Raw genomic sequence first — 144,179 nt, 5'->3', positions numbered from 1 at the left:
TGTGTAAAAAAACTGATCTCAGACTGGAAATGGTTCAAACGGATGCCAAATGGGCATAACTGATGCTCAGGATCCGTTTTTTGGTTTGTTTTATTTTTCTGTTCTTCTGACCGATCAGAAGAGGGGACTATATCGATGATGTCAACTCATGCACACGACCGTATGTATTTTGCAAAAAAAATAAAATGGATGACGTCTGTGTGACGTCCGTGTTGCATCCGGTTTTTTTTTGTTTGTTTTTTTGCGGTGCCATTGTAACAATGCCTGTCCTGTCCGTCCTCTCTGTACTTCATGTCTCCTCATGAACTCCATTCCTACAGAGATTCAGTTGAAGATCTTATCATCTGTATTCAGTATCATAATCCCTGACAAGCAGAGCAGAGAGGAGGATGAGGCAGCTCTTTACCTCAGTGTTGTGAAGTAACTTGTCCTTCTGTGTGAATAGGACAGGTTTTGTGTGTACTAGTAGGATGGAGGCCATTTTATTTCTCCTAATGATCGCTCCCCATGGGTGTCATTTTACATATACCCATGCTGGGTGAGAAAAATATCTTGGTCAAATGCCAACTTTGTATAAAAAAAATTTGAAAAGTTGTCTTTTGCCAAGATATTTCTCTCACCCAGCATGGGTATATATAAAATGACACCCCAAAACACATTCCCCAACTTCTCCTGAGTACGGCGATACCACATGTGTGACACTTTTTTGCAGCCAAGGTGGGCAAAGGGGCACATATTCCAAAGTGCACCTTTCGGATTTCACCGGTCATTTTTTACACATTTCGATTGCAAAGTTCTTCTCACACATTTGGGCCCCTAAATTGCCAGGGCAGTATAACTACCCCACAAGTGACCCCATTTTGGAAAGAAGACACCCCAAGGTATTCCGTGAGGGGCATGGCGAGTTCCTAGAATTTTTTATTTTTTGTCGCAAGTTAGTGGAATATGAGACTTTGTAAGGAAAAAAGAAAAAAAAAGAAAAATCATCATTTTCCGCTAACTTGTGACAAAAAATAAAAAATTCTAGGAACTCGCCGTGCCCCTCACGGAATACCTTGGGGTGTCTTCTTTCCAAAATGGGGTCACTTGTGGCGTAGTTATACTGCCCTGGCAATTTAGGGGCCCAAATGTGTGAGAAGTACCTTGCAATCAAAATCTGTAAAAAATGGCCTGTGAAATCCGAAAGGTGCACTTTGGAATATGTGCCCCTTTGCCCACCTTGGCTGCAAAAAAGTGTCACACATCTGGTATCGCCGTACTCAGGAGAAGTTGGGGAATGTGTTTTGGGGTGTCATTTTACATATACCCATGCTGGGTGAGAGAAATATCTTGGCAAAAGATAACTTTTCCCATTTTTTTTATACAAAGTTGGCATTTGACCAAGATATTTTTCTCACCCAGCATGGGTATATGTAAAATGACACCCCAAAACACATTCCCCAGCTTCTCCTGAGTACGGCGATACCAGATGTGTGACACTTTTTTGCAGCCTAGATGCGCAAAGGGGCCAAAATTCCTTTTAGGAGGGCATTTTTAGACATTTGGATCCCAGACTTCTTCTCACACTTTCGGGCCCCTAAAAAGCCAGGGCAGTATAAATACCCCACATGTGACCCCACTTTGGAAAGAAGACACCCCAAGGTATTCAATGAGAGGCCTGGCGAGTTCATAGAAATAATTTTTTTTTTGCATAAGTTAGCGGAAATTGATTTTTATTTGTTTTTTTCTCACAAAGTCTCACTTTCCGCTAACTTAGGACAAAAATTTCAATCTTTCATGGACTCAATATGCCCCTCACGGAATACCTTGGGGTGTCTTCTTTCCGAAATGGGGTCACATGTGGGGTATTTATACTGCCCTGGCTTTTTAGGGGCCCTAAAGCGTGAGAAGAAGTCTGGAATATAAATGTCTAAAAATGTTTACGCATTTGGATTCCGTGAGGGGTATGGCGAGTTCATGTGAGATTTTATTTTTTGACACAAGTTAGTGGAATATGAGACTTTGTAAGAAAAAACAAAAACAAAAACAAACAAAAAATTTCCGCTAACTTGGGCCAAAAAAATGTCTGAATGGAGCCTTACAGGGGGGGTGATCAATGACAGGGGGGTGATCACCCATATAGACTCCCTGATCACCCCCCTGTCATTGATCACCCCCCTGGTAAGGCTCAATTCAGACGTCCGTATAATTTTTACGGATCCATGGATCAGATCCGCAAAACACATGCGGACGTCTGAATGGAGCCTTACAGGGGGGTGATCAATGACAGGGGGGTGATCACCCATATAGACTCCCTGATCACCCCCCTGTCACTGATCACCCCCCCTGTAAGGCTCCATTCAGATGTCCGCATGATTTTTACGGATCCATGGATACATGGATCGGATCCACAAAACACATGCGGACGTCGAATGGAGCCTTACAGGGGGGTTATCAATGACAGGGGGTGATCAGGGTGATCACCCCCCTGTCACTGATCACCCCCCCTGTAAGGCTCCATTCAGACGTCCGCATGATTTTTACGGATCCATGGATACATGGATCGGATCCACAAAACACATGCGGACGTCTGAATGGAGCCTTACAGGGGGGTTATCAATGACAGGGGGTGATCAGGGTGATCACCCCCCTGTCACTGATCACCCCCCCTGTAAGGCTCCATTCAAACGTCCGCATGATTTTTACGGATCCATGGATACATGGATCGGATCCACAAAACACATGCGGACGTCTGAATGGAGTCTTACAGGGGGGTGATCAATGACAGGGGGTGATCAGGGTGATCACCCCCCTATCACTGATCACCCCCCCCCCTGTAAGGCTCCATTCAGATGTCCGCATGATTTTTACGGATCCATGGATACATGGATCGGATCCACAAAACACATGCGGACGTCTGAATGGAGCCTTACAGGGGGGTGATCAATGACAGGGGGGTAATCAGGGAGTGTATATGGGTGATCACCCGCCTGTCATTGATCACCCCCCTGTAAGGCTCCATTCAGACGTCCGCATGTGTTTTGCGGATCCGATCCATGTATCCATGGATCCGTAAAAATCATGCGGACGTCTGAATGGAGCCTTACAGGGGGGTGAACAATGACAGGGGGGTGATCAATGACAGGGGGGTGATCAATGACAGGGGGTGATCAATGACAGGGGGTGATCAGGGAGTGTATATGGGTGATCACCCGCCTGTCATTGATCACCCCCCTGTAAGGCTCCATTTGATATGGTTCTGATTCTGGATCTGACAATAATCAGGAAAGAGTTGATGTATTGCTCCGAATGGTGTAAAATGATTGGCATACGTACGCCTCGTGAGAGATCACACACAGACTGTCACAGAGAAGTCAATGCTAGATGTCCTGTTTATTAATCAGATTACATGATTTCTTATAGCAGAAAAAGAGGAACTTTATGACTCGGCTAATTTAATGATCTAATTGTCACATTACTAAGTCCCATGACAACGTATCACATTATCATTCCATACTTTAGCAATGTCAGCACTATGTCAGCAATTTCAATATCATAAAGTGTTTAGTAAGGGATTATTAAGGGAGCTGGCTGCTACTTCAGGGGCCATTTTGTTAAGCAAACTGTTAGATATAATACAAGCAAGTATACATTTGATACTAGATATATGATTCCACAACAGTCCCCCCTTGTAGACTTGATTGTAGACTTTCCCTAAACCTAGCGAATCCCCTGGCATACCATTCGTATCCTCTTCACCCACAGTGGCGACAACTTATCCCTTGTGAATAAGTTCCCGATTGAGCGGACTTCTGGTAATACCCTGGGATTCATTTGTCCCTAATTCTCATCATCTCTTGGATCTTCAGGCCTGGGTGAGGAGGAGCTTCATCAGCGGGAGTTGGAGAAGGCGGGGGTGTCGGGAATGCAGGAATCACATCCACATCTATTGCGGTGCTAGCCATTTGTTCATAGAGAAGTAGTATGGTTTCCTCAGCAGGCTTCTTTCTGTTGGTGATGCGGTTAATGCAGGAAACAACAAATTTGATAAATATGTAGATTACCATCAATATTAGGGCTATCTGTAATATTCCCTGAATTATTCCCATCGTCCATCCACTAATTCCCTTGAACCAGTTACTGGGATTAAGGAATGAGAAAGTGTCAGACCACCATGTTGACTTATCTGCACTGTGAGCCTCTAGCCATTCATCACGTATCTCACTCATCTTTTCCAAACCAGCTTTTACTTGTAGATTACCTTGTGGATCGATATAATGGCAGCATGCAGTACCTACTACCTGACACATACCTCCATCCTTTGCAGTCAAATAGTCTAATACTAAAGTGTGTTGATTAGTGACTATGATGAGCTGGTTCTGGACAACATTAGATGTATTCATCAGTTTCATAATTTCCCAAATTTGATCATCCAAGTAGTCGGTAGCCATTACTAGCTTGTCATATGTTTGTGTAAGCATAGGATAGATTAGTAGAGTACTAAAGAACTTGTTGGCACTACTCATTTCTACAAGATGGGGTTTTCCATTTGGTCTAGGAATGTTATCTGCGGCTCTTTTATATAAGGTGTGTTTGGGGATGGCATTGACATTTAATTTTCCATGAGGCAGTGTAAAAGTGGCTGGTGTGAGCCTAGCAATTGTACATAAACCTTTGAAATCCGAAGGGAGCCATTTATATGCCCTGTGTCCACATACTAGGTATATATTTTTTGGGACCGAAACCACTGTACTATTGAACAAACGAGTGATTAAGTGGGCTAATTTGATACCTTCTGCTAGTTTTTGACCCTTTTCTTGACCCTCTGTGGTTTTACTAGTTATCCCTATTGTCAAGTCCCTTACACTGCGCCGGGCGCAGGCCAGATCACCACTTGCTTCAGCATATATACCAATGCACTGTACTGGACTGTCTGGGTTGGAATCATTGCAGCCTGATCTGTTATGGGAACTGAAAACCATACCATGGGTTTGTACCTGTAGGCAGTAACAGTGGGTCCAATTTGGGAAGCAGGATACATTGCTCCACATATAGTCATTCCAGGGCATATTGCTATTCTGAGCTGAGGGTCCTGTTCTGTTTATCATTAGCCATGGGGACCCATCCCATGCTACTACTATTAGGGAAGCTTTTCTGTTGCCATTTTTGGTATTAACCTCATTTATGCTAGAAAGGAAAACAGCTGATCCTGCCAAATCTTTTATCTCTTGGAAGGTTAGGGGCACAGCTAAATAAGGCATAGCTCTAGCATTTACTGGGCCATGTGTACATATCCAACAATCTTTTAGTGAAGAGGTGGTGGTGTCAGAATCACCTTCCTTCAGGCTTTTATACAACACTTGATGATGTTTGACAAACTTATTGTCCCACCCGTCATCATCCATTTCTGCCGGGGGAGGAATGTATGCACTGGTGAGTGTCACCAGTGCTAGCAGATAAAAGAAAATCATTTTGTTATTTCTGAATCTGGCGGGTTCCTTATCCTTTTGCAGTGAGAGGCGTGGATCCAGGTGGATCTCCCTTCGAGCTTTACAGAAGTTGGAGTGGTCAGTAGTACTTGGTAAGGCCCCTCGAAGCGTGGTTCTAGGGTACTTCTGACGTGTTTCTTGACCACTACCCACTCTCCTGGTTTCAGAGTGTGGCTGCCTTCTAGGGAGTCAGGATCTGGAATGGAAGAAAAGACTTGTACATGGATGTTAGACAACTGTTTGCTCAAAGCTATCACATACTTTGCAACAGATTCATAATGCATTTGCAACTGTTGAGGGAAGTACAGCCCCATCCGGGGTCCCGACCCAAACAATATCTCATGTGGAGTCAGCTTATGGGGAGGTTTGGGAGTGTGTCTGACTGCAAAGAGTGCTATTGGTAAACACTGAACCCAATTGAGCCCTGTCTCCCTAGTCATTTTCAGCATTTTTGACTTTAATACCCCATTCAGTCTCTCGACTTTGCCGCTACTTTGGGGTCTGTAAGGGGTGTGGAATGCCAGGTGTGACCCTACCATCTTCCAGACCTCTTGGGTTAGGTTAGCAGTGAATGCTGGGCCCTGATCACTCTCAATGACCTCAGGTACCCCGTACCTACAGACAGTTTCCTGTATCAATTTTTTAGCAGTAGTTGTTGCTGTCTGATTCCTGACGGGGTAGGCTTCTGGCCACCCAGAGAACATGTCTACCACTACTAACACGTATTGAAACCCTTGGCACATTGGCATCTGGATATGATCAATCTGGATCCTCTGGAAGGGGTATAAGGCTTTTGGGAGACATTTTTTGGGCGTGGGCTCAGTCCTACCTGGATTGCATTGGGCACAGATTAAACATGACTGGACATATTTCACTAGTACAGGAGTGATTCCTGGGGCTACCCAAATTTTATCGATGAGTTCTTTCATTATTGTCTTAGATTGGTGAGTGGGCCCATGGGCCACAGAGGCTATTACAGGATAGAGTGCTCTAGGCAAGCACACTTTCTTCCCTTGTGTCCAAAGTCCGGATTCTTCTTCCAGGGCTGACTCTTTTAGCCAGGTTTCCTTTTCTGAGCGGGTGGCTTGCTTCTGCATCTGTTTCAGTAGTTCCCATGATACTTCTTGTTGCTTGACATCCGGTTGTGCTAACATGATTTTATCTGGCTGTGCTCTTTCCTCTTCCATTGCTGCCTGTTTGGCTGCTTGGTCAGCCAATGCATTTCCTTTGGCTTCTGGTGTGTTGGCACGGGTATGTGCCTTTACTTTGATTACTGCTACTTTGGTGGGCAGGAGTACTGCAGTCATCAAAGCCTCCACTGCTAAAGCATGTTTAATTGGGGTTCCTGCTGCTGTAATGTAATCTCTGGCCTTCCATATTATTCCGAAATCATGAACTACTCCAAAAGCATATCTGGAGTCTGTGTAGATGTTAGCAGTGGAGTCTTTTGCTATGAGGCAGGCCTCAGTAAGGGCTATGAGTTCAGCCTCTTGTGCTGACTGGTCTGGGCGCAATTGCCTTGCACACAGTACTTCATACTCACTAGTAACTGCCATGCCTGTATGGAATTTCCCTTTGTCATCGGCATACCTTGAACCGTCTACAAAGAGTGTCCAGTGTGGGTTTTGCAAAGGAGTATCCTGTATTGATGGTGGAGTTCCTACTTCAGCTTCCATCATTGTAATGCAATCATGTTCTTGTTCTTTGTAAAGAGAGTCGGTTGAGGCCCATAGTTCTTCTTCCTGAAGATCTTCTTCAGCACGTAGATCAATAAAATCTTCAGAATCTCCATCTGCAGTATACTCCCCCCTTGGGAGAGGAAGGAGTGCAGCAGGATTGAGGATGTGGCATCTCTGGATGGTGACATTATCTGGCAGAAGCAGACTACACTGGAGCCTGAGGTGGCGTTGTGCAGTGAGGTGTTTAGGTTGTGTTTGTTGCAGGATAGCTGAGATGTCATGGGGAGCCATGATGGTGAGTGGGTGTCCCAGGACGATGTCAGCGGTAGCGTTTAGGAGAGAACTAGCAGCATGAACGGCCCTGACACAGGAAGGGGTGGCTCTGGCTACAGGGTCTAGACGTTTTGAGAAGTAGCCTAGAGGTCTACTACGACCTCCATGGCTCTGGGTGAGAACTCCAGTGGCATGACCCTGACGTTCCATGACATAAAGGCGAAAGGGAAGCTGATAGTTAGGGATGCCAAGAGCCGGGGCAGTGACAATGATTTGTTTGAGGGAATGGAATGCTTTTATGGCTTCTGCAGTCATTTGGAAAGGGACAGTAGCAATACGGGGTATGCAATCAAATAGTGGCTGCATCAGAACGGATGCATCAGGGATCCATGGTCTACAGTATGAAATGAGTCCCAGAAAGGTTTGCAGTTGGTGAGGGGTATCTGGCAGTGGGATGTCTGAGACTGCTTTTTTCCTGGCATCCGTAAGATGCTTACTGCCTTGTGAGATGCAGTGACCTAGGAAAACAACTTTTGGAAGACACAATTGTAATTTAGAACGTGAGACTCTGCATCCAGCATCCGCCAGGTAGGCAAGAAGTGAGGCAGATGAGTTCAGGCAGACGGGGTGTGAGTCAGCACAGAGGAGTAAATCATCGACATATTGTAAGAGTTCCACCTCTGGGTGATCTGCTTGCCATGGTTGTAAGATGGATGCCATTGCTTTGCTAAAGCAGGAAGGACTATTATGAGCTCCTTGAGGCAACACCGTCCAGGTGTATTGTTTTCCATCATGTGTAAAAGCAAAGAGAAATTGGGAGTCTTCATGTAATGGGACAGAGAAAAAGGCATTTGCTAGATCAATGACAGTAAAGATAGCAGCCACAGGAGGAATGCTAGCAAGCAAAGTGTGGGGATTTGGTACAATGGGGGTTTCAAAGACTGTAGCCTCATTAATTGCTCTGAGGTCTTGTACCATGCGATATACAGGAGGTTGTCCCTTCACACTCTTCTTTTTAATTGGGTATAAGGGAGTGTTACATGGTGAGGTGGTAATTTTAATAGCTCCATTTGCAAGAAGAGCTTGTATCTGGAGGGTGATAGCATCTCTCTGGGAAATGGAGAGAGGGTATTGTGCTTTATATGGCAGTAAGTTAGGATTCTTCAAGGTTACAGTGACTGGCGGGACTTTGAGACGCCCAATGTCTTGGGGACCTTTGGTCCAAAGGGTATCAGGGATGAGGTGCAAAATGCTTTGCAGCGAATCCCCTTGTTCATGTGATTCAAGTGACTGGGATTTTAATGCCATTAGGAGGCAGGTTTCTTCAGGACTCAATGCTGTACCTAAAACAACTGTACCATTTTCCTTGAACTGGATGTTGGCACGTATTTTCTGAAGAAAATCTGAGCCTAATAGGTTATAAGGACATGTCTGGCTTACAACAAATTGTGACATTACTCCAGTGGGCAGATGTAGCTGTGGAGATTGGCTTTGGGATTTAGTAGAGGGAGTAATCAAGAGAGGCTTAGTAACAGGGTTGTGCTGGGTGACCCCTTCTAAACCAGAGCAGGGTAAATGCATATCTGTGAGCCAGGAAGGGAGTATGGCGGTCTCACATAACACACTGCGGGCTGCACCAGTGTCTACAAGGAATGAGAGTTCCTTCCCTGCCACATCGAGGGTGATTCGAGGGGCGGGGCCTGCAGGAGGGGCAGAGACTGCCATACATGGGGTGTCCCCTCCCAGCAACACTGGTTTGCCAACGTCCTAGTAGGATGGAGCTGGCCATGGAGGAGGAGTTCCTCTTTGGCTCTGATCTGCTGGCCACAGATGTTTGGAGCGACAGTTTCTCTTAATGTGCCCTGGTTTGCCGCACCCATAACAGACACGGGGCGGGGGTCTTTCCTCTCCTCCTTCTCCCGTCATGACTGCCATGACTGATATGCGGGATTTCTTTGTACTACTCTCCAGCCCTTTTGCAACTTGTTCTAAAATTTCTAATGTTAATGATTTCCATTCTGGGCGACAGGTTACAAGAGCTTTGTTCAGATCTGGCCTAAGGCCATCTACAAATGACCGTGCTAGGAGTCTTAAGTGCACAGGTTCATTTGGACTGAATCCCATATCTTTATAGTTTTGTTTAACTCTTTGTACAAACTTTTCTACTGACTCTGCTTTATCCTGTATCATGTCTTGCAGAGTTGTGGACTGCTCTGCTAGTCTGTCTTTCGCCCACTTATATAATTGCTGAATGAAATCACGGCCAGATTCTGAATCACGAGTGTCATAATTTGCTCCAGGGAGTTCTGGTTGGCGTATGTGATCCATTATAAGTGAAGAAAATTCACCAGTTTTATTTTGCACAATACTTTGCAAGTCTGACCAAGTACACCCGTAGGTTTGATATACTTGTGCCAATTTTCTGTAAAAGGGCATAGGGTGAGTATCAGGGTCAGGCATGAGGTTCACTATGGTGAACAACTGCTGGGGGGTAAAGGACACATACTTAGGTGGCCCGACTGGGCGAGTGTTCAAATATATTTCCCTTAAGGCTTCAAGATTTCCTTGTCCTATGTTATGGATCTCTCTTTGCAGCTCTGTAATTTGGTTTTGAAAAGACTCATTCATTGCTCTTGCTGCACCCTGCTGGCTACTTAGGGTAATATCAGAAAATTGTCCAAGGTGCGGTGGGGGGCTGCGATATCCTGGGGTTTGTGCTGCAGTGCCAGGTGCATAGTCCACTGTCTGCTGTGAGTCTTCCCCTGTATCTTCCTTTTGTTTCTCCCCATCCTCATCTTCCTGATCTACAGCACCACTACCTCCTACCATTATATGAGCTGGAGCTATGGGCTGACTGGGTAGCATGTAGGTGCCGTCAGGATTTACAAGTGGGTATATAGTAGTGACCTGTGGCATGACAGAAAGAGCAGGCTTTGGGGAGATTACAAGTCCAGCCTTGGGCGTTGGCTGAGGACAAGATGGCGTCACTGCTGGGACTGGTGAGACGTGCTGGGGGGCTAAAAGAGCATGATTATGTGGGCGTGGAGCACCACAGGCTAAGCACGTATCACGGGGGGCAGGGTTCTGCTGACCACAATGTGTACAAGTCCAACTTCCCCTTTTTCTTTCAGCTGCGCCATTGTTATAGGGCGGTGGCTGTTCCTGTACTAAGGCTGGGCCAGGCCGATAGTAATGGAGTCCTGATTTTTCATCAAACATTGCTTCTCCTTTTGTCTGTTCAAACTCTTTGCTACAGTCCAGCCATACCCTGACTGTATCTATCAACTTATCATCATTCAATTTGCCTCTTTTCTCAGTCAACAATGTCTGCCACATAGCAGAACACAATACACCTCCTTTTGCAATACCATAATTCTTTTCTAACTTGCTTAGTCCTTTGACATAACCTTTTCCTCTCCGGTCCGCCACGTACTGTTCAGGTGAACAATAGCCCTTCGGGACACTATTTCGGTTACCCATTTTTTTCAAAACAACACGTTCTGGAGCCTTCAACACGTTCTGGAGCCTTCACTTACTGACTGTCTCTGATAGTTGGATTAGCACAGACACTGACAAACAAACACCTTGAGCTTGAGATTAACACACCACTGGGTTATCAGCAAGCCGTCTCCTTCCCTTCTACTATTTCTTGGGGTCACACCAGGGTTACCCCTCAATGTAGGCACTTTAGGAGACTTCTATTGTTCTGTCAGTCTATGCTTCTCCTTTCCTTTCTCCCAGAGACCAGAGAAACCAACCATACACAAAAAAATAATAAAACACAATACATCAAGCTTATCAATACAATGGGGTTCTTACTCTCATGCCCCTGAGGATGCCTCACTGTCGGTGCACCCCTCCCTAGAACAAATATGGATAGACTAAGCCAAGGGACACAGAATAGGTAAGATGAATATATTTTCTCACCTCTTATTACGGGCTGCGCAGTCCCGGTGTCCGTTGGCTTGTCTCTCTGGATCCAGTCTCTGGGGGTACGCCAGCAGGAGGTCCAATCCTCAGGCCCCACGTTGGGCGCCAACTGATATGGTTCTGATTCTGGATCTGACAATAATCAGGAAAGAGTTGATGTATTGCTCCGAATGGTGTAAAATGATTGGCATACGTACGCCTCGTGAGAGATCACACACAGACTGTCACAGAGAAGTCAATGCTAGATGTCCTGTTTATTAATCAGATTACATGATTTCTTATAGCAGAAAAAGAGGAACTTTATGACTCGGCTAATTTAATGATCTAATTGTCACATTACTAAGTCCCATGACAACGTATCACATTATCATTCCATACATTAGCAATGTCAGCACTATGTCAGCAATTTCAATATCATAAAGTGTTTAGTAAGGGATTATTAAGGGAGCTGGCTGCTACTTCAGGGGCCATTTTGTTAAGCAAACTGTTAGATATAATACAAGCAAGTATACATTTGATACTAGATATATGATTCCACAACACATTCAGACGTCCGTATGCGTTTTGCGGATCCGATCCATGTATCCGTGGATCCGTAAAAATCATACGGACGTCTGAACGGAGCCTGACAGGGGGGTGATCAATGACAGGGGGGTGATCAATGACAGGGGGGTGATCAGGGAGTTTATATGGGGTGATTATGGGTGATCAGGGGTTCATAAAGGGTTAATAAGTGACGGGGGGGGGGGGGGGTGTAGTGTAGTGTAGTGTTTGGTGCGACTTTACTGACCTACCTGTGTCCTCTGGTGGTCGATCCTAACAAAAGGGACCACCAGAGGACCAGGTAGGAGGTATATTAGACGCTGTTATGAAAACAGCGTCTAATATACCTGTTAGGGGTTAAAAAATTCGGATCTCCAGCCTGCCAGCGAGCGATCGCCGCTGGCAGGCTGGAGATCCACTCGCTTACCTTCCGTTCCTGTGAGCGCGCGCGCCTGTGTGCACGCGTTCACAGGAAATCTCGCGTCTCGCGAGATGACGCGTATATGCGTCCAGGAGGAGTAAAGCAACCACCTCCCGGACGCATATCTGCGTACAGCGGTCGGGAGGTGGTTAAGGTGAAATATGGCCGTGTCCTTAAGGGGTTAAAAGGCATTCCATTTTGCTTACCAGTCATTATAGAAGTCTATGGGAATCATAACGGATCCGTCTGGTTCCCGTTATGCAGAACGGACAAAAAAGTCCTGTCGACAGGACTTTGTTTTCCGTCTTGCGAAACGGAAACCAGACGGATCCGTTATGATTCTCATAGACTTCTATTATGACAGATCAAAACAGAATGCCTCTTAAAGGCTTCCGTTTTGACTTCCGTCTTATGGATTCAGTTATTTTGGTTATAACGGAAAGCCATAACCAAATACATAACTGATGTGAACCCACCCTAACCTGTATGTTACCTATATATTTATTTCCAGGTCCCTCAACACTGTGCATTTATAATAATGTTATCTAACTGTTCATGTAACGTACCTGGTTCACCAGCAGGTAGCAGCAAACACGGCAGAGCTATAGTTAGATAGAATGGAACTCACCATTCCATTCTCCCCCCCTTTGGTCAGAAGTGGGCCAGTCCTGCTTGCTACCAGACGGAGGTGGGGAAGTTCTGGTGTGTGGTGGTTAAGACTACATGTTGGAGCTGCCAGGATTCTAACCTATTCCTTGGCTGAAGATAAGTCAGACTAAAAAGTGAAGTGCAGCATAAAGAAGAAGCAAGTTATCCAGTCAGGTTGTCAGTACAGCAGAGTGAGAGAAGGATATAGCAGAGTTGAGTTTGCCTGCCAGTTTAAAGCTAAAGCCTGCTTGAACCAAGACAACGCCTGTAAACTGTTTGAAGAAACGTTTATTTAAAGTAAAGCTGCCATTGAGCTTCATTTTAAGGTCTGGACTCAAATTATTCTTTCCAATCCCTCAATTATCCCCCCTCCCCATTTATTGCTTCGGAGCCAAAGCCTGGGGTCCAGGGTGCAGCCGTATCTAGGTAGGAGCACCATGACACATAAAGAAACAGATAGGCCTCACTGTACCACTCGGGTTGCATTATAGAAGGGCCCTGCTGCATTTTTCTCTCCGGCCAAAAATCCTGAACACTTGCCGGAATGCCAGATCCGGCATTTTTTTCCATTGAAATGTATAAGTGCTGGATCCGGCATTAAAATTGCCTCATTGATGGATCCGGTCTTCCGGTCTGCGCATGCGCAGACCTTTAAAAATGTAAAAAAATTAATAAAATACCGGATCAATTTTCCCGGATGACACCGGAGAGATGAATCCGGTATTGCAATGCACAAATGGTTTCTGTTTGCATACAGATTGCCGGATACAGCAACGCAAGTATGAAAGTTACCCTTATGTCATCTGTGTTTAAGAGAAGCCTCTGATGCCTGAGCACATACCAACACACAGTTAGGCGCACCTGTTTATACCACCAAATCCCAAGGTGGAAGAGTGGATTAGCAACCTGAGAATGTAGCAGAAGAGTATGTCTGCTTTGTAGAGGAACGCCCTTAATGGTTGCGAGAGAATATTGCCTAAAATGAAGTAATACACCCCACGTCTAGAAGCTAATACAAGTCAGCTATAATTATCTGTGCTGCTGTGAGACCTATAACATCGGAGGATACTGCATTTCTGGGTAACATCAGCCGGTCCATTACAAGTAAGAACTGTCCTGACCTGTTCATATCTAAATTGTTCAGTAAAGAAACAGTTTTGCCACACAACTGTCTCCTCATTATTTCCTGCACTTCATTTGCACTGTAAGGTACCAGCATCACAACAACAGGGATCCTGCCTTGCACCGTAAAACCATCAACATCAAGGGCACTACGACCACCATCAGGCAGGAGGATCCCAAGCACCGAAGCGTGCCCAAAGGGAAGAACTGGTGTGCCCTTCCTGACTATTAGTTTGGTGGTTCCTCATAGGCTCCTTCATGCCTTGATGGATCTCAGCAAAACTTGGTACATACAGTTTACATACTCTTCATGATGCAACTTAAAATACTGGGGGATTGTCAAGACGACAGGGTTCTGATGCAGAGTCTATTAAAATGTATTTACTAATGTAACTGCAACTGCTGAGGCACAGCTTCTTACTGCCTTTCATCTACCCTCCACTTCAGTATGTCTCTCATCTCCCTACACGTGATGTGTAAAGGAATTAGTGCCCTGGAGCAGGGGTACTTGAAGTCTGGACATTTGTGGACATTTGCTCCTATTTCCCCTATGTAAAGCAATCAACTCCTTACTTTATTTCACTTTAAAGGGTTAAGTTGCACTGACATACTGTTTAATACTGTGCATTTAATATATTTGTTGTGATATACATCCGGTTCATTTGCACTGTATTTGCACGGCACTGTGGAAAGGGTTAAAGAATGCTGATATACTTTTGGAACTTGATTGCTAATAATAAGAAGCAAGTAATTTTCCATAAGGTTTAAGAAGAGTGTGTTTTAGAGGGAAAAAGCCCAACTTGTTTACCGCCAAAACCAGACAGACCTTAGCTACTTTAGTATGTCTAAAGACCTATTTTTGTTTGCAAAAACTGCTTTGTCATTCCCATTATGTATTGTTGAAGTTCTAATAGAAGTCTATGACAGACGGAAATTGTAACTTTGTATTTGTTTCAATTGTGTTTCTCCACTCCACCCCTCCCACTAGAAGGTCCTAGTTCAGCTAGAAACTGTATATAAGGAGAGCAGACAGAGCCCCTAGTGTTCTGCCATTAGTGATCAGGTCTTAGAAGAAGAGACTCATGCAAGACTGCATGAGTGAGCAGAAGGAGATGCTGAGATGGTGATGCTGAGCCACAGACCGAGGGTCACCAGCCCTGTAACTAAGAAGCCGGCCAAACAGGTGCCAAGATGTTTTGCAAAGTTTAAAGGCATGACCAAAGTGTTACGGTGGCCATACACATTTCATAGCTGTTGGCTGAACGATCAGCTATTTCTCTGGAATTCCTCCGTGCTCCCCCATACACATCGGCTCGGGCGGACATATGTGTATTCAGTGGTGGAAAGGAGAAAACTGCTGCCTGGGGCCAGCTTATATCCCATGAGAACAAAAGGATCAGGCACCCTATCCTTCTCTCCCCAACAGATGATGTCAGGAGGTCTCTATACACATTAAACTGTTGGTCAAACCCACCAGCCTTTAAAATAAGAAAATAAGGTATTAATAAATGTGTTTTTAAAAATGTGGACTTTTTCTTTACCTGTTTAATTGGGCCAAAGACAAAAATGAGGATGGGTTATTAAAGGGGTTGTCTCGTCATGCCCAATGGGGACATATCGCTAGGATATGCCCCCATTGTCTTTTAGTCCCGACGGAGTCCCCGCAAGCGAAGGAGGGCACACTGCGCATGCGCAGCCACCCTCCATTCATTTTTTATGGGGCCAGCGAAAATAGCCAAGCACTGGCTTTTTCCCTCGGCCCCATAGAAATGAATAGGAGCGGGGGCCACACAATTACTTCTATGGGGAGCCGGCTTGGTGGTGGCCGGACTGGAGTCCTCGAGCCACCACCTTGCGGGGCTCTGTTCTCTATATAGGTCACAGCGGTGGGACCTGCACCTATAGGACAATGGGGGCATATCCTAGCGATATGCCCCCATTGTCTAGGATGAGACAACCCCTTTAAGTACTGGAAACCCAGCAAGGTTCCCATAGTTAGTGTTTGGGGGGTTTTGGGTGGTTATGCCTGTCTGCAGCCTGTCTGAGCAGCCACATGCCACAATGCGCTCATTATCACGGGGAACTATTTGCACTGGAATAAGGTTATCCATTGCCGGTGAGAACAAGAGATTATGGCCCATGTTTAATCAATCGATTAAACACATGTTCCTTCAGGCGTCTATGAAAACATTTTCCAGTTGGCTGTCTCTGAACAATGTTCCAGGCTGTAAATACAAGTCTCCTGATCATTGCAGGCAAAAAAATGTACAGAAAGGGCTGGAAGTTAATGGTCTGGTGTGAAAATATGAGTTATTGATCAACAGTAAGGTCAAACAATGCGAAGGAGAACGTCTATATTCTCATATCCTATGGTCACCTCATTAACCTGCAGAACTGCCAATCATAATGGAGATCAACTCCACTGCACCACAATGCAGAATAAACAAATCTGTATGGCTCCCATTATATGTAAAGAGGACCTGTCCCCAAATACCGGAATCCACCACTTGCCATTTTCTTCGCTATGAATCTGTCCAGTAACCGCAGAAAGTGACAGAGGGAAGAAAATCACTCCCCCTCGAATAAAGTCTCCTGGTAGACGCACATAGTAAAGCAGCAGTGGATTCAGGTCTTCAAGGGTGGTGATATTGGACCCCCAAACTTGGGAAACAGGGGGCGGTGAAAAAATAATAATATACTAAACAGGGCAGTGGCAGTTGGTAAATGTACTAAGCAGAGACAGAGCCTCTTTAATTAAAGCAGCAGAAGGATCCTGGTCATATACGGATATTGACGAGATATCAGCGGTTATTAAAACTTTAATTTTTATTTTGTAGTAAAAAAAAATCCTAAAATTCATACAGTATATTCTAGCCACCAATCACTGGATGCGTAATAAACATTGTCGGGGAAGATTTGGAATTTCTAGGGACCAAGCAGTTATATATGGGGACCCCCGTCATTCCACTAAGCTCCTGTCACTAGGGTGTCACGACCTATCACTGACCCTGTTGTGCCTGGGGTCAGAAGGTCACAGCGGGTGGCTACTCGCTCGGTTTCAAGGGATCGCTCCATGACCTAGTGGTGGGAATGGATTCCGGTCCAGGTTTTTCCTGCTTCGGTTTGTGATCCTTTTTGTCCCATTTAGGAATCTGTAGCTTTCCCTTTCAGCTGTTCTCTGTCAGCCGCTCCCAGCTACTATATATTCTCCCTTTCTGCTTCCCTTGTAGCCAGATATAGACCTTCCTTCCAGATCTTCTAGTCTGACCTCAGGTGGACAACTGTTGCTGTGAAGCCGTTGGATCTCCGGTTCACTCCTGTTATTGTCTCCTGATGTTGTTGTCTCCCTTTGGGGATTGTTGATTGTGTTAGTGTTAGTGTTTGTCCTTTCCCTGTTGTTACCCTAGGTGTCAGTGGTAGAGTGGACAGACGTCCGGTTTTAGGCCGGACAGTCCGGTTTTCTGGCTCCCTGTCCTCCGTCCAGCACAGGGCCTGGACGGACACAGGGATGTCCACCATTTTAGTAGCTCACGTTCAGACAGTAGCACTGCGCTGTCTGAGCGTGAGCTGCAGCAACTGACGGAGGCTTCTCTCACCCCCAGTCAGTCACTAGAGCCGCAGACATGGCTCCCTGTGGCTGACTGAGGGGGAGAGAAGCGCCCCGGCTGCCCCCAGCTCACCTTCCTCTCAGCAATTTCTTCCTTCTCCTGCCCCCGGTTTTTCCCCCCTGTCGGCAATGGCGGCATGGATTCACGGGGGTGGGCGTGGTGTATCACTTTGTGGGCGTGGCTGGTGAGGTCCAGCTTTCTTGGGTGAAGCCAGTGGCCATCCTAGTCAGTGGTGAGGACTAGTGCTCCCACCGCCCTAGTCACTACCTAGGGCTTATTTCATGGTAAGCCAGGGACGAGGCACGTGATCGGCGTACGGGTTAGCAGCCCGTCTAGGGACATCAGGGAAGCCAGGTGCCAGTGCCAGGTGAGCTAGGGGTCACCACTCCTCTTCCCTCCCCTCTGCGCCGCACGTCTGTTACCTGCCATCTCAGACATGATAGCTCCGTCGCATTCCACTGCTGAGTTCCAACCCCATCAGCCCACTAAGCTCTACTCTCCGTAACCGAGTAGCTCGGGCACTTTTGCTAATGCTGTACAGCTGAGAAGGCCCCCCTCTTTCCCACTGAACCAACTGCAAAAGCAGTATACTTCTTTTTCGTATTTTTAACTAACCGCTTGTGGCCAGCAGGAAGGCTGCCAATCTCTGGGGCACCAAACCTTGCTTGGTTTGCATGGTGGTAAAGAGTCTGGCCCTGTTTGTCTGTACATTGAAGTTCATGGTGGATTCCCCAGGACACAATGCTTTGGGACCACAAAGCAATCGCTTTACCACCAATGGTTCAGGTGTCATAAAGAAGGTTGGGTAATCTTCTCCTGGATTTTTTATTGTGTGACAAGCTGGGCCCACAGGTCATTGGTAATGTGGAGACTGTTACTTGTATGTTATATGCAATCAATAAACTGAACACTATTATCTGTAGATCTTGGTCCTTTACTCCAGCATGGAAGCTCTTGGCGTCAACTATTGAACATATGAGGTTGTGTGCGTGCGTGCTGTCTTCTAGGAAGCCCCATTCTTTGGTTAGAAGAAATAGCCATGAATATATCAACTCCTTAAATATTACCTTTGAATTCTTTTAGATTGTAAAAAGAAAGACTATCGTGATCCAGAGAGTGAGCAGTGGAAGACGCAGCCTTCTAGGCAGTGGCGTACATAGAGAAGTAAGGGCCCCATAGCTAGGATCAAACCAGGCCCCACACACAGGACAAAAGGGTTTCTGCTTAAACCCTTTTCAATGACCCTTGGGCCATTTATTCCACTGCCTCATTTGCTAAAAGTTGTTCCTTTGGAGGGTAGAGTCCTGACCAAGTTTTCACCCCACAGTAGAAGAGGAGATGATTCCAACTAAAGACTGAGCCCCTTCTTTCCCTGGGCCCCATAGCAGTCGCACGGTCTGTCGCTATGGTAGTTACGCCCCTGCTTCTAGTATTAGGGGAAATAAATCTGATAACATGAGATGAAACAGTCTGGTTTCCATAAAGGAGCTGTAGACTCTTGGCTGTCAATATCTTGCTCAGGAAACGTTATTGTGAGGTCTTTAAAGGTAATAGTTAGGAAAATCAATCCAACAATGAGTAAATGTATGTGAAAGATAGAAGATTAATACATATCATGCAGTTCTGTTTTGACCGTACTACTGAAAAGAAAGATGGACCTCACTATGATCAATGGGGTCTTTTTGCAGTAAGCTACTGGTTCACTGCTATAGTTAATGCTATAGTTCACTGCTAAAAGGTGAATGCTATGGTTCATTCAAAAGCTGTTAAACTGTTTACAGTGATGGTAATTATGATCTGTGTATTGTGTATACCAAGAGGCTATGTATGGGTAGGAAATAGTTAGCTGGCAGTCCAAGTTCTCGGCAAGTCAGCCTAGGTCACGGATCAAGCTACTGCTAGTGTATAAGCCAGACAAGCAGAAGCTGGAGAAAATAATTCTTCTCCAGTCCTGCGAATGAAAAGCTGCCAAAAAAAACAACCTTTCACATAAGGGTCTATTCACACATCCGTAGTGTATTGCGTATCCGCAATACACCCGGCCGGCACCCCCATAGAACTGCCTATTCTTGTCCGCAATTGCGGACAAAAATAGGACATGTTATATTTTTTTCAGTAGCCGTGGACCGGAAGATCGGGGCTATGCTCCGGAAATGCGGATGCGGACAGCACATTGTGTGCTGTCCGCATCTCTTCTGCCCCATAGAGAATGAATGGGTTCGGATTCATAGTAACATAGTTATTACGGTTGAAAAAATACATACGTCCATCAAGTTCCGCAACGGATCCGTACTAACACGTGTGCTGGCGGTAGTCGGCCCGGTCCCATTCACTATAATGGGGACGGGCAGATGATGCGGCCATAGCACGGCAAACATGCCGAGAGGCGGCTGGATAAAAAACACAGTGTGACGGGACAGCCTGCCGGACCCTGCTAATGCTAGTGTGAAAGTAACCAATCACAGCACAGCTTTCATTTTTTAAGAGTGCTCTAAGAAATGAAAGCTGGGCTGTGATTGGTTGATATGGAGGACAAAGACTGCTTTTCATTTTACACTGTTTCATAAATCTGCCCCAATCTCACTAATAATGAGCCATATAGAGGCACCATATGGCAGCCCACAGAATGGCGGTGGCTCTAGTTCCAAGCCACAGGGATCCGATGCCCTGCCATGTAGAGGAGGTCTTAAAGGGGTTGTCCAGGATTAGAAAAATATGGCTTCCATATGGACTCCAACGGAGCTGAGCTGCATTGCCAGACACAACCTATTAACAGGGATTTTGTTTTTGTTTTTTGGAAGAAGGCAGCCATGGTTTTTTGATCCTGCACAATCCCTTTAAACCTTATGGACTACATTATAGAGGTAGAACTATAAGGCGCTACAGAGTCATAACTTTATTAATAACTGTAATTACTTTTATTCTTCTTTTTTTTTTTTTAGGCTCCACTGAAATGAAATAGCCCAATCAGTTACAGCAAATCATTCCAAACAATCTCAAAAACGGATTTTTATCAAGGCATGGCCTATGTAAAATCCATTGTTAGACTTCATGCAAACTAATGGTCCTCCTTGGTTACAGACTACAAACAAATCCCTGTGTAGTCTGATTCTTTCTTGGATTTCTCCCACACTAAAATACATTTACTCGATTAGCAGTAAGTAGGGGAGAGATGTAAGGGAGGAAGCCATTTTACAGTACCCCCCTCTGGCTAATGTAGGAACAAAAGCACAAAATCATCTATTAAAACAGATCCAATATTCCGTACTGATTAATTTCTTAATAGTTAAATGATGAAATTCTGTCCGCCTGCAGCCACCACTAGAGGGAGCTTACTGCATACTCTTTATGCACTGAACTGAATAATAAACCAGTATGCAAGTGAGCTCCCCCTAGTGATGGCTGGAGGCAGGCAGAAGGTTTGGTACCGAAATGTATCACGCTCTGCATCCCAGAATTCTGGCTTCAAAAAAAATCCTAAAATAGGGGTTCCCTTGTGCAATAATTTTACAGCTTTTAACACTTTTACACCAGTTTTGAAAAGTGGGTGGTAAAGTGTGTAGTGCTTAAACTTAGGATATGCCCCCATTGTCTGATAGGTGCGGGTCCCTCATTAATTCCCCCTATACCTACGTATGCAACATTTTGGAACGCTGTATCAGAAAAACAGCTCTTCCGGCTATAACGCTACAGTAGAAAGCTAATCAATATGTAATGTTAGACCTGAAGACAACATGGTGGAGAGTCACTGTAAGCATCTACAAGATGCCGTATTGGAGAAGTCCACAATGTCTTCTTTAGCAAGTGTCCGGAAATGAAAAATGGCCACGATGAGGCGCATAATGTATCCATTCATCCATAAATGTATCCAGCCAGATCTCATGGATAAGTAATATCAACCAGTAAGCAAGATCCAGGACGCCATTCCTAATGCCCATCACAGTGTAATCTGCTGATCTATCAAGACATGAGGCATGAGAGGTGGTCCTGCAGATATATGTACAAGGGTGAGTCCAAATATTTCCGCACTGTGGCTGTAGTATTTATTTTAATCAACTTTCAGAAAAGACAAATAAATCACTTTTGGACATAATCTGGCTGAGCTGCAAGCCGTGAATGCACCGCTGTCTTCACCTCTTCGTCAGTCATGAATCTTCGCCCTCGTAGGGCCACATAATCCACAGTCACTCATCTATCCAACAGAATCAGTTCAAAGGCACCCTCAATAAGGTGGTCAGTCGTGGACGGGCGTCCGGCTCCTTCTTCGTGGCTGACACTCGTGTGACCTTCCTTGTGCTTCTCGATCCATTCATTACACACGTCTTCAAAGCCCTTCCTCCATACTGTGCACAAAGTCTTCGGCACCAGATACAGACCACTAAAAAACTAACCGCTACACGCTGCTCTTCTTTCGTGCAAATCACGAGTGGGGTATCCGATAGTGAAGCAGCGACTGCGGAGATTATGTTGAAAAATTATGGATTTTTCTTTTCTGAAAGTTGATTAAAATAAATTCTACAGCCGTAGTGTGGATAATTTTTGACTCACCCACGTGTATTTTTTTATATTGACAACTTGTGAACCACTCCCCTGCATGGTATGGAAAGTGAAAGCGCCTCTTGTGTTGTCAGAGGAAATTTACACTTCTGCTACTGCAATGACCTGTTACGTCACCCCGCTGACCTCTTCTGCTGTTCCTCCAAGACTTGGCTCTATGCAGATTCTGAGACTTTTCCATATTACCAGGACTGGGTAAGTGCATAGACTGCAGCGGTCGTTGCTATCAAGGAGAGTACATACCACAGAGGTGGACCATGTAGGGGCCCTCGGAGAGAGGGATGCCAGACTTAATGCCCTGTGCGGTGCCCGCTATTCTGTTATATATACCGTAGATGAGAGATGCTGAATCTGGGGCCCTCCAGCTGTTTCTAAACTACAACTCCCAGCATGCCCTAATAGCTGTAGGCTGTCCAGGCATGCTGGGAACTGTAGTTTTGCAACAGCTGGAGGGCCGCAGGTTGGGCATCCCTGCGGGCGTAGATATATCCTACTAGAAAGTCAGCTCCTCCGTATTTCATTCCTCCATACTCACCAGCAAGGTTTATGACAGCAAAATATACATTTGCCTAAATGACAGTGCCATAGAGTGCACCGCCGCCACCAGACAGTGCAAACACCGTGTTCTGTACGGCACTTATAATTACACACCATACAGTATGGTTATTTATACACTGCCTGACCATATACCGTATCAGAGCGTGCAAGTAACAGGACGCCAGAAGAGGAGGATCAGGAGATCAATGGATAGATCATCGATAGATAGATAGATAGATAGATAGATAGAATGTTATAGATAGATACAGTAGATAATAGATAGATAGATAGATAGATAGATAGATAGATAGATAGATAGATAGATAGATAGGCAGTCTTTACCACCATGCAATTGTATGGGGCCCCCTGACAGGCCGGTCAGACAGCGCCACTGTCCCAAGGATGAAGATACAGATATGGAAAAACAGGGAACGGTGGCAGTATCTTTATCCAGCAGGGCAGCACTGCACATGACGTCACCACAGATAATGTAGTAGATGTCATCTGCAGTCCTATGTAACACCACAGATAACACAGAGATAGATAGATAGATAGATAGATAGATAGATAGATAATAGATAGATAGATCATAAATGTCTGAAGAGGTTCAGCAAGATGATGTAACAAGAGATTACAGAAGCGGAGGTGCACATTTCCTCTGCAATATGGGAGGCACTCTCACTTTCCTTAGTATGTTGGTGGATTTGTCTCGTGGTAATCCACAGGTTAGGGTCTACCAGCTACTGAGAGTCCCACCAATCAGTAGAACAGGGGTCCTGTTCCCATGAATGCTGCCACTCCACTCATTCTCTATGGGACTGCTGGAGATAGCCGAGCAGATTAATTTGTTATTCTATCTTTATAGCCCTCAGAACTCATTTTCACTGATACAGAGCACCAAATCCCCTGCTTTATATAGAGCTGAATGACAAAGTTCTGCCTTTCTGCAGCCTCTACCAGGAGGATCTAGGGAGCTTACTGATATAGTGTTATTGTTGAGTTCAATGAATAAACAATATACAGAAAGCTCCTAAGCTCCCCCTAGTGGTGGCTGCAGAAAGGCAGCATTTTATTGTGGAGCTCTATGGCCCTGATTTATCATGCTGTCACTCTGGCTTTAAAAAGTCGCAAAGCAGGGATTTTGCGACTTTTTGCGATTACTTGTGTAACACCCCAGAGTTGTGTTACTAAACTCTTTTACCCCACTACAATCTGTTAAAAGCATTTACATTGTTATCAGATGTAATTTTACCTTACATCCTCACAACTGTGCATTCTAAGCCTTGTTAAATGCATATTGTTGTCATTCTTCATGTTCACCAGCAGGAGGCAGCAATGTTCTGGCAAGGACTTAGTTTAGTGTTTCTAGGCTGGAATAGTTAATTCCAGTTTAGCTCCCCCTCTGTGAGCAAAGTGGGCTGCGCCCATATCCTGCCTCATGGGGAGGGAAGCAAGTTAGAGTGAGTGTAACCCACCCCCTGCTAGGGGTAGAGTGTGCATGCTAGGAGCTCCCAGATATAGGGATCCAAGCCAGGATCTTGTCTCGGCTGAGACATTGATCATCATCCCCAGCCTGAGCCCTTCAGCCTCAGCTGGAAGAAGCAAGCAGACAACTCCAAAGACAAGTTTGAACTCTACCAAAGGTCTGGATCTCAATTTCTGCTGCAAATTCCTCTATTACTCCTACTAGCACCACACTCAATTTATTGCAAGTGAGCCAGGATCCAGGAGTCCAGCCGTATCACAGGTAGGAGACACCGTTGACACCATTAGTACCATACAGAGACATTACACCACTCTGGCATTCCTAACCTGGGGCGTGAGTTATAACACCCTTAAAGGGCCCTGTTTTTGTACCCTGCGCACGCTGCAATTGGCTTCATGAACAAAACTATAGACTATCACCTACACCTGACCAGCCATTGCATAATTTGGCGTCAGAGCGCATACCCCGGTACCAGCTCATTGCACTTGCGCCAAAATTTAGCTTTTTTTGCTGTTTTACACCACTCCACCTTTAAAATGTGGGTGAAATTAGAGTGGTTTGCTGTGTTAATGAGTTTCACACCAGATTTATCATTGAGACTTTTTTTTAAAGTGACAATCTCACTCCAGTAGGAGGGTGGAGTAAGAAAACTGGAGGAGCCTTTCTAGACAAAAGTTTGGGTTTTTAAGGACAGGACATATTTATCAAACAACATGAGACATTTGATAAATGTGGAATAAAGTCCACCAAAGCAGACTCAAGCAAAACTGACGTCAAATATTCCCTCGTGATAAATTCCCCCCTATGTCTATGCTGGGGATTTAGTGCTCTGGATCAGAAAGATGGAAGTGTTGACCACAGATGAATAAATAGTTTAAGGGGTGGACATGTGTGTACTGTACCCACTGAGCATCGCCCTAACCTCTTCAGGGACCTACAAAGTGCAACCTGGGCCAGCTTTAGGGTTATGCATCCTGAGTAACTGCACAGGTTGCGTTAAAGGGGGCCATCCACCCGACGCTAGAGACCACCGTGAATAATATTATTTGTATAGCGGTATTATTTAGACATTTTGCTGCATGTTTGGGCACTGTATGTTAGTATTTTTTAAGCACTGCATGGTGGTATAATATATCATTTCTGCAAAGCATGATGATAGTGGCACTATGTAGTATTGTTATTTAGGCAACTATAGGGAGGTTTCAGTAGGCAGTCGGCACGGTATGACAGTACTCTATATGGGGGCACCAACAGAGGCATGACACAGGGCACCATGCAAAATAAGGTTGGTCATAAGTGCAACCTTTGTGTAAATGTAACAGTTGATAAAGTTTTTGACTTTTTTCTTGGATACAGTGACATGGTCCCTCAGCTGCTTCATTTACAACACACACAGTGACATGTTACCTGTCAATTTTCAGTGTCCACCTATGCAACCTCAGGATTTCACTTGCACCGGCAGCTCCTCAAGTCCTGTTTTCTTCATTCTGCACGTAGCAGCGCTTGGTCCCCACAGAAATCTCAGTTCTGTTCCTCTTGGAGAAGAAGGAACCACCAGAGGTTCATAACTAAAGCACTGTCTTAGAGTTTTACCTGCATGACTACCCCAGCCAAGGTGAGGGGAGTTCCTTCACCGCCTCTCCCTGTTGTTAGAGGACTACTACCACCACATTGTGCAGGTGTTGTGTTCCCTTTGACAGTTCCTCCATGGAATGATACCTGTGAAAGCGAGCAAATATGTGCTACAAGAGCTACAGAAAGACCTTTGACTTGTAACAGGAGGAGGAGTGTGACAGGCGGAGGTTATGACTACCACCCCTGACGTCACCTGCTCACCTGAATAGGAAAGTGAAACCTGTGGAGAAGTCCCTAAAGGATGCAGTTCCCATTCTCCTTTAAATTACATCATCAAAGAAATTTTGAAGATATCGTGAAAGTGAATTTATTTTTCTCCTGGAGACCGGGGTATATAAGAAGAACCATGGAGCATCCGACAGCAGATCTACCAAATAGATGCACCATACAAGATCAGGTAAGAGCCCCATCTGCCCCTTAATATATAATAATGCATGAATGTCCTGCCCAGTAGCATTAACCTCATTTTTCGTCTTCTCCTGATCTGCAGATATGGTGGCCGTTACCAGAACCGTGGCTCTTCTCGTGCTATATTTCGGATCCCTACAGAACCCAGCTGAGGGTAATCCGCTCCAGAAGCTATGCCATATCTCTAGGCATAAAAAAATGCAACCAAGCACAATGTTACTGGCCAGGGAGCTCCAGAACCTACAGGTGAGTAGAGATCAGATGGTGAAGGCTTCCAGAAGCTGGTGAAATATTCAGAAATGGTGTCCTGGGGGGTGCAAATTGCAAAACTGTCGTCCAAAAGAGATCTAGTGAGGCGTAGAGAACTGATACCTGCAAGTGCTATACTATGGTTATGATGTCCACCTGACCACACAGCCAGTCATTTCGAAAGGTGAATCTAATACGATATTTCCTCCATAGTAGGGGGACGGGGCTTAGGATCAGATCTCATAGGTTGTCTATCAGGGCTGCCAACCAGAATTTTTCTTTTTCCTGAACAACTTATCCCAATTTGTTTATGGACAAATTGGAAAACCATAATGAATTATAAAGATTATAAGTAATCCATGTCTACAGCTCAATCTACTGATAAACCTTATCACCGGTATTTACTGTGGGCTGCAAAATGATGAAAATTACAACCAAAATCATCTAGTCAAGTACCACCAGCCTCAAAAAAAATCACGGGCACATCTATTTTTTTTCACGGACACAGGAAAAAAGTCGCCTATTTTTGCAGACTGTCCAGAAATTTCTGGACAGTTGGCAACCCTCCTGTCTATGATGAGAAGCCCCCTTTAACTTTAGTAAGTAATAAGTGCCCTGTAATAATGGTCTGATCTGATGACCATCATCCTGACCTTTTTTGGGGGAAGACAAGGATTTATTCTGTTGCAAAAGGAATGATCAGGGGGAAAAAATCTTCACATCATTGATTGAGAAGCCTGCAACCAGTGACCCTGCTGCCTCTATACCGCCATGACCCGCTTCACCCGCACCTACTGTGTCCTTCTCCCATACCATGTAGATTGTAAGGGTAGGGTCCTCTCTCCTTCTCTACCAGTCTGTAACTCGTCTTGTTCATGCTTAGTGCAATTGTCTGTATTATGTATGTCTATCCCTATAATAATGTGTGAACATGCCCTATAGGTTGGGATTTTATCTGATCTTTACTAGCGCCATTAATCTATCCCTCTATTTACAGCACCCGAGACGTTCATGCAGCCAAGGACTCCGTCTAAAGAACTTTCAAGATTGTGACATAAAGGTAAGGAAGTTCCACGTATCTGTGCTGTACGTGTTCCCCACGGACCTATTTATTTTAATGTGTGTATTCAGACATCAGTTTTTTTTAATATGGTCCGTGTTTTTAGCACGGATGCATGCTCTAGTTTGTCAGTGTTCACGGATCCATCACTCCCATTCTAGTCTATGGGTCCGTGAAAACCACGGATGCCATCCGTGTTTCCCAGATCATTAGGAAGAGATGCTTTGAAAATTATTTTTCAGCGATGCAGTGTCAGTGAAACACGGATGAAAAAGGAAAGCAAAAAAAACGGACACGCAGACCACACACAGATCCTTCACGGGCAGCTTCATGGATGTATCACTCACCACCTTTTCACAGATTTAGGGCTCATGCACACGATGGTATGCATTCTGCATTCCGCAAAACACAGATCTGCAAAAAATACGGATGACGTCCATGTGCTTGGCCATAATAGAACAGTCCTAGCCTTGTCCTTCATGCGGACAATAATAGGACAATAATAGGCATGCGGACAATAATAGGCATGCGGACAATAATAGGCATGCGGACATGCGGAAAGGGAATGCAAACAGAGTCATTTCCGATCTTTTTGCTGCCCCATTGATGTGAATGGTTCCGCAAAAGGACCTAAAAAAAATAAAAAATGAACGGACATGGAAACAAAATACGTTCGAGTGCATGAGCCCTTAAGCACAGACAGGGACGTGTGAATGAGGCTTTTAAGCTGTGTCTCTTCCCACGCTAAAGAGAAGTGGTCATAACATGGCTTTCCAACTGTTGTGAAACCACAAGTCCCAGCATATACAGCAGGGGGTCAGCCGACATTCCTCTGGCTCATCGGTGGGGGTGCTACAAGTCGGAATCCTGAAGATAGCCCATCAATATCAATTCCTAGAAAAACCACTTACAAAGTGATACAAAAACTATACATATTTGATATCGCAGGCAGTAATCGTAATGCCCCATGCAAGGCATTTCCCATGTTATTTTCAGCGCAAGGTACATAACATTGGCCAACTTTGTGGTATTCCACCCAAATTTTTTTTTTGCACATAAATTTTTGTAATGCCATACACTAGTGTGTAATGACATAAGAAGTTGCTAAATCGCCTCCGGAGTTTGTTTCCACGATTTTGCAAAGGGTTCTGAGCTCAGCTGCCGCCCTCAATCCTAGCCCCCCCCCCCCCCCCCGCCCCATTCTCACAGTATTGAGAGCGATACACGCCTGCATTAGGTCTTTAGGCTTTTTCCTGTACTTGTCTTGATGGATCTTCCTGCCGATTACCTGAAATGACACCAGCGTGCGTAAAACCAAGCCTGACTGCATTCTGCGCTGTATAAATGATAGGCGCATTAGTGAGATTACCCAGCCGGCCCGCCATATGCCTGTACAGACACCGTTACAGAGACTGAACTTGCCTCTGGTGAATTGTCTGTACACTTGTCAGACAGTAGACAATAGTCGTGCAGGAATTACACCGATTCCCCGCATCCAAAGACAACTGAAAGACATTATAGAGCAGGGATGCTCAACCAGCGGCCCTCCAGCTGTTGCAAGACTACAACTCCCGGCATGCCCTAATAGCTGTAGGCTGTCCAAGCATGCTGGGAGTTGTAGTTTTGCAACAGCTGGAGGGCCGCAGGTTGAGCATCCCTGTTATAGATTAACCATGCAAAAAAGATATATATATATATATATACACAGTCCTGATCAAAAGTTTAAGACCACTTGAAAAATGGCAAAAAATCATATTTAGCATGGCTGGATCTTAACAAGGTTCCAAGTGGAGCTTCAACATGCAACAAGAAGAAATGGGAGTGAGACAAAAACATTTTTTGAGCATTCAATTTATTGAAAACAACGATTAAACTGAAACAGGCTGTTTTTCAGCTGATCAAAAGTTTAGGACCACACCTCCCAAAAAAAACGAAACCCCCCCAAAACAGAAATCCAACTTCCAAACATGAACTCAGTAATGAGTAGCTCCGCCGTTATTGTTTCGGCATGCTTGATGCAAGCGTTTCCATGGGGTGAGTGGGAACATTTCTCCAAGTGGTGAAGACGGCCGCACGAAGGCCATCTACTGTCTGGAACTGTTGTCCATTTTTGTAAACTTCCCTTGCCATCCATCCCCAAAGGTTCTCAATTGGATTTAGATCAGGGGAACACGCAGGATGGGCCAAAAGAGTGATGTTATTCTCCTGGAAGAAGTCCCTTGTCCTGCGGGCATTGTGTACTGTAGCGTTGTCCAGTCGTTACCACACAGACGAGGGCCCTCAGTCATGAGGAATGCTCTCTGCAACATGTGGACATAGCCAGCGACCGTTTGATGCCCCTGCACTTCCTGAAGCTCCATTGTTCCACTGAAGGAAAAAAGCACCCCAGACCATTATGGCGCCCCCTCCACTGTGGCGCGTAGAAAACATCTCAGGTGGGATCTGCTTGTCATGCCAGTAACGTTGGGAACCATCAGGGTTAAATTTTTCTCATCAGAGAATAAAACTTTCTTCCACCTTTGAATGTCCCATGTTTGGTGCTCTCTTGCAAAGTCCAAACGAGCAGTTCTGTGGCGTTCAAGGAGACGAGGTCTTTGAAGACGTTTTTTATTTTTGAAGCCCTTCAGTCTCAGATGCCGTCTGATGGTTATGGGGCACCAGTAAGGGCCTTAATTTGGGTCGAGGATCGTCCAGTGTCTTGACGGACAGCCAATTGGATCCTCCGGCTCAGTGCTGATGAATTTTTTTTGGGTCTTCCATAACCCTCAGGATCATTTAAGAAATTCCAAATGACTGTCTTACTGCGTCCCACCTCAGCAGCGATGGCGCGCTGTGAGAGACCCTGCTTATGCAGTTCAACAACCCGACCACGTTCAAAAAGGGAGAGTTTTTTTGCCTTTGCCATCACAACGTGTGACTACCTGACAGAGAATGACAATTAATCCACATCTTTGCCCAGATTTGGCCTTTTAAAGGCATGTGGTCCTAAACTTTGGATCAGCTGAAAAACAGCCTGTTTCAGTTTAATCGTTATTTTCAATTAATTGAATGCTCAAAAAATGTTTTGTCTCACTCTAATTTCTTCTTGTTGCATGTTGAAGCTCTACTTGGAAACTTGTTAAGATCCAACTATGTAAAATATGATTTTTTGCCATTGTTCAAGTAGTCTTAAACTTTTGATCAGGACTGTATATATAGGACTAGGTTCCACAATACGTGCTGATTCATTTCTGAATATATTTTGATAGTGATAGGATGGCTTTTATTCTGATACAGAGCTCTAAATTCCCTGCATGGACATAGAATTCAAAATAAAGTTAGCTGCCTGCAGCCACCACTAGGTGGAGCCCATTGCATATTGTTTTCTATTGAACTCAATAATAAGGCAGTAAAGCCCATAAGCGCCCTCTAGTGAAGGCTGCATGTAGTGTTAAGGATTTAGCACCACCACCACAGGGAAAATATCCAGTATTATGTGCTACCAAAAATGAATGGACTAGTTATGTAATGCACAGATATGATGTTTTTTTTGTAGCTGTGATAAGGATCCCACTCCCTCCCCCATCCATTGACTTCTTGCAGAGACCTATATTGATTTTATGATTTTTATGTGTATGCTATTCATGTGATTACTATTCTCTTTATTCTGCTGTAAAAGTCTCCACATTATCTTCTCAGGGGAAAGAGAGACTGATGCTGACTTTACACAGAGTAAAGCTAGTCGTCCATGTCCTGGAGAATATGAATAAGACGGATCTTGTCACTCAAAACCTGGAGACCTTCGCTATGCTAGAGAAAGATCTGATAAATTGTGTAAGTTCACCAACATTGCATATCTTATACTGGGAAGTGTATTTAGAACCAGCGGGCAATGGTGGATGCTGAACGTGGAGTGAGTTTTCCTTCTGTGCCTAATGGTTTAGTGCTCTAGTCTTGGGTATTTGGTGATTTGGTGCTGAAGTCCTCTGTGTCCAGGGTTTTAGTTCTCCAGTCCCTGGTGTCCAGTGAATACGTTTTCTGGTCCATAGTGTACAGTGCCTAGTGTCTAGTGTCATGGTGCTACAGCCTCTGGTGCTCCAGTCTCTGGTGGTCCAGCCTCCGGTGTTCCAGTCTCTGGTGGTACAGCCTCCAGTGCTTCAGTCTCTGGTGGTCCAGCCTCCGGTGCTCCAGTCTCTGGTGGTACAGCCTCCGGTGTTCCAGTCTCTGGTGGTCCAGCCTCTCGAATTCTAGTATTGCATGTCCTGTGTTTCAGTGCCTTTGTACTGAACTGTTGATTTGCCGCTCATTGGACAATCTCTGGTGTCTGCTTTTTGTTCGCCGCCTTTCCTGGCCATCCCTAGTACTGACTCTGCTGGAGGTGAAACATGCCTGTACACACACAATATCTGTCGGCTGAATGATCATTTGGTCTTCAGCTCTTCCTTCTGATCCCCCCGTACACAGCAAGCCGGCTGGAAGTGCAGAGAGGAAGATGAAAGTGGTAGTTGTGGCGGTACTCACCATGGCTAGTTTCTCCTCCCTCACTCCCCCGGACTGGCACAGTGATGAGGTGGTCCAGGAGTAGTAGTAGTTTTCTTGTGTGGAGTCTCCTAGCTGATGGAAGGTAAAGTACCTTTGATAATGAGGTGCAGAATATCAAGCACAAAACAAGAGTGGAGTTGAACAAGGTTAACTTACAGTCTTTACTTGAAGAGTAGATGCAAAACACTTTCACACAAGATGGAGGCACATAATCTTAGAAAAACAGGTCAAGCAAGTTCTGGGCTGACCCATGAGTGATCTCCAAAGCCCCTCTGAAATGCAAATCCTTACACAGAAATTTCTTACACAAGGTGCCAGCTGAGGGGTGCAAATAAATCCAACATATTCTCTACAATCTCTTCAGCAGTGCAGATTCTTCAAAGCAGCTCTGCAAGCTGCAAACTGAGAAGAATGGGAGCCGGAAACTTTTAAACTCAGTTACACTGTAAATGCTGTGAAGTCTATTAGCCATAGTCGTGCGTTACCCACACAGATGAAAACCTTGTACTTTGTCTTCAGCCGCTCACAATCTCAGGGGTTCTTCAGCTGGTCACAATCTCAGGGGTTCTTCAGCTGCTCACAATCTCAGGGGTTCTTCAGCTGGTCACAATCTCAGGGGTTCTTCAGCTGGTCACAATCTCAGGGGTTCTTCAGCTGGTCACAATCTTAGGGGTTCCCTGAAGTCAAACTGGCTGGCACTGACTGACAGGACTAGAAGCTGCTCCTTCAGCTGCCTTGGTTCAGCACAGTCTCCTAGACTCTTATTGACTGAACCAAGGGTATAAGGTTCTCCTTGCTTCTAGAAAGCAGCCCACGGGATAGATGAACCCTTGGTTTAGTTTACAGCCTATATTTAAAGTCATAACACAGTATTTTCAATACAAATGGCACAAACCAGTGCATAACATTATAACACAGGGCAGAACATAGGACTATATAACATAAATTGCTATCCCTATCTCTACTTTAACTACCAGCAGTGTCCTACTGGAACACCACACATGCACACTTAGCTCGAAGACTCCTCTGTCAGTGGCTTATCTCTAAGGGAACAAAGGAAATCCAACATGAAGATCCTGATTTCCCCTCAGGGGAGTGTCAGGATGCCTTCATATACACAATTGATCGGCAGGTTCGGCCAACTATCATCTAATCTGTATGAATACCTTAAAGGCTATGGACACTTTTGGGGAAATTTTTTATTATTGCATTGTACTCATTTTGAGCTAAAATTATTTTTCAATTGGTCGTTATAAAAAACGTGGAGCCCCTTTCTCTGTACAGCCTTGAGATTTTTTTTAGTAGCAGGCTGTGTATATTTGCTGTGTTCCATCAAGCAGCTCAGCTGATGGCTCATTATCTCTGATCGCTTATCTCTTATCTCTGACACTCTTCGTAGCTCAATTCTTATCTTACTGATAAGAATGTGACTTAAATAAGGGCTCATGCACACGACCGTATGTATTTTGCGGTCCGCAAAAAACGGATCTGCAAAAAATACGGATGACGTCCATGTGCATTCCATATTTTACGGAACAGCTGGACCTTGATAAAACAGTACTATCCTTGTCCGTAATGCGGACAATAATAGTACATGTTCTATTTTTCTGCGGAACAGAAATGCGGACATACAGAAACGGAATGCAAAGATGCGGGCAGCACTTTGTGTGTTGTCCGCATCCGTTGCTCCGTTCCGTGGTCCACAAAAAAAATATAACCTGCAAAACGGACAAGAATAGGCAGTTCTTTTAATGGCTGTCCGTGCCGTTCCGCAAATTGCAGAATGCACACGGACGCCATCCGTGTTTTGCAGATCCGCAATTTGCGGACCGCAAAACACACAACATTCGTGTGCATGTAGCCTTACTTACGTTTTTTTTTTGCGGACCCCTTAAAATGAATGGTTCTGCATACGGTCTGCAAAAAAAACGGAATGGACACAGAAATAAAATGCGTTCGTGTGTATGAGTCCTAAGTGTTTTTGAGCTATTAGTAATTTAGATATAAGGTTTCTTAGATGACCTGTACAAAGTGAAAGTGAAAGTAGGGTTCACATAGCGAGACAAATAGCTAATCCTTTTGGCAGAACTGCTGAATATTTTTAATAAAGACCAATTAAAAAATGAATTTTCAGCCCAAAATAAGTAAAATGCAATCATAAAAGAAATTGCTCCCAAAGGTGTACATAGCCTTTAAGCCACATTATCTGCTACATTCATCCGTGTTATAATTTATCAATACAAAAGGGGTTGTCCAGGATTTTTTTAATCGCCACCACCACCTCCGAAGAGATATATATCGCCTGCTCGCTGCCATTCCAGCTCTTTGTCTCCTGGACTATCTTCACCGCACTTCTGGTCACCACCTGTCAACTTTCACATGGACGAAGTGACCTGCACTTCTGCAGCCATAGACTGGCCTCAGCAATGATGATCTCCACATGGCACATGACCGAGCAATGACATGCCTTTTGGGGACATTCTCTGAGGCTTGTCATTGTTTGGAGAGGAATACTTGACCAGGTCTGTGTGTAAGTTGACAGGCAGGGGCCCGAAGTCTAGTGAATACAGTCCAGGAGGCACAAAACTGGAACAGAGGGTCGGGCAGCAGGTAAGTATAAAAGAGGGGGGGAGATTTAAAAAAATACTTAGGGGGGAGATTTAAAAAAATACTTAGGGTAGGTTCACATGTATGTTTAGAAATCTAGTAGCCTAAACTGGCAGAGGAACAGGCTACCAGATTTCACTAAATCTGGTATAGCTGGATACTGCCATTAACCGCCGGATCTCTACTGGAATAAGGCTGCATTCTGGCAAAATGTCGGCTCTCAGCTAGACAAAAACTTGTACGGGCAGGACTTTTTTGTCCAGACAAAACCAGACATTTTGCTGAACTGCAGCCGGATCCCCACCATTATAGTCTATGGGGATCCGGCAGTGAATGGCAGTATCCGGCTATGGCAGATACAGTGACATCTGATAGCATGTTCTTCTGCCAAGTCAAGCTATCAAATTTTTAAACACATATGGGAACCTGCCCTTAAATACGATTTATTGATATGAGTAACACCGCTCGCTGTCTCTCACTTATCCAGGGACATTACTCTGGTAGCAGTACCACTGGCCTCAATGCATGTTGTATGGTACAATGCACTAGTTCCTTGTCAACTTGGAGAAAGTACTAATTTATAAACTTCCTTCACTTCCAGGAGATGGCGAAATCCCCCCAGTTGAAAACTTGTCGGCATCATCTCAACCAGTATAGAGAGACGGTAAATATCACTGACAACAATTTAGCTGATAGACTGTAAAGAGGGAGGTCTGCACATTAATGGGGTGTTCTGGGATCGGGATAACGATGGCCCATCCTCACACTAAACGGGACAAAGATGCAGTATTCTGTACAACTGCCACTAAGTAGGTGGCCCCATGTAAACAACCAAGAGTGCTTGCATGAGCACCACAGTCTCTTCAGTTGATCGTCAGAGGTGCCCTAGAGTTAAACCCAAACTGATCTGATGGCCTGTCCTGAGGATAGGCTGTCAAAATCCTGATCTCAGCAAACCCCTTCAGTCTGAGCCATAGACATAATAAGTTTCTCTGAAGATTCCACCAATTCTATGTAATAGAAAGTGGTCAATGGTGTCCCAGGTAGGACAAGGATCCAACAGACACTCATTCTATGTTATTGGCTTCTTCGAGACACGTAGCACCAGAGGAATCCACTTATGATCTATCAAAATAAGATCATATCATCTAAGAGAACATGCATGTATATGGAAAGGTTCTGACAAAACTGTTTAGCTGGTAGCCATTATGGTTTACTTCAACCATAAAAGCCATATAATTCAATGTAAAATATATTAGCACCTTAAAAGGGTTGTCCCAAGACAACAACCCCTATCCACATGCACATCAAGGGCCACAATCTAATTTAAATAGATTCTGAGAGGGAGATGTATGCTTAGAAGAGGATTATCATAGCTTTATCCTAAAAACGGGGTTGACTTTTTGAGACAACCCTTTTAAAGGGGTTTCTGAATTTACACTTAGACGTTAATTGGCCCTAAATGTTCAAATTGCAGTCCTCAACACTCCATTAAGTCCCAACACTACTTCTCTTGGAAGAATCTTTTATGACAAGTGATCTAGATGGCCCATCCATGCATGGCCCAATGCCTTGTTCATAGTGATGTTACCACATCAATTGGTCACCACGATGGAGTGATGTCATCCTGACTCTTTTAGGCCCCAACACACCGCTGTAGATAGGGGTCAACGCAAAAATCCCCTTTAATATGTCTGTGAACCTCATAATATGTGGACAACTACCGGTAAATAGCCAAGATGACTTGGGTTCTACTTGAGAACAACCAAAAAGATCCTTCTGAAAGAATTGCATAAGATCATCACGTTGACCAATTGTCCCTTTTCCAATATATTCAGGTGACCAAAGAGTGTCTGCAAAACGACGTCCTCGGGAGCCTGATTTGGGTTTTAACTGAAGATTTGGGTCAACTGATTCATGGGAAGCAAAGTGCGGAAGACACACAGAAGATGGGTCTTCATGTCACCGCCAAACCACCTGCTGCAAAGAAACGTAAAGGCAAAAAAAAGAAGAAAAGCAAGAAAATGAAGAAGGGCGACTAAAAACATCCGTCTGGTCCCCACGTATAGACAAAAAGAACAGTTCAAAGTTGCCATGGCAACCAAAATCTTGTTTCTTTGTTACTTTTTGATGGAAGAGAATTCTGTCGCTACGAGCTACTGTTCCCCTGTTTTTTATACAGAGATGTCTCGCTGACATGTGATCTGACTGTCAACAAAAAGTCCATGATTTTTTCCAAAAATTCCACTGACAAAAGTGTTACACGGATCTCTGCTACACTGCTGTGAATGGACACGATAATTTATTCAGTAACTTTTATACTTATCTATGTATTTATTACCGTAATAATTTATTTGCAGTATTAATGGCAGAGTCATGACGTCTCCTCACTGCCAAATATTTATATTTTTATATTATTAAAATGTAATTAGACTATTTAACTGGTTGTCAGACTCTCAATACCAGAGAAGGAAACGGGGTCGTGGATCCTGTAAATGATTTTTCCTGACTTATGGAAGAGAGGGATTGCCAGATGTAGGGGCGTTATTACAACGAGGAGGACATACCAACGGGGGAGCACAGAAAGGGGATTATGGGGCTTGAATATGGCGGTTACGTCTAGGACGGAAGAAGCTGAATCAGGCGGCAGAATCTATGGGGACGCCTCTGAAAAAAGTTGGACTCATTGGGAGGCGATTCATGAACCTGGTGCAAAATTAGGGCTCATGCACAGGACCATATGTATTTTGCAGTCCGCAAAACACAGATCCGCAAAAGATACAGATGCCGTCCGTGTGCATTCTGTATTTTGCGGAACAGCGGGCCTGTAATAGAACAGTCCTATCCTCGTCCATTATGTGTGCAGCGACCGGGCCGCAGGGGCAACACGTGAGCTACGGTGGGCTGATGGGGGTAGTAGTAGTTTTACTCACAGGTTAGCAGCGCTCTTTGGGACGGCGTGCAGTGATGGGAAGGAGAGCACCAGTTCCTTCGGGGCACACTCTGTTGTCCAGGGATTCCCGCCAGATGGTGGTTGAGGTGCCCTTGGTGGAATGGGTTTTTAGGTGCCTTGGAGGCAGGTCCCTGGTGTTCGTGACGCCAGCACCGTTAGGTAAAAAGGATGAGGAGTCAATGGTTGAAAACAATGGAACTTTTACTTGATCAATTGTCTCAGAGTAGTCAGTACAGTTCATCTATATCAGGCATCCTCAAACTGTGGCCCTCCAGCTGTTGTAAAACTACAACTCCCACAATGCCCTGCTGTAGGCTGATACCTGTAGGCTGTTCGGGCATGCTGGGAGGGCCGCAGTTTGAGGATGCCTGATCTATATGGTAAACATGATAATCCCAAATAATATCTCAGCTGTAATCCTTGTAACTGGTAAATGTAGCTTGCAGGTGGGAGAGATTCCTTCTCATATCTGTCTACACTATGGCCACACTCTAGCAGCCAGGTCCTGGATATAATCACTTCTTACTTGTAATTAGAAATCCACGGGGCGATCTCCCTAACGTCAGGCAAAATCCAGAGGTGTAGCTAACGGCTCATGGGCCCTGGTGCAAGAGTTCAGCTTGGGCCCCCCTTCCCTCAGTGCATTGTGTGTCTTCTTATGTGGCACAATGGTCTTTGGGCCCCCTCAGGCTCCTGGGCCCAGTAGCGACTGCTACCTCTGCACCCCCTATAGCTACGCCCATGGCAAAATCCTCTGCTCCATTCTTTGTACAGGATGCTTTCCTAAACTCTGTTCCACAATGTCCATAGAGGAATGTGGTAATGGAAAACCATGCGTAAAGATGTCCGGCTGTGTCCAGGCGCTTTTAGGCTTCTCCCGGTCACTGATGCTTGTGGAGCCCATGATCTAAGGCTGCTTCTACCTCCACTAGACGTTCTCTATATCCATAGAGGTGTGTGCTAGGTAGCTGCAAGCAGTGTCAGACTGGGGTACCTAGGACCCACCAGTAAAATTTATTTTGGGGGTCCACCGTACGGCCCACCGGGGGATTCCCCTGTACCCCTGTGAGCCAGTCCGAGCCTGGCTGCAAGGATGGTCTCCCTACTTCCTGTTCTGTTCTCCCTTGCATTAGCACAGCCTCAGCTCTATATATATATATATAAGTGGTGCCAGCACCACCTAGGGGTGAATAGGTGTTAAGACACTCTCCTCTAAAACAGCCTGTTATAAGGAATTTACCGCTTACACAGCAATCCATTGACATGACATATACATCACTGAGTGGGACACTGCATGTGGACAATAATAGGACTTACACGGAGTAACTAACTTTTTTTTTGAGGACCCATTGAAATGAATGGTTCCGCGTACAGTACACAAAAAAAAAAAACGGAACGGAAAGAAAATACGTTCGTGTGCATAAGCCCTTAGATATAGTATAATATTGTAAAAATGGTGGAACATACATGAAATGCATAAACTTTCTGCAGGAATCTTCCTAAATCTCCCATCCCCCCCCTTTACATCATATGTCCCCAACCTGCCTTGTAGACTTGCCTCCTCCCCGCCCCCAATGCTATTCTCTGCCGCACAGAATACCGGCACAGCAATGGCAAGCCGAAGTGAATTGGGGGCATACCACAAGAAACCAGAGCGGTCGAAGGGGTTGTCCAAGTGTTTAATACTGATGGATGGATCATCAGTATGTGATCAGTGGGGGTCTGATGCCTGGTACCACTACCAATTAGCTATTTGAAGAGGTCGCAGAGCTCTGGTGGCCTCCTCGCAGATTACCAAGCACAGCGCCGTCCATTGAATAGTGGCTGTATTCGATATTGCAGACCAGGCCCATTCACGTCAACATGACTGAGGTGCACCAAGGCAACGTGATCGATGAACGTCATGTCACTGGTCTAGGAAGAGGACGCAGGCTCTTTAAGCAGCTGATCGGCAGGGGTGCCAGGACTCGGACCCCCATCGATCAAATGCTGATGACCTATCCTGAGGATAGTCTGTCAGTATTAAACAACCCCCTCTAAAAAAGGATAAATTGTTTTGTGGTATCTGGTATGGATATTCCCAGATGTAAATGCTTTAAAGAGGATCTTTTAATTATCCCCACGTACCGCTTTGCTAAAATATTTCCCATGGCTAGGGGTAGGCATTGGGATAGTTGTAGGCGTTTGGGTAGGGGTAGGCGTTTGCTTGCGGTGTGGAAGCCCACTCGGTACATTGATGCATATATATGATAGACCTGTTAGCTTATTGTACCCATTTGGACACACATTTATGGATTGCTCAGGAATATTATGGGGTTTGAGTCTCCTTGGGGTTTGAGTCTCCTTGGGGTTTGGGTCTCCTTGGGGTTTGGGTCTCCTTGGGGTTTGGGTCTCCTTGGGGTTTGGGTCTCCTTGGGGTTTGGGTCTCCTTGGGGTTTGAGTCTCCTTGGGATTTAGGTCTCCTTGGGGTTTGAGTCTCCTTGGGGTTTGAGTCTCCTTGGGGTTTAGGTCTCCTTGGGGTTTAGGTCTCCTTGGGGTTTGGGTCCTTGGACTCCTTGCTATCTCTGCCACTGGATACATTGCCCATCGAAGGTCTCACTATTATCTCAGGTTCTCACGGTGGCTGGGACTAGAATTACGGAAAATTGGAAATCGACATCAAACAATTATAGTTATTTTTGTTGTTCTTAGTTCTTAATGTTATCGTTAATACTTTATCTCAATTTTTATATGAAACGTATCTGTATGTACTGCAGTGCGCCTCATGTGTTACCTAATCTGCATTTACCGCTTATACACTGATGTGCACAGTCTAATGATTCTAATTAGTGTTTTTTTACAGTATAAATCAATTTCTGAAGTTATTATGCGAAGTCTCGCGAGACTTCGCAAAGTAATGACATTGGCTCACCGGAGCCAATACATTCTAATACTGTGCGAAGCGCTCGCTCCGTACAGTGTTGAAACAAAGTTTTATGCTGAATCGACTTCGGATCCGAAGCCGATTCGCTCATCCCTAATTCTAATAAAGATTACGTTACAAAAAAAAATCTCTCAGATCTCCCAACATGTCTGTTTTCTGGAATAATTGCATTCCTCATAAAATAATGTTGTTACAATTCTAAGGAGCCCCTCTGTTATTCCCCCTGGAAATGTATGAGTATGTCGACAACTGGGTGTTACCATTCTCTGTCAATGCAGCGGGTCCTTACACTCGGTCTGATCCTTACTGACAGTGTCAGATTTTGTAGAGATACACCCTATGGACAGGAGGACAGCCCCCATTCATATATCCAGGAGGCATAACTGAGGGACACCACAACCTATATAACAAACCTATATATTATTCTGGATTGATGAAAACCAAAGGTTAGGGTTTTCTCTATTCTTACACCCAATGATGAGTCTCACAACACCTGGTGGCTCCTATCTACAAGGTGGCATGACAAAGAATTGACCTTCGCCACAGCTGTGGGAGTCTGTGGGTGGCACACAGCAGGTAGGTCCTCTCTGTGCCAAAACCTACCTACGTCATTTCTGAAATTATACATAAAGCCTCCTTCCAAAGGTTTCTTTGACCATTCAACCATGAGAACCCTCTGCATCCTACCACTGCTGGTATCCCTGGCCATGGGGCTTTGCCCCCAGCCGGCTGAGATAAAAGATCGGGATGGCAATAAGCTCTGCGCCAAACTGTATGCCGACAGCAGCCCGTATTACGATGAATGCTGCGCCGGAGATTCCTTGGACGTGGCGCCAGGGAGAAGACGTACCTTATATCTTACTGAAGTGGATCAACCGCATCTCTTCATTGGTGGTGGGCCCCCGGTGTGAACTCACTGTCTGGTCAAGGAGACCAAAGGAGGGCTACACCAAGAAGTTTAACGCCGGGGTTCAGCCACGACTGGCGGAGGTCAAGAAAGGACTCATCGGAGACTGGGATGACTCCATCTCTTCCTACTACTGCAAATGTAACTGAGCCGGAGAAAGAGAAGATGGCCTTGTCCTCGGGTCTACTGAAATATCTAGAAGATGTGATGACCGAAGAGGGGTCCTCCTCAAGATGTCATGTTTTGGGAGGGAATGGGTGGGGGGGGGAATTCTGACCAGCTTCTTGTGCTGCAATTAAAGCCTGTAAACCACGTAACTGATCTGCTGTGCTTACCTATAGAGTCACGGGAGGGCGGTATGTGAGAGGGTGAGTGCGCAAGACGAGAGGCTGCACGAGGCCAAGGACATCTTTGGAAGCTCCAAATCGCTTGGTCCGTTTTTCTGTGTGTATTGTTTCCTGTTATTTCATGCTCGGGAATAGGTAAGGGGGTATTTCCGTTGTTATAGGGGTTGGCCCATCTGATGCATGAATACGCCCCCTATTGGGCGCCTTACTTTGAGACAGAATTTTACATAAAAATGTGGTGCAATTTTGTCGCAATATGGTAAATCTTAGGAACACCCCTTTCCCCACTAAGCTCCACCCCCTTTTAAGCAAGTAAAAATTAAAAAAAAAGAAAGAAAAACCTAGTTGCACCAAACTGCTCCAAAATTGCACCAATTTGCACCAGTTTTTAGACAGATTCTAGGAGGAGACGTATCAGTAAGGCTACATGCACATGACCGTGGTGTGTTTTGCAGTCCGCAAAACACGGATGGCGTCCGTGCGCGTTCCGCAATTTGCGGAACGGCACGGACAGCCTTTAATAAATGCAAAGCGCGGACAAGAATAGGACAGGTTATATTTTTTTTTGCGGGGCCACGGAACGGAGCAACGGATGCGGACAGCGCACGAAGTGCTGTCTGCATCTTTTGCAGCCCCATTGAAGTGAATGGGTCCGCACCCGAGCCGCAAAAACTGCAGCTCGCATGCGGACCAAAACAATGGCCGTGTGCATGAGGCCTAAATCAGATTTTTTTTTTCTTCCTCCCATAAATCTACAATAAAAAAAGAAGAAATTTTGCATTAGAAAAAAATAGTCTCCAGACACAACACCATTATTGTCCATTGTTTCAGTGTGGCAGCATACAGGTGAATGGGGCTGAGCTGCAGTACCAGAAACGGACCATGGGGAGGAGCGGCGCTGTGTCTGCAAGAATAAAGCAGCAGCAGTGTAGGGGAAATTAAGGGTATTTAGGATACCCACAGCCCAATGACAGCAGGGCACCACTCAGCATTAAATAAACTAAGAAATAATAGACCCAGCAATAGCAACTTGCTGACAGTTTTCATATAGAGATTAAAAAATAGAAAATAATTGATAACACACCCCAATCACAACAGGACACCACTCTGCACTCAATGCACTAAAATAAAGAAAGTTCTGAATAATAGATCAGACAATGGCAACTTGCTGACAGTTTCCATATAGAGATTAAAAATAGAAAATAATTGATAACAGATGCCAATTACAACAGGACACAACTGTGCACTCAATGCACTAAATAATGAAATTTAGGAATAATAGATCCACCAATGGAAACTTACAGACAGTTTCCATATAGAGATTAAAAATAGAAAATAATTGATAACAAACCCCAATCACAGCAGGACACAACTGTGTACCAAATAATGAAACCAACAAAAAATAGATCCACCAATGGCAACTTGCTGACAGTTTCCATGTAGAGATTTAAAAAAATTATTGAGAACAGCAGAAAGGTAATGAAGGTGTATTTCTAAGATGTTACATTTTCTCACTATATAACCAAAGATAAAGTTTCACTGTAAAGGGGTAGTTCAGGGTTAGGGCTCATGCACACGACCGTATGTATTTTGCAGTCCACAAAACACGGATCCACCAAAAATATGGATGATGACCCTGTGACATCCGTATTGCATCAGTTTTTTTTTTTTTGCGGATCCATTGTAACAATGCATATCCCCGTCTGCAAAATTGAAGCGAATAGGACATGCTCCATCTTTTTTGCGGAATGGCCATGCGGACATACGGAAACGGAATGCACACAGAGTCATTTCCGTTTTTTTGCAGAACCATTGAAGTGAATGGTTCCGCATATGAGCAGCAAAAAAAACCAGAAAGGACATGGAAAAAAATAAGTTTTTGTGCATGAGCCCTTAGACAGAGAGCTTGCTCTTTTGCAGGGGCCTTTGTCTGGTATTACACCATCTCACTACTCACTTGTATGGGATGAGCGATGAACTGACGCAGACAGTGAAAAAAGTGAGGCTATTTCATCAGGAACCACCTTAAAAAGGAGCCGTCACCTCTCCTGACATGTCAGTTTTAGTAGCTACTTGCATACCCCATATGGTAATACATCTTATGACTCTATGATGTCCATTCCTCTCTTATTCCTTCTAGAAGTTTGAAATCAAGGTTACCATTTGGGGTTGTGTCCCTGCACAGTCTGATACTATCCAATCGCTGCTTCCCTTGTCAGATTGTGCAGGGACACACCCAGAACTGGTAACACCCATCTGGACCTTCATTGCAGACTGCTAGCAATTCATTCATAACTACTAGCAGGCATATTAGGCTGGTTTCACACGGGCGTTGCAGGAAAAGGTGCGGGTGCGTTGCGGGAACACGCGCAAGTTTTCCACGCGAGTGCAAAACATTGTAATGCGTTTTGCACTCGCGTGAGAAAAATCGTGCATGTTTGGTACCCAAACCCGAACTTTTTCACAGAAGTTCGGGCTTGGGATCGGTGTTCTGTAGATTGTATTATTTTCCCTTATAACATGGTTATAAGGGAAAATAATAGCATTCTGAATACAGAATGCATAGTAAAATAGCGCTGGAGGGGTTAAAAAAAATAAAATAATAATTTAACTCACCTTAATCCACTTTCTCGCGCAGCAGACATCTCCTTCTGTCTTCATCTTTGCTGTGTGCAGTAACAGGACCTGTGGTGACGTCCCTCCGGTCATCACATGATCCATCACATGATCTTTTACCATAGTGATGGATCATGTGATGGACCATGTGATGACCGGAGTGACGTCACCACAGGTCCTGTTACTGCACACAGCTTAGATGAAGACAGAAGGAGATGCCGGCTACGCGAGAAAGTGGATTAAGGTGAGTTACATTTTTTTTTTTTTTTTTTTTTTTTTTTTTTTAACCCCTCCAGCGCTATTTTACTAAGCATTCTGTATTCAGAATGCTATTATTTTCCCTTATAACCATGTTATAAGGAAAAATAATAATGATCAGGTCTCCATCCCGATCGTCTCCTAGCAACGTGCGTGAAAATCGCACCGCATCCGCACTTGCTTGCAGATGCTTGTGATTTTCACGCAACCCCATTCATTTCTATGGGGCCTGCGTTACGTGAAAAACGCACAATATAGAGCATGCTACGATTTTCATGCAACGCATAAGTGATGCGTAAAAATCACCGCTCATGTGAACAGCCCCATAGAAATGAAAATGGGTCGGGATTTAGTGCGGGTGCAATGCGTTCAACTCACGCATCGCATCCGCGCGGGAAAACCCGCCCGTGTGAAAGGGGCCTTAGAGGAATGGAACAACATAGAGCCATAAGAATAGATGCTGCAGAATCGTTATTACAAGTAGTTACTAAAACAGAGATGTCAGTAGAGGTGACGGGTCCTCTAGTCTCCTAACATTGCAGAAACAAGACAAACCGCACAAAAGATGTTCAGACTTTCCTTTTTCACAAATGTTCTTCATTTTCCCACAAGGTGTGATGGTGTCTTGTCTTTATGTTCTTACTACTTTCCGCCCTCATCTTTGTAAAGCGACAGGTGTGAGCAGTGGAGTAATTAAGGAGATGGCTGTGACAACTTTCAAGATTGCAATTCTCCATTTCCTGTTATGACATACAGTAATTAAAGGGGTTGTCCAGGGTTAGAAAAACACGGCTGCTTTCTTCCACAAACAGCACCATGCCTGCCCATGGGTTGTGCCTGGCACTGCAACACAATCCCTTTGACATGAATGGTGTTGAGCTGCAATACCACACATACCCTGTGGACAGGCGTGGCGCTGTTTTTCAAAGAAAACCTGTTTGTCCACTGTACTGTGATTTTATATTAGCATCAATTGTATTGCCTAAGAGGTGTTGATCATAGAGGGTCCCACTGATGGGACCCCTAGGATTCACGATAAGTTGCAAGAAAACCTGGCACAAAGTGTTTACCCTGCAGTGCCTCCACAGGCCAAATTAAGAATTACATGGTGGCCACTGAAGTGGCATAGGGCATGGAGGGTCCTCCAGAGTGACTTTTTAAGTCGCCTCTATCCATTCCGGCCAATTGATAGAGGGTTGAATGGAGTATCTCCTCAGAGGGCTCACCTTAAAGGCGTTATCCCATGACTAATGTAAAAAAATAAAAATCAGACATCGTATAGGACACGACAATCTCTTTCCAACAAAGCTAGAACCAGCCCTGCACCTCACATGGATCCAGAGATCTCCACATTCATTGCTCTGCTAGATTTATTTCAAGCTGGCAGCTCGTGGGTGTGTCCTTTCTGCTGCAGCTCGTGGGCACGTCCTTTCTGCTGCAGCTCTCTTCCTATCACAGCTCAGGGGGCATATCCTTTCTGCTGCAGCTCTCTTCCTATCACAGCTCAGGGGGCATATCCTTTCTGCTGCAGCTGAAGGATGGAACTAAGCATCCACCTCAGAAGATGGACAGGGAAATTAGAAAAACAGCAAACAGCAGGTGGCGCTATACATACACATTTTATTGAATAACTCACTGGCTATACTAAATTTCTAATTACATGCAATTACAAAAGTATTCAGATCCAAGGGCTGGTTTGTAAACTGTAGAATATTTTTGGTGAAACAACCCCTTTAATACTTCTTCTGACCTTCTTCACGCCAGAAGATAGGATCAGTGTGGGTTCCCAGGTCATAGACTTCCATCAATGCGATGCCCTGACAGGTTCTCCATGAAAGCTGTAAAGCTGGCCGATGGGGCAGTGTGGTCTGAATGGCAGCTATGGACAACCCCTCCACCTTCCATGATCCAAAGGTCCGATTAGTGCAGCATGGAGCATAAGCTGAATCAGTGCAGAGAACCCGAGATAAATGAGGTTCATGGGTGAAGGGTCAGAGACTTCTCCAGAGGTGTCACATGGTCCTCAGCCGCTTTTGGATTCACCCTCGAAGCTGAGCAAATAAGGTGCTGTCCGCCACTCTGGTTCGGTGGAATCCCAGGACTGACAGGTCTTTACTTTTGTGCAAAAAGTGAACATACCGAAGGCCAGGTCCATAAGACTTGAATATATGAGAAACCTGAAACAGAAGGGTCATGGTATGAACGAGATGCTGGGAAAGTAGTTGCGTCTGATTGTTTTATGGCTATAAATGTCTGATAGTTGAGGGTCACAACTCTGAGAGACACTCTGATGGGATCCTGGGGGTTTCCAAACCTTGTATAAGACATTTATGACGTATATCACATGAGGTGGAAAAAACCATTAGGCATTATTATGACCACTATGAAGAAAAATATATATATACTGGGGGCACTATGGGGCCATTATATATACTGGGGAGACTATGGGGCCATTATATATACTGGGGGCGCTATCGGGCCATTATATACATTGGGGGCACTATGGGCCATTATATATACTGGGGGCACAATGGTGTCATTATATATACTGGGGGCACAATGGTGCCATTATATATACTGGGGGCGCTATCGGGCCATACTATAAATTGGGGGCACGATGAGGCCATTACATATACTCGGGGCACTATGAGGCCATTATATACATTATATATACTGGGAGCACTATGGGGCCATTATTCATACTGGAGGCACTATGGGGCCATTATATATACTTGGGCCATGGACCGGTGAGGCCATTATATAAACTGGGGTAACTCTGGGGCCATTATATATACTGGGGGAACTATGGGGCCATTATATATACTGGTGCACTGTGCAGGATATTATAGATACTGGGGGCACTATGGGGGTTATTATAGATGCTAGGTGCACTGTGCGGGATATTATAGATACTGGGGGCACTATGGGGGTTATTATAGATGCTAGGTGCACTGTGCGGGCGATTGTAGAAACTGGGGCACTATCAGGACATGAATATAGGGGGCACTATGGGGCCTTTCTATATACTGGGTGCATTGTGGGGGCTATTATATATACTGTGGGCACTGTAAGGACATATATACAGAGGGCACTATGGGGCCATTATATATATTGGGGCCACTATGGGCCCATTATATATACTGGGGGAACTATGGGGCCATTATATATACTGGGGCACTATAGGGGCTATTATAGATACTGGGTACACTATAGGGGTTATTATAGATGCTGGGTGCACTGTGTGGGATATTATACATACTGGGGGCACTATAAGGACATGTATACTGGGGGCACTATGGGGCCTTTCTATATACTGGGGGCACTGTGCGGGGCTATTATAGATACTGGGGGCACTTTAAGGACATGTATACAGGGGGCACAATGGGGGTTATTATAGATGCTGGGTGCACTGTGCGGGGCTATTATAGATACTGGGGGTACTGTAATTACATGTATACAAGGGGTACTATGGGGGTTATTATCGATGCTAGGTGCACTGTGCAGGGCTATTATAGATATTGGGGGTACTGTAATTACATGTATACAGGGGGCACTATGGGGGTTATCATAGATGCTGGGTGCACTGTGCGGGGCTAATATAGATACTTGGGGCACTATAAGGACATGTATACAAGGGGCACTATGAAGACATATATACGGGGGCACTACAGGCTTTTCTATATACTGGGGACATTGTGGGAGCTTGTATAGATACATAGGGCACTGCGGAGGTTGGAATAAAAAAATATATAAATATATATATGAAATTCATTCGCTTTTAATGGCTATTTTTAACGGCCGTTAAAAACAGATGATGCCAAGAAATAGATGCACACACTGATGTAAAATGGCCGTGAAAAACTAAGAGCGTGTGAATGTAGCTTTAAGAACTGGTGCATGGTTTGGTAGGATCACCCTGTTGTAGGGTTCCCTAAGGCGCTCCTGGTACTCACCATGTTCCATCCCTTCGGTTCCCCGCTCATGTCATTTTCTGGTGTTAGGTCCAGTTGAGCTAAAATGGTTTTCTTGTCCTCCGCCAGTAACTTGACGTGAAGCTCATACACCTGTTTGTGGAGTTTGCTGTCTTCATACCTGCGTGACACACATTTCCCGTGAGACACAGAGTCCTACGTACAAAATACTCAAAGGGCATTTCTACCAAAAACAACAAATCTCTCCAGTCTACAGAAGACCCTTCCCCAGCTCTAGTATCACTCTACCTCCCCAGAAACTCACCAGTCCAGAACATAGATATCCGGCTGATAGGAGTCCAGCAACTCGGGCCAAAGACCTTCAGAGCTCAGATCCAACAGCTGCTCCTTCACACACCAACTGCAAATACCAAGCACACGTTACACCAGTGGAAGCAATCCTGGACACCGCCATATGTTTCCAGACCTAATGTCTTCTCAGCTGAAAACTACAAGGTTTTTGTATGGTGCAGGATCACAGGACTGATGTGGCAAATCCATAAGACCCACTGAAGGCACCATAAATGTCTGGTAGGTGGGGGTCTAATAATGTATGTATTCATAGATGCACATATGGGGCTAATCTTTAAAGGAATAACCCGGACAAAGCTGATACGTCTTGAGTTATGCTCAGAGCAGGACCTGGGTCATGTCCTCCACCATCTGACTATCCCATGGATGAGTTGAGCATGCATGTATTTTCTAAGGAGAGAGGGGGAGACCTCTTTGGAGGCATTTCATTATCTGTAGGAACAAAGTTTTGGGCATTCTGAAATCCAGCATGCCCCATCTTTCTTTCCCCTGACATTTGACATTGAGGGAAGGTTGGGACACCCTCCACACACATCCGCTCCTTAACCTCTCTATTATAAAAGCTGGGGGTCAGATAATACAGAATCCACCATACCAATAGGTGATGATCACAGCTCATCTCCTCCCTGCACAATGACCTCTGCACAGGTCACAGAGTATGCCCACTACACTCTCCCATAAAAGTCAATGGGATATCTCCATTCCTATGGTCTATGTGGCTTCTGTAAAGCAAGCCTCTGAATGCTGTTAAAGTCGTCTTGGGCAAGATGGCCGTCCTAGAATTATGTGCAGGAAATAGAAAGAAAAAATGTACATAAAAACTGACTACAAAAATCCTTTTAAGGAGCTTGTCAGCACATGGACCGTAGCAATGGAATTAAAAACTGTAGTAGCACTCATGACCACCAGGTGGCGACATATAGCAATAGCATTTGCTTGCACTTTAGCAACACCTGTGGTTCTTCCTTCTATACATTTCTATGTAAACGGTTGTGATGGCGCCTTGGAAAGGCGTCCGGTAAGAGACACATCTTACGCTGGTGTAAAATGCATACCTCCCAACTTTTGAAAATCACAAAGAGGGATAATATATCCGGCAGGCATTGCGGCGATTTTGTTCATATTAGGCCACGCCTCTAACTCCGCCCAAAGCACAATTACTGACCCCCGTCACAACTGCAGTAGCTGGGGATCGGTTAGGTGAGTGTTAATTCCTTTAGTTTTTTACAGCATGTGGAGCCCCTGGGACAATTTTTTATTGCGCTTTTAAGATCCATTTAAATATTAGCAGATAAATGATGAAATTATAGATATTTTAAGGTAGAAATTGCACAAAATTATGAAGTTCTGGTCTAATACACAGGTAGAAACCGTACAGATAGTTTAGTAAGGAGCAATTTAGTAAATGTATTAATGCACATTTATGCATTAATTCCCCAGGTCAAAAAGAGGGACACTTGGGGGGTATGGTAAAATGTGTAAAACCCCAGAGTGGTATTACCATTTCTACAACCTACTACTGTTTGTTACCTGCTAACCACAATGTCATCTGTGTATTTATTACAGGTCCTTTATCACTGTGCATTAATATTATTGCTCTGAAACTGTTATGTTCATGTTATATGCCTGGTTCACCAGCAGGTGGCAGCAGATCTATGGCAGAGAGATCTTTTGATAGAATGAAACTTACCAGTCCATTCTCCCCCTTTTGGACAGAAGTGGGGTAGTCCCATTTCCTACCAAGCCAGGGGCAGCAGGAAGTGTCTAGTCAGCTAAGCGAGGGCAGCGTCAGATGCAGACGTGCCATGATGTAGCAGATAGGGGAGGCCTCCCTGCCGCAGCAGGAGTCCCTCCAGAGGGAAGCAGCTCATAGAGCAGGATGACTCCTTATCGATTTACAGGGAGTCAGTAGCAAAAGGCACCCTACTGCAGAAATACTAGAACAGTCCTAAAGTAGAGCTGCCAGACTAAAGCCGAGTTTAGCACAACAGAGAGAGATAAAGCAGAATACTCAAGTTTGCCTGCCAGTTTATGCCAAAACATGCTGGAACCAAGAAAAAGCCTGAATATTGACTGGGTGCAAGTTTATTCAAGTAAAGCTATTGAATGTTATAAAGTCTGGATTCGACTTATTCACTACCTCCACCACTATTCTCCCCTTCACTGCTTCGGAGCCAAACCCTGGGAATCAACAGTATCCAGGTAGGAGCACCGTGACACACACAGAGACTTTTAGGGCTACAACACACCACTCGATACTCCGATAAACCTTGGACACGATCGTCCCTGGGGATAGGCACGTTGCAGATGCACCAAAACTATTACCAGGCGTATGTCTCTAAATGGTTTTAGTACGTCTCGGGAGGACTCTGCACCAGGAAGCGAAAACTACAACATGAAGGAAATGGGGTACATTTCAGGTATAGCGAACACCAGTTTATAGCTAAATCTGTTGGGCTGCCTAACTTCCTTGTACAACCCGGCCACTTTTTGTGAAACCGGTGAGCGTGGCTTAAAAGGGGGGAAAAGTTTCAATTTGTGCAGGACTTGTGTCATAATTTGCGACTTTTCTGCATCAGAAATCTTGGGTAGAAGCTTGAATAAATAACCCCCCCCCCCCCCCCCCCCCCCCCCCCCCATTGCGTGTTCAGTGTAAGTGTAGGGTCATAATCAGCTTAAACTGTGACCATGGTCGGAACCCAATCCAGAACTGCATGGCATCAGTACCGCAGAGCCAAGGTAGTGCCCATAACACCAAAAACAGATTAAGAATGGTTACGCTGTGTTGGGTACAATTAATTTCTGTTGGATTCATGCAAATTCTGACAGAGAAGAACTCCAAATGTCTATGTATAACACTGAGACACAAGGAGATACAGCAGGAGTCCCTGGACCAGAGATGTCAGACTTGTGGCCTTCCAGCTGTTGCAAAACTACAACTTCCATCATGTACAGACAGCCTACCGCTATCAGGGCATGCTAGGTGTTTTACTTTTGCACCAGCTGGAGGACCTACGAATTTGTCATCCCTGCCCTAAACTTTTATGGGTCCCGCAGGTCTGTACGGAGCTATGATACATAGGGTGCATGAGTCCTTGGTTCAGACCTTGGAAGTCCAGAAATACAAATCAGTGGCCAAGGGTAGAGAAGTCTGATGGTACTAAGCCCTGGTGGATAAGTGAGAAGGTCACCTACCTGTACTCAGGGAGATAGCAGACCACCACACCTGGAGGAACGTTACTTCTATCCACAGGGATTTCTTCAGTACTTATTTGCCAGCCACTGAAATCACCTGAGAAGAAACAAGGCATTGAGTGAACATCTACATACAGGAGCAGGACTATAGAAGTACAGGCCTCTTCTTGGCATTTGGGCAGATGACATAGAATAATAGGACTGTGCCTGTGTTGCGTGATCTTGTTTGTAGATCATCTGAGGAGGGAAAAGCAGCTGCCAAACACATCTGATGCCACTTCTCTCCAAGATATTAGAACAGTTTAAGGTTGGGGTTTACATTGCATCTTGAGCGCTACACTCGTTGTTCAACTGAAAGGAGTTGCAGCACGACTTGCAAGTTGGCCCCAGAATCAGAAAAACAATCCAGTGCTGGACTTGTTTGGATTCTGAGGTCGCAATCATCTGCGATTAGCGCTGCATCTCCATCCAGTTCAATGGCCAGTGATTGACTGAGCAGGATGTCCATCCATTTCCTGCTGCGTCGCGTACAGAAGCAGGAAGAGGAGCAGAACGGGGACCTGGGCACTGTCGCAACAGCAGGGGAGTATAAGATGTTTTACTGTTTCCAACCATTGCCCAAAGTGGAGCTTTTAATTACCCTTGAATATTCTTTAACTGCATTGATTAAGAAATCAGTGCACTATCCTTTTGAAAAAAGCTGATTTGGGAAATCTCAGACCAGATTCCAAGATCATCTAGGATTTGAGAAACCCTGGTTGGGAAACACAGAGCTACTCAACATGATGGCCTAGAACCCTCTAGATGAAAATATGGTGGGAAATTTTTAAATAACATGTATATTTACGAGACATCAGATTCGCTACTAACAAAATACACAATAAAATGATGAACGATATACAAAGTTGCCTTCTCTAGTAAATCATCCCTATATCAAAGAAAGAAAGAACATCAAAATAGCAGAATGCAGAAGAAGACGTAGACAGGAATCTTCCCTACAAGACACTAGTCAACAGAAAGGAGCTCATATCATTCATCAAAAATATACCATACAGGAGAGTGCCTCTTCCTACAAGCCACCCATACCTCCTACCTGTATTTTTGTGGGTTGCAGAAGTGACAAGTTTATGTTCTATCAAGAAGCATCTCCATGCTATAATACATAATTCTTAAAAAAAACTGAATGAAAAGTTAATGTACCCGGGTAAGCATTTTCATGGTGGCTGGTTCCCTTTAAGCATGTCATCATCCCTCAAAGCTGAAGCTGGGTCAGTACAGTGATTAGGAGACTGTCCTAGGTACACCCAACATGTAGGAACTGCTTATAAGTCTGTCTGAAAATGCCATGTATATTAGCTACTTTACACCACAATTTCAGGTTCCTCATGGTTGTCCTCCTGAAGTTAGCTTAGACTGTCCTACTACCTGGAAGAACCTATGTCTGCTTTGAGGTCTGTGAGGCAACCATGCAGCATCCTATAAATGCCCCTCAACCCCTAAGGCCTGTTTTCTCTAGGTAAAGGAAGCCTGTCCGCTACATGCATTAGATACCTGTTGACCGAATGTTTTTGGGCCGGCAGGTATCGTTCCAGCTGCTGTCATCTACCACTGGACCGTTCTGACCTTGCCGATTCCCAGGAAGAACTAAAGCAGATTGAAAACCTATAGGCCAATTTTTACTTCCTGCTATGTCCGTTTGAAGGTAGAGCCTGCTGAAAACAATCTAATCTGACCACAAACCTCTAAAATGTTCAAGCAATTTTAGGGAGTTGTCAAAGATGCTGAAAGAAAAAAACAGAAATTATGGGAGCGATGCATTGGGTGTGAGCTGGAAAATTAGAGGAACTAGACAACACCGAGCAGGTAGAAACATGATTAGCAGAAGAGTAGAAGAGAGCAGTACAACTTTCTGACACATACCTAATGTCTCCAGGGGCTTCTTCTCTGGGGGTGGGTCGCATTCTTCTTGTGGAAGAGGCTGCGTGGTGGATAAACCTAGGGAGGTAACACAGACATGAGAATACAGGCTAGAGCTTGTCTTGAAGCAAAGGGACGATAGAAGAGAATACAGAAAAAAGTAGACCAAGAGACATCTTCTGTCAGCATAACACATCAATCTTACGAAAGTTTTAATGTTTAGAAAAATTTGGATTGATAGTAATATCTCAGGCAGAAGAAGCCCAGCATGGGCATGTGTAATGCCCCAGAATGGCATTGCCACTTCTGCACCCTGCTACTATCTCTAAGGCCTCTTTCACAGCGGGCGAGATTTCTGCGCGGGTGCAATGCGTGAGGTGAACGCATTGCACCCGCACTGAATCCGGACCCATTCATTTCTATGGGGCTGTTCACATGAGCGGTGATTTTCACGCATCACTTGTGCGTTGCGTGAAAATCGCAGCATGTTCTATTTTGTGCGTTTTCACGCAACGCAGGCCCCATAGAAGTGAATGGGGCTGTGTGAAAATTGCAAGCATCCGCAAGCAAGTGCGGATACGGTGTGATTACACGCATGGTTGCTAGGAGATGGGGACCCGATCATTATTATTTTCCCTTATAACATGGTTATAAGGGAAAATAATAGCATTCTTAAAACAGAATGCATAGTACAATAGGGCTGGAGGGGTTAAAAAAAAATTATAATAATTTAACTCACCTTAATCCACTTATTCGTGCAGCCCGGCTTCTCTTCTGCCTTCATCTGTGAGGAAAAGGACCTGTGGTGACGTCACTGCACTCATCACATGGTCCGTCACCATGGTAAAATATTGTGTGATGGACCATGTGATGAGCGCAGTGACGTCACCACAGGTCCTTTACCCAGGTCCTGAAGAAAGAAGACAGAAGAGATGCCGGCTGCACGAACAAGTGGACTAAGGGGAGTTAAATAATTATTTATTTATTTTTAACCCCTCCAGCGCTACTGTACTATGCACTCTGTATTCAGAATGCTATTATTTTCCCTTATAACCATGTTATAAGGGAAAACAATACAATCTACAGAACACCTAACCCAAACCCGAACTTCTGTGATACAAAGAGAAGTGCAGCATACAAGAAGAAGCAAGGTCATACAATCAGCCTGTCAGTACAGCAGAGCCAGAGAGAAACAGATGTAGCAGAGTTGAGTTTGCCTGCCAGTTTTCATGCTAAAGCCTGCTGGGACCAAGACAAAGTCTGTAAACCGTTTTGGAGAACTTGAATGCAATGTAAAGCTGCTATTGAACTACATACAACAAGGTCTGGACTCAATTGTTCTTGCAAATTCCTCAATCATTCCCCCTATTTATTGCTTCGGAGCCAAAGCCTAGGGTCCAGCCGTATCCAGGTAGGAGCACCGTGACACACGTAAAGGGACATTTTAGGCCGCACTATACCACTTGGCATTCCTATACCTGGGTCACATTACATAGAGGGCCCTAGGGGGAGGCACCCGTTGCACATGCATGGTGGTAACCTGTGCAAGATGGACAAACAAGGAAGGGGGTAACCACCAGATCTATCTGACCCTCGACTGGGGAAGGGTGGTGAATGATAGCGGGAAGGTAGAAATCGTTTGTGCTCGGACATGCCATCATTATGCATTCCTTACATACAGAGGTGAACTAGTAAATGTATGGGACAGATCTTACCTTCTGGATTTGGGCTTTTCAGAAAGTTTCTTCCAAAGGGTCTCTTCTTGTAGATGTCTTTCCAGTTGGCATTGTCTGGCAAGACTATTGCCCTCTCCTTTAGACGCCATTCCTTGTCACACAAGTCTAACCAGCCCTGAGCATTCTCTGGTTCTTTCTCCACTACTGGAGTAAGATCTGCTAAGTGCTGAACTGTGTTCCCTCTGTGGCTCCTGTTCTGAACTTTTCCATTTGGGTGGTTTTGGTCCCTTAGTGGTCTCTTTATTATTTTCCTGTTCAAGTGCGGTCTCTTGAAGCTTTTCTTGTTCCTGGTCCAGTCTTATCGGCTTCTCTAATTCTTGAGCTGTTTGTTTGATCTTCCCTTGTTCCAGAGATGTTACTTTAGGCTCCTCCTGTCCTGGAGATGTCACATTGGCTGTCATTTTAGGCTTTTCTTGTCCCTGAGTTGTCCCTGTAGACTTCTCCTGTTCCTGAGATGCAGGTTTAGGCTTCTCCAATTCAAGGGCTGTCACATAAGGCTTCTCTTGTACATGAACTGTCGCTCTTGGCTTTTCTGGTCCCTCAGGAGTCACTGCTGACTTTTCCTGTTCCTGAGATGACATTTTGGACTTCTCTGGTTCTCCAGCAATCACTTTGTTCTCCTCCTTCTGAGCAGCAGTCTCTTTGGGCTTCTCCTGTGGTTGAGCCGTCACTACAGGCTTCTCCTGTAACTGGGCTGTCACTTTAGGCTTCTCCTGTTCTTCTTGCTTCTCTTGAACCTGTGCTGTCACTTTGGGCTTGTCACATTCTCCAGTAGTCACTATGGGCTTCTCTTGTATTTGTATTGTCACTTTAGCTGTCTCCTGTTCTTGGGTATTTTCTTTGGGCTTCCCAAGTACTTTAGGACTTCTTCATGTTCATGCACACTCTCTTTGGGCTTCTCATCTACCTGGAACGTCACTTTAGCCTTCTTCTGTTCTTGAGAAGTCTCTCTGGGCCTTTCGAGTGCCTGAGCTGTCACTTCAGGTTTCTCTTGTACCTGGTCTGTTACATCGGGCTTCTCCTGTTCCTTAGCAGTCACTTTGGGCTTTTCTTGTACCTTGACTGTCACTTTAGGCTTCTCCTGTTCTTGAACAATTTCTTTGGGCTTTTCTTGTACCTGTACAGTCACTTCAGGTATTTCTTGTACCAGGGCTCTCACTTTAGGCTTCTCTTGTTCTTCAGCAGTCTCTTTGGGGCTTTCTTGTACCTGAACAGTTACTTTAGGCTTCTCCTGTACTTGAGCATTATCTTTGGGCTTTTCTTGTACCTGAGCAGTCACTTTAGGCTTCTCCTGTTCCTGAGCAGTCACTTTAGGCTTCTCCTGTTCCTGAGCAGTCTTTTTAGGCTTCTCCTGTTCCTGAGCAGTCTCTTTCATCTTTTCTTGTACTTGAGCAGTCACTTTACACTTCTCCTGTTCCTGAGCAGTCACTTCAGGCTTCTGCTGTTCCTGAGCAGTCTCTTTGGGCTTTACTTGTACCTGAACAGTCACTTTAGGCTTCTCTTGTACATGGGCAGTCACTTTAGGCTTCTCCTGTTCCTGAGCAGTCTCTTTAGGCGTATATTGTACCTGAGCAGTCACTATAGGCTTCTGCTGTTCTTGAGCAGTAATTTTAGGTTTCTCTTGTTCCTGAGCAGTCTCTTTGGGCTTTTCTTGTACCTGAACAGTCACATTAGGCTTCTCTTGTACCTGTGCAATCACTTTAGGCTTCTCCTGTTCCTGAGCAGTCTCTTTAGGCGTTTCTTGTACCTGAGCAGTCACTATAGGCTCCTCTTGTTCCTGCGTAGTCTCTTTGGGCTTTTCTTGTACTTGAACAGTCACTTTAGGCTTCCCTTGTACCTGTGCAATCACTTTAGGCTTCTCCTGTTCCTGAGCAGTCTCCTTGGGCTTTTCTTGTACCTGAACAGTCACTTTAGGCTTCTCTTGTACCTGTGCAATCACTTTAGGCTTCTCCTGTTTCTGAGCAGTCTCTTTTGGCTTTTCTTGGACCTGAGCAGTCACTTTAGGCTTCTGTTGTACCTGAGCAGTCACTTCAGACTTGTGCTCCTCAGCACTCTCCTTTTGGCCCTGCTTCTCCGCTGCTTGAACTTGTTTAGTCGCTCTCAGCTCCTCGGGTAGACCTTGGTGTTTGGCGTGTCTGTCAGGCTTTTCTTTGTCCTCACCTTTCTCTTCTCCTTTTACATCTTCCTTGGCTGTCTCTTTGTTTTTCCCACATTTTGGAGCCTCCTTTTGATCTGGTAATTTTCGGTTGTCCTCTTTCTGGTCCCCTTTCTTCGGTGTCTCTTCAGGGTCCCCCTTTCTCTTCTGTCCTGGAATCGCCACCTTTTTGCTTCCTTCCTGGTCTTTGGTGACACCTACACCAACGCCTGTGTCTTCTGTAAATTGACTCTTCCCGACCAACTGGTGTTCTCCTACTACAGAGCAAAGAGACACCCCCACTGAGTCTCCCCTCCGGCCATCTTTTCCCTGGCCCCCGACTCCCCCCTCTTGTTCCGAGCAGTCACTCATTGCTCCGTCTGCTCTCTCTCTTCTTCCAGGTGTTTTTAAGGTGCTGCTGCTCCTCCTTCCCGGAGAGGAGACTTGGAGTGTAGGTGTGTGACACGATGAGTAGTACAGAGAGGAGGGAGTGTCGGCACAGAAGGCAGGGTTATGTCATCTGCTGAACAGGCAGGTCATTGTGTTCAGTGTGACTCCTTCGCTCATGCACGACAAGCTTGAAATAATTCTGGAGCATCTTATGTTGTGCTGTTCCTCTATTATTCCTACTAGACGTTTATAAAGAAAAGTCCATCTGGGTGTTACCAGTCAGTGGTATGTCCCTGGACAGTCTGTCACTGTCACAGGTGTACCTTTATTTGTAAATTTCTAGCAGGAATAATACAGGAATGGCACAACGTACCGTCATAAGAATGGATGCTCCAGAATTGTTATTACATGGCGAGTGCAAGTAGTTACTAATACAGACATGTCAGGAGAGGTTAGAGGCCCTCTTTGAATACAGACAAGAGGGATCGGGTGCAGAAAGGTGCATATGTGTCAATATCAACATTCATATTTAATTGTGACCAGAGTCAGACTGAACCACCAGAGTTACAGAGGATCCCCCGGTGGGCTTGCGCTCTCAGCAGAACCCCCAACTCCATTTGGAGGAGTAGAATAAAAAGTGGTCCGCTTTTACTCAAAAGCAGCATCATTCTAGAACAGGCATGCTCAACCTGCAGCCCTCCAGCTGTTGCAAAACTACAACTCCCAGCATTCTCAGGCAGCCTAGAGCTATCAGCCTACAACAGGGCATTGTGGGAGTTGTAGTTTTACAACAGCTGGAGGGCCGCAGGTTGAGCAGGGAGCATCCATACTCTAGAATGACGACAAGCTGCAATACCCAATATAGCCCACAATCATTAGTGGCACTATAACAATTCTGGAACATCTATTCTTATGACTCTATGATGTGCCATTCCTTTATTAATCCGGCTAGAAGTTTTAACGCTGGGTTCAGACCTGAGCGTACTTGAACGTACGCTCTGTATGCGCGATTGTACGGGCGTTTGCAATCGCACATACAGAGACAAGCGAACGCCCATTGTCGCGCGTTCACGCTGAAGTCTGTGTACGGGAACGCGCGACAAGACGCCCCAAAGAAGCTCATGTACTTCTTGGGGCGTCGGGCGTTTTACAGTGCGATCGTACATGCTGTAAAACGCTCAGATGAGAACCATTCCCATAGGGAATCATTGGTTCTTGCCTGTTGAGCGTTTTACAGCGCGTAGGAACGCGATGTAAAACGCTCAGGTCTGAACCCAGCCTCAATGAACTGCTAGCAGTTTGCATTAAAGGTCCAACTGGGTGTCACCAGTTAGGGGGGTGTGGGGTGTCCCTGCACAGTCTGACACTGGCAGCACTGATTGGATAGTGTCAGTCTATACACGGACACACACCCCAGCTGGTAACACCCAGCTGGACCTTCATTGTGGACTGCTAGCAATTCATTCATAACTTCTAGCAGGAATGGCACAACATAAGAATAGATACGCCAGAATTGTTATTACATGAGGAATGCAATGCAAGTACTAAAACAGACATGTCAGGAGAGGTGAAGGGTGCTGGTTAAGTAATAATTCGAGTAGTCTAGGTTCCCCTCTTAGGGTGGCCTCTGGGGTCGGTGTGATGGGCCGCACTAGTTCTCTGTAGCACATAAAGGTTGTCAGGTTGTCAGGCTTTCCAGCGGGTGAACACGTATGATGTAAGAATGAGACTGCCTGCCCTGTAAAGAGCGCAGAGCGGTCTCTTTATGAGGAATACGTGAGGCCTGTGTGTTGTTATAGCAGAGAGGTGTGATCGCTGCTTGGGTTCACAGTTCCATAGTCTGTAAGTAATGTACCCTCCCTGGTGACTCACTGACACTGTGCACTCATACAGCCGCCCCGCTGCACTGGCGCTAGGGGCTCTACTTTAGGCCAGGGTGTACAAATACTGAGCAGTCATTACCAAGTGCTGAGGCCTACCTTCCTGGGCTGATTGTACTTACCTGATCAGCTCAAACTCTCAGCCCTGGGCTGGACTATTTTTCTAGGGTGATTTAATTTAATTTTTTGCTCAATATCGTCACCTTCTGACTGTAACTAGCCATAGACGATCTTATATTTCTTGCCCAATCAATGGATCACATGGGAGACATATTGGGGGAGATTTATCCTAGAAACCAATCAGATTCCACCTTTCATTTTTCACAGCTCCTTTGCAAAATGAAAGGTGGAATCTGATTGGTTGCTATGGGCAACTAAGCCAGTTCTACTTTACACCAGTTTGATAAATGACTCCATAAAAGTCTTTGGGGAAGAATGATCAAAACTGGTGTAAAGGAAAGAGGACTTAGTCGCGCCTAGCAACCAATCAGATTCCACCTTCCATTTTCCAAAGGAGCTGTGAAAAAATGAAAGGTGGAATCTGATTGGTTGCTATGGGCAACTAAGACATTTCTCCTTTACACCCGTTTGATAAATGACCCCATTCATTTTGTTAGGCCCGTTGTTTTGGTCCGCATCTGAGCCGCAGTATTTACAGCTTGTATGTGGATCCATTCACTTCAATGGGGCCGCAAAAGATGCGGACAGCACTCCGTGTGCTGTCCGAATCCGTTGCTCCGTTCCGTGGTCCGCAAAAAAAATATAACCTGTCCTATTCTTGTCAGTTTTGCGGACAAGAATAGGCAGTTATATTAATGGCTGTCCGCGCCGTTCCGCAATTTGCGGACCACAAAACACACAACGGTCGTGTGCATGAGGCCTTAGGGGAAGCCGTGACCAGCCAAGCATTCATAGCATTACATGGCAGCCATTCCTAGAGGGGGAGGACTACCCTCTGCCCCTTGATCAGCGCTGAACATGAAGGAATTACTGAGTACAAAGGCCCTTTAGTTCATGGGTCTTAGTTCGCAGGACCCGTCCGCCGTGAATCTTTTCACTAGAATTTGCAATACCGAACACAACCAGTGGACAGGGAAGGGGCGCTATACGAAAAAAAAATCTGAATGTAATGCACAAAGCAGGGGTGATGGTGTAATGAGATCTCCGCACCTGCTGGGGGGGGGGGGGGGATCCCACAATTTGCCAAATTGAATAAAGGACCCAGATTGGACTTGATTGAGGAGCACTTAGACTTGAGGCCTTCTCTCCAGATACAATGGTCTATAAGTTGCCCTGTACTTGGCGTGTCTGTGAATCACGGGGGAAGATTTTTTATCTTCTTTTATGATTATTATTATTATGATATTTCTATGCAGAGAGACAGGCTGATCCAGTCCGCCATCGCCGCTCCCATTCTAACCAGGCTTTTGTCGCCATCTGCCACTATGTGATGTAGTCTGTACAGACCTTTTATTCTTCATTTATTCAAGCAGCTATTCTTGTCTTTTGTGTCCCCGTTTCAGGACTGATATATTTAAAGGGCAAGTCCGCTGCCTATTTACACAGGTAAAAGCGTATATCTTGGGTGTGACCGCGCTTTCCTTCACTAGGTGGAACGTCTGCCATGTTCCCCTTATCTGGTATGTGTCAGCATCGTTAACGGAGACTGATTCTGTGCGCCGAAGACGTGGTGTTTCATTTATTTTTATTTTTTTAGCCCATGCTTCCATCCCAGGTGCTCTCTTCCTTCACTTTGGCTGAGGGCGGCCACTTGTCCCCTTTTGGCTCGGAGGGATGGGGATTGGTTTATGGAGAGGGCTTGTGACAGGCCGCATCCCTGTGCACTTTTTTGTGTGGCGCGTCGCACTTTTTATGGGTGAAGAAAGTCACGTTCCTCAAGCTTTTAGTAAGGGCTCATGCACCCGAGTGTGTGGGCCCCGTGCCATTGCTGCGGACCGCAATGCACAGGTACCGACCGAGTGCACGCCGTTAGCGGATGCGCACCCATTCACTTTAAGATACGTTCCGCACTGCAAAAAAAGTGTTCTATCTTTTGCGGTTCGGAGGCATGGACAGAAATCCCATGGAAGTGCTTCGTAGTGCTTCCGATCCGCGTCGCATCTTGCAGATTTCAGACCTGTTCAAGTCAATGGGTCTGCATCCGCAGTATGGCTTGCAGGCGGCTGGTGCCCGTATATTGCAGACCCGGTGTTTGCAGGCCACAACAATGGCACGGGACACACACGGTCGTGTCTCTCGTGTCTGTTTTGCGGACCTGCAAAACACAGACACTGGCTGTGTGCACTTCACATCATGGTGCGGACCCACTAACTAAAACGGGTCCACGATCCACATGTTGCAGCCAAAGATAGGCCATGTCCTATCTTTTGTGGCGTGGCCACACGGACCTGTCCTAACATTTCAGCAACACCGACATCAATGGGTCTGCACCAAGATGAGGGGGGCACAAGGCCAGTGTCCACGTATTGTGGTCCTGCAAAATAGACATGGTTGCGTGAATGCACTCTAAAAAATAAACAAAAAAAGTGGTTAAAAAAGTTCCATGGGGCAGGGGGGGTTCTGCATGCTGGCGTATGATGTGGCTAATTTACCTACTTCGTAACCATAACGTTATCTTGTTCTGATCCTGAGTTACCGCTTGTATTATAGTCAAGGACTGCATTTCTAATTCTGCTGCCTTCAGAGCAGAACTCTCCCAGGATTCTGTGCTCAGCCAATCAAGGTATGGACAGAGAGATTTTGCCGATTTGCATTCTGGGAGTAATGTACTGCACTATAGCAGCTCCGCTAACCTGTAAGGGGTGCACATACCTACAAACAGCAGAACTGTGGATGCAGCTCTGAAGTATCATGTAGCACAAGTAATGTAATTTAATAAATTCACGTTGTTACTTAAAGGGGTTTTCCGGTACTTAGATATTAAGGAGCTATCCTCAATGTCAAATCAGTGGGGGTGCACCGACGTGATTAGATTTTTCTGCTGAGGTATTGATTTTTGAGCATCCAACAACTGTAGAACTACAAAACCCAGCATGACTCTAGCTGGAGGGTCAGAGCTTAGTGGCAGAAATCATTATCTGTCCTATCTTCATATCAATGTCTAATCTTCTGTCAGCGTGTCTGTACAGCAGGGATGTAATCTGCTAATCCCCAGTGATGTCACACGCACCGATCCGGCAGGTTTGATAAAATGCATAAATCTGAAGAGTCACTGCTGTAGAGGAGCGGCTACTTCGCCCCATGGTCATAAATCCACTTGTTTATCCAATCTTAAAGGGACACTACATCTAAGGCTACATGCACACGACCGTTCAGTTTTTTTTGCGGTCCGCAAAACACAGATGGCGTCGGACAGCATTTAATATAACTGCCTATTCTTGTCTGCAAAGCGCGGACAAGAATAGGACAGGTTATATTTTTTTTTTGCGGGGCCACGGATGCGGGCAGCACACGGAGTGCCGTCCGCATCTTTTGTGGCCCTGTTGAAGTGAATGGGTTCACACCCGAGCCGCTAAAACTGCGGCTCGGATGCGGACCAAAACCACGGCCGTATGCATGAGGCCTAAAGCAGGAGTTTCAAACACGTGGCCCCTGAGGAGGCAAGGGGGTGGACACACACTATTAACCATTTCAGAAAAGCTGATTAGTACAGGCCAGGGGACGCAGGGAGCGGCGAGTATAGCATGCACTGGCATTACTCACCAGTCCCTGGTCCTCTTCTGCGGGTGCTGGCGCTGCCTTATATCCTGACAGCGTACAGCTTCAGGACGGAATGCGTTTAGGCGCACACTATGTCCTGACACTATGCAACGTCGGGTACATTTAGGGGGTGGAGTAGTTGGACGGGGTTATAGGGAATGGCAGCAGTCTGATTTGGGGTCTGTATGGGGTGTTATCTGGGGTCTGTATAAATTTGGGGTCTGATCTGGATTGTATATGAATCGGGTGGGCTGATTTGGGGTCTGAATTAATTTGGGGGCTGATTAGGTTTTTTTTTATCTGGTGTCCATATTAATTTGTGGGCTGATCTGGGGTCTGTATGAATTTTGGGGTCTTATTTGGTGTCTGCATTACGAGTTGTCCAGCCATGTGAAATGTATTTTTGGCACACGAGCATTGTATCTAGAGATGAGCGAAGTATTCCAAAATTAGATTTGGCTGCTTCACCGAATAAAAATAAATAAATATTAGCGTCATGACAAATTACTTAGTCTCGAGACGCATTTCTTTGTAAGCACTGCGCCGCCCCCCATCACTGTACCTCTCAGATGCCGCATTCATAGCGGATTGCGGCATCTGACATTAATATTTAAGTGCAAAATAAAAGGGAAAAAAATATAAATACATACTTACTTCATCCATTGGCCCATGATGACGTCATACGTCACGCACAAGGATTTCGTGTGAGATCTTCAATCAAGATGACAGCAGCCGGCCCGTCACCAGCAAATGAATGGGGTAAGTGTGATTTATTGTTTTGTTTTTTTACCGCCATTCAGGGAAAATCGATTCGCTACCAAGAAGCATAAAGAAATTCGGCTTCGCAGCGAGTCAAATTTTCCCTGAAATTCGGACCAAAGCATGTTGGTTCATCAACTGGAAATGTTTCCTATGTGTGACCCAGATGTCCAGCCGAGTTTAAGACCCCTGAATTATAGTCTATGTTGTCTCCATTAGTAGAGTTGTTAACTACTGTCTATTGTCCCCTGTTATAGGCCAGACTGGGAAGTAACAAAGAGGTTCTCCGGGGAGAATTTTTATTTAAAAAAACAAAAACACAAGAACATTTGTAAAAATATCAAAGAAGCTTTACCTACCTCCACCGATCCTCTGCCATTCAGACCCTGCGGCAGACTTCCTTTCCAAGAGCAACACGACTAGGAAAGGGTCACCACGCCATAGGTGATAAATAACAAATTGCAGGGGGTCTGACGACTGGGACCCCCTGCAATCCCTAGAACAAGGGGTCCCCTCTCTGAATTGAGTGTGGTCTACGTCAGCCGTGGATAAGTGAGCAATCATTCTACATCCGACTCTGCTACATCTGTACGTAGGCCTAATCTTTGCTCAGTGTATTCCTGGCATCAGACCTAGGAGTAAACAGGCCCCAGGCACAGCGCAGAGAATGCTCAAGCGCTTTATCCTGTCCTCGTAGCAGGTGTATACTCGGGTGTATAATTAACATTACAGGCCAATTAGCAGAGACATTCCACAGGACGGATTTAACAAGAGGAGCTCATTTCCTCCACTTCCAGAGGAATGAGTTTTGCTGCGCAGATCTCTGCCTCATCTGTACGTCCTGTCCGCGTGCATCCTCGGAGTAGTCAGACGGGACGTTACAGGAAACATCATTAAGACGTTAATTACAAAAGCAACTGTCTTGATCAAGTCCACAACGTTCTGCCCGCCATTGCTAGCGTGGCTGGATTCCAGCAAGCAGTTCTGTCGCCGTCTCACAAATGTATTGCAATACCGGATCCGTCTCTCCGGTTGTCATCCGGAAAAACGAATCCAGTATTTATGTTTTTCACATTTTTAAAGGTCTGCGCATGCGCAGACCGCAAAACCGGATCCGTTTTACTGGGAACACTTAGGGCCAGATCCGGCATTAATGCATTTCAATGTAAAATAATGCCGGCAAGTGTTCCGGAATTTTGGACTGAGAAAATACAGCAGCATGCTGTTGTGTTTTCTCAGTCCAAAAATTGTACAGTGACTGAACTGAAGACATCCTGATGCATCCTGAACGGATTGCTCTCCATTCAGAATGCATGGGGATAAAACTAATCAGTTTTTTTTCCGGGTATTGAGCCCCTAGGACGGAATTCAATACCGGAAAAGAAAAACGCTAGTGTGAAAGTACCTGTAGAAGATGAAGACATTTTAGAATCCTTGGCCTGGGTTACGCTGCTTCTGAATATATGCTGTATATAAAGAGGATACAGTGAACGGCGGTGCATCCACAGCAAGCAGATATAGTGTCATTGCATTAAACATTGCATTTTACTGCATCTTCAAGACGTCTCTAAATTTATGGGATGCCTTCACTTACAAGGACGTGGAGTTTCTTGCTGCCTACCTGCGGTAAAAAAAATACAATTTAGTGAACTTACATCCTCATGTACAGAATTTCTGTACGTATTTTCTTTCCGTGTTCATTCCGTTTGTTTTTTTTGCAGACCATATGCAAAACAATTAATTTCAATGGGTCCGCAAAAAAAATGTAAGTTACTCCATGTGCATTCCATTTCCGTATGACTTTTCCGCAAAAAAAATAGAACATGTCCAATTATTGTTCTCATTATAGACAAGGATAGGACTGTTCTATTAGGGGCCGGCTGTTCTGTTCCGCAAAATATGGAATGCACACGAACGTCATCTATATTTTTTGCGGACTGCAAAATACATACGGTCGTGTGCATGAGCCTTAAGGCTTTTTCCTCCGCACCGCAAAAAGAGTAGTGCTTGCGGATGCAGTGCATTTTTCACTGAAGCCCCATTCACTTCTATGGGTTCCAGGGCTGCGTGAAAAATGCAGAATATAGAACATGCAGCGTTTTTCACGCAATGCAGAACTGAAGCGTGAAAAAAAAATAATGGGTCCGGATTCAGTGCGGGTGCTGTCTGTTCACGTCACACATTGCACCCGCGCGGAAAACTCGCTCATGTGAAAGGGGCCTTAGTCCTTTTCAGTACCACCCCCACCCCCTTTTTTTTGTATTCTTTTCCTTTTTTACACAGCCCGATATTTTGGCTGATAATCGGGAACAAGCGTTCGTAATCTATCTAAGGCCCCTTTCACACGAGCGAGTTTTCCACGCGGGTGCAATGCGTGACGCGTGGCTGTTTTTGTCTCATTTTCATGACATGCAAAACACGGACACCGGCCGTGTGCATCCCGCCTTTTCCCCTCTGTATGTCCTGCATTATGTTACAAATCCCTATTCTTGTTCGCAAAACGGACAAATGCTCTGTTTTTTGTTGAAGGGCCGTGGAACGGACATATGGATGCGGATAGCACATGGTGTGCTTTCCGCATCTTTTTGCGGCCCCTTTGAAATAAATGGGTCGGCATTCCAATCTGCAAAAAAATGCGGATCGGATGTGGACCAAAACTACGGCTGTGTGCATGGGGCTTTAGCATGGGTCTAGCTTGTAGTAAACTTTCCAGTCACTACATAGAGGTGTGCTAGTTCCAATACACTGCGGCTCCTTCCATCAGCAGATCGGTGGGGAGCCGGGGGTCAGGCTCGAATATTGCAGTAACCGCGGACTGCACTGCACCAACAAGGTGCAGCCACCGGTGTTTTACCTTGATCAGGCATACTGCAAACAGCTGATCGGCAGGGTTCTGGGAGTGAGACCCCCGCTGATCTAAAATTGATGACCTATGCTAAAGCGTTCCTTTCTGACAGTCAGCTGCTTGTTCAGTGGAGGAGACTGCTGTATTTACCGGTACATGCAGCGATCTCCTCCACAGTACGAGGATGAACGGTCACTACTGTGATCGCTCGTCCTCATCCAGCGCCATTGTTTCTAGGCAGTAGATCTCTGATTAGACAGCCCAATCTGCTGCCCAGAAACAATTATTTAGGTGCCTGCACGAACGACAGGATCACCCAATGAATGAGGGTTTCGCTTTGTTCATCGGCGGCGCCTTTACACGGGCAGACTGTCAGGAACGAGCTTTTGCAGGAACGTCCATTCCCGAGAAGGTGCCCTTGTAAATCCAATTTTGAAGAATAGGTCATCAGCAGCAAAATCTTGGAAAATCCCTTGAATGTAAAGAATATGTCATGCTTGCACTCTGTGAATGGAAACAAATGAACGCGGACCACCATTTTTTTTTTTTGTCCAAAACTGTATTTGTAAAACTAGTCATTAAACTATTTCGCTCTGTTCAAACCAAAAGATGCAAAATACAGTTGAATTTATTTGTACAAATTAACTGAAAAGCAGAGATCCTTTTTTTTGTTTCAAGTCCCTCAATGTCACAGCATATTTCTGTCTCCGGGTCAGAATGCAGGAATACTGCAGTGTTCCCAAACATACACTTTATAAATATATATTTATATATAAAACTATAACCAGTAGTCACTCGCGGAAGGATGGGGGAGGGGCAGAGGGGAGCTCCGCAGTCTGCACTCCCAGTGCTACAAGTATTGCTTGCTCAATCGGTCGCGGATTTGGAGCTGATGGTCCTTGATTGTCGTATGGAAGAGCCGTGAGCCGACAACGGACATCTATGGCGTAAGGCACTATTGTAATGGACACGTCTAACGACCCCCGTGGAAAGCAACGATACACTAAACAGTAAACTATACAGGGATTGTTAGCGGAGGGGACAGGCGATGCTAATCTATATCACCACCCTCTGTCCTCGCCAGCTCAACACATCCGTCACCACTCTCGTAAAGCTGGCAAGGCTTAAAGGATATGTCCAGTTTCACAACCGTTTAATTGCTCTAATGCATCTAAAGTAAAAAAATTAAAATAAAATGAATGAACTTTGCATGTGCTGTCTGGTTAAAAATAATCTTACAGTGTCTACAGCTCTTATATAAGCTTATGCGTCTCCCTGGTAACAGACTACAAACAAACCCTGTGCAGTCAGATCCTGCAGTCATGAGGAAGGGGGGCAGCAGAAGTGCACCGACCATGTACATACAAAACGGTGGGATCCTTTTAATCGTCTATATGTGATGATGCTTCACTTTTTGTAGGATGCATTAGGCTAGGACTGCGGCTCTCCAGCTGTTGTAAAACTACAAATCCCATCATGCCCTGCTGTAGAAAGACTGGGCATACTGGGAGTTGTAGTTTTACGACAGCTTGGAGAGCCGCAGTTTGCCCATCCCTGGCCTAGGGCTACATGACATTTTGACAGCAGAACATTAGGATCGCAAATCTCTTGCTGCCGGTTGCAACGAATGATGAGAGTGGTAATGATGGGGAAAGCAGTCGCACAGAAATCTAGCAGGGTAGGACCTCTGACGACTGTCGGGTTACGGCAGCATGACCTCGAGGGTCATAGGGCGCTACTGGGTAGAGTGACGTTGCGATCTTATATCACGCAACTAAACCTGTGTAGCCCCAGCCTCAGTGCATTGAAATAAAAAGTGCACAGAGCCTTTAAGGTGGCCTTAGAAGATCCGCCAACCATCTCATTTCTATGGGGGCTGGAGGAAAAATGGTGTGGTCAGGTTGGAATTTATTCCTATGAGATACTATTGCTTCCCTTGCAGTTCCTGGAGCATACATCAAATGTATCCATTAGGTCCGACTCGCCCAACGGAGGTCAAAAGAGAGTCCCTTTGGTCTCTGTTGGGCTGCTATACCTCTGTATGCTGTATTGAATAGCTTCATCTCCTGCAGTGGCCTCCAGTCAAGGGAAATCTTCCTTCAAACACAGTGTGAACAGGTCCCTCAGCCTTTCATCTCCTCAGCGGTAACACAGACGAGCAGAATGTGCAGGTTAGTGGGGAAGTCGGCCATAAAATCTTTCAAGTGTTGAAGGGTTTCTCCAGGCTACAGATATTGATGACCTATCCTCAGGAAGGTTTACCAATATCAGATCGGTAGGGGCTCGACACCCAGCACCCCCCGCAGAGTAGCCGTTTCAGGCAGCCATGGGGCTGGAAAAAATACAGTGTACGGAGCTGGAGGCAGACAGCACCATACACTGAGTAGTGGCCATGCTGAGGTACTGCAGCTAAGCTCCTAGTCAAGTGAATGTGGGCTAAGCTTCGACACACCGGTGTCATAAACTATACCGCGCTATTTGCAGTCACCCCCTATAGATTACTTGTAGTGATATCATATGTAGTGTTCTTAGACATCATCTGATGGACTTCATTTCACACAGAGGTAAAGGAGTCAAATATCCGCCATGAAGGTGCTCAGTATACAAGTCCTAAGCGTTCACGTCTGCTAAGGAGCAATTGCAATATGACAGGGTAAGATATTTTGTCTGGCAGGCGTTAGTACATCATGAATGTCATTGGATGCTGGTATGTCATACATTAATAGGGTCGGGTGCAATTCCAGGTGCTCGTGTCTATGAGGGCAACACAAGCCTACCTACAGAAGATGCACTGCTTAACCTGTGGCCCTCCAGCTGTTGTAAAACTACAACTCCCACAATGCCCTGCTGTAGGCTGTTCGGGCATGCTAGGAGTTGTAGTTTTGCAACAGCTGGAGGGCCGCAGGTTGAGCATGCCTGCTCTAGAGCTTCTGGGATCTCTGAGGGTATTCTGAACCGTGCAAAGCATAGAGAAATGTCATGAAACAAGAGGGGCGGTCACGTTCTGACCCCGGGCTTCCTCTGCCCCTTGATACAAATGAGTAGGCATTAACTAAGGTAGGACCAGGAGGTGGATAACACATTCGGCCTCTAAGAACACAAGAAATTAGAGTCGGCCACCCTCCATTATTCCAGATGCCCCCAACCACAGTCTAAGTACGTCTGTTTTCCAGTGTTAAGTCCCAGGTAAGGAACGAGGGGGAGCGTCTTGTGTCTGTCCAAGTGCCAAGTGGTCGTCACAGCAGTTTACCAGGTCCCCCCAGCATTGTTCTTGGTTGCTCTCTATATCTCTCGTATTGTGCATGGTTACAAATAAATTACCTGAGCACTCTAAGGTCAGGTGAGATGATTGTGGGGCTACCATGGACTGCGAGGAGAACTGCAGGTAAGTCCTCTCGGGGAACAGAAGAGAGCAAAGAGAGATAGAGAGACAACAACCTTGAGTGGCGTCCATCAGTAGTTTTTATCCAGGGACCCTGGTACATTAGGAACAGATGCCAGAGTTGCCACCTTAGTGTTCTGGCTCCCCCAGATATTCTCAGTCTTTGGTGGGCTGCGTAAAGGGATGAGTATTCCCCGCGTGTGGCTCATCTCATGCGGTTCTGCCTCATCAGAGGGACGATGCACGATGGAGGCCCAGCCTTGGTCAGGAAGGGATGCTTCAGCAGCTCATTAGCATTGGCTCGTTGGCTTGGGTCTCTCACGAGAAGCCGGTCAATGAATCCCTTCAGTAAAGGAGATACCTGAAAGAGAGATGCATGTGATATAAGCTCCATTCAGTTCATCAACGGCTCCAATGTTGGGGTGACGTGTGAGGGATTCCCACAACCATTGGAACTGCAATACCAGGAACAACCACTACTAAGAAGTATGGCACTGTGCGGGGTAAACAGTGAAGGGAATATGGTACCTGCACTGCAGCCCCAGACTGTGGGCATGGATGCTGGTGGTTGGACCCTCACCGATTTGCTATTGCTGGCCTATCCTAAGCATAGGGAGTCAGTACTGTAGTCCTAAAAAAAAAAAAATTCATTCTGGGCCTCCCCAATATATATGTAATTATATGTAGTTGTGCCTGCGCTGTCGCTGTGTAGTTATCTCTATATGCACTAAGGCAGATAGAGCCGCTGCTAGGTACCTGGAAGGATATCGGCTGCTCCGATCCAAAGAAACAAATTAATGTATGGTACCAGCGCTGGAAAAAAGGAGGGGATAAATGGTTAATTGATTTTTTAGTTTGCGGTTGCCTTGTTCCAGTAGGACAATGATTCAGTCACGCTCCGGAACCTCGTACCAACACAAGCTCCCTCTCGCGCACGCCAGCCACCGGCCGGGGGGGCATACGCGCTCTGAGGTTGAGCAAGAAGCATTGCAAGTTACCTCCACTACACCCCTGGACCGGATATCTGTTACACACTCTACCGGACTGAATCATTGTCCTACTTGAACAAGGTAACCGCAAACTAAAAAATCAATTAACCATTTATCCCCTCCTTTTTTCCAGCGCTGGTACCATACATTAATTTGTTTACCTCCCCAATATATACTTCTGCAAAAATAATTCAAGTTGAATAAATTTCACCAGGTCTTTTTTTTTTTTAAATGTACTTTTTTGTCTAACAGGGGTCACTTAGTTCAACAACCCCGCCGATCAGCCGTTTGAGAAAGCACAGATGCTCACAGTAGCGCCACATCCTTTTCTCAGCTCACCAAGCACAGCGCCATCAATTGTATAGTGTCTGTCTTTGGTATTGCAGCTCAGCACCATTCACTTCAAAGGGGCCGAGCTGCGCCTGGGACATGCGACTGATGAATGTGATGTCACATGGCCAAGGGAAAGCTGAGAGAAGGCCGCGGTGCTACTGCGAGTGCTGGTGCCTTCTCAAAAAGCTGATCTACGGGGGTCAGACCGCCACTGATCGGATACTGATGACCTATGCAGAGGAGCAGTGTTTTATCACATGCAAGTGGGCGAGTGCATACATGTAGGGCTTCAGCTAACGATTATTTTAACAATCGAGTATTCTAGCGATTATATTTACGATTAATCGAGTACTCCAATAAGAAAAAAATAATAGACTGTTTTCCTTTATAAAAACTCATCAGTTCCCCCCAGTGCCTTCAGCTCTCCCCTCACCCCAGCGCCTTCAGCTCTCCCCTCACCCCAGCGCCTTCAGCTCTCCCCTCACCCCAGCGCCTTCAGCTCTCCCCTCACCCCAGTGCCTTCAGCTCTCCCCTCACCCCAGCGCCTTCAGCTCTCCCCTCACCCCAGTGCCTTCAGCTCTCCCCTCACCCCAGCGCCTTCAGCTCTCCCCTCACCCCAGCGCCTTCAGCTCTCCCCTCACCCCAGCGCCTTCAGCTCTCCCCTCACCCCAGCGCCTTCAGCTCTCCCCTCACCCCAGCGCCTTCAGCTCTCCCCTCACCCCAGCGCCTTCAGCTCTCCCCTCACCCCAGCGCCTTCAGCTCTCCCCTCACCCCAGCGCCTTCAGCTCTCCCCTCACCCCAGCGCCTTCAGCTCTCCCCTCACCCCAGCGCCTTCAGCTCTCCCCTCACCCCAGCGCCTTCAGCTCTCCCCTCACCCCAGCGCCTTCAGCTCTCCCCTCACCCCAGCGCCTTCAGCTCTCCCCTCACCCCAGCGCCTTCAGCTCTCCCCTCACCCCAGCGCCTTCAGCTCTCCCCTCACCCCAGCGCCTTCAGCTCTCCCCTCACCCCAGCGCCTTCAGCTCTCCCCTCACCCCAGCGCCTTCAGCTCTCCCCTCACCCCAGCGCCTTCAGCTCTCCCCTCACCCCAGCGCCTTCAGCTCTCCCCTCACCCCAGCGCCTTCAGCTCTCCCCTCACCCCAGCGCCTTCAGCTCTCCCCTCACCCCAGCGCCTTCAGCTCTCCCCTCACCCCAGCGCCTTCAGCTCTCCCCTCAACCCAGCGCCTTCAGCTCTCCCCTCACCCCAGCGCCTTCAGCTCTCCCCTCACCCCAGCGCCTTCAGCTCTCCCCTCACCCCAGCGCCTTCAGCTCTCCCCTCACCCCAGCGCCTTCAGCTCTCCCCTCACCCCAGCGCCTTCAGCTCTCCCCTCACCCCAGCGCCTTCAGCTCTCCCCTCACCCCAGCGCCTTCAGCTCTCCTCTCACCCCAGCGCCTTCAGCTCTCCTCTCACCCCAGCGCCTTCAGCTCTCCCCTCACCCCAGTGCCATCTCTCCCCTAAGGCTGGGCCACATTTCAGTTAAACCACAGACGCATGGTCCGCGAAAGCCCAGCCTGCCCTCCTCCTGACACCTGGAGTGCACAGCGTCACTGGTTGCTATGACGCTGTGCACTCCGGGCGTCCGGCCTTAGTAGCGCCCCCACCCCATCGGTGTCACCAACTTACGTGGCCTTTTTCTGCTCTCTTTTTTTTTCTGTCGTGTGAATGTAGCCTAAAGTGACCAATTTGTGAAGTACTATAGTCAAGATTGTCTACTTTTGTCAACTTTTTTTTTTCTTTTTGTCCAGCTTTGGTAAAGTCTATGTGGTAAGTCTACCTTGAAGACAATACATAGCATTACAGTGTCAAATGACAAAGTCAGCTCTGCTGAATCGAAATGTTATGTGGCTCGGTTAGATCCTGTTAGACTGGTTGTTGCAGTCAGCTGAGTAATGGATACGATGTCGTATACATGTTAGTCATAAGAGCTGATCGGACGTGATTTCTCTGCGCCATCACGTGTACGCAAACAGCCCTGCTCCGCAGGAATCCTCTTACTCATGTCCTGTGACCGGCCGTCACAGTGGCTTAACATGACAAGTGACATCTTATGATGATCAAGTTAAAAACAGAAAAAGGCTTAAAATTAGACTGAAGTTAATAGCAAAACTGAGAAATAAGAATGATGTGTCTCTACTGCCCCCTATAGAAAGAAAGTGTGGGCAGCACCACTATCTGTAAGGTATATGCGGAGTGCCAGCGGCTGGGTAGGCGATCCACCTCCAAATGTATAAAAATAAGAAATTCCGCAGCACATCCAGGTTGTAAGAAAGTAAAAAAAGGCTTTATTCACCAAGCATTGCAAGCACTGCCCCCTATAGGGAGTTACCAGAAGACAGGCTGGGTACAGATGGGGGTTCGTGGTTTGGCTTTTGATGTCTTTTGGAGCCGCTTCTTTAAAGCGTCTGCAATATATCAGGACCAGGTTTGGTGCCCGACACGCAGAGACAGCCAAGTGGTTAAAAAGCCTCTTCTGTCTTTTCTTCTCGAGCCCAGATAGTCTTTATTGAGCATCATGTAGACCAGGGATCAGCAACCTTCAGCACTCCAGCCGTTGTGAAACTACAATTCCCAGCATGCTCCATTTATTCTGAGAAAAACATAGGAAGTATGAATGCTGGGAGTTGTAGTTTTACAACAGTTGAAGTGCAGGAGGTTCAGAGCCGGCTCCAGGTTCATGTGGGCATGTGGGCCCTTGGGCGATAAATCTTAGTGGGCCCCCTTGTGGCATTTTCTTAGATTGACCTTTCGCCCTGTGGCTCCCATACCATATAATGACCCCCTGTGGCCCCCATACAGTATAATGACCACTAGTGGCCCTTCACACAGTATAATGACCCCCCCCCCCCCCCAATACCCCCACACACAGTGTAATGACCTCCAGTGGCCCCCACACACAATATAATGACCCCCCCCCAGTGGTCCTCTATTCAGAATAATGACCCCTAGTGACCCCAGACAGTATAATGACCCCCAGTGGCCCCCTCACTGGGGGATGGTCATACTGAATGGAGAGGGCGCAGGGGGTCATTATACTGTATGCCTATATAGTGTACCATTCCAGCCAAGAAATCTGCCTATTGCTGCATATAATAGTGTTGTCGTCCCCCCCCCCCCCCCCCCCCCCCCCTGGCTGCAGCATATTATATAGTGTGCCATACATCACATCCCCCTTAAAATTGTGCCCGATACGTATAATGTATAGTGTGCCATTAGCTCCCCAATGATATGTGCCTGCTGTTGGCCATTATATAGTGTGCCAACACCCCCCCAAGATCTGTGCCTGTTTCTTCCTATTATATAGTGTGCCATACCCCCCTTCCCCATGAACTGTGCCCCCCTCCCCCTCCTTATTCACTGCCTCAGCCCCAGCCTCCATGAACTTTTATTTTGAACCTGTAGTAAATGGGGCTGACTTTAAGCTGCTTGGCTGTCACTTGGACTGGAGTCGGCAGCGCCTAGCCTCAGTCATTACTTGCTGGCAGCGCGGCACTGCTCACTGACGTTTCTCTGCTGGTGCAGGATGGGCCAGCCAATCAGCAGCAAGCTCTGATAGTACTGCAAATGCTGATTGGCCGGCCCAGCAGAGAGACAACACACAGAAAGAGTGAGCGCTAGACTGAACATGAGAGATGTGCTGGGTAAGGAGGAGGAGGAGGAGGAGGAGGAGGAGGAGGAGGAGAAGAGGGAGCTGAAAGGCAAGGACTGAGCCCAAGGCAGAACTTGGGAAGTGACAGGAGCTTGTGTTTGTTATTAGGGGGCATCCACGGCCGAACCACTTTCCCCCAGGGGACCCATAGAAACTCTGTGGTCTGCCTCTATTGGAGGTAGCGGGCCCCGGCACTTGCCCGGGTATGCCAGGTGCTGACGGCGACCCTGAGGAGGTTGCCTAACCCTGATGTAGTGACTAGAGGCAGCGGTAACATGCCCCATATCAGACGCTAATCAGCTATGCCGGTGACTAATGTCAATGCAAAAATCAATGCAAATAAATGGGAAAAACCCTAAAAGCATCATCAACGCTGCCCCAAAAATACCAAAATGGGTAACTCTTCTTAACACTTTAATTTTAAAGGATAAAAATGTTCTTTCAAATTTATCCCAAAATAAAATTAAAAAAGAAAAAACTGTCAGCAGGATCAGGCAGGCGTGCTGGAGGTAGGGTTGATCCAGGTGATTAAAATGATACCAGTCTTGTGAAAATCAGTTGTGGAGTTCCCAAGGAAAAAAAATAAATAATAATATTATTCTTTATGCAAGTGTTGTCTAGCCCCTCGGTGCACTGAAGCCCTAATTTACATAAAGAATTAGGGGGTCATTTATCAAACTGGTGTAAAGTAGAACTGGCTTAGTTGCCCATAGCAACCAGATTTCCCCTTTTATTTTGGAGAGCTTCTTTGGAAAATGAAAGGTGGAATCTGATTGGTTGCTATGGGCAACTAAGCCAGTTCTACTTTACACCAGTTTGATAAATGACCCCCTAATTCTTTATGTAAATTAGGGCTTCAGTGCACCGAGGAGCTAGACAACACTTGCATAAAGAATAATATTTTTTCTTTTCCTTGGGAACTCCACAACTGATTTTCACAAGACTGGTATCATTTTAATCAGCTGGATCAACCCTACCTCCAGCACGCCTGCCTGATCCTGCTGACAGGTGCTCCTTATGTGGTTTATGATCAATTTTGTTCTATAAATATAGCGTCGTCATTAGTTGCTCTTACCTTTTGCACATTTTTCAGTTTTGGTGGCAGATTGTCCCTAATCATCTTCATGGCCTTGAGTGGAGGCTCGTTAAAGTAGGGAGGTTCTCCATCTACCATCTCTATCACCATGATACCCAGAGACCAGATGTCCACCTGAGATGAAGGGAAATACACAAAACCAATCACACAAGGAGGTCGCTAGAATTAAAACCCCTCATCACCAAGCCAGGAATAATGCCTCACCTCTGGACCGTAGGGTAACCTTGAGATGAGTTCTGGGGCCATCCAGTAAGGAGTTCCTACCAGAGACTTCCGACGAGGAACCTCTTTGTTTACTTGGGCGCAGAACCCAAAATCTGAGAGCTTCACCTGCAAACATATACCGCATTAGTCATGATCAAATATGTACAATGATAAGACAAACCAAGACAGAAAGCAGGACTGACGGATCGATAGACTGGACGGATGTGAGACATAGAGATCTAACTTGCACTTCAGGACAGATCATTACCCGTCCATCGTGGGTCAGTAGGATGGAGTCGCTCTTAATGTCCCTGTGAATGACTCCCTGAGCGTGGAGCACAGACAGTGCTTTCAGTACGGATACACAGACGGCGGCGATCTGTTCTTCATTCATCCTGAAAGCAAACAACGCACAAGTCATCAATGACAAGCCTGGAGAGAAGACTAAATGGAGACCATCAGAGACGTCCTGATTAATGTGACTGTTAACGACGAGACTGGAAAATAAAACACAACAAATACGGTATATATCATGGAAGAGCACAAATCTCTGAAGGGGCTAAAATGACAACCAAGACTTCTACATTAGGGAGCTAAAATACTGTAACTGTCCACCGTCAGACTGTGGAGGGATATCATATGATCCTCCACTGACTGCAAATCTAACATCCGAATACAGGTAATCATTTACACTAGCCTGAATCCTGGCTACTGGATATTAAGGACCCTTCACACGGGCTGATCAGGAATGAACTGTTCACTCCCGATGACTGCCTGCTCATCAGAGGGGGTGAGAGCTGCATTCACATGTTGCAATTACCTCTGCTGCTCATCAGAGGGGGAGAGAGCAGCATTGACTTGTTGCAGTCACCTCTGCTGCTCATCAGACGGGGTGAGAGCTGCATTGACTTGTTGCAGTCACCTCTGCTGCTCATCAGACGGGGTGAGAGCTGCATTTACATGTTGCAATCACCTCTGCTGCTCATCAGAGGGGGTGAGAGCAGCATTGACTTGTTGCAGTCACCTCTGCTGCTCATCAGACGGGGTGAGAGCTGCATTGACTTGTTGCAGTCACCCCTGCTGCTCATCAGAGGGGGTGAGAGCTGCATTGACTTGTTGCAGTCACCTCTGCTGCTCATCAGAGGGGGTGAGAGCTGCATTGACTTGTTGCAGTCACCTCTGCTGCTCATCAGACGGGGTGAGAGCTGCATTCACATGTTGCAATCACCTCTGCTACTCATCAGAGGGGGTGAGAGCTGCATTGACTTGTTGCAGTCACCTCTGCTGCTCATCAGAGGGGGTGAGAGCTGCATTGACTTGTTGCAGTCACCTCTGCTGCTCATCAGACGGGGTGAGAGCTGCATTGACTTGTTGCAGTCACCTCTGCTGTATCGCTACTGCGAACGTTTGTCCCTATAGAGCTTGTTTGCTCATTCACTGGTGACTAGTGGTACCTTTATATGGCCCAGTTATCAGGAACGAGTGTTCGTATGATGGTTGTCATAAAACAGCATGGGGGCGATTTATCAAACTGGTGTAAGGGGAAAACTGGCTCAGTTACCCAAAGCAACCAATCAGATTCCACCTTTAATTTTGAAAAGGAGCTCTTATTGGCAACCAAGCCAGTTTTCCTTTACATCAGTTTCGTAAATCTTCCCCCTGCAGGGAATTCACTGTTCACATGGTTTATCTGCCCTCATATGGGTTTACTGCCTCTCTGAGATCGATTCCAATAAAAGGTATGCATTTGTGAACTGCTTGTAGATTCCCTATTTTTATAGGCTGTCCTCTGGTCCCTACACTTTATAGGCTGTAGAAGTATAAGAAATACCATAGATGTTGTGTAGGGATTAACCCCTTAACGCAATATAACGTACGTAGGATATGTTCGGAGCAGACTCAGGAGCTGAGCCTGCTCTGTACGCAGTAGCGGTATTTATCTGACAGCCGCTCACAGTGACCGGGATCACAAATAACGCCAATCCTGGACATTTTACAATTTCCTTTCCTCAAAAATCACGTGGTGCTGATCGATTTTTGATGGCAGCCTGGGGCCTGCCATTGTAACACATTTGGTGGGGAGTTAGCAAACCTGCAAAGGGAAGCACGCCTACCGGCTCCACAGCGCTGACTCCCGGCCGCTCTGCTGGGCTCCCTGGATGTTAAATTCCTGTTAGACAACACAGCAGCCAATTGCCGGCCACAGCGGTCACCTGCTACCCTTGTATCATGTGACCATTTGTCAGGACGCAAGAGGAGCAGGTGACCGCTGCAGCCGGCCATTGGCTGGGGTGTTATCAAACAGGTTTACATCCAGGGACCTGAGCAGAGCAATCAAGGCCAAAAAGCACAGGGGTCAGGTGCCAGTGTTGGGCAGCAGGTAAGTATGTTCCTCTTCACAGGTCTGTGCCCCCCCCAAACATGCCCGACCCCTTTAAGGGTTTAACCCCAAATCGCAAAACATGTACTTGGGGATTTTTATGGATCTATTGGAAAGTATTAGTTGAGAAATCATCTAAGGCAACCAATCAGATCCCCACCAATCATCATTTATTGCTGGTGCTGACCTGGTGTGCGTCACAATGTCTGTCAAGGCCCCTCCTTCCAGAAATTCCATTACAACCCACAATTCATCTCCAACCAAGTAACTGTTATACATCTCCACCACGTTCTCGTGCTGATAATCCCGCATGATCACCACCTGCAAAACACACGGAGCATCAACCAACCGCTACCAGGAGGCTGGAGAAATCAGAGAAAATGAGCATATGAAGGTAAGTATCAGTATCAGCACTGAACGTGCAGCATATCAAACACTGATCATACAACACCGGGAAATTCACATCATTTATTTTTGTGCAGAACATGAAAAAATAGCAATTTCTGTTGTTTTTTTTTATTTCTTAGGCCTCTTTCACACGGGCGTCAGTTTTTTTGCCCGGATAAGAGCCGGGTGCGTTGCGGGAAAATGCGCGATTTTTTCTGCGCAAGTGCAAAACATTGTCATGCGTTGCACTCGCGTGAGAAAAATCGCGCATGTTTGGTACCCAAACCCGAAGTTCTTCATAGAAGTTCGGGCTTGTGATTGATGTTCTGAAGATTGTATTATTTTCCCTTATAACATGGTTATAAGGGAAAATAATAGCATTCTGAATACAGAATGCATAGTACAATAGCGCTGGAGGGGTTAAAAAAAATAAAAAATAATTTAACTCACCTTAGTCCACTTGCTCGCGAAGCCCGGCATCTCCTTCTGTATCCTCTGCGCTGAAGTTGAACAGGACCTGGGGTGAGCTGCTCCATTAAATATCGGTTAAGGACCTTCGATGACGTCACTCCGGTCAGCACATGGTACGTCACATGATCTTTTACCATGGTGATTCACCATGGTAAAAGACCATGTGATGACCGGAGTGACGTCATCGAAGGTCCTTAACCGATATTTAATGGAGCAGCTCACCCCAGGTCCTGTTCAACTTCAGCGCAGAGGAGACACAAGGAGATGCCGGGCTTCGCGAGCAAGTGGACTAAGGTGAGTTAAATTTTTATTTTTTAACCCCTCTAGCGCTGGTTTACTATGCATTCTGTATTCAGAATGCTATTATTTTCCCTTATAACCATGTTATAAGGGAAAATAATAATGATCGGGTCTCCATCCCGATGGTCTCCTAGCAACCATGCGTGCAAATCGCACGGCATCCGTACTTGCTTGCGGATGCCATCCGATTTTCACACACCCCATTCACTTCTATGGGGCTTGCGTCACGTCAAAATCGGAAAATATAGAGCATGCTGCGATTTCAACTGAACGCACAAGTGATGCGTTAAAAACATCGCTCATGTGCACAGCCCCATAGAAATGAATGGGTCAGGATTTAGTGCGGGTGCCATACGTTCGCCGCACGGATCGCACCCGCACGGAAAACTCGCCCGTGTGAAAGGGGCCTTAGACCGTCCACGTTTCACACTGAATACCATATTTTTCTCTTTATAAGGGTCCATTCACACAGATCCGCAAAACACGGACATCGGCAATGTGCGTTCCGCATTTTGCGGACCGCACATCGCCGGCACTTAGGCCTCTTTCACACGGCGTGAGTTTTTTTGCCCGGATAAGAGCCGGGTGCGTTGCGGGAAAATGCGCGATTTTTTTCTGCGCAGGTGCAAAACATTGTCATGCGTTGCACTCGCGTGAGAAAAATCTCGCATGTTTGGTACCCAAACCCGAACTTCTTCATAGAAGTTCGGGCTTGGGATTGATGTTCTGAAGACTGTATTATTTTCCCTTATAACATGGTTATAAGGGAAAATAATAGCATTCTGAATACAGAATGCATAGTAAACCAGCGCTAGAGGGGTTAAAAAAATAAAATAAAATTTAACTCACCTTAGTCCACTTGCTCGCGAAGCCGGCATCTCCTTGTGTCTCCGCTGCTGATGAACAGGACCTGGGGTGAGCTGCTCCATTAAATACAGGTTAAGGTCCTTCGATGACGTCACTCCGGTCATCACATGGTACGTCACATGATCTTTTACCATGGTGATTCACCATGGTAAAAGACCATGTGATGACCGGAGTGACGTCATCGAAGGTCCTTAAGCTCTATTTAATGGAGCAGCTCACCCCAGGTCCTGTTCATCAGCAGCGGAGACACAAGGAGATGCCAGCTTCGCGAGCAAGTGGACTAAGGTGAGTTAAATTATTTATTTATTTTTTTTAACCCCTCTAGCGCTGGTTTACTATGCATTCTGTATTCAGAATGCTATTATTTTCCCTTATAACCATGTTATAAGGGAAAATAATAATGATCGGGTCTCCATCCCGATGGTCTCCTAGCAACCATGCGTGCAAATCGCACGGCATCCGTACTTGCTTGCGGATGCCATCCGATTTTCACACACCCCATTCACTTCTATGGGGCTTGCGTCACGTCAAAATCGGAAAATATAGAGCATGCTGCGATTTCAACTGAACGCACAAGTGATGCGTTAAAAACATCGCTCATGTGCACAGCCCCATAGAAATGAATGGGTCAGGATTTAGTGCGGGTGCCATACGTTCGCCGCACGGATCGCACCCGCACGGAAAACTCGCCTGTGTGAAAGGGGCCTTAATAGAAAATGCCTAATCTTATCCGCAATTGCGGACAAGAATAGGACATGTTCTATTTTTTTCGGGAAAGGAATTGCGCACCCGGAAGTGCAGGTCAGCACTTCCGGATCCGGGCAGCACGTCGTGCTGCCCCATAGAAATGAATAAGTCCGCAAATTGCGGACGTGTGAATCGACTCTAAGACTCACTTTTTCCCCCCCAAAGTGGGGGGAAAATGGCCATGCGTCTTATAAAGCGAATACTAGTGAGTACTTCCATATGGGGTGAATACTAGTGAAAACTTCCATTAGGTCCCGGGAGCTAAGCGCCGCAAGCGCTTGTAATACTCACCCTCCCGGTCTTCATTCCTGGGGCCGGCGCTGCACTGTCCTGACCGCATACAGCATCAGGACGTAGTGCGTGCACTATGACCTGGCGCTGCACGCAGTCAGGTGACAGAGCAGCGCAAGCTGCGAAGACGGGGAGCGTAACTTCTGCTGGAGGTGGAGAGGAGCCGCGGCGCAGGATAGGTAAGAGGAGTTTTTTATTTTAATCTGATTTGAAGTCTGATGGGGATCTAACAAGGTGGGCTAATCTGAGGTCTGAAGAGGGTCTGACAAGGTGGGCTAATCTGAGGTCTGAAGAGGGTCTGACAAGGTGGGCTGATGTGATGTCCTGATAAGGGTGTCAAATGTGATGTCCTGATATGGGGGCCTGATCTGATGTCCTGATACTTATGGGGGTCTGATTTGAGGATTTGACATGAGGTCTGATTAAAAATATTATTTTCCTCCTCTTAAACCTGGGGTGCGTCTGATCATCGGGTGCGTCCTATAAAGTGAAAAATACTGTATACTCTTAGATTAATTCTTTGGATTATTCAATAATTCAATAAGTGGATGCCTTAAATAAGTAGAGCTTTTTTTTTTACCTTTACGTAGATTAGTGTTTTTTTTACACTTTAAGGAATTACTTATTTTATATGTTTATTATACTCTAATAATGTACTGACATACTCCTGCTTAGGGCTCTTTCACACTTGCGTTATTCTTTTCCGGCATAGAGTTCCATCGTCGGGGCTCTATGCCGGAAAATTAGGATTATCCCCATGCATTCTGAATGGAGAGAAATCCGTTCAGGATGCATCAGGATGTCTTCAGTTCAGGACCGGAGCGTTTTTTGGCCGGAGAAAATACCGCAGCATGCTGCGCTTTTTGCTCCGGCCAAAAATCCTGAACACTTGCCGCAAGGCCGGATCCGGAATTAATGCCCATTGAAAGGCATTAATCCGGATCCGGCCTTAAGCTAAACGTCGTTTCGGTGCATTACCAGATCCGACGTTTAGCTTTTTCTGAATGGTTACCATGGCTGCCGGGACGCTAAAGTCCTGGCAGCCATGGTAAAGTGTAGTGGGGAGCGGGGGAGCAGTATACTTACCGTCCGTTCGGCTCCCGGGGCGCTTCAGAGTGACGTCAGGGCGCCTCACACGCATGGATCACGTGATCGCATGGTTCACGTCATCCATGCGCATGGGGCGCTCTGACGTCATTCTGGAGCGCCCCGAGAGCCGCACGGACGGTAAGTATACCGCTCCCCGCTCCTACTATGGCAACCAGGACTTTAATAGACTCCTGGCTGCCATAGTAACACTGAACGCATTTTGAAGACGGATCCGTCTTCAAATGCTTTCAGTTCACTTGCGTTTTTCCGGATCCAGCGTGTAATTCCGGCAAATGGAGTACACGACGGATCCGGACAACGCAAGTGTGAAAGAGCCCTTAGCGTGCCCAAATATTACTGGAGAGCCATGGAGTCCTTTTCAGGTCACTAGGGTTGACTGCACAGGGTTCCCCCTGGGTAGGTCACTCGAAAACTTGATGCCCCAATCAAAGGAAGGGAAGTGATGGTTTTTCGTGACCGTATTGATCAAAGGGTCAGATAACTTCCAGGCGCTGAGCTGTCATTAGAAAGTTAAAGTCTACCTAAACTTTAAAGTATAGAGAAGATCATAAAAAGGTGTGAGACCACTTTTCGGCGCTGCCGGCATATAGATGAATCCTCAGGATTGATAATATTCTTTTATTGAATTCAAGTCAACGCGTTTCAAGGGCGGAGCGCCCCCTGTCAGGACAATTTACAGAAAATTGTCCTGACGAAAGGGGGAGCTGCGCACTTTAAACGCGTTGACTTGAATTCAATAAAATAATATTATCAATCCTGAGGATTCATCTATATGCCGGCAGCGCCGAAAAGTGGTCTCACACCTTTTTATGATCTTCTCTATACAAACTTTCCTGGAACTATCCAGACAGGAAGAGACCCGGGCAGCAGCACGGCACTCCCTGATGCTGGTGGGGATAGATACCAGCTAAGGCATATACAGTTGTTGTGACTCCTCACAACAGCATCCGGTACGCGAATTACGCACCATATCACTATATTATCTATAAGGCGGTACCACACATGAGGCGCTGTGTTTTTTTTTTTTCTTTTTCCTGTTTAAACTTTAAAAGTAAATTTTATTAAAACTTATAAGAAATGGTCTAAAAATAATTGTCATACACTATTTATTTTTTCATGCGAAATAGACACCTGAAGTTCAGGCGCCTTTGAATCCATACACCCTTATGGGAGTATGGACCGTCTCCCTGCTGTACAGGCAGGATCTCCATAGTACAGCGCTGCTCGCTAACGCTTGGCACACAAGTGCTATGTTAGGCTTTAGCAGAGCGGGCACAGCAGCAGGGTGAGGTCTTATGCCAGCTCCTGCCCTGCGCTTGCCCCGTTCTGTTAGTTAGCTGAGCAGAGCAAGTGCAGGGCAGGAGCTGAAACAAGACATCGCTCCTGCTGCTGTGCCCGCTCTGCTAAAGCCTAACACAGCACTTGTATGCCAAGCCTTAGCGAGCAGCGCTGGTACAGACAGGAGCAGAGCTATGTACTATGGAGATGCTGCCTGTACAGCAGGGAGAGAGTCTGTACTACCATACACAGCACTGCATGGATGTGCAAATTCTAAAATGTGAATAGGCACCTGAATGTTAAAAAGAAATAAAAGTAAAAAAAATTATAAAAAAATCAAAAATATTATTTTAGGCCTCTTTCACACTTGCGTTGTCCGGATCCGGCGTGTACTCCACTTGCCGGAATTACACGCCGGATCCGGAAAAACGCAAGTGTACTGAAAGCATTTGAAGACTGATCCGTCTTCAAAATGCGCTCAGTGTTACTATGGCAGCCAGGACGCTATTAAAGTCCTGGTTGCCATAGTAGTAGCGGGGAGCGGGGGAGCGGTATACTTACAGTCCGTGCGGCTCCCGGGGCGCTCCAGAGTGACGTCAGAGCGCCCCATGCGCATGGATGACGTGCCATGCGATCACGTCATCCATGCGCGTGGGGCGCCCTGACGTCACTCTGGAGCGCCCCGGGAGCCGCACGGACGGTAAGTATGCTGCTCCCCGCTCCCCACTACACTTTACCATGGCTGCCAGGACTGTCCTGAACTGAAGACATCCTGATGCATCCTGAACGGATTTCACTCCATTCAGAATGCATTAGGATAAAACTGATCAGGATTCTTCCGGCATAGAGCCCAGATGACGGAACTCTATGCCGGAAGAAAAGAACGCAAGCGTGAAAGAGCTCTAAGACCATTTCCCATAAGTTTTAATAAAGCGTAATAAAAAGTTTAGTTACGCTTTAAGCAACCGCTCCCAGGTGACAATGGACATGGCTTCAGCCCTTCTACAGAACTGTATAGTATAAAAAACAGAATGAGGTTTTTTTAACTGCTGCCATAAAAGGCATATTGATGGCCATTAACCAAAGAAAAGAACAGTTAGGATTCCAGTCCTACAGATATAGAACACTGCTGCAGTTCCGATTTCCAGCACTAGAGGTCACCGTTACCAGGGCTATAGACCAGTAGTAGTCTAGCTGGAGCCTATGGTCAAGGTGTGCCGCTCTACACAGTAGCATACATTGCAGCCTTCTGTTGGAGGGGAAAATTTCCCAACATATACCTCCAACGGAAGGCTCAAGCGATGAGTGAAAAGAAAAAATAATTTAAGGTTGGGATACATACGGCAAGCAACAAGAAGCAGTATAGTAATCCAATACCTTCTTGTTACTTCCGAAGTATTACATTAAAGGGGGTGCAATGTCGCTGCCATGATACTATCACGGGGACGAGATCCTACAGTACAGATAGTCCGGCCTTACCTCATTGAATAGAAGTTCTCTCCTCTGCTGCTTGCGGAGATCCATCTTTTTGACGGCGACCATTTTCCCAGAACTCTTGATGGTAGCAAGGCAAACAATCCCCGTAGAGCCCTCTCCAATCTTGATAAAGTTATCAAGGTAGGATCGGGGGTCCCCAGGATCCACCACCATCTGCAGAGCCGCCCTAAACTGCTCATGTGACACCCGCTGAGGCTCTCTCTGTGGGGAACGAGGCTGGGGAGGTTGCTGTGTCTGTGGCGGGCGGGAGAGCTGGGGGTCTGAGCCGTGCTGGGAGAGGCTGATGGCAGATGGCTTTTCTGGAGGTTTAGGTTTAGGATGGAGGGGTGGAGGTGGCCGAGAACTGCCTTTGCTTGAAGAAACTTTGGGGTCGAGAGGGTTGGCCGAACGAGAATCCGGAACCTGTGGAAACGAACAAGGATAAAATGATAACGTGTGAACAAACATACAAACCTGCTACTCAGTGCCAAGTAGGTGTGCACAAAGGCAAACGCATTAACGCAGCAAACAATCCGTGCGGACATGGTGATAACTGCATTCAGCTGTTTCTTAGGGCTCATGCACACGACCGTATTTATTTAGCGGTCTTCAAAAATACGGATTCGCAAAAAATACGGATGACGTCCATGTGCGTTCCGTATTTTGCGGAACAGAACAGCTGGCCCTTCATAGAACAGTCCTATCCTTGTCCGTAACGCAGACAATAATAGGACATTTTTTTTTGCAGAACATAAATACGGACATACGGAAACGGAATGCACACGGAGTAACTTCCGTATTTTTTATTTTTTTTGCGGACCCATCGAAGTGAATGGTTCCGCATACGGTCCGCAAAAAAACACGGAACGGACACGCGTATGTGTGGCCATCCTCCATTTCTAGGAGAGTGCCAAAAATAGGCAAGCGCTGCGCTCGGCTATTTTTGGAAGTTCAGTACAAATCTATGGGAAACACACCGCGCAAGCGCTGCCACCGCTCCGTTCACTTTTGTGGGTCTGATGGAAATAGCCAAACCAGCACTCGGATATTTTCGGCACTCCCATAGAAGTGAATGGTGGGCCTTGCAATTCAATTAACGAGTCAAAACCTCCAAGGTCCCTCGGGCAGCAAGTTACATATTTTGCCTGCTCTTACAGTAAAGAATCCCCCTCTATGCCGATTACATTGCACCATTTATGTCTATTTCGCTCCCCACCAGTTTAATTTAGGTTATAATACTCTGCTCACCTGTGGAGGTGCCCCCCTGCCAGGGTCGGTGTCAGCACGGGGGTAAGTATTGAATGGCCGCCCTGCCTGTTGCGTCGGCTTCGCTGCTCCTTCCGCGGCAGGGTTACCTGGTGTGCGGATATTGGGCCCAGACAGTGGTCTTTTGTCCCGAGGTGACTGCGGGCTGCCCGGCCCTCCAGTGTATGCTGATTTTGGTCTTCTGTCCTCCTTTTCTCTCCTTACCACCCTATCAGCAGGTTCGCTGTAGTCGCCATCCATCACCGGATGGTCTCTCCTTCCATCCACTCTCTCATGAGAGCGGGTGGATCTGTTCTCTGATGTCCTGGGGTAATCTGGAGGGGGCGGTCTGTGTTTGCCACTTGGCTCCTGTCCCCGTGGTTGTTGGGGGGCTGCCCTACGATCTTCCCTTGGTCCATCCCTTCCATGTTCTGTCCTGCTTCTCTCTGGAGCTCTAACTCCATCTTCGCGTAGTTTCCGGACACGCCCGTCGCTCACACCGTTTTCCACAGGGACGCGTACCTCCTTTGGGGGACATGGAGGACTCTCTCTACGCAGGGAGTTAGAGCGACAGACGGACATATTCTCGAACTCATCCAGGAGCCAAGTCAGTGAGCCGTCGCGTGACACCTTGTTGCCGCGTACAATTGTCTGCGGAGGAGAAAAATGCAGGATTTAAAGGGGCGATACATATATCTCTGAAGAACACTGGAGGCATATCTGTACAATTAGGTCATCCGGTCAAGTTATGTAGCTTTACAGAATGGTTAGAGGTCTCCCTGCAAAGCTAAGCTCCTCTACGGTGATGTGGCCACAAGCAGTTCACCACAGCAGAAGCTAGTCATTGGCTGCAGCAGAGAATGTGACCATGCCCATGCTTCGCCAGATGTCAACGCTGCGGCGACTGGTGCATACACACACCGGGGGAGCCGTTCTTCTGTTCAGAAAAGAAAACTGCAGGCACTTGCTAAAAAAATATCATTTCTGGAGAACCCCTTTAAGATCCAGGTGTGCTGAAAGTTTTTAACAGCTGACAAAAGAACACGACCACTCCTTTCTCTGGTGAGGACTCTTTAAGAGAGTCTTGGCAAACTCTCAGAGCGGTCTTGAGTCTTCTGATAGAAACAGCTGCAGAATGTTCCCAAATCATTTTGAAAGATGGTTCCGCTACGAGCTCTTTATTTTAAAGGAACACTCCATGGTCTACACTCTTGTTGGAAGTGATGCAAGATCACAGCCAGGTGGGATACTGGAACCTTGTGTCTTCACCCATTACTAATCACAGCCTTTTACTGTCATCTCTCCCCCTCCACAGCTTCCATGGACCCCAAGATGGATACACTGCCTCCACAGCTTCCATGGACCCCAAGATGGATACACTGCCTCCACAGCTTCCGTGGACCCCAAGATGGATACACTGCCTCCACAGCTTCCGTGGACCCCAAGATGGATACACTGCCTCCACAGCTTCCGTGGACCCCAAGATGGATACACTGCCTCCACAGCTTCCATGGACCCCAAGATGGATACACTGCCTCCACAGCTTCCATGGACCCCAAGATGGATACACTGCCTCCACAGCTTCCATGGACCCCAAGATGGATACACTGCCTCCACAGCTTCCGTGAGCCAAGCTAGAACTTTTCTTCAAGTTATCACCCAGTTACCAATCACAGCCCTTTACGGTCATCTCTCCTCGTCCACAGCCTCCATGGAACTTTTCTTCATGTTATCACCCATCTCCAATGACAGACTTTTACTCTCCCCTCTACAGCCTCCATGGGCTCAAGCTGGGATACAGAAACATTTCTTCATGATTTCACTCCATTACCAATCACACCTTTCACTGTCCTCTCTCCTCCTCTACAGCCTCCATGGGCCTACGCTAGGATACAGGAACTTTTCTTCATGCTATCACCTCATCCGAACACAGACTCTTACCTTCATCTCTGCCCCTCCACAGCCTGTCAGCCCAAAGCGCTCACATGAACATTTCTCCATGATATCACCCAATTATCATTCTGGACTTATATTTGCCTTTGTCAAAAAAGTCCAAGCAGTAAAAGGGCTAAGACACGTGAAAGATACCCCATTGTACCCTTATTTGTCACCCAAACTGGTTTACCTACCTTCTGTGGCCCATGTCTGATGGTGGTAATACATCCCGGGTCCACCAGTGGCTTGGGCCTCTTGGCCGACTCTTCTATGAGGCTCTGCCATTGTCGCGGGAGTCCTGTGAACTTCTGCTCCTGCTCGTCGAAGCCGGTGTGCACCCGATGTTCAAAGTTAGATGGGGCCGAGATCTCAATGCGTTTCTTTTTCTTGCTGAACATGGCAGCTAGCTGACCTGGGGGAGAAGTATATGCAGGTTAGTAAAGAGGGAATACACTTGTGGGAAGCAGCTTCAAACTGGCACAGTTGGCACACAGATACACAGGCTTCCCCGACTAAAAGGGAATTCCTTATTGAGACTGTTGCACTGAAGAAGTGCAGAGATGGCCCTATAATAACAGAGCAGAGCTCATCCTGTAGAGTGACCGGCACGCATTTCCACGTAATGAGGCACAACCATGATGCAGTGAACAAGAGGGTAACTAATAATGGATGTCATCTCCGGCACATATACAGGAAGCGGGCCGTACCAGTGATCACAGGACACTTGCTCACCCAATCACCTTTGAAAGCAAGAAACGCGTAAGAGTAAAAGCCGAGTACGAAAAACAATCTACGTATAATGCCTAGCAGAACCTAAACTGTGGTTATTACTTTTCTAAAAAGGATCAAAATAGCATAAATCAACATAAAGTGACATGCATGTCCCTGACCCCCGTTGCTTCCATACAAATCCTTTCTTGGTCCCTGTAGGTCCCTATAGCCTGATCCGTCTCGATACATAGGAAATGACTGCTCAACCAATCACCGGCCGCGGCGGGGCCCCACCTCAGTCATGGATCTCCTGTGAGTCGGGAGCGACCAGGTAGTAATGGCCAGTGCGGACTCAGGCAGCATCAATACGGGGGTGGTAAGGGACAGGTCAGGTTTTCTTTTTGACCCTTTACAAAAATACTGTGTGGACAACCCCTTTAAAAAGGGACTGTCCAGGGTTATTATTTTATTTTTTAAATTTCCCACTCCCGGGAGGTTAGGTCCAGTGAAGAGAGCCCGGGCCTGCTCTGCCATTAGAGGACACTTACATGTCTTCCTGCGAATTGTCACCAAGGATTACCCCCTTTGCAACGCATGGGATCAAATCTGCATGTCAAACACGTGTTCTGCAGCTGACACTGCAACAGTATTTTTAGGGTCATGTGTGGACCTACTCTTAAAGGGGATGTGCAGGAATGGGAGGGGCGGTTGGCAACCCTCACACTTGGCCAGACCTGTAAATGGACGCTTACTTACCTGCTTCCCGGTGCTGGACCCCAACCCTTCTTCTCTCACTCTCTGATGCTCCGCTGGGCTCCCTCGCTGAAAACATCCGGTTTGACGACGTCTGAAGCCAATCACTGGCCACGGTGGTGACCGGAATCCCTTGTGTCATGTGACTATTTCTCATGCAGGCGGCGTCAAACTGGATGTTTACAGCGAGGGAGCGCGGCGGAGCATCACAGACGAAGTAGGGGCGAGTCGGCTCCAGGAAGTAGGTAAGTAAGGTTCCCATTACAGGTCCGGCCAAGTGGGGAAGGTTTGGCCAAAAAAAAAAATACCATCTGCACTGACAGAACAGTGACAAGAGGACTGGGTTACGTGACGAATGTCTCTCGGCGGGAGTCGATCGCTACAGTGACCAGGTCCGTCCACGACACAATAGACGGAGCTGTATATTTCCGGCATCAGACCTACAGTGATGCAGCTGATCGGTGGAGGTATCGGATGTCGGACCCCCAATGATCAGATATGATGTGACGGCCTATCCGGAGGATAAAATCCTGGAATAGCCCTTTAAGCGGTGCTGCGTTTTGTATTTATGGGAGAGGCTTAACTGTGACGAGTAGGTGAAGCGCTTCCCCTGACCTAGCTGGCTGTGTTGTGCCGGAAGCCAGGAGCGAGGGTAAGCCTAGTAGTGGGCGTACCCCAAGGGGAGTGTTTGAGAACAGGGGGGGGTGGGTGTGAACAGAAGCGCCCTGAGGAGCTGGAGGCTGGGGTTTAAAAAGGTAAGATGCCCCTCCCACAAATTCAGGCTGACTTTTCAGCCTTCCACTTATGGGAGAGGCTTAACTGTGACGAGTGGGTGAAGCGCTTCCCCTGACCTAGCTGGCTGTGTTGTGCCGGAAGCCAGGAGCGAGGGTAAGCCTAGTAGTGGGCAAAAATAACGAGGAGAGCAGAGTAGTGACGAAAGTCTTTAATGCCACTCAGAGAGCAAGGTTACAGAATGCCTGGGAAATCTCTACATGCGGGTTCGGGATGTATCTCGTGAAGCAAGAAGAGCGCCACCTACCCATGCATTTAATCACGTGCGCCGGGACCCCGTTTTTTGATGCTGAGGACGCGGCCCCGATGCGGAGCGAGTGTCCTGTGAAGGCCAGAGGGTCATAACCGAGACCTGAGGCCAGTGTTCTAATGTGGGACACAAACTGGATTGACGTCAGGGGCCCCCCACGCCAAGGAAGCAGCGGGGCCTCTGGGGAGGCATCCTGCAACAGGGCTAGCAGTTGACGGAGGACCATGACTGGGCACCAATCGTTGGAGGTTTTAAAGAACCTGACCTCCGAGGGTGGACCATGCTGATTGGCCTTCGTGGAAGGGAGCCAGAGGACAAAATGGTCATGGGCCCAGGACAACTGTCGCACCTGCAACCCCTGACGTTTAGGGGAGGTGCTGGTGAACTCACCTGGCCTGAGGAACCCGTAAAACCCGAGATACATGGCTGCCTTGATGATCAAACTAGGAGAGTGGCCAAAAGGAAGTCCATCCAGCGCGGACGAGAGTCGCCTGAACATCTCGCCGGAGACAGGCTGCCTACGGGCGGGAGGGACGACCTCGCACTTCTGGATCCCCCTAAGGGCAGCTTTTACTGCTTGCACTGAAAAGATGGAACCTCCATTTGGGTTATGAAGCATAGCGTAGTGCTGTATCCCCGCTAGGTATAGCTTGATGGTGTTGAATGACAGCCTGAGGTTGCGGTGACAGTGGGCTATGAACGCCAGGGTGTAGGAGACATCGTCCAAGCCACCTTGCGGGTGGGACCTGGCGAAATCTTCGTAAACCCTGAGGCCGGCTCGGTAGTTCCTGACGGTATTGGAGGAGAGGGAGTGCTGGACCAGGTTCCTGGCGTGGGTAAGGAGGGACTCTAGTCCATCACTAGAGACTGGAAGACCGGAAGGGGGAACCCCGAGGGGTCCGCTCCTGGCAGCACCTGAAAAAAGAGGGGGAAATTAAATCGGGACAGGGCATCTGCCGCCACGTTCTCGACCCCCGGGATATGACTGCAGAACACATGGAAATTATGAGTGAGGGAGAGCCAAACTAGTCTGCGCAGGAGGGACATGATCCTGGGGGATTTAGCCCGACCTTTTGTGATGATGTCCACCAACGCTTGGTTATCGGTGATGAACATCACCGGTGTGTTCGCCCAGCGGTGACCCCATACCTGGGCTGCCGCCACGATGGGGTAGAGCTCCAGGAGGGAAGATGAATTCAGATTTTCGGCGACTGACCAGATTTCTACGGGCCACTGGCCAGCCATCCAATGGGACCCAAAAATAGCGGCATACCCCCGGGACGCAGCGGCGTCCGAGAAAACGGTGGGGTATGACGGCGCCCATGATGGTACAAAGAGGGAGATCCCGTTCCAGGAGGATAGGAACAGGGACCACATGGCCAAGTCCGCCCTGGCATGGCTGTCCAAGTGGACGATGCTGCTCTGGTCAGGAGCCGAAGGCAGCAGCTGTAGCAACCTGGAGGTGAAAGCCCTGCCCTGGGGCATAATTCTGGAGGCGAAGTTGAAACGCCCCAGCAGGGACTGGAGCTCCACCCTAGACAGATAGCCTACGGACATGGCAGTGGGAAATTGCCGCACGGCAACTCGCCAGTTTTTCCCCCGGGAGGCTGGCCTCCATCCGGATGGAATCCAGGGTGATGCCGAGGAACTTTGCATGGGCTATCGGGACCTGCAGGCAGGAAAAAATCTGGAGAAGAGTAGCCAGGTTGCCCGACCCGCCTTGTGGACCCTCGATGATCAGGAAGTCATCGAGGTAGTGAATGACCGTAGGTAAACCGCCATGGTGAACGAGGATCCAGTGCAGGGCCTTGGCAAATTGGTCGAACAACCAAGGGCTACTCTTTGACCCAAACGTGAGCCTGTTTGCAAAATAATAACGATTGGCCCATTGAAGCCCGTAGTAACCCCATAAGTACGGTTTGACGGGGAGGAGCTTGAAAACGTCCGAGATGTCCGCTTTTGCCAACCAGGAGCCCCTGCCGGAGTTTACTATCTCTTTGATCGCTTCGTCTATAGAGGAATATTTGATGGAGAACTCCTCGGATGGGATGAGCGAGTTCAGACTGGGGACGGCAGAGGCATGAGGCGCGGACAGGTCATATATTAACCTTTTTTTATTTGTATTTTTTTTGGACACCAGACCAATGGGGTTGATGCGCCAGGAAGGAAACGGTATCGACTCAAGTGGACCAATTAGGAACCCTTTGTCGACTTCCGCTTGGAGCAACTCCTCAACCGCTGCCGGGTCTTCAGAAGCCGACCTCAGGTTGCCGCCCTCCCAAGACGTCTGCGGCAGGGCGATGAGGCCCGTGTGAAATCCCTCTGTGAAACCGGACAGCAAGAATTGCACAAACCCCCTATCGGGGTGGTCCTACAGAAGGATTCCAAGGAGGTCGAGGTCAATGTCGGCTAGTCATAGCTGCTTTGCCGACCTCTTGGGACAGGCGGAACGCGGGTGAGCCCTGAAACACTGGGAGCAGACATGGAGGGCCCTGCAACTGTTGAAACCGCAACCGTTCATGTTGTAATTATTGCAGACCTGGGACTTGCCCAGGTACACGATGGGTCTGCCCAGTTTGTCCACTCCGGGGGTGCCCAGTTGGAGACCTGAGGGACCAGGCAGGGACCTATCCTGGACAGGGTTGACCGCGTTCGGACACCAGTCCATGGAATGGAAGATGGACTGGCACCCTGAGCAGGACGGGGCCCTGAGACCCGCGAAGTGGCGACAGAACAACTCCATGTCTATATTCGCCCAATTGGTGACGAACTGGAATTGAGCCAGGGCAGCCGCAGCCTTCGCAGAGAAGGAGCGGTGATAGTCATAAAATTACGCTCCACCGTACTTATGCCCCAGATCGGTGACCAGATAGAGGTAGGAATCCAGTTCCTCCCTTCTTGTGGGTTGGGCCGAGCACACAACATCCCTGAACAGGCTGAACGCCAAAACAAATTCCGCGATGGTGAGTTTTCGGTTCAGCCTTGCGTCCTTGGCCCTCAGGACAAGGGAGACGTCACCACAGTTGATGACCCTGTTCTCAGGGAGGTCCTGTGAGGCGATAAGGATGGACGCCAAGTTCACTGTCTTTTCCCGCCAGTATATCCTTCTTAATGCCGTCCGGGATGAAATGAGCCGGGGCCACCCTGGGAGTGAAAATGGCCGTACCTACGGAGGCCATCTGAGGAACCACGGACTCGGCCGGAGGGTGGGAAGCCTGGGGGGGGAGGGGGAGGGGCCCGGGACTCCAGTACCGAAACCCTGGACTGGGCATCAGTCACCATACCGACCAAGGAGTCAATGGTGGCTTGCAGATGCCTCAAAGACTGTTGGGTGTCCGTGGTGCCCGGCTGGACGCCCGACGGACCTGGGGTGGTCATTAACCGCTTGTATAACTCTGATTTGCGGGCAGAGGCCGGGTGCGGAATGCCCCGTCTATTGAGTTCCGCGATCAGCCTGGGAACCGTCCAGCTTCTCAGGGACGTGTTGCCCGGCTGGCCTGAGACGGACGTTCCAGGGAGAGACATGGTGTCCTCTATGTCAGAAGCATGTGACATGCTTGAACCTGTAAAGAAAGAAATGGTCCCGAATAACTATATGTGATCAGAACGTAGAACGACTGGTGCCTACGAGAAGGCTTGAGTCGGTCTGGGCAACGTACCTGGCTTAGAGGCTACTACCTGAACCGCTGTGTTGGGTCACCTGACCTTGATCCAAAAATGTCGCACGGTGAACGATCAGGACACGTTCCTGAGAGGCAATTCGTAAAGTTAGGAAGGAAAAGAGAACATAACTGAGGAGGGTGCCGGTACTGGGTGACCAGGAGATAGAGGTAGGTATGAGCCTGGGCGATCCAGGAGACAGCAGTAGGTATGAGCCTGGGAGCCAGGAGGTAGAGGTAGGTGTGAGCCTGGACGTACCAGGAGACAGAAGAAGGTGCGTGCCTGGGCGATCCAGGAGGCAGAGGTAGGTATGAGCCTGGGGAGCCAGGAGGTAGAGGTAGGTGGGTGCCTGGGCGATCCAGGAGGCAGAGGTAGGTGCGTGCCTGGGCGATCCAGGAGGCAGAGGTAGGTGTGTGCCTGGGCGATCCAGGAGGCAGAGGTAGGTATGAGCCTGGGGAGCCAGGAGGTAGAGGTAGGTGTGAGCCTGGACGAACCAGGAGACAGAAGAAGGTGCGTGCCTGGGCGATCCAGGAGGCAGAGGTAGGTGCGTGCCTGGGCGATCCAGGAGGCAGAGGTAAGTGCATGCCTGGGCGATCCAGGAGGCAGAGGTAGGTATGAGCCTGGCGAGCCAGAAGTAGGTAGTAGATGAGACAGCAGTATATAACGTGAAGCATAGACATATAACATATGGCACTGTCGCCCCCATAGAGTAGATGACTGCAGTGAGCGTATGGTGACCGCTGAATGGGTATGGCGAGTAATGATGGCCTGGCCTACTTGTGGTGAGACCCCCGGGTTTTTTTTTTTGGTTTTTTTTTGAACCCGTGCTGACCTAGGTCCCTTCCAGCCCAGCGGAACCGAGGATGACTGCCTCGCTCCCACTGCCGCATGGCGGGAGTGCGTATGAAATGGCTGGAGATTGGAACCTACCGATTAAATTGTATATATATTTAAATTTATTTATATAAAAAAAAATAGAAATAAAATAAAAAAAAAAAAAAATCGTTTTTTTTCTTCTATATATTTTTTATTTATTTTTTGAGGGCATGACCTGACGTGGCCCGGGGGCTAGATACCCCTGCTTTGGCCGTAGACCTAATGGGAACACTAAATACAATAAAATATATTCACCAGGATCCAGATTTCAGCAGTATAGACACAAGCTTCTGTGACATCATTCTACACTGTGAATATATATACTATAAACAAACATCTGCTGATAGCCTGTCTATCATGAAGAAGGACCCACAGGAAAAATGACCCAACAATTAGAGCTTAATTCCCTTAACAAAAGTGTCATGGTGCATAGTGATTTTAACTTTGACAGGGTTTCTGATGTACATTTATGGGCCCAGGCCTGACGGAAGCACTCCGGTGTGCGCTCCAAGCTGGAACGCACGCCGCACATGCGACCAGGCCCAGGCCTGGCCCAGGGACTCCGGCGTGCGCTCCAAGCCGGAACGCACGCCGACCACGTGACCCGGCCCATGCCTTGCGGCGGATTTCCGGCGTGCGCTCCACGCTGGAACGCACGCCAGCCTGCAGTGGAGCCTGAGGTGAGGACGGGGGGGCCGTGTGGAGAGGGGGACCCGCGGGCCAGACCCTGCCCCCCCTGCTGTCTCGGGGGGAAGTTGGAGGGGAACACAGGGAGGGAACCAAGGAAGGAGACAAGAAGCAATTTGGTGCGGAAATGTGTATCGGCATGCGTTCCACGCTGGAACGCATGCCAACTCTGGGAGCCGGGAGTATGTGACCGCGGCTGATGGAGCCCTTGTGGCGCATTGTTTGCGCAGAATTACCTCTCCTGAAGACGTGACGGCAGTGTATGACAACGAAACGAAACAAACCGAACCAGATGAAAGCTACTCACGACGTGCACTGATGCAGTACCAGAGCAAGCGACTCCTTATCCAGAATGTGAACAGAAGCGCCCTGAGGACCTGGGGGCTGGAGCTTAAAAAGGTAAGATGCCCCTCCCACAAATTCAGGCTGACTTTTCAGCCTTCCACAAGTGGAAAGCTCATCGCTTCTACCCATCCGTCTCGAATAAATATTCTTCAGAAGTATCGCATGAAAACACAATTTCTGAGATAGAATGAAATATGGGAAGTTTGCGGAGCTCATTTATGCAGGAAATCTAAAATAATTTTCAAGCAAAAAATGAGCAGTTCTGGCAGCAAAAAGAATGGATGCAGAGAGCGGAGACAAGTGCGGGGATCTGCATGCGCTCGCAGGCACCATGTCATTTATTTCCTTTAGTCTTCACTTATTGGCTTTTTCGACACTTTCGCCTGTCGGCACTTCAGCTTGTGAGCTGCCAGAATCTCAACCCCCAGAGGCAAATATATTCCAGGGACAGAAAACGTCTGCCCAGTCCTCGTGAGCCGCACACTGCCGCCTGCTCCACATCGTCACTGTCTAAGAGAATATACACCCTGAATGGTGATGGCACAGCAATAGCGTGGCGGTACAGTGCCTGGGGGCGGCGGTGCAGGTGCTAACCCGAAACATAAGCACAGACAGTACTGCCTCCCCGTATGTGACATAGACAGACAGTACTGCCTCCCCGTATGTGACATAGACAGACAGTACTGCCTCCCCGTATGTGACATAGACAGACAGTACTGCCTCCCCGTATGTGACATAGACAGACAGTACTGCCTCCCCGTATGTGACATAGACAGACAGTACTGCCTCCCCGTATGTGACATGCACAGACAGTACTGCCTCCCCGTATGTGACATGCACAGACAGTACTGCCTCCCCGTATGTGACATGCACAGACAGTACTGCCTCCCCGTATGTGACATGCACAGACAGTACTGCCTCCCCGTATGTGACATGCACAGACAGTACTGCCTCCCCGTATGTGACATGCACAGACAGTACTGCCTCCCCGTATGTGACATGCACAGACAGTACTGCCTCCCCGTATGTGACATAGACAGACAGTACTGCCTCCCCGTATGTGACATGCACAGACAGTACTGCCTCCCCGTATGTGACATGCACAGACAGTACTGCCTCCCCGTATGTGACATGCACAGACAGTACTGCCTCCCCGTATGTGACATGCACAGACAGTACTGCCTCCCCGTATGTGACATAGACAGACAGTACTGCCTCCCCGTATGTGACATAGACAGACAGTACTGCCTCCCCGTATGTGACATAGCACAGACAGTACTGCCTCCCCGTATGTGACATGCACAGACAGTACTGCCTCCCCGTATGTGACATGCACAGACAGTACTGCCTCCCCGTATGTGACATAGACAGACAGTACTGCCTCCCCGTATGTGACATAGACAGACAGTACTGCCTCCCCGTATGTGACATAGACAGACAGTACTGCCTCCCCGTATGTGACATAGACAGACAGTACTGCCTCCCCGTATGTGACATAGACAGACAGTACTGCCTCCCCGTATGTGACATAGACAGACAGTACTGCCTCCCCGTATGTGACATAGACAGACAGTACTGCCTCCCCGTATGTGACATAGACAGACAGTACTGCCTCCCCGTATGTGACATAGACAGACAGTACTGCCTCCCCGTATGTGACATAGACAGACAGTACTGCCTCCCCGTATGTGACATAGACAGACAGTACTGCCTCCCCGTATGTGACATAGACAGACAGTACTGCCTCCCCGTATGTGACATAGACAGACAGTACTGCCTCCCCGTATGTGACATAGACAGACAGTACTGCCTCCCCGTATGTGACATAGACAGACAGTACTGCCTCCCCGTATGTGACATAGACAGACAGTACTGCCTCCCCGTATGTGACATAGACAGACAGTACTGCCTCCCCGTATGTGACATAGACAGACAGTACTGCCTCCCCGTATGTGACATAGACAGACAGTACTGCCTCCCCGTATGTGACATAGACAGACAGTACTGCCTCCCCGTATGTGACATAGACAGACAGTACTGCCTCCCGTATGTGACATAGACAGACAGTACTGCCTCCCCGTATGTGACATAGACAGACAGTACTGCCTCCCCGTATGTGACATAGACAGACAGTACTGCCTCCCCGTATGTGACATAGACAGACAGTACTGCCTCCCCGTATGTGACATAGACAGACAGTACTGCCTCCCCGTATGTGACATAGACAGACAGTACTGCCTCCCCGTATGTGACATAGACAGACAGTACTGCCTCCCCGTATGTGACATAGACAGACAGTACTGCCTCCCCGTATGTGACATAGACAGACAGTACTGCCTCCCCGTATGTGACATAGACAGACAGTACTGCCTCCCCGTATGTGACATAGACAGACAGTACTGCCTCCCCGTATGTGACATAGACAGACAGTACTGCCTCCCCGTATGTGACATAGACAGACAGTACTGCCTCCCCGTATGTGACATAGACAGACAGTACTGCCTCCCCGTATGTGACATAGACAGACAGTACTGCCTCCCCGTATGTGACATAGACAGACAGTACTGCCTCCCCGTATGTGACATAGACAGACAGTACTGCCTCCCCGTATGTGACATAGACAGACAGTACTGCCTCCCCGTATGTGACATAGACAGACAGTACTGCCTCCCCGTATGTGACATAGACAGACAGTACTGCCTCCCCGTATGTGACATAGACAGACAGTACTGCCTCCCCGTATGTGACATAGACAGACAGTACTGCCTCCCCGTATGTGACATAGACAGACAGTACTGCCTCCCCGTATGTGACATAGACAGACAGTACTGCCTCCCCGTATGTGACATAGACAGACAGTACTGCCTCCCCGTATGTGACATAGACAGACAGTACTGCCTCCCCGTATGTGACATAGACAGACAGTACTGCCTCCCCGTATGTGACATAGACAGACAGTACTGCCTCCCCGTATGTGACATAGACAGACAGTACTGCCTCCCCGTATGTGACATAGACAGACAGTACTGCCTCCCCGTATGTGACATAGACAGACAGTACTGCCTCCCCGTATGTGACATAGACAGACAGTACTGCCTCCCCGTATGTGACATAGACAGACAGTACTGCCTCCCCGTATGTGACATAGACAGACAGTACTGCCTCCCCGTATGTGACATAGACAGACAGTACTGCCTCCCCGTATGTGACATAGACAGACAGTACTGCCTCCCCGTATGTGACATAGACCCAGACAGTACTGCCTCCCCGTATGTGACATAGACAGACAGTACTGCCTCCCCGTATGTGACATAGACAGACAGTACTGCCTCCCCGTATGTGACATAGACAGTACTGCCTCCCCGTATGTGACATAGACAGCACTGCCTCCCCGTATGTGACATAGACAGTACTGCCTCCCCGTATGTGACATAGACAGTACTGCCTCCCCGTATGTGACATAGACAGTACTGCCTCCCCGTATGTGACATAGACAGTACTGCCTCCCCGTATGTGACATAGACAGCACTGCCTCCCCGTATGTGACATAGACAGTACTGCCTCCCCGTATGTGACATAGGTACAGATATATAATTTACTGGAATGTGGCACTATGTGTTCAGACAGTACCACCTACCTGTAATTGAAATAGCGGTACAGATAGTACAACCCCTTGTAAATAATATACAGGTACAGATTGTGCCACCTCCTTTTAAATGATGTAGGGATACAGATAGTTCTGCCTGTCTGTAAAGGATACAGGTAGAAGCAGTTGTGTCTCCCTTTAAATAAAATAGATAAACGTCTGTAAATGATGCAGGTGCAGTTAAGTAATGCTTCCCTGTCTCTCCCTGTAAATAAGGTAGTCACAGATAGTACTGCTTCCCTGTCTCTCCCTGTAAATAAGGTAGTCACAGATATTACTGCTTCCCTGTCTCTCCCTGTAAATAAGGTAGTCACAGATAGTGCTACTTCCCTTTGCCTGTAAATAAGGTAGTCACAGATAGTACTGCCTCCCTGTAAATAAGGTAGTCACAGATAGTGCTACTTCCCTTTGCCTGTAAATAAGGTAGTCACAGATAGTACTGCTTCCCTGTCTCTCCCTGTAAATAAGGTAGTCACAGATAGTACTGCTTCTCTGTCTCTCCCTGTAAATAAGGTAGTCACAGATAGTGCTACTTCCCTTCCCTTTCCCCGTAAAAAAGCAAGTGGTCTGGAAAATGGCCAAAAATAGGACGTGTTCTAATTTTTTTTTGATGGGCCGCGGAACGCATCTTTTGCAGCATCATTGAGATGAATAGGTCCACAATCAATCTGCAAAAAACACCAAAACTACGGCCATGTGCATAAGCCCTAATGTAAATGAGCGTACACTCTGCTGATGGACAGGCAATGAAGCCATGTGGAACAAGCAATGCCTCTATAATCACTGCATGTCATATACCGCCATACAGCAGCAGCAATGTTTGTATACTTCCGAGTAATGCAGCGCACTGCTGCTCGCCCACTCGCTGTCTCAGGTGATACACTGGTTATTCCAGATTTCAAGTCTACAAATCAGTCATACACAAAGTCACACCCCAGACGCAGACCGACGAACGAAAGCTCGCCTAATTTACAGATCAGACGGCCACGGCATAGGGGAAAACAATGGGCCAGCAGGAGGGACGGGCACAAGAATGACGGGAACGATATCCCAGTAAAATCTGCCCCGGGGTCAGTCCTGGGACACACGCCTGCCACCAGATATGCACTGAGTAGCACACTATCACCACCAAGGGGAATAGGGATCCTGTAAGCAACGACAAAAATAAGGCCCCTTTCAGCAGCTGCTTGACACCACTACACCGGATTACAGAAGGGTTTGGCATCTTTATCTCATCAAATACTTTTCCGCTTTTCACCGATGGAGACTACATCCAAGAGCAGGTTCTCACCACCCAATAAAAGGGAAACCTAGCAAATGGGTCCCCCGGTACCGTGCGCGGTCCAATCTTCGAGCATTGCGCTCCTGCACTGGCGTGCTGTCAGTGTACTGACTTTTAGTGTTGCATCAAATGGGTTTTCTGGGAATTAAAGGAGGTCAGGTCATAAATATCTGACTGGTGGTCGTGTGACTCCGGCACGCCTGCAGATCAGATGCTTGAAGAAACCATGCTGATCGTCTGTGCATTTTCTCAGCCTGCAGCGTTACGTTCCTCGGTCACATGGCCTTTCAAGTGAATGGGAATGAGCTGCAATACCAAACACATCCACTATACAATGTGCGGCGCTGTGCTTGGTATAGCTTTAAAATGGTTCTCTGCTATTGCAGAGTCTTCCCTTTTGCTATACTGATGATATTAGGATAGTGGAGAACCTCTTTAAGGCCCCATTCACACCGACCGTATTTTTGATCCGCATCCAATCCGTAATTTTTTAGCGGATAGGATGTGGACCCATTCATTTCAATAGGTCAATGATAAAATGACATCCCACCCAAAAAAAAGTGTCCTATGCTTGTCTGTCTTGCAGACAAGGATAGGCATTGTTACGATGCAGCCGCAAAAAAAAAAAAAAAAAAAAAAGGGGATGCGACACGGACCGCGAAACAGTTTTGGTCGTGTGAATGCACCCTAAAGGGAGTCTGTCAGTGATGGTGACCGTTTAACCCTTTGCATCGCAGTTTGTGCGATTTCCACATATATCTTTGCTCCCTCTTCTTTTGACCCCCTAAAACCGGATTTTAGAATTATGCTAATGAGGAACAAGAGCCCAAGGGGCTGTACTTCGCCCGGCTGCAACCGCCTTATAGCCGGACCGGAACGTCTACACGGCGCTGCTTCGAATCACACGTGCTTACCGGGTTTTTCTCTCTCCTATCAACAGGACTGCGGACCGCAATATGGATACGGTCGTGTGCGTGAGCCCTAAGGCCTAGTAGTTAATCATCATGTGCTGTTTGACCGCTGATCAATGGCCAACAGATGAGGACAAGCAGAGTACATCCAGCATGCAGGGGACTGGCACGAGGTGGGTGAAGAGACATCGGAGGACCAGCAGGAGCAAGTCACTGAGGCCGAAGCAGATGCCACCATTGAGGCTCCCTGGTAAGAAGCGGTGAAGCCCCTGTCTCCTGCCGTCAAGGCTCTAACTGATGTATGGCGGAGACAAAATCCCCGTATACAGGTCATGCATGAAACGCATGTTAGGCCCTAGACCGCGGTCACACCTGATGGAAAAGTTCATCAGATGCTCCAACATGTTCTTATGTTGCAATGTAATGGGAATGTCGGGAAGCGTTACCCTCCAGCCATGTCAGCGCTATGTGTAGAGTCCGCCCCGGGAATGCGCAGTGATGTACAGGAGGATTTCACAGCAGGGACCACCTACCTAAAACATTACATAGAGGAAATCTACATTCCCCACACACCACAGGGAGAGGCGCTCGTAATACAAGAAGCGCGGCTGCATTCCTACGAGGAGACGTCTCAGCGTGTGGCCGGATTGTGAGGAAGGGCGTGAGCGCAGAGAGGCCGTGACCCTTCCATGAGCCATCGAGGGACCTACATAATGGTATAATTAGTGACTCTCCCCATATAATAGTCCAATAGGAGCTGTAATAATTAAAAGAAACCATTAGTCCCTCACCCTAGACATGCAGGTTCAGGCGCCGTGTGGGGGCTGGACACCCCCACCGATCAGCTGATTGAGGGTCTCGGACAAGCGCTGCAGCCTCTATGCACAGCGCCATACACTGTGTAGTGGCTGTGCTCGGTATTGCAGTTCAGTCCCATCCATTTCAATTGGATTGACTTGCTGAAACATGTGAACGATGGATGCTGACATCACAAAACCGGAACCTGGGAGACCCGGGGTCCTCCAGCAACCCCTTCTCCTCGTTCCATTCTCAGCGTAGGTGCAGGTCCCGCACCCATCAGACAATGGGGAATATCCTAGCGATATGCCACCATTGTCTATGATGGGCCAACCCATTTAAGTACTTTTAATTGTAATGGGCTGTCATTTGGGTTCGCCCCCATAGCATAGGTATGAGTCCTACCCTTAATTCACATAGAGCTTCCTTGAAGAGGCGGCCATACTTGTGTGCAGCCCTCTCCACTGAGATCTATGGGAGTTAGACCTCTTGCACACAAATGTGTGTGCCCCGTTGCCGTATTGCGGGCCGCATTTGCGGATCCGCAATACACGGGTTCCGTTCCGTGGGCATTCCGCATCACGGGTGCGGACCCATTCACTTGAATGGGTCCCCAAAGCCGGAGATGCGGAATGGTGCGGAACGGAAGCACGGAACGGCACCAGTGTATTGCAGATCCGCACTACGGAGTGCTCCGTGTGGTTTCGTCCCGTACTTCCGTTCCGCAAAAAAATAGAACATGTCTTATCTTTTTGTGGAACGGCCGGATTGCGGACCCATTAAAGTGAATGGGTCCGCGATCCGCAGCGGCTGCCCCAGGGATGGTGTTCGTGCATTGCGGCCCGCCCCAGTTTGTGTGCAAGAGGCCTTTCAGAAAGATCCTGGGGGGCTGCCATGAACGTTAACGTAACCCCCTTTAATACCGCCAAGCAGTATGGTGCAGATTATAAGCCATATGTTTAACCCTTTCCAAAACACAATCCTAAAGCGACGCCAAGTATAATGGAAGCACTTCTGGTCCTCTTTTACGTATCCCTCGCTGACATAAATAATAGGCCTTTACCTGCTGATACGGACATCAGACGGGTAAGGAATGGGGGGGGCTCTGGACAAATCGTAGAAACAACGAAAATAACCCCATAAGATCCGTCAGCAGCAGGAAGGCTGGATATATACATTCAATAGCTAACCCCATTCTTCCCGACCCCTACACTCTGCTCGGCCGAGTATGCAGGTGTTCTCAGTAGGCAGAGGGGAGTAACGGCCCATCTTCCTTTGGAACAAAGGGATCGGGCATGTTGAAATCCAGCAGCCCGATCTTTATTTTTTCTCCGCCCCATGCCTTGGGGACAGATTAGAGACACTCACACATGCTGAGGGTTATTTACAAACATTTTTACGCCAATTATTGGCATAGAAATAGTCGGGAACCCCCTTTTTGCAACTTTTTAAACACCCGCGCCTCAATATTTTGTCGCATGGGCATTTTTACACCGTCCCTCCCACATGACCAGGAATCATGTGTGTACAGCCACCGTATGCCCGCTTGTTGATGGTTTCCATATACCAATATACTATTTTCAGAACTACGCACGTTAGCTCTGCTCCAGAGAGAAGAAAGCTACCCTCATACCAGCCAAAGAGAGACCCCGCCATAAGAAAGAGACGCCTCTTTACAGACAGCCATTCCAGGATACTAGATGACTGGATGAGAGGACCCAGCTCGGGATACTGGGTCCCATCGCAGAGCTCCAGCAGACACTGGTTTGGATGGTATGAGGCAGTTTTCTTCCTTCTGCATACATGTACCCACCTGTAGGTAGGTCTCCATATCCTATGGATCCCATCAAAGAAAGTCAGTAACATATTGTTTGCACATGTGCGATCAGTGGGCGAGCTCTGGGTTGGGGCTTCCATGTTGGCGAATAAACATACGGCTTTGGTCTGCGCAGGGTTAAATGGTCAGGGAGAAGAAAGAAAGAAGAAGAAAGCGAGAACTCCCACGCCGGTGACTGAACTACTCCCCTCCTAATTAGTAACTCATTAACGAGGAGAGCAGTCATGAAGAACTCGGCAGCGCACGCTTACAGTCACTGCGCAGGAAGCCTCCACCCTGAGGTCTGTTCACACGCCGAGGGTTTATAGCAGAAAGATCCGAAATCGCCTCCGCCTATGTGGCGTCTCTGCAGCAGGTCATGGATTTCTGCAAACACCCATCAGATGAACGAGACGGGCGCAGAAACGTCGGCAATAGATCTGCAGTGTGTGAACTCCGCTTTAAAGATGGATGGTCCACAGTCCGCCTGACAAAGCAATGGTGAAGAATCTCTGCCGCAGCCATACTGACCGACTTCTAGGTGCATTTGCACGAACATGTGATGGCCATGCCCGTTTTGTCCCAAAACATGGGCAGCAGCTGTGTGCCCCCTACAGGGTGGTGCAAACCCGCTGATCACTTGACCAAGGGTTTCCGTGTCCTTGTCTTAAAACATAGGATATGTCTCATCTTTCGCTGCATCTTGTGGATTGCAGACCCAATGGGCCGGTACCGTGACGCGGGGTGCACACATCTAGTGCCTGTAGTCTGAAGTTCGCAAAACGACCACGACCGTCACATCAGATAAGGGCAATTTCACACTTGCGGCAGAGGATTCCGTCACCGGAACTGCCTGCTGGATCCGGCAATCTGGACGCAAACGGATGGCATTTGTCAGACGGATCCGGATACGTCTGACAAATTCATTGAAATACCGGATCCGTCTCTCCGGTGTCATCAGGAAAAACGAATCCGGTAGCACACGGCGAGAGGCTTCCGGAATAAATGTCGGACATGTCGTAGTTTTATTCCAGCAGCCTCTCACCGTGTCTCTGCCAGAACACCGCCCCACCCCTATTATAGTCAATGGGGACGGAGCGGCAGGACAGATCCAACAGGCTGTTCACCCGACGGAACAGCCTGCCGGAGGTCCGTGCCGCTAGTGTGAAAGTACCCTTAAAGGTCTGCGCATGCATTTCAATGGAAATTAATGCCGGATCCGGTATTCCAGCAAGTGTTCGGGATTTTCGGCCAGGAGAGGAAGCTGCAGCATGCTGCAGGATTTTCTCCGGCCAAAAAACGTAAGAGGGACTGAACTGATGCATCTTGCTCTCCATTCAGAATGCATTAGGATAAGGCCTCATGCACACGGCCGTTGTTTTGGTCCGCATCCAAGCCGCAGTTTTAGCGGCTCGGATGCGGACCCATTCACTTCAATGTGGCCGCAAAAGATGCAGACGGCATTCCGTGTGCTGTCCGCATCCGTTGCTCTGTCAAAAAAATATAACCTGTCCTATTCTTGTCCGCGGACAGCAAAATGCACAACGGTCGTGTGCATGAGGCCTAAAACGGATCCGCATTTTTCCGGTATTGAGCTCCTGTGACGGAACTCAATGCCGGAAAAGAAAAGCGCTAGTGTAAAAGTACCCTTACTCTATAGAACTCCAGGTACTGGATTTACATGACCCGCTCCCCAATGTTCAGGTACCATAGACATTAGAGACTTCGGAGTCCCCATATAAGAGGGGCAGGGAAGAGTCAGAAGGCCCCTGGTACACCTTAGATCAGTGATGGCTAACGTCCGGCACTACGACTCCCAGCATGCTCCATTCATTTCTATGGAGTTCTGAGAACAGCCAAGCAAATATACATCCTGGGAGTCGTAGTTTTACCACAGCTGGAGTGCCAGAGATGGTCAGCCGCCAGCATAAGGAGGGCATCCTCTGACAGTACTAGGCTAAACATGCATGTAAGGGCTCATGAACCCGGCCGTGTTTTTTGTCCGCATCCAATCCGCCTTTTTTGTGGGTCGGATGAGGGACCATTCACTTCAATGAGGTTGCAAAAGACGTAGGCAGCATACCCATGTGCTATCCACATCCGTGTGCCGATTCCGCGGCCCTACAAAAAAAAAAAATAGAACATGTCCTATTCTTGTCCGTTTTACAGGGCAGGATGTTCCGTTCTGCAAAATGCGGAAATCACACGGCCTGATATCTACATTTTGTGTATCCGTAATTTGCAGACCGCTAAAAACGACTGGGGCCAAATAAAGGGGAACGGAGAGCTGTGGTAGAACCAGAACGACAATTATTTAATATCCGTCATCACATTTTAGTCAAAGGCCGACCATGAGTGGAGCCGTCAGGACACAAGAGGTCATGGCACTTCTCTAGCATCGTCACCCGAAGAGCTTGCACTCCTAACAGCCGGCTGCAGGGCAGAGGAGGATATTCCACTGAATCCAGCAAAGTTATCGGAATCTCTTAGATCAGGTTTTCTGAGGACCGGGATACGACAGGCTCCACTGCAAACGTAGCTTCTCCCCACCCTGTCCCACCCAAAAATCTCCAAGGCTCGTGTATTTATTTGGTTCCATAAAGAAAATAGAAAGTGTTTGAGTCGGAGAGAACAATCTCCACACAGACCCGAGCGGCTTCCTTCCTGAGGAGCGAGCCAGAGGCCAAACATGAGCTCAGCAGGATACATGGCGGTATCCATACACTGCAGAGGCCGCCAGTACTGCAGCTCTGCAGTGGAACTACCACCCCCAGTATGGACTTCCCACTGACCTGTGCTATCCCAGAAGATAGGTGGCGTACCCCCAGCCCCCCCCCACACATCCACCAACTGAGAGGTTAACTCTGTGGTGACATCTACAGAGGTCTTGTGTCACGGAAGCAAAGTCGCGTCACAGCAGAAACAAAAAAATGACCCCATAAAACGTAACCTTTGATAATCTTCATAAAAATGAGAAAAAAAAAAATTCTATAAATATTATTAAAGGTTACATTTTACGGGGTCATTTTTGGTCTCTGCTGTGACGCGACCAATTCATTACCTCTGGTTGACCTCCAGACAGTTCACTGGTCAGATCCATGGAAGTCGCACAAAGGTGCACCAGATGTTGACCAAAATAGATTAAGGTTTTTCTATAAAGACTTCCAACACGTAACCAAGCAAAAAAGTCAGAGGACGTTGCAGGAGCCCATTATTCCCTGGGGGAAGGGACGTCAATTTTGAGACAATTATGAGACAATATACGGAAAGTACTCACCATTCTTCTGCCCGTCATTAACTGGGATTAACTGGGAAATTCTTTTTAGCTGCTTCTTTAGTCATACCTGTTGCTGGAAAAGCTGGGTGGCAAGCAATATGGCCTCCGAGGGGGGGGGGTCACCCGGCCTTCAGGATTCTGGGAAAGCTGTGTGAGCAGCCACCCAGCTTTCTCAAACCATTGTGGAGCTTTGCATTCTAACCTCCATCGTTCATGGCTTCCTGGCAGTGGCAGCACTGGAGTTAGAGCACCCATCATCCAGTACATACTTTAGAGAAGGGATGCCCAACCTGCGGCCCTCCAGCTGTTGCAAAACTACAACGCCCCAGCAGGCTTGGTACATCCTACAGCGGGGCATGATGGGAGATTGCAGTTTGACAACAGCTGGAGGGCCGCAAGGTGGAGCATCCCTGCTTTAGAGCAATGTTTCTAAGCAAAGCACCCCTAAACCTATGTTCATACACTGCGCCGCCCATGAAGACAGTACAAGCACCTCCGGATTGCTAAGTGTAACCCCCCTGGGGACGTCTGCTGCTGATCCCCCAGCAATACCTACTGGCAAAGGTGACCTGACCCTACAACCGGGCATCTGCAGCCAGTGTGACATTATGATCAATGGCACAATATGGGATAATCTAGAAAATTAATCTGCTGGCAATCAGATCATGCTGGCCTGAGAGGGTTGATCCTGCTGATAAACGACACCTGTCTTGTGAAAATCGGTTACTGCCTTCCTGAGAAGAAGAGGTTTCAGTTATTTTTGCCAACAAGGGTTTCTGTGCACAGAGGGGCGTGGCCAGTACTGGAGGCAGAGAGGACGTGGCCAGCACTGGAGGCAGAGGTGCACTGAGGAGCTAGCCCCCGCCCCTCGGTGCACTGAAGCCCTAACTTGCATAAAGAATAAAAGCTGTTTTTCTCAGGAATGCTGCAACCAATTTTCACAAGACAGGCATCATTTCAATCAGCAGGATCAACCCTACTAGACAGTATACCTGATTTAATAGGATTGATCATGCTGACAGATGCCCTTTAACTTAATTTTACAGTAAATTAAGACATCTTAGCAATAAAACAGTGACAGTCACATGCTATGGTTCATCAGTTAGTAAAATAATGCATGTGAGACACCACCTTCCATATTCCATCTCCAGACTGGTTCCCCCGATGTCATGTTCCATTTTCTAGACTTTTTACAAAACTGAGAAAGTCTATGATAAGCAGGGCGGACGTTATGCATTTGTATTGGTACATTTTGCACAGTTTTTAGTAAAATTCCAGCCCCAAGTGTTGTGCTCGTGGACACTGGCTACAGGGGGTGGCATTTGTTTACATATAGTCCTCTCCAGGTTTTATTACTGATGTCTGCTATGTGTGGACAAGATCCACAAACCGCCTAATCTTGATAGTCTGCTCTACAGATTTTGAGAAGAAGGCTCAATAAAGGGCGATATGATGTCTAGCATCAAAGCCCTGCAGCACTGGGATCCTGGGAGGTCACATTTGACCAGGGGTAACATCTGCATAGAGGTTGACTGGGTTCCTATGTGATGGGCCCCTAGTACATGTCTCTATTATCCCAAGGTCCTATGACTTATACTATTGCTAGGACTGGCCACACGATGCCTGGCACAACGCCACCTGGTAACTGAAGCTATGTGCTTCAGGTGCCACCCCACCCACAGTTCCTCTGCGCTCCTTTGGATGTGGCAGTTGCAGCAGACCTCGGTGTAGCACGCTGTATACATACTGATTGCAGTAGGCTCTTCTCCATCATTAAAAATACAGGGGGAGCAGGAGAACGAGTTCTGCACATTAATAATTTGCCGGAGGAGGACGATGTCCTCCGTTCAAATATTCATCACCAAAGAGGTGCTTGCAGCGCTCCACTTACTGGCGCAAGGTAAGTGCATCCTTCATCTTCACGTGGCTGACACCGAAGCGCTCATCTAGCTCAAGCTACATCCTAAAGAAGATTATTCTGTGTGCTAATGGGCAGATTTAACCACTTAGTGACCGTCTACATGCCTTCATACTAAGTAGTGGCGTGGCCGCACGTATACTACTTGCCATTCACATGCCCTGGACGTAGGGTCGAGGAGGCTCTTTTGTGAGGTACAGCCGTAGCCTACCTCTGCCACCGTCATCGCGTGACTCCCTAGACCAGGAGCTGGCGCTCCAGATGTTGCGAAACTACAACTCCTAACATGCAGAAAGGCTCGGTTGTTCTCAGAACTGCCATAAAAGTAAGAGGAAGATGCTGGGGGTTGTAGTTTCACAACACCTGGCGCGCGGGACGTTGCTGCCCCAATCTGGTACCGTCATGGGAACGGGGCTGCAATAAAAGGACTCTCAAGGGTCTATTCTGCGAAGACAAGTCAATCAAGTTCAAACCTAGAAAAAGTTCCCCCCAAAAGTAAATAAAATAAAACTAAAAAAAGTTCCCCAAAAAAACTCTTAAAGAGGCAGGGAATAAAGCTAAAAAAAAGAAAAAACAACAACCTGCAACGCCTAACCAATAAAACCAAGCCGTCAGCCCAAAACCTGCTCTCAGCAAGGCAATTAAGGGGTTAACGAGAACTTGTCCATGGACCCTGCCTCGGGATCTATTACACTGAAAGCCAACCTAGAGAGGAACCATCAGCGAGGGGCTGTCACAGGACTACACATGACAGACGCTGCTCCCCTTTGCAGGTGGATCTGGTGTAACAATGGGTGAGGCCACTCATGTCCTGGGGCAGCATACACAGCGAACAGTCACCCAGGAGTAAAGGACTCACCCTTGGCATCGCGCTGGGCTCCGGACACCATAGAGAAGCAGGAGGACGGGGGCACCGGCTGTCGGAGAGGATTCCTGGAGCTGTCTGCTGGGAAGTTTCAGGCCCTCTCACTGTCCCAGCCAGTTTCATGACGTGAGACCTCAGCTCCTCCCTGGCCCACTGGAGGAGGAGGAGGAGGCCGGGGGGGATCCCAGGAGTGGTCAGGAGCACAATGCACAGACAGGAGTGTGTGCTGGTGCATGACTGCCAGCTCCCAGGACACTGCAGCGGGCATCTCCACATTCCTGCACCCACAGTGTGCAAAAAACACAAAATGTACCTAGTAAGGGGGCAAATCCTAAAATGCTGCAAACCCAATTCTGCCTCTGTGCATAGTCCATACGGGAGAGGCAGCCGCTGAGCTATAGGGGGGCATTATGTGATTGCTGAGATACAGGGTCTAATGCTCCCCCCCCCCCCCCCCCCCCAGCAAGACTCTCCATTATTACTTGCATGCAGCACTGTTATCTATGGAGAAGTGCTTTTGCATTTCTCCAGGATCCTGAAACAGCGCCACCCATGTCGACGTAGGCTATGACTGGCATTGCAGCTCATCCACCGAGAAGAGTCGTCACATGAAAACAACCCTTGTCCATACACCTAAGGCCTCATGCAGAGATACCGTCCAGGATGCTGGATTGCACCCCAGGGGGGCAGGCTTGCTTTGGTGCGAGACCGTCCGCGTCGCATCCGTATTCTTGGCCGACCCATTGACGTCAATGGTTCGATGGTCCGACATATACTATCTTGTCACGGACTTGACATATTGACGCGGAAAGCACATGGATCATCCACATATTCGTTCCGCAAAAGGATAGAAGAAGATGTCTGCAAAATGCGGGCCCATCAAAGTCAACAGGGCTGAAAAAACATGCGGAACCCCTTTTTTGTGGATCTGCAATTTGCAGACTACAAAAAACAGAGGTCTTAATAGAAAATATGGTTATTATAAACGGGGGGGGGTCCATCACCCAGGACCCCCCATCTCTGAGCCAGAAAACAGTGGCTCCCATTCTGGAGGGACTGTGCCGTCCCTTGCATAACACAGATGATGGCCGCCACGTAATATTACGTTTCCATGCAGCAGCGTCCGTCCTGGAACGCAGGGCGAGTTACTAATTTCCACCCCCCCCCCCAGGCATTCTTTAAGGGGTTGCCACTGATAAGACAACAGCTGAATGAGGCTAAACTGCAGTACCAGACTTGGCCCAAGGACAAGAGGGGCGCTTTTTTATTTTTTTTGGGGGGGGGGGGGGGTTGAAGCAGGTCCTTTATTCAGATCTTGTAATTTAAGGTGGACAGATACATCCCCCCGGAAAGAAGAAAGTCACAGTTCAGTGGCGTCTGCACGCCATGTAAGTCGCTCGCTCACGTCTTCTGGCACAGAAGTGTCACCACATCCTTCTAGAAATACAAGCGGAGCGAGTTTTGGGTGGCACAGGAGAGGAGGAGGTGGCGGCGGGGGTTAATGAAGAGGCGTGTTGCACACATGTTAATGTAGATGTGCGCTTTCACTGCTCGCGCTCACACAAAGGATTGCAGAGAATTAGGAGCAGCAGGATCCCAGGCGGGCACTGTGACCCGGCTCCTCAGACTGCCACAAGCCGCGCGTCCTGGTATTACATAAGCTTCAGTCACACACCGTCACAGGCTGCGCTTGTCCACGAGCAAAGGTGGACGGAAGGTTCATCAGACAGCAGCCTGTACCGAGAACCTGACACACTGTGACGACAAAGCACTGACCGGCATAAACAGCGCGCGTATTCTGCCAATGGCAGCGACATGTTCAGAGGTAGAGTGCACCGAATTCCCGGCAAAGAGACCACTGTGATATTAAAGGGGTTGTCACCTGCAATCTGCCCGCTATAAAGACTTAACTGACAGATTCCGCTCCGGCTGCAGCGGTGACCTGACATCTCGTCAACAACATATGACCGGGCCAGCCAATCACTGGTCTCGGCGGGGCACCAAAAAGGGGTTCAAATGGCGCTGAACTGCTCAGTGAGAATGGCGCTGTGGTGCGCATGTGCACCCACCGCTGCAATCACTTCTATGGGAGCGGTGAGTACAGCGCTCGCAACGCTCTCCTAGAAGTGGACACACATGCGCACCAGAGCTCTTCAATGGCGCTTGTGGACCCCCGTTCTTATGATAGCTGGTTGTCCAAGAGGTCAAACACATCCCCTATAGGCCAATAAACGTTATTAGCGTACAACCCCTTTTAATTTCCCCTGTAGAGGCACCGAGTTGTCGGATTCCCCTACAGATGGTGCCAGCAGTGCAACAGTCCTCAGGATAGGTCCTCAATATCTGATCAGGGGGGGTCCGGCTCCAGGCACCCCCCGCTGTTCAGCTGTTTGGAGAGGCTCCGGCCTCCTCACATTTTACCAAGAAGGCCACATGAGCGATGAACGTGACATCACTGGCTGCAGTGCCGCCAGTCAGACCCCCACTTATCTTATATTGATGACCTATCCTGAGGACAGGCCATCAACATTTTACTCCTGGAAAACCCCCTTAAGAGGCTATATTGGTATGGCCCTGTACCACATCATTACATGTTATAGTCGTCGGATGGCGACATCTTCAGACAGTGCTTCTGACGGATGACCAATCAATATGACCGGCCACACACAAAGGGCATCAGATGCAAAAATAATAACACCCCCTTGGTGGTGACAGCCAGGAAATACAGGTATCTATTAGTATTAATTAGTGACAATCATCTCGTGTCCGTGGCCTGACAAGACACTTTCAAGAGCAGAACAGAGGGATGTGAAGGTCTGCAGAAGAAAAGCAGGAGACCAGGAGGTCAGAAGTCTTGACCTCCACATGATTGGAGAGCGTCTAGAAGAAAGATCCTTGAGGACACTGACTGCAGACTCCGGGGCACGCACTCTATCCTCTATCATATGCCCCGAAGTCTTCTACAAAAAAAGCCAAAGCAGTCGCTCGGACCACACGCTGCCCGCGGGTTTTATGCAGTTTGTGCCATTTTAATCCTTTCCTCCGTTAAAGGGATTGGTGATGAGCGTTGGTTCCCTGAAAACGGAGGTCCACGAGTGTCTGAAGGGGGCGGCAGTGCCCATGTCAGTACAGCGATCCATTCACTTCCATGCGACTGATGGAGAGCTCACTGGTTTCCAGGGCTTTGATGGTGGTGGCCCTTTCTTAGGACAGGTTATCAATATCAGATTGGTGGGGGTCATTTCCACCTAATGGAATAAAAACACTCAAAATGTCCATTCAGCACAGCCCCGCCATAAGTCCTGATAAGAACCCCTCTCTATGAGCCAGACCTGAGGTGCCCCAAGTATCGGGGGCATTATTCACTTAAAGGGCCACCAACTGAAATGTATGGCTTGGTGCAACCTTCCCATGCGATACCCAGAGTCAAAGAGGGGTCTTAGCGGCAGGGTCTAATGCCCTTGTAATAGAAGAGAATACACGCCATCCCACTCCATATTAAATCAGAGGCACAGCAGTGCCCTATAGAATTCTAGGGGTGCCCTATTACGCTTGGAGGTTGTATGAATCCGTAACATGGCTGCCACCGCCGCTCTGCTCACTAGCTCAGTCACTCATGGGCTCTGGCGGCAAGGACCCACCGGCCTCTCTCTCCTCACCGGTAGGCTCTGTCCCTCCAAACAGGCTGTAGCCTAACTTCTAGCTGGTTTCGCCTCTCTCTGCCGATAGGGAGGGTGCACGCTCCCCCCCGTCAGTGCACCCGACATCCTATTCTTCTTCAGACAATGACTGACTTTTCTGGGACTACCCTTATGCGATGGTGCCTGAGCAATAGGTTCTAGTCCACTAGTGTCCTGCTAAGGAATGCCGTTTACATTTGTCTGCCTGTGTACCGACTTCTGCCTCTTTCCTGGATTTTGACCCTTTGCTGCCTGACCTCTGCGTGAGCTCCGTTTTGACTATGAGCTGCCTGCCCTGACCTCGGACTGCTTATCGGATGGCACGAAGTCTACCTGCCATGACCTAATCTCGGTCCCCGACTACAAATTTTCCTGATCCCTCCGCTGTCTCAGCAGTCACTTGAATAGAGTCTGATCCAAGAGGTAGCAGCTTGGTGATCCCCTGCAGAGGAGTCTCGATCCTGTATAAAGGTTTAGACCGGGGGCCACTTAAAGGAGTATTCCCATCTCAGACAATGGGGGCGTATCCTAGCCATGTCCGATAGGTGCTGGTCCCATCTCGTAAATGGAACCGGTAAAGTCCCAGAGGGAGCACCGTGCATGCGCCTGCCGCCTTCCATTCATTTCTATGGGTCCGCCGAGTAACAGAGGATCCACACTTTGTCACAACAGCCGTGTGCATGGGACCTTTGTGTCTTATCTGTACACGTCAGCTTCATACACTGGTACGTTACACTGACGAGCACTAATGAGCAATGCCATACAATCTACGAAGCGAGGCAGCAGCTGGCGCTTGTGCCCGTGGCTCAGCACAAGCAATACGTCCCAGCGCGCGCCCACGGCTTAGACACAGAGCATATTGCATATGTCAATGTACTGAAGATGTGCTCAGGTTGAGGGGGTTACTGACAAGGGGGATGGGATAGCTATGTGTGGAATGTAGAAGGAGACACAGAGACCATCTCCAGGCCGCCCCCCTGACTACCAGACACATGCCGGTAACACGACCTCGACAAATGACTTATTCAGGCTCCAGCCCCACCGATGCCTTCACGTAATAATAACCACGTGTGACATGAAAGGACAGCAGCGTCCTTCCTGGAAAGCCCTTTTCAGCTCTGCAACACAATACGGGCACAGCAAGTGTGTGCCAGCCCCGCACGTGGCACTGGCCTTGCCTACACTTATCCAAAGACAGCTGCAACTTACAATACACAAGTACCATGGGGGCAAGACATATGCTGGGGGGGGGGGGGGGGGGGGTGGACGCTGGTGGTTATACTGGAGAGAGCTGTGCTAAGTGCGGGAGGGACTGGTGCGAATTATCAGCTCCCAGGAATGAAACCTGGACAGCGTCCAATGCACCCGCCGCCCCCACACCGCACAGCCGGGGTCCTCTGCCGCTCCCGTCCAGCTGTGATCTGCGCCTGCAAAGGAATCCAGCTTACTCATCTGCCTCAGCATTACAAGCTGACCAGCAACCTTCTATCTGCTCCGGTCTCTACAGGATGTGTCTGTTCATCCTGATCCTCCTGGTTCATGAACAGGGAAGAGTACACAGACAGAGCATTAGGCTTCGACCACGTACCCATTGATTTAAATGTGTCAGTTCACACTTCAGTATCTCTTTAACTGACCATGGGTCATGCACGCCCATTGAAGTCTATAGAATCCGTTTTGCGTCCGTTTTTCAATGAAGACTGATAGGAGATTCTTTGAAAAAAAAAAAAATAAAAATTCAGCTTACGGATGACACGTGGATGGTAAAAATGGACACACGGACCATCCACGGGTCCTTCATAGACATCTTCACGGATGAAACACGTACGCTTTTTTTTCACGGACGTACCGAAGTTCTTGTACGTCTTGGCTAGCTTTAGGCCAGATGCACACGGTGGGTATTAGGTGCAGATTTTTCTGCAAAGCACAAGCTGAATAGATGAGATTCTCAATACCGCTGTCAACGCGGGGCAGAAAATTTCTGCGAGGAAAATGGCCTGCGGTGTGGATTGCGAAATCTGCAGCGTGTCAACTGTTTGCACGGATTTTCAATGCAGATTTCACCCTTCACTGTGCAAATCCGCGTCAAAATCCTCAACATATGCGAATTTGATGCAGAACTAAAGCACAATCCGCACTGAAAATCTATGTAAACTAAACCGTCGTGTGCCCTTAGGCCCTGTGAACATGCCCGTACTTTTCTTCAGCGTGCTATCCGTTTTTTTCATGGATTGCATGCTGGCCCATTCACTTCTATGGGGTCAGGAACACATCTATATTTTAGGAAAATCTTGGCGCAGGTCCCATTCCTGTCCGTATTTGCGGATGATAAAAGCCCCATCTATTTAACAGGGTTTACCGAGACCTTAATACCAATGACCAATCCTCTGAATAGGTCATCAGTATCTGATAGGTGGGGGTCCAAGCACAGCGCCGTACATTGTATAGTGGCTGTGCTTGGTATTGCACTCCGCCCCATTCACTTCTATGGAACTGAGCTGCTCCTAGGACACATGACGTCACTGGCCTAGGAAAAAGCAGAGAGAAGTCTGCAGTGCCCCGGCGACACTACCTTCTCAAACAGTTGATCGGCGGGGGTCCCGGGTGTCAAAATACAGACATGGCTGTGTGCATGATGTCTAACCAGGATTTCAATATTTAAAAGCCTATCCTCAGAAAAGGTCATCAATATCTAATCATGGTGGGTTGACTAACAGCGGCCTCGCTGACCGTTCTTTGCAGAGGTAACGCTCCTCGACCTAGGTGCAGCTCAGCCCCATTCAAATTAATGAGACTGAGCTGCAATACCAAGCCCAGCCACAATACAATGCGCGGCGCTGTATTTGGTATTCTAGAAGGAGGCTACATTGATTGTCTAAGTGCCATGGAGTCAGACCCCTCCTATTAAGCTAGCGGACATTAGCGATGTGCTAATGTCAGCTAAACCTAACTAGCCTATTCCTACTTATATCTATGCCCCCGTTACTCCAGAAATCTAACTTTTATAATATGCTAATTTGTTCCTGCTCCTAGAGGCTCCGTTCTCCCACCTCTGGCCACTAGATTGACAGGGCCAGGCAGCGTTGGTCTCCTACTTCCAGCCCTGTCTGCCGAGTAAATCTCGCGCCTGCGCCGTCCACTTCAGTATTCGGCGCAGGCGCAGTGAGTAAAGGGCGCTCGCGCCGAATACTGAACGGCGCGAGATCTCCCCAGAGCACAGGGCTGACAGTTGGAGGTGAACGCTGCCTGGCCCGGTCAATCTTGTGGCCAGAGGTGGGAGAACGGAGCCTCTAGGAGCAGGAATAATGCCCCCCCCCGCACCTAGAGGCTAATTAGCACATTATAAAAGTTATATTACTGCAGTAACAGGGGCATAGATAAAAGTGGGAATAGACTGGTTAGGTTCAGCTGACATTAGCACATCGCTAGTTTAATAGGGTTAAATCTGGTGATAGAAACCCTTTAAGGCCTCATGCACACGACCGTTGTGTGCATACGTGTCCGTTGTTCCGTTTTCCGCGATTTTCTGCGGACCCATTGACTTTCAATGGGTCCGTTAAAAACTCGGAAAATGCACCGTTGTTCATCCGCATCCGTGATCCGTGTTTCCTGTCCGTCAAAACACGGATGCACACAAGATTGACATCCGCGTCCGTGATCCGTGGCCGTAGGCTACTTTCACACAGACAGATCCGTCTGCATAAAAGCTTTTTCAGAGCTAAGTTTTCACTTCGTGAAAACTCAGATCCGACAGTATATTCTAACACAGAGGCGTTCCCATAGTGATATAGAATATACTACGAACTGTGTACATGACTGCCCCCTGCTGCCTGGCAGCACCCGATCTCTTACAGGGGGCTGTGATCCGCACAATTAACCCCTCAGGTGCCGCACTTACCAGTAGGAGGAGCTCCCGGCCGGTCACAGACATCGCAGGTAAGTATAATGCTTCTAAAATTGCTAAGTAACCATGGAAGCCAGGACTGCAGTAGCGTTGATTTTATTTAAAGGGGTGGGGGCAGGCCGCACTGGCCACCAATGAGTTAAATACAGGGGAGGGAGGGGGGTCTGCCCCCTGCTGCCTGGCAGCACCTGATCTCTTACAGGGGGCTATGATACGCACAATTAACCCCTCAGGTGCGGCACCTGAGGGGTTAATTGTGCGGATCACAGCCCCCTGTAAGAGATCGGGTGCTGCCAGGCAGCAGGGGGCAGTCATGTACACAGTTCTTAGTATATTCTAACTTGAAGCGTCCCCATCACTATGGGAACGGCTCTGTGTTAGAATATACTGTCGGATCTGAGTTTTGACAATCCGACTCAAATCCGATGGTATATTCTAACATAGAGGCGTTCCCATGGTGATGGGGATGCTTCAAGTTAAAATATACCATCGGATTGGAGAAAACTCTGATCCTATGGTATATTAATAGGGACTCCTGACTTTACATTGAAAGTCAATGGGGACGGATCCGTTTGCAATTGCACCATATTGTGTCAACGTCAAACGGATCCGTCCCCATTGACTTGCATTGTAAGTCAGGACGGATCCGTTTGGCTCCGCACGGCCAGGCGGACACCAAAACGACTTTTTCCTTCATGTCCGTGGATCCTTCAAAAATCAAGGAAGACCCACGGAAGAGAAAACAGACACGCATCACGGAACTACTGAACCCGTTTTTGCGGACCGCAAAAAAAAAAAAAAAACGGTCGTGTGCATGAGGCCTAACAATCATTCACACACGCTGGAAATGTCGGCAATGATCCCACATATGTTTTCCTCTCATTAAATAGTAAAGGAAACACAAGAGATTAGGAGTCAGAATCGGTGGAGGGTGGAGCGACGACTCTACAGAATGGTTGTCACCTCGTCAGTGTTACAAGACTAGTCTCCCCCGCAGACACTGCACCCATATTATACCTGTGACCCCTGGGTTACTGTATGACTGGACAGCGTCATAGGCCCCTATACAGACTGAGGGGGGGGGGGCACCCTTCTGTACAAGGCCTTAGGGCCACAGACGGATCAGTTGAGTGGAATCAGCTCCACACGATCCATAAGTCGCAGCACCTAGCGTTACATAATACGTACATTTTTACTTTGTGCTCCGTCTATAGGTGGATTACATCTGGGTAATTATTCACACCGTGCATTTCAAGACCGGAAACACACATTATAGAACTGGGGCAGCAGCTTCATTTCAAGAAAACAATTACGTCTCCAAGCACAGGGGGCGGAGCCTCTCCTTGCCTATAGTCTCCCAAGCACAGGGGGCTGAGCCTCTCCTTGCCTATAGTCTCCCAAGCACAGGGGGCGGAGCCTCTCCTTGCCTATAGTCTCCCAAGCACAGGGGGCGGAGCCTCTCCTTGCCTATAGTCTCCCAAGCACAGGGGGCTGAGCCTCTCCTTGCCTATAGTCTCCCAAGCACAGGGGGCTGAGCCTCTCCTTGCCTATAGTCTCCCAAGCACAGGGGGCTGAGCCTCTCCTTGCCTATAGTCTCCCAAGCACAGGGGGCTGAGCCTCTCCTTGCCTATAGTCTCCCAAGCACAGGGGGCTGAGCCTCTCCTTGCCTATAGTCTCCCAAGCACAGGGGGCTGAGCCTCTCCTTGCCTATAGTCTCCCAAGCACAGGGGGCTGAGCCTCTCCTTGCCTATAGTCTCCCAAGCACAGGGGGCTGAGCCTCTCCTTGCCTATAGTCTCCCAAGCACAGGGGGCTGAGCCTCTCCTTGCCTATAGTCTCCCAAGCACAGGGGGCTGAGCCTCTCCTTGCCTATAGTCTCCCAAGCACAGGGGGCTGAGCCTCTCCTTGCCTATAGTCTCCCAAGCACAGGGGGCTGAGCCTCTCCTTGCCTATAGTTTCCCAAGCACAGGGGGCTGAGCCTCTCCTTGCCTATAGTTCTCCCAAGCACAGGGGGCTGAGCCTCTCCTTGCCTATAGTCTTCCAAGCACAGGGGGCGGAGCCTCTGCCTATAGTCTCCCAAGCACAGGGGGCGGAGCCTCTGCCTATAGTCTCCCAAGCACAGGGGGCGGAGCCTCTCCTTGCCTATAGTCTCCCAAGCACAGGGGGCTGAGCCTCTCCTTGCCTATAGTCTCCCAAGCACAGGGGGCTGAGCCTCTCCTTGCCTATAGTCCCCCAAGCACAGGGGGCTGAGCCTCTGCCTATAGTCTCCCCAGCTGAGAAGAGATTAGGGCCTCTGCCTATCGTGTTTCCATATAGGGGGCAGGGGCCCTCCTGGACACTCTAGAGCACAGGGGACTCCAGAGCCTGGAGAATGGGGGCACGGACTCCCTATAATCTTTATGGAATGGGGGCACAGATAGTATGGAGCAGAGAGCCAAACTATTTCCATCACAGCTCATGCAGACATTGCTTATAGTTGTCTTCATCTGGGAAGAGGGGTTTCAACTGCTGCAAATTCAGCCTAATGTAGACACCCTAAAAATGAGCATGCTGAGAGTTGTAGTTCCACACCAGCTGGGGACAAGCTGTAATTTCCCTGCTGGCAGACAGCGATAGCCGGGGCTCAGGTAATGACAGGTGTGGATACACTTGTTCCTGGGGCAGGTCATGGCGTGCTGAACAGGCGGGCGTCTGTGCCTCGATACACCTGTCTCAGCCTGTCACACACCGGGCGGGCATCAGGTATCACTTGGTAACATTACACCACCCCAATAATAACCAATCTATCAAACCCCATTAACACCGGGGTCTGAGAGACCGTCTGCCGGCTAATTCCACATAAGCCATCATTGTCTTAGCTTGTTGTCCTAATCAAAGAACCAAAGTGCCACACCCAATCCTTACACCAGCCACATTGTGCCAACTGCAGGAGCTGCCGCACCTTCACCCCACTACTGCCTTAAAGGGGTTTTCTAAGACATTATAACTGATCAGAATCCGATCAATGGGGGTCCAACACCCAGGACCCCCGCTGATCAGCTGTTTGCGAAGGCACCGATGCTCGCAGTAGCGCCGCGGCCTTCTTACAGCTTCTCCTAGGCCAGTGACGACGCGTTTATCGGTCCCGTGGCCTGGGCGCAGTCCCATAGAAGTGAATAGGGTGAGCTACGATACCAAGAACGGCCACTTACACAATGGACGGCGCCGCTCAGTCCCATAGAAGTGAATAGGGTGAGCTACGATGCCTGTGCCCTTCTGGTTTCATCTTCAACATCTGCACAGTGAGACGATCTTCAGTGTAGTTGGCATCAGAAGCTGCCTGCGCAGGTGCAGACTGACACTACTGTGCATGCGTCGACTCCTCGGAGTGAACCTCTGAAGCCAAGTACAGCGAAGATTGGTTCACTGCGCAGTCGCTGAAAATACAAAACGGTGCATGCGCCAGATCTGAAGAAAAAAAAAAAAAAAAAAAAAGCACTGAGCCGTCAATCAGGGGGAAAAGGCAGCACGGGGGCGCGACCAGAATGACTTGGAGCGTCAATCCCCCTCCCCCTCCCCAAATTGCATACACTGCCTGGGATGAATAAAGTTATTTGTTGGCAATGTCTTCCATCAGATGCAACCGGCATCGTTGGGGACATGAGGACAATGCCTGTGAGGTACCGCGGGAGGTCGGGGAGGCATTATGGTGATGTCAGGTTCTCTTTAACCCTTCTCTGTTCAGGTTCACTGGGCAGGACAGGAAAGTCTCAGAGGAAATAACAGTCAATGGTCTCGCCCAGCAGAATGTACTGCAACACGGTCAGCGAGACCTAGTCCGTCCCAGGCAGCTGTTCACACACGGAGAATTATTTTTCTTCCAGAGTCTGAGTGAGAAATCTGGAGCGAAACGAATTCGCACAGCTAACCACGCTCACTTTTCAAAATTAGTGTGAGCAGTGTCAAAATACAAAAAGTCGCACGTCAGAATTGAGGAGCGCGGGATGTGATAAACCCCCCCCCCCCAAATGTGCAACAGTCGATACATTTGGAACAAAGTACGCTAGCGCAAAATCAAGAAAAACGGACTTCAAACATTAACCTCATAAGAAATCCCCCCCCGGGGGCTTTATCATAGAAAGGACACTTCATAAAGAGGTCCTCCAACAAAAACCCTTTACATACAAGCTGGCCACGAATCCCCCGTTATCTTAGGGCCACACAAATATGGCAGACCATTGTAAGACATAAAAGACTCAAGTCCACGACAGCGAACCACTCTGCCGGCGGCTTTTCATTCTGGTTCTTAAACAAGGGGTTAATAACGGGGTACCCCCTCTAGGATGTGCATACACCCTATAATGTCTCAGCAGGAGAACAACTGCTTTAAAGGGATAACTAACTGATCCCTGGGGGTCTAACCGCCGGGATCCCCCACCGATCCTGAGAATGAGGGTCCCCTTTCCCCAATCTGATGGTGCGGCAGCGGCCGGACCCCCACTCATCAGTTAGTTATTCCCTATTCACGGGATAACTTAAAACCCCTTTAAAGTGTAAAATCACCTTTGGGGATCCAGTCCTGCATACCAGGGAAGTGCATGCCGGGCAATCCCCTAAAATTCTTCTATTACCTAATTCATCGCTTTACAAGCCACACAGAGGGGAAGATGTGGCTCATACAGACGTGGACAAAATTGTTGGTACCCTTTGGTCAATGAAAGAAAAAGTCACAATGGTCACAGAAATAACTTTAATCTGACAAAAGTAATAATAAATTAAAATTCTATAAATGTTAACCAATGAAAGTCAGACATTGTTTTTCAACCATGCTTCAACAGAATTATGTAAAAAAATAAACTCATGAAACAGGCATGGACAAAAATGATGGTACCCCTAACTTAATATTTTGTTGCGCAACCTTTTGAGGCAATCACTGCAATCAAACGCTTCCTGTAACTGTCAATGAGACATCTGCACCTCTCAGCAGGTATTTTGGCCCACTCCTCATGAGCAAACTGCTCCAGTTGTGTCCGGTTTGAAGGGTGCCTTTTCCAGACTGCATGTTTCAGCTCCTTCCAAAGATGCTCAATAGGATTGAGGTCAGGGCTCATAGAAGGCCACTTTAGAATAGTCCAATTTTTTCCTCTTAGCCATTCTTGGGTGTTTTTAGCGGTGTGTTTTGGGTCATTGTCCTGTTGCAAGACCCATGACCTGCGACTGAGACCAAGCTTTCTGACACTGGCTAGTACATTTCTCTCTAGAATTCCTTGATAGTCTTGAGATTTCATTGTACCCTGCACAGATTCAAGACACCCTGTGCCAGACGCAGCAAAGCAGCCCCAGAACATAACAGAGCCTCCTCCATGTTTCACAGTAGGGACAGTGTTCTTTTCTTGATATGCTTCATTTTTTCGTCTGTGAACATACAGCTGATGTGCCTTGGCAAAAACTTCGATTTTTGTCTCATCTGTCCACAGGACATTCTCCCAGAAGCTTTGTGGCTTGTCAACATGTAGTTTGGCATATTCCAGTCTTGCTTTTTTATGATTCGTTTTCAACAATGGTGTCCTCCTTGGTCGTCTCCCATGTAGTCCACTTTGGCTCAAACAACGACGGATGGTGCGATCTGACACTGATGTTCCTTGAGCATGAAGTTCACCTTGAATCTCTTTAGAAGTCTTTCTAGGCTCTTTGTTACCATTCGGATTATCCGTCTCTTAGATTTGTCATCAATTTTCCTCCTGCGGCCACGTCCAGGGAGGTTGGCTACAGTCCCATGGATCTTAAACTTATGAATAATATGTGCAACTGTACTCACAGGAACATCTAGTTGCTTGGAGATGGTCTTATAGCCTTTACCTTTAACATGCTTGTCTATAATTTTCTTTCTGATCTCTTGAGACAGCTCTTTCCTTTGCTTCCTCTGGTCCATGTCGAGTGTGGTACACACCATATCACCAAACAACACAGTGATTACCTGGAGCCATATATATAGGCCCAATGGCTGATTACAAGGTTGTAGACACCTGTGATGCTAATTAGTGGACACACCTTGAATTAACATGTCCCTTTGGTCACATTATGTTCTGTGTTTTCTAGGGGTACCATCATTTTTGTCCATGCCTGTTTCATGAGTTTATTTTTTTACATAATTCTGTTGAAGCATGGTTGAAAAACAATGTCTGACTTTCATTGGTTAACATTTATAGAATTTTAATTTATTATTACTTTTGTCAGATTAAAGTTATTTCTGTGACCATTGTGACTTTTTCTTTCATTGACCAAAGGGTACCAACAATTTTGTCCACGTCTGTATCTGGGCAGGCCACAGTGAGAAGACTACTTCATTTAAAGGGGCTGTCCTGTTTGTTTTTTTTTTTATTTGCACCCTAGATAGCTGTACCTACTCGCCTCGGCTCCATTCCGGCTCCCAGTCCCTGCCTGTCACCTTTTGAATGGACAGGGTCACGTGCACCACTGTAGCCAATGACTGGCCTCAGCAGTAATGAGTCCCCAAGTGGCACGTGATGCAGCAGTGACGTTCCACTTGGGGACACAACCACTGAGGCAGCGGTGCACACAACCTCGTCAGTGTAGAAAGCCAAGGAGCCGCAACTGAGTAGCAGGGAGCAGGTAATTATGGATCTTTGCTGGGGTGCACTGTAGACATTCGGCTTAGCATGGACCTGGTCACATGCTCTGATGCAGCAAATGAATTCGCTGATGTGCTGCTTGTGGGTGCGGCACCGCTGAAGCCAGTCATTGGCTGCAGCAGAGCGTGTGACCATGTCCATGCTAAGCTGGGTGTCAACAGTGCGCGGACCGGAACATGGACACAGAGGAGACTGCGCAGGGGACCGGGTAAGTATTAATCTTCAGCTTAGGAAGTCAGGCCGCAGAAACTTCCTAAAATGTCCTTATTCCTGGAGAACCCCTTTAAGAGAAACCAAGCACAAATTTCTAATCGTCCTGGCTCTGGGATCGGTCACCACAATGTCACATCAGCCGTTACTGGCAGAGACAACGTGACAAGGGTCCCAGCGCAGCCCCCAGCCCTGACAACTAGCATATCACTGACACTGATAAAGGACAGAATCCCTCACTGGTCACACAGCGCTCACCAGCACGACCAGTAAGATTATTTATAGCACCGACTTACCTCCCGAAATACCCTATATAAATGTACGATGGACGGCAGAATACACACCAGTCTGATCAGTGGGGTCCGACCTCTGAGACCCCCACTCATGAGCAGGTGTTAGCTTTCAGTATCTCCCATCCACATGCACCCTCTCCCCACTAAAGGGGTATTTCCATTCTACAGGTGTATCACTAGGATGACTGGACCCCAATGCGTGGCCGCCCCCCCATCTTTTTCGGGAGCTTAAGCAAATCTTATGGGGAAAGGGGATGATTTGAATGTATATATATTTTTTATATTTTAAAGGGGTTGTCCACACTTTTAAGGCTACTTTCACACTAGCGTTCGATCGGATCCGTTCTGAACGGATCCGCTCATATTAATGCAGACGGCGGCTCCGTTCAGAACGGATCCGTCTGCATTATAACTTAGAAAAATTTTCTAAGTGTGAAAGTAGCCTGAGCGGATCCGTTCAGACTTTACATTGAAAGTCAATGGGGGACGGATCCGCTTGAAGATTGAGCCATATGGTGTCATCTTCAAGCGGATCCGTCCCCATTGACTTCCATTATAAGTCTGGACGGATCCGCACGCCTTCGCACGGCCAGGCGGACGACCGAACGCTGCTTGCAGCGTTCAGGTGTCCGCTCACTGAGCGGAGCGGAGGCTGAGCGCTGGCAGGCGGATGCATTCTCAGTGGATCCGCCTCCACTGAGAATGCATTAGGGCCAGACGGCTGCGTTCAGGGCCGCTTGTGAGCCCCTTCAAACGGAGCTCACGAGCGGACACCTGAACGCAGGTGTGAAAGGAGCCTAATATTGATGACCGGTACTATCACCAATATAAATAAGTGGACAACCACTTTAAAATGTGTAAAAAAAAAAAAATAATAAAAAAATTTTTTTTTAAAGGGGTTGTCCACACTTTTAATACACCAATATCAGATTGCCTGGCGTACACATTTTAAAGGGGTTGTCCACTTATTTATATTGGTGATAGTACAGGTCGTCCATATCAGACCAGCAGGGGGACGACAGTTGTAATTACGCTGTTTGCCGCTGCAATGTGGACAGCGAGCAGGTAGACAGTGAAGAAAGAACACAGCGCTGGCTCAGCTTTTTCTGTCAGCCCCAAAGAAATGAATGCACATGCGCAGTACGCCCCAATTCACTTCTATGGGGAACCGGCTTGTGGTGGCTGGACTGGAGTCCTCCAGCCACCACCTTGCGGGGCTCCGTTCTTGATATAGGTGCGGGTCCCAGCAGTGGGACCTGCACCTGAAAGACAATGGGGGCATATCCTAGCGATATGCCCCCATTGTCTGGGATGAGCCCCCTTTAAAGGTTATTCTCATCTCATACAATGGGGGCATATTGTCTCCGAAAGTGGTGGAGACTGGAGCCACCCTCCATTCATTTTCTATGGGGTCTCCGAAAATAGCCACGCGCTGGATCGGCTATTTCCGTCGGGTCCATAGAAGTGAATGGAAGGGGTGGCCGGTCATGCGCTCCTATTCACTTCTATGGGGAGCCGGCTTGGTGGTGGCCGGACCGGAGTCCTCCAGCCACCACTTTGCAGGGCTCCGCTCCCGATATAGGTGCGGGTCCCAGTGGTGGGACACGCACCTATAAGACAATAGGGGCATATCCTAGCGATATGCCCCCATTGTCTGCAATGAGACAACCCCTATAAGTTCCCTTAGGGGACGTGAACATGCAATCCTTAGATCACATCTCCCATTGACTGCTATGATTTACTATTGCAGTCTATGGGACATTTAATACATTCCTATGGAGGCCTGCCATCGGGCTTCATAAAAACTATCGCTGTGGTTCCGAAATCCTTGCCCCGGGTGCCGGAACGCCGAGCTACACCTCTCCCCGCACCTATCTGACATCCCAGCGATAGGTGGGCAATGTCTGAGATGGGAATACATCTTTACTGGGATGTTCAAAGAACGTAATTAACATTTTTTAATTGTATATGTGATTATTTGCATAAAATACCATTTACTGCACATACTCTACATATAAAAAGAAAAAAAAACGACACTTATTAGGGATCCACACGTAAATGACAGGTTATTCAGTGTGAAAAGTGCGCACAGTGTAAGCAAAGTAAAAAAGCAATGTCAAAAATCACTTTTTCTATACTTGCAACACAAAAAGAGGGGGGAAAAAATACAAAGTATTTTATATGTACAAACAGCACCAAAAATGCAATTTTTTTCACATAAAACTAGGCCTTATGCAGCCCTGTCAAGAAAAAAAAAAAAGTTCTGGCTACTTTGGAGGGGATGGAAATTATCTGGTCATTAAAGGGTTAAAACTTGTCTGGCCAGGGCAGTTACCATGACAACGCCCTGGGCACCCTGCAAGCACCCCCACAACTTTCCCAGTGACATCACGCACCCAATCTCAACTAGATCGGGCGATTAACATCGTACAACACACACTATGAACAAGTCACTTCTTGACTAGTGGAGCATGCGCCAGTTACTTCGCTTCAACGACCGGCACAAAGTACTTTCCATAGCGTTCCGCCCACCTTCCCAGTCGTTACCTGAAACCCAGGCTGTCCTCTCCTCACTGTCCTCCGGCCCCAGGCGCCATGTTGTCCTACGAGCTTCAACATCCGGGGACTCCTAGCTCCCAAGGCGCCGGCTGCCCAGCAACGCCGTACGCCGTAAGCGGCCCCGCCTGCTTAGCGAGGAAGCGTGCCTTCATTGGTCAGAACAGCTGTCACTCTTCGAATGAAAGCTATTTGATTGGGTGGACTAGGCGAAAGTCTTGTCGGGTGGATGAAGCCCTCTGATTGGCTGAGAGAGGATTCGTATCACGCACATTTGTTTTGTTGGCCTCGGCTGGGGGGCGGTGAAGTTGTCTGCAGCCCAGGAGCCATATTGGCGGAGCCTGGGTGACATGGTCACAAGTTACCATAGTTTGTGAGGGGAAGCAGAGCTTCATACTAAAGCCTGAAAATAGTTAATTATAAGTTCTGCAACTTTTGTAATGTACTTTGTGTTTAATTTCCTCATTGTTTCCGAGTTTGCTGTCAGTGAAAGGAAACATCTGCGTGGAGATTTATGAAAATTGTAAGAAAAACGGTCGCTGTGGCCCCTTCCAAATGGCAACCAATCACATTGCCGCTTTCATTTATATTGTTTTAGACAATTTTCATAAATCTGCCCCAAATTTTGCTTATGTTAGGAGTAGTGTTGAGCGAACTTGTGTTTTAAGTTCGGCGTCTAAAGTTCGGGATCAGGTTATCGAAGAATCGCGTTATGGATTCCGCTACCCCGGACCAAGTTATGGTCCATGGTATCGGAATCCATAACGCGATTCTTCGATAACCCGAACCCGAACTTTAGACGCCGAACTTAAAACACAAGTTCACTCAACACTAGTTAGGAGTCTGGTCACACCGATGTGTGTGAAGGCTGGCAGGGCTCTCATGTAGGCCCCAGACCAGCCTTCAGTAATTTCCAGCAGGCTGCGCCTCTCTGGCGCAGCCTGCTGGTCAATGTTAGAATAGCATTGCCATTAAAATGCAATGCACTAGCAGGCATGATCAACCTGCAGCCCTCCAGCTGTTGCAAAACTACAACTCCCTTCATTACCGGACAGCCTACAGCAGGGAAGGGTGGGAGTTGTAGTTTTACAACAGCTGGAGGGTTGCAGGTTGAGCATCTCTGCACTATAGGGATAATGCATTGCATTTTATAAGCAATCAAAATACTGTCTGTTATAGTCCCCTTGTGGGACTATTAAGTGGTAAAGAAAAAAAAAACCATTTATTAAATTTTAAAAAATTCCATTAAAGAAAATACGCTTTTCCATTAAAAATCAAGCCCTCACACAACTCCATAGAAAGAAAAAGAAAAAAGTTATGGGTCTTGGAAAGCAGTATTGCAAAAACATTTTGTTCTTTAAAAAAAAAAAAAGGGGAGTTTTATTGCAAAAAAGTAGTAAAACATAAAAAAAACTATACGTATTTGGTATGGCTGTAATCATACTGATCCAGAGAATAAAGATATTATGTTATTTATACCGAAAAATTAACACCATAAAATTTGTAACTTAAAAACGCAGTGGCAGTATTGCTGTTTTTCCCATCTCCCTCCCAGAAAGAGTTAATAAAAGTTAATCAGAATGCTATGTGTACCCCAAAATGGTGCCATTAAAAACTACAACTTGTCCCGCAAGAAACAAGCCCTCATGAAGCTATATAGTTGGAAAAATAAAAAAGTTATAGCTCTTGGAAGGCGATTATGAAAAGAGGAAGAAAAACTCTTGGTCAGTAAGGCCTCATGCACACGACAGTATATTATACTAAGAACTGTGTACATGACTGCCCCCTGCTGCCTGGCAGCACCCGATCTCTTACAGGGGGCCGTGATCAGCACAATTAACCCCTCAGGTGCCGCATTAACCCCTCAGACCCCCCTCCCTCCCCTGTATTTAACTCATTGGTGGCCAGTGCAGCCTCCCTCCCCTGTATTTAACTCATTGGTGGCCAGTGCGGCCTGCCCCCCCCCCCCCAATTAAAATCCCCCCCACCCCCCATCATTGGTGGCAACGGAGAGTTCCAATCGGAGTCCCAGTTTAATCGCTGGGGCTCCAATCGGTTACCATGGAAACCAGGACGCTACTGCAGTCCTGGTTGCCATGGTTACTTAGCAATAGTAGAAGCATCATACTTACCTGCTGGCTGCTGCGATGTCTGTGTCCGGCCGGGAGCTCCTCCTACTGGTAAGTGACAGGTCTGTGCGGCGCATTGCTAAATGATCTGTCACTTACCAGTAGGAGGAGCTCCCGGCCGGACACAGACGTCGCAGCAGCCAGCAGGTAAGTATGATGCTTCTACTATTGCTAAGTAACCATGGCAACCAAGACTGAAGTAGCGTCCTGGTTGCCATGGTTACCGATCGGAGTCCCAGCGATTAAACTGGGACTCCGATCAGAACTCCGCTGCCACCAATGATCGGGAGGGGGGGGGGGGGGGGAGGCCCCACACTAGCCACCAATGTTATTAATGCAATAGAGGGAGGGAGGGGGGCGCACACTGCCACCAACGTATTAATACAATAGAGGGAGGAGGGGGGGGGCGCACACTGTGCCACCAATGTATTAATATAATAGAGGGAGGAAGGGGGGGGCGCACACTGTGCCACTAATATTATTATTACAATAGAGGGAGGGAGGGGGGGCCGCACTGGCCACCAATGAAATTTAAACTGGGGAGGGAGGGGGGTCTGCCCCCTGCTGCCTGGCAGCCCCGGATCTCTTAGGCCCCCTGCACACGATCAGGATTGCGTGCGGATTTTCCGTGCGGATTTGCGTGCGGAAAATCCGCACCGTAGGTCATGTACATTGTATTCTATGAGAATTTGAAATTCTCAATGCACACGATGCGGATTTTTTCCGCGCGGATTTTGACCTGCGGTGCGGATTTTAAAATCCGCGACATGTCAATTAATTTTTTTTTTCCTGACCGGATTTTCTTCATTCATTTAGTGAAATCCGCATGCCGAAAATCCGCACCAAATCCGCACGCAAATCCGCATGCAAATCCGCATCAATTAATGCGGATTGACCGCACAGATTTGCCTGCGAACACCTGCGGATTTCAGTGCGGATTCTCCGCACATGAATCCTGAACGTGTGCATGTCGCCTTACAGGGGGCTATGATACGCACAATTAACCCCTTCAGGTGCAGTACCTGAGGGGTTAATTGTACGGATCACGGCCCCCTGTAAGAGATCGGGTGCTGCCAGGCAGCAGGGGGCAGTCATGTACACAGTTTGTAGTATATTCTAACTAGAAGCGTCCCCATCACTATGGGAACGCCTCTGTGTTAGAATATACTGTCGGATCTGAGTTTTCACAAAGTGAAAACTCAGCTCTGAAAAAGCTTTTATGTAGACGGATCTTCAGATCCGTCTGTATGAAAGTAACCTACGGCCACGGATGCCAATCTTGTGTGCATCCGTGTTCTTTCACGGACCCATTGACTTGAATGGGTCCGTGAACCGTTGTCCGTCCAAAAAATAGGACAGGTCATATTTTTTTGACGGACAGGATACACGGATCACGGAGGCGGATGACAAACGGTGCATTTTCCGAGTTTTCAACGGACCCATTAAAAGTCAATGAGTCCGCAGAAAATCACGGAAAACGGAACAACGGCCACGGGTGCACACAACGGTCGTGTGCATGAGGCCTAAGGCCCAAGACAGGCTGGTCACTAATGGGTTAATGTCTCTTTCCCTGCTGGATTTATTGAGTATTTGTTTACATTGACTATTTCACCCTGTATCTGGTCCTCCCTTAGCCCAAATGTAGCCCCCTCCCCTCTTGGTCACGCCTGAGCGAACACTGAGTGGTATAAATCTAAGTCCTTGGCTCTTTCAGATCTTGGTCTTTGCCATAGAACATCTTTCAAGTGCACATACCGAATTATACTAGAAGGGGACCAAAGGTAATTACAGACATAGTTAATGCAAACAATGTTTCAATTTTTCCTCTTACTCTTCCCACTTTTCCACAACCTCCTGAAATACCCCAACATCCATCCACCCAGCAAGGAACTATTCATCTATCCCTCCATCTTACCTTCTCATCTGACCGCTTGCTCAAACCTGTTTGGCAACGTAAAACACTTCCTTCCCAAACACACACAGACACCTCATGCCCTCTCTTATTCTCACCTACTAATACTTTCTCTTCTTCTCCTTACTGCTGGTGATATCTCTACAAATCCAGGCCCCCCTCAGCAAATCCCCACTATCACCTCCATGTCCCACTACAAATCTCCTTCTACAAATTTCTGCAACCCCTTGAACATAATACCCATTCCTCTGACCCCTGCTCCTTTGGTTCCTCTTGCAGGTGCATTATGGAATGCACGCTCTGTCTGTAACAAACTGTCCTACATTTATGACTTTTTCATCTCTCAAAAACTTTTCTTTCTGGAAACATGGCTGACACCTCCTCCCCTGCTGCACTCTCCTATAGCGGATTTAATTTCACTCACACCCCCGCCCCGGCAGCAAACATGGTGGAAGAGTTGGTCTTCTCCTATCAGACACCTGCTCCTACAGCCCAACTCCACTGCTACCCTCCATTACGCTCACCTGATTTGAAGTACACTCTGTTCGCATCTACTCTCCCTCCAACCTTCAAGTAGCCGGCATTTACCTGACCCCCAGGCCCAGCCACTATCTTTCTTGACCACTTTAACACCGGGTTACTACACTTACTTTCTGCCGACATCCCCACTATCATCATGGGTGACTTCAACATTCCTATTGACACCTGCCACTCAGCCACCTCTAAACTCCTATCACTCTCTTCCTCCTTCGGCCTCTCACAGTGGTCTTCAGCTCCCACCCACAGAGATGATCACCTTTCTAATTTGCCTCTACTGCTATCCAACCACAACCTACTTTCCTTTGGTCCACACACTAGCACCCCCCCCCCCCCTCCCCACAGGAACCTTAAACATCTCGACTTTTGCTTGCTTTCTGACTCTCTTCTGCCACTCTCTACCATTTGTTCCCGCCAAGACCCAGATACTGCCACCACCCAATATGACACCACAATAAGTACAGCTCTGGACACTGTTGCCCCCCTCACACACAATAAAACCCGAAAAATCAACAGACAACCCTGGCACACCAACTTGACCAAAGAACTCAGACAAGCTTTTAGGGCTGCAGAACTGTGATGTAAGAAATCCCATTCTAAGGATCACTTCACTGCATACAAGCAATTCCTCATTTTCAAATCCTCACTCGCTGATGCAAAACAGGCGACTTCTCATCTCTCATATCTTCCCGTTTCCCAACTTTTTAACACTTTAAACTCCCTTCTCCGTCCCCAGCGCCCCCACCCTCTCCTCTCAGCTGAGGACTTTGCCACATACTTCAAACAAAAGATAGTCAACATCAGAGAAAGCTTCAGTGCACAGTTCCCACAGACCCTCTACACAACTGCTCGGTCCTCTTCTCCCAAAACCCACTTCTCCACCATTATAGAGGAAAAACTCTCCATTCTACTCTCCAGATCACATCTCACCACCTGTGCACTTGACCCAATCCCATCCCTAACCTCACCACAGTGTTTATCCCAGCCCTAACTCATCAACCTATCACTAACCTCTGGTGTCGTCTTCCCCTCCTCAAAAAGCCTTCACTTGGCCCATCTTCTTTGTCCAGTTATCGCCCCATATAAATACTTCCGTATGCCTCAAAGCTACTTGAGCAACATATCCATTCTGAACTGTCCTCTCGTCCCTCCTCTTGCTCCCTCTTTGACCGCCTACAATCTGGCTTCCGACCCCACCACTCAACTGAGGCTGCCCTCACGAAAGTCAACAATGACCTACTAACAGCCAAAACCGAAAAACATTACTCTGTCCTCCTCCTCCTTGACCTGTCCTCTGCCTCTGACACTGTCGACTATCCCTTCTGTTACAAACTCTCTCATCTCTTGGCATCACTGACCTGGCCCTCTCCTGGATCACATCATACCTCACAGACCGGACATTTAGCGTCTCCCACTCCCGCACCACCTCCTCGTCTCATTCCCTCTCTGTTGGTGTCATGCAAGGCTCTGTCCTAGGACCCCTGCTCTTCTCTATCTACACTTTCGGCCTGGGACAGCTCATAGAGTCCCATGGCTTTCAGTATCACTTTTATGCTGACACACAAATCTACCTCTCTGGTCCAGACATCACCACCTTACTATCCAGAATCCCACAATGCCTATCTTCCATATCCTCCTTCTCCTCTCGCTTTCTAAAACTTAACATGGATAAAACTGAATTCATCATCTTTCCCCCATCTTGCTCAACCTCGCGCAACAGACCTATCTATCACGATTAGTGTTGAGCGAACTTGTGTTTAAAGTTCGGCGTCTAAAGTTCGGGTTATCGAAGTATCCCTTTATGGATTCTAAATTCCGCTATGGTCCGTGGTAGCGGAATCCATAACGCGATTCTTCGATAACCCGAACTTTAGACGCCAAACTTAAAACACAAGTTTGCTAAACACTAATCACTATCAATGGCTGAACACTCTCGCCGGTCACCCAAGTCTTCTGCCTTGGAGTGACCTTGGATTCTGCTCTTTCCACCACCTGCCGCCTCCAACTCAAAAACATCTCCCGCATCCGCGCTTTCCTTAACTTTGAATCTGCAAAAATGCTTGTGCACGCCCTCATCTCCCACCTAGACTACTGTAACATTCTCCTCTATGGCCTTCCATCTAGCACTGTCGCACCCCTCCAATCTATCCTCAAATCTGCTGCCCGATAATCCACCTCCCACCCTCTTACTCCAATGCCTGTCCCCGTTGCCAATCCCTTCACTTGCTCCCCATTGAATTCAGTTCAAAATACTAACAAATATATACAAGGGTGTCCACAACCTGTCCCCTCGCTACATCTCTGAGCTACTTTCCTGATACATCCCCACACGCAATCTCCGATCCTCACAAGACTTCCTTCTCTCCTCTTATCACAATCGCCTCTGAGATTTCTCCTGTGAATCCCCCATACTCTGGAACTCGCTACCCCAACATATCAGACTCTCGCCTACAGTGGAATCCTTCAAAAGAAACCTGAATACCCACCTCTTCAGACAAGCCTGCAACCAGTGACCCTGCTGCCTCTATACCGCCACGACCAGCTTCACCCGCACCTACTGTGTCCTTCTCCCATACCATGTAGATTGTAAGCCCTCACGGGCATTGCCCTCTCTCCTTCTGTACCAGTCTGTAACTCGTCTTGTTTATGCTTAGTGCAATTGTCTGTATTATGTATGTATACCTCTCCTCATATGTACAGCGCTATAATAATAAATGCCATGTGCTGAAGTGAGACAACCCCTTTAATGGGCCTTGGAACTATATTAGTCGTAAAAATAGTTGCAAGTCCCTTTTGTGAGGAGTCGTGCATCAATTTTTGGTCACACGGCTGGTTTTACACCATGTCGGGTGGAGCAGGGGCAAATTTATTAACATTTACGACCGGAAGACATAAATGTTGGACAAAGATTCAACGCCAGACACACTGAGGAATGTAGATTTGCCTAATTTATGACAAAGAGCGCGCATTTTGAAGCTTTTGGCTTTTTTCCTGCCATTTTGACATCTTCTTCTATAGAGGAAAAATACCCGGTTCACAGAAAAAAATGCATAAAAAAAAAAAGCCATAAAAGCGCAAGCTGTATGGAAAAAAGTGAGCGGTTTCTTTAGCATTTTTTTGTGTCAAAAAACGCCAGTGAAAAATTGTTAGTAAGGGACTGTCTAGAAAGTCGGGCGTCTCATAGGCCAGTTTCAGACAAGGGAGTTGACGGCGAGAAACGCATTTCACGCCTGATTTATCAAAACTGTCTTAGTTGCCCATAGCAACCAGTCAGATCTCAGTTTTCATTTACTAATGGGCTCTGACTGGTTGCTATGGGCAACAAAGACAGTGTGGGAGTGTGATTTCCCAGCCTGAAACTCTACTCTTCTTGTAACAGGATCTGACGGCATTATAATCATTTCCAATGCTGTGAGTTCCTGCCTGACAACGGCTCTAGTGAACTGAACTGACGGCATTTTGTCAGTACAGTGCATTACAGATGATGCCGGACAGGGACACACAGCATTATAAATTACTATAATGCCATCAGGTCCCGTTACAAGAGCAGAGTTCAGGATGGGGAATCGCACTCCCAGATGGGGCGTGTTCCTTGCAGTCAGTTCACTCGTCTGGAACTGGCCATACAAGGGTGCCTGTACACACATCAGGTATTTTAATGCAGTTTTTGTAGTCAAAACCAGGTGTGTACCATGAAGGGAGAGGAAGTATGTTCACATGATTGTATAAAGGTATGACCGCACGGCTCAGCTGCGACAAGGCCGATGTGCGTTCACGTACCGCTCGGGTATGCGAGCACTAATTAATCTAACGTGTTTTCGGGGTATAAGACGCACCTAGGATTTAGAGGAGGAAAATAATGAAAAATCAGACATTTAAAAAAAAGTTTGCTCGCCACTCCTTGGTCTTCTTCCAGCCCGCGCTGTACTGTGACATGACATGTCTACGTGCACTACGTCTTGACGCTGTACGCGGTCAGGACACAGTGCAGAGCGGGGCCCGGAAGAAGACCAAGGAGCGGTGAGTAGAGCCTGCGCAGAGCTTCTCTCACCACTCCCCGTGCCTCCTGTATACTGATGACCGCTTCCATCATGGAAGAGGTCATTAGCATTCGGACTATAAAACGCACTGCCATTTTTCGGGGGAAAAAGTGCGTCTTAGGCCTCTTTCACGCGAACGTATGATGGCTGTGCCCGTGCTGCAGACCGCAAATTGCAGTGCACAACGCACGGGCACCGACCGCGGGCCAGCCGCATTGGGGTCAGCGATCCGTCCGTTCTGCAAAGAGATAGGACAAGTTGTATCTTTTTGCAGCACGGAACGTAACCCCACGAAAGCACTCCGTAGTGCTTCCGTTCCGCATCTCCGGATTTGCGGACCCATTCAAGTGAATAGGTCCGCATCCATGATGTGAAATGCACACGACCGGTGTCCCGTGTATTGCGGAAGCCGCCGTCTGTGGGCCATAATACGGCCACGGGCAGCACAGGCCTTATAGTCTGAAAAATACGGTAATTAGAACTGCACTGTTTAGTTGATCTGCATTGTTCATGGCTGCCTGGTATCGCAGGTACTGCCCGGCCATTAACAGTACACACTGACTAAACAGTGGAGTCCTAATTAGTTTAATTAGAGCTTGCTGTGGCTCGTACGGCTGCAGGGTACTCGACCACACAGTATGGTCATACCCTTAGGACCACATGGAGCGTCTGTACTGCACTTGAGATGTGGCCTCCTGAGTCCCAGATGCATCCTATTAATTTATAACCGCATTGTTTACTCTGTCGTCATTGTTAATCGCCATGCGGTTTTTCATGTTACTGTGTGGTGATTAACAAGGAAGACAGTGGTTGTAATAAATTAATAGGATGCAGGAGGAGGCTGGTATGACCGCACAATACTCAGCCACAGGTGGCCACATCCCACACTAAACCCACATTAAAATTCCACATGTTAAAGCCTTTTTTTATTTTATTTTTTTATGCAGTTTTCCGTTTGAGGTGGGTTTTGTTGTTGTGCTATTTAGGCTTCCCATTGATTTCGATGGGAATTTCCATACAGAATCTGCACCAAGAGCTAGGCTTACACACATGCAGAGGAACAAGCGAGTGCAGACAGTTCTGGGATAGGCAGGTGAAGTAACTGGGCAGGTGTGACCACCAAACTTCATTGCCATGGGTGGACATTACCTGCAGCAAATGAATTTATAAGCAAAGACACATGGGGAGGGGGGGCATTTACAAAGACCAGCGTTTTATACCAGCACTGCGCTGCTGGAGGATTCGGCCAGCGTTTTATACCAGCACTGCGCTGCTGGAGGATTTGGCGACCGCCTCGGCATAAATTAGGCGCACCTCCTGCCGTGCGCCTGGAGTGAAAACTACTCCTCCTCCTGTCCCTGACTGGAGCACTTTTCACTCCTCCTATACGCCTGCAAAAGATGCTAAATTTGTCGGGGCCAAAGTTCCAGCTGACCTCGCCCCCACCATTCTGAGATGTCAAATGGGGTGCAAAAACATTTAAAAAGTAGCAAAACAGGTTTGAAACATAGAATGTGTCGGCAGATAAGAACCATTTGGCCCATCTAGTCTGCCCAATAGACTGAATACTATGAATAGCCCCCGGCCCTATCTTATATGAAGGATGGCCTTATGCCTATCCCATGCATGCTTAAACTCCTTCACTGTATTTGCAGCTACCACTTCTGCAGGAAGGCTATTCCATGCATCCACTACTCTCTCAGTAAAGTAATACTTCCTGATATTACTTTTAAACATTTGCCCCTCTAATTTAAAACTATGTCCTCTTGTGGTAGTTTTTCTTCTTTTAAATATTCTCTCCTCTTTTACCTTGTTGATTCCCTTTATGTATTTAAAAGTTTCTATCATATCCCCTCTGTCTCGTCTTTCTTCCAAGCTCTACATGTTAAAGTATAACTGTCATATATATTTATTTTTTTTGGGAGTATTGGATTGTGGTGATTAATATCTCCTTGGAGGCCCTATTTCAACTTTTCACTGTGTATTCAATTACCCCTTAATTCCACAGTTTTGTTCCCTGTACTGCCTCCTTTTACCTGTGCTTAAAATAGGGTTTAAAAAAAACAAAAATAAGGGTGGGGGGAAGGTACAGGAGAGGCGCCAAACCGAGCAAAAAAATACACTAAAAATTATTTCGTATCAAGGTGCTAAAGTGCTAGCATATTATACATGTAGGTCAAAAAATATATTAAACATAAAAAACTTTTTGTTTAAATAAAAAAAAAAAAAAAAGGAAGTTGAAAATAGAATCGTTGAAATAAAATCGTTGAAATAAAATGAGGTCCCTGCTGTGGTGAACACAGAGGGTTAGAGGTGGAGGTTAAAAAACCAAGGTTAAAAACAAGGAATGAAATGGATGAACAGACATCACTGAGACTCTACACACGATCCTGGCCAGGGGGGAATCGTCACAGGTGTTTTATGCTTATCCTGCTGACGACCCCCCAGTGAAGTAAGTGCCTCATTGGATGTCTGTTCATCCATTTTATTCCTTGTTTTTAACCTCCACCTCTAACCCTCTGTGTTCACCACAGCAGGGACCTCATTTTATTTCAACGATTTTATTTCAACGATTCTATTTTCAACTTCCTTTTTTTTTTTTATATAAAAAAGTTTTTTATTTAGACAGTTTTTTATGTTTAATATATTTTTTGACCTACGGTACATGTATAATATGCTAGCACTTTAGCACCTTGATACGAAATAATTTTTAGTGTATTTTTTTGCTCGGTTTGGCGCCTCTCCTGTACCTTCCCCCCACCCTTATTTTTGTTTTTTCAAAATCTACATTGAGTGCCCTGATTGGACACTTTTCGGCTGCCACCCTTGCGCTACTCAAACTCCAGTCACCACCACTGTCGGCGCCTACTGTCAGACACAAGGGGATTTTCCTTTCTAGATCCTTTAGTGTCTGAATAAACCTCCTCCTTTTTTTTTCTTCCTCTTCCTATTAAAATAGGGTTGCTAGGCATGGTCCGTCTATGTGTTGAAGGACAGAGGACGCAGAAGCACGGAGGACGCAGAAGCACGCTGCGTGCAAGGTCAGATTACTGACAGCCAGGGACTGTGTGTAAATGATTAAAGCCAGGTCCTCCCCAGCAGCTGCTAACAGTGCCTGGGCTGTGTGCACTTCTCCCTGTCCCTGCGCTTGGCAGACGCTCCCTCACTCAGCAGAGCTGGAGAATGCAGAGTTGAAGCAGCGCAGGGAACGGAGATCTGCCGTCTGCTCAGTGTATAAGAGAAAGCAACATGTGGTAAGAGGACCCCTTTGTGCTCCAGGACATTAACCCTTTAGGGGGGGGGGGGGATCTGGTTGCTGACACTTTTGGGGGGCTATTGTTACTGGCTAGTGAGGGCAGGCGGGATTCGCCTCAGGGTGAGGGCAGTGGCGGCCATCTTAACTGAATAGTGAAATTGCAGTTTTATGCAGACTGGTTGCTAAGGGCTGAATCTTATTAAATATGGGGTAAGTCAGTCTAATAGTAACTGATTCTGGAATATCATGTTATTAGTAACTAGATATATGAAAATTGAAATTAGGGTCTTTACAAAGACCGGTCTTTGATTCCCCCTGCGCTGGCGGCGGATGCGCATAATTTATGACAATAAATTAGGTGCCTCTATGGCAGACCGTGCGTCTTGGGTGAAAAAAAAAAAAAAACTCCACTCCCGGAATGCAGTGGTTTTTTCACCAACATGTATACATGTTTCCTGGCGTAAATGTTGCGAGGGCATTTAAAAAGTCACATAACTGGGTCTTGCGACTTTTTTTTTTAATGCCAAAAACTGGCGTAAAAATTTTAGTAACCCCCCCTCCCCATTAAGTACATAAATGCGGATAACCCTGGAATAGTGCAATAATTAAATCAGAAATCATATTACAACCAAGTTTATTTCATATCATGGATTATGTAGCGCTATATAACTCATCTCCGCTGGGAAAGTGCTCAGTGCTCCCCCTTTATCAATATCTAAAAGTAAAGCAAAAACATTCTTATTAGGCCTCATGCACACGGCCGTTGTTTTGGCGGCTCGGATGCGGACCGATTCACTTCAATGGGGGTCGCAAAAGATGCGGACTCTCCGTTCCGTGGCCCCGCAAAAAAAAAATATATAACATGTCCTATTCTTTGCGGACAAGAATAGGCAGTTATATTAAAGGCTGTCCGTGCCGTTCCGCAAATTGCGGAACGCACACGGACCGCAAAACACACCATGGTCGTGTGCATAAGGCATTAAAGGGGTTTTCTGGTAATTTCAAGTTATCCCCTAGTCACATGTTAGGGGATAGCTATTAGATTGGTAGGGAGTCACAAAAACAGCCCCCCCCCCACCTCCCAAAAGAATGGAGCGGCAGGGCAGCCATGCCCACTGCCACTCCAGTCATTTAGATGGGATTGTCGGAGATAGCCGCCACAGCGCTCAGCTATTTCATGCCACCCTGTTCCATTCGGGAGGCCCTGCGAGGCACAGGGCTCCTGTTCTCGAGACTGGTGGGATTCCCAGCTGTATTACCCCCACCAATCTAATAGGTATCCTGTGAATAGTCAGAAATTACCAGAGTGCCCCTTTAACGTCACATACATAATGGGCAGAACATTCCATGAAGATTAAACTTTCGAATTTCCTTCAATTATTAGTAATTTTCTCATCAATCTGGAGGTGCGGGCAAAAACAAGTGATATGATTTACTACTACGAGACCCTTCTTGGTGCCCAGCCACGCCCCCTGTGAAGGAGGCCAGCACCGCCTGCGTCCTCCGAATCTCCTCCTTTCTTCACAGTTAGCTTGCCTGTAATCTCGCGATGCTCAGTGTCGGTATAGTGTTCCTTCCCTGTGCTGGCATCAGCCTCAGGGAAGGAACTGCGCATCGCGAGATTACGGCAATCTAACTGATGCAAGGAGGAGATTCGGAGGACGCAGGCGGTGCTGGCCTCCTTCACAAGGGGGCATGGCTGGGCACCAGAAGGTTAGTGCAGCCCCTTGGGCACCTTACCAGGCTCATTTATATATCTCTAAAGTCATTTTGTTAACACAATAAAAGGACACCGCTTTATGGGACAGGTATATTGCGGACATGCTAGCGGCGATCTAAAACGAGGTGGCAGAATCCCTGAATTCAGGACGATTTTTGGCTTGAGGGTAGAGTTAGCAGTTGACAGGTGCAGCGGGTTGTATGTCTATGACCACCAGGGTCACCCAGTTAATGCTCATGCTCTGTGCCGCTGATCCACCAGTGAGCAAAAACGTAGATCATTACGGAGAACAATCTTTATCCAGGTGCTAGCAGCGGGGATGCATCCATGGCTCCACCAAAACCTCGCCCTCAGGACACAAGAAGCATTTTATCATACAGCAGACGAACTTCTGTCAACCTAGCTGTATGTACAAAGGTGGTGGTCACCCAAACAGGAAGTCAGGTGGTAGCTAAGCAACCGCGATATCCACAACCTGCAAATTACACTACAGAACGGTAAGAGGAGAATGAACTGCAGGTGCTGGAGTTATACTTTAAAGGGGTTCTCCAGGAAGGAATTAGAATGGCCGCCAGCATCCTGACCCAGAATGGCCTAGGGAGGTGAGGGGACGGGGCCTCACTACACTGCTCTACAATAGATGGTAATGATACGGCCCTGCCTACAATATGCCATCATGGCTGAGCAGCCTGACAGGAACCGTCACGAATATGTAATAAATGCAAGTGCCAGAGCATAATGTGTGGTGAGGCCATGTTACCTCAGCCCCCTAGGCAGCTCTGCAATTGGACGCAATCAGTTCTTCTCACAATCTAGGACAGGTTGCTTACGACCATTTTAAATAATTCCCGAGAACCCCTTTAAAGGGTATCTGTCAGCAGATCTGTACCTCTGACACCGGCCGACCTGTTACATGTGCACTTGGCAGCTGAAGAC

General features: G+C 47.4%; 4 protein-coding genes across 6 annotated transcripts; 1 reads left to right on the top strand and 3 right to left on the bottom strand.

The window, feature by feature from the left end:
* The first annotated feature begins 41,293 nt into the window (after positions 1–41,293).
* On the top strand, positions 41,294–41,684 carry SYCN (syncollin). The gene is given in 2 exon segments (XM_044305386.1): positions 41,294–41,464; positions 41,466–41,684. Coding segments are annotated over 2 exon segments (390 nt in total).
* Positions 41,685–46,356: 4,672 nt separating this feature from the next.
* Positions 46,357–56,468, bottom strand: NCCRP1 (NCCRP1, F-box associated domain containing). Its single transcript, XM_044306264.1, has 7 exons — positions 56,247–56,468; positions 55,867–56,185; positions 54,155–54,229; positions 52,235–52,331; positions 48,993–49,088; positions 48,710–48,848; positions 46,357–46,933 (listed from the first exon to the last, which is right to left on the bottom strand). Exons 1-7 carry the CDS (start codon positions 56,466–56,468, stop codon positions 46,796–46,798), a joined length of 1,086 nt encoding a protein of 361 aa, XP_044162199.1. The 3' UTR covers positions 46,357–46,795.
* LOC122919510 (neurofilament heavy polypeptide-like) lies at positions 56,185–58,440 on the bottom strand. Its single transcript, XM_044268581.1, has one exon. The coding sequence runs from the start codon at positions 58,391–58,393 to the stop codon at positions 56,693–56,695; it is 1,701 nt and encodes a 566-aa protein (XP_044124516.1). The 5' UTR covers positions 58,394–58,440; the 3' UTR covers positions 56,185–56,692.
* A 9,726-nt stretch (positions 58,441–68,166) lies between these two features.
* PAK4 (p21 (RAC1) activated kinase 4) lies at positions 68,167–129,782 on the bottom strand. Of its 3 annotated transcripts, none has more exons than XM_044305713.1 (9): positions 129,641–129,782; positions 89,984–90,201; positions 87,858–88,505; positions 86,613–87,032; positions 79,870–80,003; positions 77,571–77,697; positions 77,303–77,428; positions 77,078–77,212; positions 68,167–71,358 (listed from the first exon to the last, which is right to left on the bottom strand). In XM_044305713.1, exons 2-9 carry the CDS (start codon positions 90,185–90,187, stop codon positions 71,203–71,205), a joined length of 1,950 nt encoding a protein of 649 aa, XP_044161648.1. In that variant the 5' UTR covers positions 90,188–90,201; positions 129,641–129,782; the 3' UTR covers positions 68,167–71,202. The 3 variants fall into 3 exon arrangements, with proteins under 3 accessions (XP_044161648.1, XP_044161649.1, XP_044161647.1); XM_044305714.1 differs by having other exon boundaries at positions 129,626–129,694; XM_044305712.1 differs by lacking the exon at positions 129,641–129,782 and adding an exon at positions 112,371–112,514.
* Positions 129,783–144,179: the final 14,397 nt, after the last annotated feature.

The sequence above is a fragment of the Bufo gargarizans genome, chromosome 9 (assembly GCF_014858855.1).
Source record: "Bufo gargarizans isolate SCDJY-AF-19 chromosome 9, ASM1485885v1, whole genome shotgun sequence".
NCBI classification, from domain to species: Eukaryota; Metazoa; Chordata; class Amphibia; order Anura; family Bufonidae; genus Bufo; species Bufo gargarizans.
The sequence above is the reverse complement of the archived record's forward strand: the minus strand, read 5'-3'. Positions and strand labels throughout refer to the sequence as shown.

Coding starts and splice junctions, on each gene's coding strand:
- NCCRP1 (XM_044306264.1), bottom strand. CDS start 56,468: ATGTCATCTCAGGAACAGGAAAAGTCAGCAGTGACTCCTGAGGGACCA. Junction 49,089..52,234: donor TGCTATCTCCCTGAGTACAG/GTAGGTGACCTT, acceptor TGGTATTTGCAG/TTGGTGTGTGAAGGAGCAGC. Junction 48,849..48,992: donor GATATCTATGTTCTGGACTG/GTGAGTTTCTGG, acceptor TGTGTCACGCAG/GTATGAAGACAGCAAACTCC.
- PAK4 (XM_044305712.1), bottom strand. CDS start 112,401: ATGGTGTCCGGAGCCCAGCGCGATGCCAAGG. Junction 88,506..89,983: donor TCAGACATGGGCCACAGAAG/GTAGGTAAACCA, acceptor TCTCCTCCGCAG/ACAATTGTACGCGGCAACAA. Junction 71,359..77,077: donor AACTGAAAAATGTGCAAAAG/GTAAGAGCAACT, acceptor TCTCTCTTTCAG/GTATCTCCTTTACTGAAGGG.
- LOC122919510 (XM_044268581.1), bottom strand. CDS start 58,393: ATGAGTGACTGCTCGGAACAAGAGGGGGGAGTCGGGGGCCAGGGAAAA.